General features: G+C 43.5%; 7 protein-coding genes across 18 annotated transcripts in view; all 7 read left to right on the top strand.

Moving 5' to 3' along the window:
• tcerg1l (transcription elongation regulator 1 like) overlaps positions 1-18,588 on the top strand; it is a 72,984-nt gene extending 54,396 nt beyond the window's left edge. The window contains exons 12-17 of the mRNA XM_026178571.1: positions 4,812-4,963; positions 5,050-5,137; positions 5,557-5,659; positions 13,006-13,095; positions 13,187-13,305; positions 17,448-18,588. Coding sequence (XP_026034356.1) covers positions 4,812-4,963; positions 5,050-5,137; positions 5,557-5,659; positions 13,006-13,095; positions 13,187-13,305; positions 17,448-17,604 — 709 coding nt within the window. The 3' untranslated portion in view covers positions 17,605-18,588. The remainder of the gene's footprint in view (positions 1-4,811; positions 4,964-5,049; positions 5,138-5,556; positions 5,660-13,005; positions 13,096-13,186; positions 13,306-17,447) is intronic.
• Positions 18,589-33,074: 14,486 nt separating this feature from the next.
• Positions 33,075-74,193, top strand: jakmip3 (Janus kinase and microtubule interacting protein 3). Of its 5 annotated transcripts, none has more exons than XM_026177812.1 (24): positions 33,075-33,391; positions 34,203-34,402; positions 35,574-35,816; positions 36,709-36,948; positions 37,612-37,806; positions 41,547-41,660; positions 50,701-50,856; positions 53,946-54,083; positions 54,856-54,891; positions 55,048-55,119; positions 57,577-57,681; positions 58,453-58,581; positions 58,669-58,752; positions 66,133-66,195; positions 66,339-66,437; positions 66,514-66,612; positions 69,492-69,551; positions 69,805-69,870; positions 71,713-71,781; positions 72,114-72,191; positions 72,565-72,795; positions 72,876-72,941; positions 73,029-73,088; positions 73,164-73,230. In XM_026177812.1, the coding sequence occupies exons 2-23, from the start codon at positions 34,268-34,270 to the stop codon at positions 73,077-73,079; spliced, it is 2,529 nt and encodes an 842-aa protein (XP_026033597.1). In that variant the 5' UTR covers positions 33,075-33,391; positions 34,203-34,267; the 3' UTR covers positions 73,080-73,088; positions 73,164-73,230. The 5 variants fall into 5 exon arrangements, with proteins under 5 accessions (XP_026033597.1, XP_026033598.1, XP_026033594.1 ...); XM_026177813.1 differs by having other exon boundaries at positions 69,492-69,545; XM_026177809.1 differs by lacking the exon at positions 73,029-73,088 and having other exon boundaries at positions 73,164-74,193.
• A 2,655-nt stretch (positions 74,194-76,848) lies between these two features.
• Positions 76,849-92,703, top strand: dpysl4 (dihydropyrimidinase like 4). Of its 2 annotated transcripts, none has more exons than XM_026177814.1 (15): positions 76,849-77,406; positions 81,564-81,652; positions 83,530-83,714; positions 83,790-83,954; positions 84,072-84,133; positions 84,213-84,293; positions 87,239-87,307; positions 87,400-87,520; positions 90,017-90,173; positions 90,546-90,687; positions 90,815-90,899; positions 91,488-91,573; positions 91,656-91,835; positions 91,955-92,120; positions 92,221-92,703. In XM_026177814.1, the coding sequence occupies exons 1-15, from the start codon at positions 77,140-77,142 to the stop codon at positions 92,310-92,312; spliced, it is 1,947 nt and encodes a 648-aa protein (XP_026033599.1). In that variant the 5' UTR covers positions 76,849-77,139; the 3' UTR covers positions 92,313-92,703. The 2 variants fall into 2 exon arrangements, with proteins under 2 accessions (XP_026033599.1, XP_026033600.1); XM_026177815.1 differs by lacking the exon at positions 76,849-77,406 and adding an exon at positions 79,292-79,422.
• A 3,876-nt stretch (positions 92,704-96,579) lies between these two features.
• On the top strand, positions 96,580-117,559 carry LOC113027956 (rac GTPase-activating protein 1). Of its 3 annotated transcripts, none has more exons than XM_026177819.1 (17): positions 96,580-96,703; positions 104,776-104,888; positions 105,088-105,290; positions 107,161-107,300; positions 109,656-109,728; positions 109,806-109,859; positions 109,985-110,083; positions 110,668-110,806; positions 111,433-111,563; positions 113,121-113,294; positions 114,852-114,947; positions 115,149-115,347; positions 115,407-115,512; positions 115,808-115,940; positions 116,751-116,859; positions 117,043-117,139; positions 117,364-117,559. In XM_026177819.1, the coding sequence occupies exons 2-17, from the start codon at positions 104,798-104,800 to the stop codon at positions 117,407-117,409; spliced, it is 1,890 nt and encodes a 629-aa protein (XP_026033604.1). In that variant the 5' UTR covers positions 96,580-96,703; positions 104,776-104,797; the 3' UTR covers positions 117,410-117,559. The 3 variants fall into 3 exon arrangements, with proteins under 3 accessions (XP_026033604.1, XP_026033603.1, XP_026033602.1); XM_026177818.1 differs by lacking the exon at positions 96,580-96,703 and adding an exon at positions 96,919-97,056 and having other exon boundaries at positions 107,164-107,300; XM_026177817.1 differs by lacking the exon at positions 96,580-96,703 and adding an exon at positions 96,920-97,056.
• Positions 117,560-119,011: 1,452 nt separating this feature from the next.
• On the top strand, positions 119,012-120,524 carry LOC113027845 (glycine-rich protein DOT1-like). Of its 2 annotated transcripts, none has more exons than XM_026177669.1 (4): positions 119,012-119,134; positions 119,182-119,265; positions 119,355-120,368; positions 120,441-120,524. In XM_026177669.1, exons 2-3 carry the CDS (start codon positions 119,259-119,261, stop codon positions 120,362-120,364), a joined length of 1,017 nt encoding a protein of 338 aa, XP_026033454.1. In that variant the 5' UTR covers positions 119,012-119,134; positions 119,182-119,258; the 3' UTR covers positions 120,365-120,368; positions 120,441-120,524. The 2 variants fall into 2 exon arrangements, with proteins under 2 accessions (XP_026033454.1, XP_026033453.1); XM_026177668.1 differs by having other exon boundaries at positions 119,204-119,265.
• Positions 120,525-123,400: 2,876 nt separating this feature from the next.
• Positions 123,401-124,757, top strand: LOC113027825 (WAG22 antigen-like). The gene is made up of 4 exons (XM_026177645.1): positions 123,401-123,518; positions 123,609-123,670; positions 123,926-124,618; positions 124,689-124,757. The coding sequence occupies exons 1-3, from the start codon at positions 123,496-123,498 to the stop codon at positions 124,615-124,617; spliced, it is 777 nt and encodes a 258-aa protein (XP_026033430.1). The 5' UTR covers positions 123,401-123,495; the 3' UTR covers position 124,618; positions 124,689-124,757.
• Positions 124,758-129,117: 4,360 nt separating this feature from the next.
• Positions 129,118-142,399, top strand: part of LOC113027958 (serine-rich coiled-coil domain-containing protein 2-like) — a 48,936-nt gene continuing 35,654 nt past the window's right edge. The window contains exon 1 of one of the 4 annotated variants that reach the window (XM_026177825.1): positions 129,118-129,535. The gene's annotated coding sequence lies outside the window, so the exon portion shown is untranslated. Of the gene's footprint in view, positions 129,536-130,187; positions 130,386-142,399 lie in introns of those variants that run through there. The other 3 variants (XM_026177824.1, XM_026177822.1, XM_026177823.1) reach the window with 3 other exon arrangements.

The raw sequence follows: 142,399 nt of genomic DNA on the forward strand, positions 1-142,399 counted from the left end.
AGAATATTTGTCTTGTTTTATTAGAGAATGACAGAGCAGTCATCCATCTTTACCATTATCTTCCACAGCCACTCAGCTCCTGGATTTAGTTGAACCATTTAAGCTCCTGGAGTCGTGAACCTGAACTTACTGGACACTGTCATATGCCTCTCCCCTGTCCTGATTTATGTCCCTGTCCTGTCCATTTTCAACATTGAAGCCGGTGTACCCGGAGGGAACCCACACAAACATGGGGAGAACATGCAAACTCCACACAGAAAGAGCCCAGGCCTGATGGGGAAATTGAACACAAGATTCAAGATTCAAGAGCTTTATTGTCAATATAGTAGTATACACAGTGTACAGTGTACCAAAATGCTGTTTCACCCTAAGCCCCCCATGGTGTATTTATAAATATATAAAGGATATATCTCCAAGAGATATAAAACTAGGAATTAGAAATAAATAACATGCTAAATTTCGGTAAAATTAAGGGATAAAAAGGTACTAATTACTAACTATACAATTCTATACAATACTATAATGGTAACTATATAATATTAACTGTGCGATAAACAAAGACAGGACAGAGATAATACAAAGTGGAATGTGCAGTAGGTATTGAGCAGTGTTGGGACTAACGCGTTATTAAGTAACGCGTTACAGTAACTACGTTATTATTGTGGTAACGAGCACGGTAACTAGTTATTATGCCAAAATCAGGAACGCGTTAGTCGTTACTGGGATTTAGATAGGGTCGTTATTCGTTACTTCGTGTGGTGGCATCGCGGAGCTTCCACAGATTCAGTAACATTAGCAAGTGGTGGAGGCCAGCAGGTGGATGAAGGAAAGGGGACGCAGAAGGAAAAGAGACCCGAGGCGGCCGCCGGTCCAAGTGTGAACTGAACTTCAGGTAAGAAGTTATGACCTGCAGTCTCTCTGGGTCAGATATGAACCAAGTTTAGGTGGAGTTTATTTTCGTTGTGCTGACTTTTTCCTACTGCGTGCTAGCTAGCATGACGGAGTTTCTATACAGCTGGGTGGTGCTATGAAGTTAATGATGTTGAACCTTATTTTGTTCATAAGTTATTAGAGTTGCCAACCGTCCCGTCTGGTATTCAGAGAAAATATTACGCGTTTCTTATTGAGGTGAAAAGGAACAGTTTGTCCCGTAATTCAGCTACAATGAAAAAGGCACAAAGCTGGAGTTATTCTGTGTCTTTGCTGCACAGCTGCCTCTTCTTCTCTCATTCTCCCCCCCTCCCTCTCCTCTTTCTACTTCAATCATGAAACTGATCAATGATCAGCTGATCGGCTTTTCTCTCGTTTGTTTATCGCCCACTTTGCGCAAGAAAGAAGAAACCAGCGGATGTCGCGCTAAACAACAGCAGCACGTTTAAGCTTGATCAGCTGTTGTTAGAATTTATTTAATATTAATTTCTAGTATCAGCTGATGTTTGCTGGAGCCACAGCTGTAAAGCTGCTGGTCATGATGTCGGTTTGGATATGTGGTGAGAGGGAAACATGAAGATGAAACCAGGAGATGTCTTTACTGAATCATCAGAGCTGAACAGGTGATGGAGAAACAGGTTTACCTTTTAGGTGACATGAATGAGTTGAAGTTATGAACTGTTTCTGAGAGACAAATAACACCAGGATCCTTTTCTAAGCAGCTGACAGCTGGTAACTGTGCAGGGGCGGGTCTAGCAAAGTGTTGCCAGGGGGGCAGGTAGGGCATTAACAGGGAGAGGGGGGCACAAAGAAATACTTTTCTTTCTTATTCTCATTTAAAATGTCTCGCTTTTAAAAAATAATTATCTGAATCTTACAACAAACGATTGATAGATTGATGCATATATACCATCAGAACAGTGCACATCACTGTCACAACAGTGTTTATTTTCATTCAAAGGCTTTATGATTTTTCCTATAATGGTGGGCCGGTCTCTAGTCAAAATGTCCGGGCCAATTTTCTGTCCCAGTCCAGCTCTGTATGCAGCTCATCTGCAGTCTGCTGTTACCTACATCTTCCTATTCAGAAGGCAGAATTTCCGAGTTCTGAGTACAATCGAAAGCACCACGACTGCAGTTTTTGTGTTGGATGTAAAAGGCGCACATGACGCTGTGACGTAGGCTAGAATCATGGCAGCAGTCAATGACAGTCCAGGCGTGGGATTTCTCTCGTGGAAATGTGCACATTATCTTTTCCTTTCTATTGGTAGGTGGCACAGTGCACTGTGGCAAGTAAGCAAGCTAGAAGACTGGCAAAGTTATGGAAGCAACACATTAACAAGAGAATTCTGAGCAAAACCAAATTTACTTTCCCTAGTAACTAGTTACTTTGAAAGTAATGAGTAACTTGAAGTAACTGAGTTACTTTTGAGAGAAGTAACTAGTAATGTAACTAAGTTACTATTTTAAAGTAACTTACCCAACACTGGTATTGAATACCAGTTTCAAGTTTTTGTCGTCCTTGCCTCTCCTTTCGAACCCTCTTTTTTGACTTTTGCATCGCACTCCTCATTCTCTTGGTATTATGCTCATCGCTCTTGTCAGATCGCTTAGCTGTTGGTGGCTCTGCTTTGTCGGGCAGTAAGTCTACCCAGTCCTCCCAGGACCTGGATAACGTCTTCCAGAGGTGGCGTGGATCACAGCAACCTAAGCCGTTTGCGACGCACTACGAGTAGAGACATGGCGCCCATGAAACAGATGGCTCTACTAAATGTAAGGTCGCTGGTGAATAAGACTTTTGTTTTAAATGGCTTTTTCCTCACCTCGGGGCTGGACGTTTTGTTCCTGACGGAGACTTGATTTCGCCCTGGTGAGTCGTTCGCCTTCTCGGAGGTTCTCCCTCCAGACTGTGCCTTCTTCAGCTCACCTAGGCTTACGGGCAGAGGTGGTAGCTTAACCTTGGTTTTTGAAAATAAACATAAAATTCGGCAGCTCCCCTCCCCTACCTCCCCTGCCTTTGGAGTTCAATTATTGGATATGGCCGATTCTTCTAAAACTCTACCGACCGCCGAAATACAACAAGGCTTTTATTCATGACTTTGCATGACTATTAGGATCTGTTCTTTTTAAATATGAAGAGAACTGTTAACAACAAATGCAACTGATGGAAGTGGAATAAAGCTGTTAAATGGAGAAGTACGGCTGGAGTTGTTGGACTGTAACAGGTTTCATTCATAACAGTGGCATCGCGTCACCCCCGCCAACGAACACCTCAGAGACTTCAAGCGTAGGCTTAGCCTCTACACATACATTTACATTCATATACATGTACCCAGAGTACTTCCATACAATACATACCCCATAATCGTTATACCATATTTAATAAGCAAACCTATTTATACTATAGTAAGTATATGTGTGTATCTACCCATCTATCAGTGATGTGGTTACTTTCATATATATCGATGTGCATGTACACGCCGAGGCATGTTTGAAAGGAGCTGTTAAGTGCACAAAATATGTGTTATTAGGGCTGCCACAAACGATTATTTTGATAGTCGACTAGTCACCGATTATTTATGCGATTAGTCGACTAATCAGATCATCATCATCATCCAAAATAAACAAAAAGTCCTTCAAAAATAAAATGCAGCAACCATCACTGGACGTAAAACTACAGCTTATTGCACCAGCAGCATCTGCTCTTATATAACTATCATTAGCTTACAGCTTTAAGCTTTTAAGGTGCTAACTAAAAATAAAGACAAGATGATAGTTTATTCAATTTTAATGAAATTTGCAGATTGTTTCGGTGAAGTTTAATAAACTCCTTGCTATCTAAAATATAACAGGACACCGGAGTAAATTCTCCAGCATCTCACACTTCTGATAATCAGCTGTCTGCTTGACGTTTATTCAGCTGTGTAAAAACTATAACTTTAATCTCAGCCAAACAGATTTACTCAGGAACAAATAAAATACAAAAAAAAAAAAAAAAAAAGCCAAACAATAACATTTTTAAGTTATCTAAGTGACTCATATATCATGTTTAACCTGAGTAGGGAAAGACGGTGGTGGGTTTGAAAACGATTTGCCGGGAGTCCGGTGTTCTCACGGCGCTAGTGAGCCTAGCCCCCGGCTAGCTATCGAGCTAGTGGGTAACAGACGTCTCTGAAAACGTCGGAGCGCTTTTGAAAATATGTGGTGTCCTGATAAACTGAGCAGATATTTGAGGTTTACACAGCTACATTCTCGCCTGAAAATATGTTAAACGTTTATTTTGTGACCCAGAAAGAATAATAAGAGTAATATTAAAACTAACTAGCTGCCGCCATTGTTGGAAACTAAGCTGGGCTGCGCTATGAATTCTGGGACACAGCTTCTTCTTCTTCGGGGTTTAACGGCAGCTGGCATCCTTGTACATGCTGTGCTGCCATCTTCTGTTTCAGTCCGTTATTACACTCTTAAATCCTGCTACTTATTCCTGCGTCTTTTGGGATCTTACAAAGCTTCAAACGACGCGTCGACTATTAAATCAGTCGTCGACGATTTTGATAGTCGACGTAATCGTGACTAGTCGACAAATCGTGGCAGCCCTATGTGTTATACAGACATTCTTTTATTTTTTCGATCTTTTGTTTGTATTCTTCTCTGTGAGACTGAAGCCGCACATAATTAGCTTGTCAGTAAGGATCAATAATCAGAGATGTTTCAGCCCTGTTTGACCTCCACCCTATCAAAAGTCTTCATGGGAGGAGACTCAAGATGGTGCTCAGGGTAGATGATTCACTTCTGAAGATTGGCCCTTATCTAGAGGGCAGTGAGGCTCATAGTATGACCCTCGTTTCGTGATTCACCCATGTGTGCATGTGTGTCTTCAGGTGTGTGGTCTGGACTGGAGATGACAGAGTGTTCTTCTTCAATCCCACAATCCATCTCTCTGTGTGGGAGAGACCAGGAGAGCTGATTGATCGAGACATCAGCCGCATCATCGAGGACCCGCCCCATAAGAGAAAGAAGACCTCACCTTCAGGTCTGACCCTCACCTCTCTATCCTTCACCTGTGTCTCAACTGTCTCACTTCACTCTTTAACTATGGATTTTACATCTTCCTGACAGAAATCAGCTCTAGCTGTCAATCAACTGGTCTCCATAGGAATGATGAAGATGAAGATAATGACCTTAAACACAGCACCAAGAGGAACAGGTGAGTCTAAACGATGCAGGAGGTGAAAGTGTTTTTGTTTATTTTGTTAGTAAAAGTAAAGATGTTGCTTTGCTGATGTCATCACCAACCTGTGGCTCAAGAGATGGACGTTTGTCTTGTAATCGGAAGGTTGCCGGTTCGAGCCCTGGGTCAGACAATCTTGGCCGTTGTGTCCTTGGGCAAGACACTTCACCCGTTGCTTACTGGTGGTGGTCAGAGGGCCCGGTGGCGCCAGTGTCCAGCAGCCTCGCCTCTGTCAGTGCGCCCCAGGGTGGCTGTGGCTACAATGTAGCTGCCATCACCAGTGTGTGAATGACTGAATGTAGTGCAAAGCGCTTTGGGGTCCTTAGGGACTAGTAAAGCGCTATATAAATACAGGCCATTTACCATTTTTACCATCATTGGTTCTTTATTTTTAGAACAGAGGAGTCGATGTCTCTCGTTCCCCATCCAGGAGGGGTTCAGCTCCTCCCACTGGAACTCCGGATCGCTCACTTCAAGGAAATGATGCTGGAGAGAGGGGTAACATTAAACTCAACACACATGCTGTACACAAGCACTCACTGAAGTACAATTACACCTGAAGTACAAATGTTTCACTGGAAATACTGTGAAAACTCTCAGGATACAGCAACATTTTACAGGTAAAAGAAGTGTATCTACGTGCATGAAAGCTGGTGCATCAACGGGACAATTATAAACAGTCACTGCTCCCCGAACCTCTACAGAGAGAGCTAACAGTAGTGATCATCACGTCTGTGTACATTCCACCTGATACCAATGTAAACACAGCGCTCTCTATCAGCGGGCCCACATAATTGCAGGTGACTTTAATGAGGCTAACATAAAGACTGTGCTCCCAAAGTTCTATCAGCATGTCGAATTTCCCACCAGGGGAGAGAAAACTCCAGACCATGTTTACTCCAACATCAAGCGTGAATATGGAGCCATACCCCTCCCCCACCTTGGCCAGCCGACCACCTCTCCCTCCTGCTCTCCCCCAGCCTACACTCCCCTCAGACGCAGTGCCAGGCCCACCACAAAGACTGCTTCACACCATCTTTGAACAGAGGCGGGGTTTACGACACCAACTCTCTGCCATCTATAATCCAGTTTTGAGATCCTTCCCAGACGCCTTAACGCCCACTCACATCCTGGGCCATCTGACCTCAGGAATTCGCATGATAAGGTGGGACCAGGTTTCACAATGAACACACCCGAAACTCTGGCTGATTGGGACCCACACCCAGTTTCACACCTTGGCTCAGGCGATTAGAGGATCATCAGGGGTCCTTTTGTCCCTCTGTGGGGGGATACTCCCACTAGGTTTATATCTGGGACTCTCCACCATTTGACCTTAGAACTGAAGAAGCTTCTCGGATGAGAGGTGAAACGTCTTCAAGTAACTTAAAGAAGTCCAGACGCTTTTCTTTGCAAGCTCCTTAGACTATGATGACCTGGATGACTGAGAACCTTCACAGACATACTTCCGGTTCCTTGGTGTCCTCATCTCTGCTGACATCTCCTGGACAGACAACATCTCAGCGGTCATCAAGAAGGCCCAACAGCAGCTGCACTAAGGCAGACAGTGAGACTTCAGAGTGTAGTCAAGGCAGGACAGAAGATCATCAGCTGCCCTCTAATTCAATTCAATTTTATTTATATAGTGCCAAATCACAACAACAGTCGCTGCAAGGCACTTTATATTGTAAGGTAGACCCTACAATAATACATACAGAGAATGTATTATTGTATTGTATCTCCCTTCCCTGATGGACATTCATTCCTCCCACTGCCTCAACAGAACAACAAACACCATCAAGGACAGTCCCACCCTGGCTTTGACCTGTTCAGCCTGCTTCTCTCAGGGAAGAGCTACAGGTGCATCAGCACAAAGACCCACAGACTGAAGAACAGTTTCTTCCCAAAGGCCATAACCATCAGTCCCACCCTCTGATTTTTCCCATGTCCGTCTGTAAACCACCACTGTGCAATACTAAATTCTATGTGCAATGACCCAAACTGTATTTATTTACATATGTACTTTTTTCTTTTTTACACCCAATTGTATATTTGTAGATTTTATACTTTTTTGTTCCTGTTGATACTGTTCATATGTATATAGTGTTTTTCTTTCATTTTCCTTTACAATACCCCTGTTTATATTTTGTTCTAATGCCACTGTTGGCATGCTAGTCTGCTACGTACACATATATGTATATACTGTTTTACTTTATATAAGCACACATTCTTTCATTATTATTGCCTCTCCTACAGTTTGATTCCTGCCATGTACAAATGGAGGACAACAATACCTCAGCCTGCCTTTTTTGTGCTTTTCTTCTGTCCGTTTTTGTATAGTAAGATACAAAAGTAGTACAAAAGTATAGTAAGATACATCCTAGTTCCTCAATTTTATCTAGCAGAATATTGAAAATGTAGTGAGGCGGCAAGGTCTCACTATATTTTCATAGTGAGACCTTGCCGACATATATGTCGAGCACAATCAATGGTCTTAGAATTGTCTCCTGGAATGTGAGAGGTGTGGGGAATGCAACCAAAATTAACAAAGTTCTGGCACATTTACAGCAGCTTAAAGGAGATGTGTTTTTTCTTCAAGAGACGCATCTCTGCAACAAAGAAGTGAGGCAACTCAAGAGAAACTGGATCGGCAATATATATCATTCCAAATTTAACGCCAAGGCTAGAGGGACAACTATTCTTATTCGTAATAATATTCTGTTTGAGCAACATAAAGTTATTGTTGATCCAGATGGCCGTTTCACATTTGTGTCAGGAAACTCGCAGGGCTCACTTGTGATACTGGCTAGCGTGTACGGGCCGAACTGGGACGACGACTCTTTTATAGCTAAACTTTTCTCTTCACTTCCAAATTTGGAAAACTATCATCTTATTATTGGAGGTGAGTTTAACTTGGTTCAGGACGCTCTGCTGGATAGATCGTTAACTAAGGCCTGTTCCCTGAATAAATCTGCTAAAACCCCAGAATTTTTCAAAACTCAGCTGTGGATTGTGGATCCATGGCGACATGCGAATCCTACTACTAAGGCATTTTCCTTTTTCTCTCATCCCCACCATACATATACACGTATAGACTTTTTCCTTGTCGATATTAGGTTTCTCTGTAAAATTAGCCATTGTCAGTATCATGCTATCGCCACCAGTTTCTTTTGATGTGGTATTAGCGACCCCGTCTCGACCCATTAAACATTGGAGATTTAACTCTAGCCTGTTGATAAGGGATGACTACACAAATTTTTTGAGGTCACAGTTCTCACTTTTCCTTGAGTTGAATGACTCTACTGAAGTGTCAAGAGGTATTATGGGAAACGTCGAAAGTCTTTGTGTCAAATTTAAAGAAGAAAGAGTTATCTTACACGTCCAGTGTATTGAATAAGATCAAAGATCTAGATGGCAGATATGCATCGAACCCAGATCCTAACCTCTATACAGAACGTGTGAAAGTTCAAGCCAGGCTCAATTTAACCACCACCGCAACAGCTATGGTTCAATTAATTAAGACAAAGCAACGCTTTTTTGAATCCGGCGACAAGGCAGGGAAACTTCTGGCCTATCAAGCCCGTGCCGAAGCAACCTCCAAGCTAATCCCAAAGGTCAAGTCTGCTGCTGGTGACATAATATCGGACCCAGAGGGAATTAATGAAATATTTGTTAGTTTCTATTCCAATCTGTACACTTCAAGCTCTCCCCCTCTATCAGAAGAAACTCTCCAAAATATACATTTTACAAGAATAGAGATCTGATGAAGGGATTAGGGGGACCTATTACTGTAGTAGAGGTACAAGAAGCCATTAAATCCTTAAAGACAGGTAAATTGCCGGGCCCTGACGGTTACTCTGCAGAATACTATAAAGCTAATTCTGATCTTATGGCACCATTGTTGAAAGAAATGTATAATGAAGCCTTTTCAAAATGTCAGTTACCCAAGACTTTGTCTGAAGCTACTATTTGTTTAATCTTGAAAAAGGATAAGGATCCTCTGTTGTGCAGCAGTTACAGACCAATTTCTCTTTTAAATATTGATTTTAAAATACTATCTAAAATCCTCACACTTAGGCTACAACGTGTTCTGCCACAAATTATCGCCTCTGATCAGACGGGATTTATGGCCGGCAGGCACTCATATGACAATTCAAGACGCCTCTTGAATATTATCCACACATCGTGCAACTCAATTCCAGAGGTTGTGGTATCTCTTTACGCGGAGAAAGCTTTCGACCGCGTCGAGTGGAGCTTCCTCTATGAGGTGATGGCTAGGTTTGGCTTAGGGGCTGACTTTATTCTCTGGGTTAAGCTACTATATTCCTCGCCATCCATCTGTATTCGTACTAACAACAACTTGTCTTTGCCTTTTCCACTTGAGAGGGGCACTAGGCAAGGGTGCCCTCTCTCACCCCTCTCTCATATTGCTATCGAGCCTCTTGCAATATGGCTGTGTTCAGAGGATAGATTTAAAGGCATTGCAAGGTCCGGTGTTACCCACAAACTCTCTCTTTATGCAGACAACTTGCTCCTGTACATTTCTGACCCTCTAAACTCATTCCCGGTGCTTTTTGACATACTGGACCAATATGGTACACTGTCAGGATATAAGCTCAATTATCAAAAAAGCGAGTTGCAACCCCTCAATTCCCTGGCCAGAGCTCTTCCCCACTCAATAGTGCCTTTTAAGTGGACAGAAACCGGATTTAGATATTTGGGGTTTTTTTATTTCCTCTTCTATACCTAAAATGATGAGGGAGAACTTCCTATCCCTACTAGAAAATGTTGGGAAAGATTGTGACTGTTGGACTTCTCTACCATTGTCAGTGGCAGGGAGAGTTAACCTGATAAAGATGAGTGTCCTCCCAAAATTCTTGTATCTTTTTCAACATGTCCCAATTTTTCTTACCAAGGCATTTTTTGACAAGTTAGAAAAGATTCTGTCACATTTCATATGGGGAGGGAAACAAGCTAGAATTCGCAAGTCTATTCTTCGGTCCTCTAAAGCTGACGGTGGTCTTGGTCTGCCCAATTTTAGACACTAGAATTTTAGACTCTCCGCAATTTTTGGCATTCCCCTCGACTTGAACTCATCTGGCCCCCTCAAACAGGCCCTAGCCTTTACCACTTTACTAGCTCGGAGGCTTATTCTGTTGAAGTGGAAGTTTCCCCACCCCCCAACTCATGATCATTGGGTGAGAGATGTACTCTTTAACTTAAAGTTGGAAAAACTTAGATTCTCTCTAAAAGGTTCTATTAAGGAATTTAACCAAATCTGGAAATCATTTCTCTTGCTGGTGGACACCATCACTGAGTCTGAAGTGAACTGAGCGAAGCTACATTATAAAGTTTTTTTTTTTTATTTCTTTTTTAAATTATTTTTTATATCTTTTTTATTTATTTTTTAAATCTTATTTATACCTTATCTACTTGTTTTTCCTTTTGTTTTGTTTGGTCCCTTCTCTGCTTTTGTTTTCTCTGTTTTTGTTTTGTTTGTTTTTGTTTGTTTTTTGCGGGGGGGTTGTTGTTTTTTGGGGTTATGCTTGTTACGTATATGGGTCTTGAGATGTGTTTTTGGTTTTTTGGGGGGTTTTTTGTGTGTGTGTGTGTGGGCAGAGACTGGTTCTCTGCGGCGTCATATCTAGTGTGGACCTGGTAGGGGGAGAATTCGGGTTAGGGGGGTTGGAGGGTATAATGGACATACAACTGTTCTGAAATCAAGATTGACTTTGCTGTTGCTAACTTTGTATGTCATTGTTGAAATCAATAAAACAAATTTGGAAATAAAAAAAATAAAAAAAAGAATAAGATTCCCACCATGAACACGTACCTCAGCGGCATCAATTTCTTTGCCAAGCTGCTCACAGGTTCGCCATGCCCAACCATTATGTCGTCCCAGATATCATTACTCATCAAAGGTCTCCAGCGCCAGTCACCTGCCACGACCCTACACCGCTTACCCCTAACTTCAGATCTTCTACATCGCTGCATCTCTACCCTCCGGCTGAAGTAGCGACTACTTCCTGGCACGCACACTCCTGCTCGCCTTCTTCGGCTTCTTACGCTGTTCCAAATTCACCTCCTCATCTTCGAAATCCCATTCGACTCTTCACCCGTGCTTGAGCGACATCCACCCAGTCTTCGAAGACTGCCTCATTTTCTTCCTCAAACGAAGCAAAACTAATCAATCCGGCAGCCCCACGCCTATATACTATTTCAAAATAAACTCACCTTTAAGTCCCTTCGAATCAGTAACCCATTACCTCCACCTCAGAAAATCTCAGCACGCCTTACCTTCAGATCCACTGTTCATCACCGAATCTGGCCACGCCCCGACCAGGTCATCGTTCCTCTCACACTTTTGCCAAGTGCTCTCGTCTTCTGGGATTCCTCCAAATCTCTTCTCTGGCCATTCCTTTCTCATCGGCGCCGCAACTTCTGCCTCCCGCAAAGGAATCTCTGACCACCTAATCAAGCTCCTGGGTCGATGGTCATCACAAGCCTACCAGTTATACATTCGCAACAATCTCCAAGACCTCCGTAATGCCCAGTCTTCACTCCTGTAGGGGATGATTTCTTGGGGGTTCTGCCCGGCCCGAGAGCCGTCGCCGCAGCACCAGTTTTCACTTCCTCATCCCTCATCGCCCATCGTTACCGAGGATGTGGTCCCAGCTAGTGAAATGGTTATTAAAAAAGGGTAAAAGGTAAATGGCTGCAAATAACTTTGTTGTTTGCAAAACTTGTGCATATGATTTTAAAATTGACAATTTATATTTGCATTTCAAGTTATGAAATATGATTCAATAAACATGTTTGTGGTTGTTACAGTAAAAAATATAACTTTTTCTACTCGGATTTTATGTTTTTTGTCTGATTTTAGATCAATTGTGTTAATACAGTTTGTCAAAATGAAAACATAACTGTAAATTCAGACACGTGAGGCTGTAAATAGTTTTTGTAGGTGAAATGTAGCGGGACAATCTAAAAAATGCACAATTATACCCTGGTTAAACTTTTTTTTTTAAGGTAACGCAATAGTTACTTTTGAAGTAATTAATTACTTTTAGGATCTTGTAACTCAGTTACTAAGTCAGTTACTTTTCTGAAGAATTAACTAGTAACTATAATTAATTACTTCTTCAAAGTAACTTGCCCAGCACTGATTGTATCAGGTTTTGCTTCCCCTGCTTTGCCCTGATTTGCCCAGCTGTGTTTCCCTTCTGTCTCCCATTCACTGATTGCTCCCTCTGTGTCATCTCCCTGAGTTTCTCCCTCCGTATCAACAGGCTTTAGGTCTGTTTTGTCAGTTCTCCCAGTATAGGTAATCCTTAGGTTCTGTTTATACACTCTACTTTTCTGTTTGTACCATCATCCCACGCTGTGTGTTCCATCCATCTGCCTGCCAGTTTAGTTTCTGTATTCCCAGTTCAGCCAGTTTTTTGTTTTTGTCATGTGGTAATAAATCTTTGTTTTGAGTCTGCACTTTTGGATCCATCATTACTCCTATCCTGCTGGATTTGGTGGATCAGACCCCCACTATCTGAAGAACAATGATCGATCTTCATTCACTGAAAGACAGAATTGAGCTTCATCACAGCCACAATTCTCCGACTTAAAATTATGTTTTACGTGTATCTGTGTCTTTTTTGTATTTGTGTTTAAAATTGTTTCTTTTTCACCTCATGTTGGTTTGAAGATTAAAAAAACTGTATAGATAGCATTATTGATCTTAGTCAATATGTGTAATGCACCTCCATATAAATTAGATTTATTAAGAGTCACCCTGCCAGGATAAATACAGATTGAACCATTAAATTTAAATATTGACCTGTGGCTCTCCTCAGGTGTCTGCATTCTCCACCTGGGAGAAGGAGCTTCATAAGATGGTATTTGACCCTCGATACCTGCTGCTGACTTCAGATCAGAGGAAACAGGTTTGGCAAATTAAAGATTACTTTCATTTCTAACATTTTCATGCAATGTCATGATGTCACGATGACATCAGTGTTACCTGTATGCGTCCAGGTGTTTGATCAGTTTGTGAAGAGCAGGATGAAGGATGAGTACAAAGAGAAGAAGAGTAAATTGCAGAAAGCCAGAGAAGAGTTCAAACAGCTGCTGGAGGAAGCAAAGATCACCAGCAGGTATTCCTCATTCATTATTCAGAGAAGCACTCTTAATTATTCAGCTATGTTCCTGTAAAATATGACCTCACCTCGACTGGCAGCTGTTTATCGACCAGTCGCTGGGACAAACTGGAGATGCAGATGAGGTATTTCTACCAGAATAAAATTCATTGGAGAATGATTCATTAGCACCAAGAATTAGAGAACTAGGCTAATTCAGCTCCGGAAACATAACTGTTTTATTGTTTGTACAATTCAAGTATTTATCAGATTTTGCATTTTATAACAAAAAATACAAGAACCAAAAGCAAGAAGCAAACAAACAAACAAACAAAAACAACAACAAATAAAAATTATCTGCAAAAGTTGTCACCTTTTCCAAATTTTTCCGTAAACAGAAAACTCCACTCCGCCCTATCAAAAGCCTTCTGTGCATCTAAAGATATAGCCAATACAGGATTTGTTATTTCTATTCCGCCACAGCAGGTGTAGTAATGTCATATTATCGGAAGCAGATCTATTCTTGATAAACCCTACTTGATGGATAATTTGTGGTAGTACAAGCCTTGTTACTAAATCCTTGTCGCCTTTTGGGATTAGTGATATCACTGCCTGATTAAAACTTGCAGGGAGCCGTCCATATTCAAACGCTTCATGTAATACTTCAGTTAAAAGTGGACATAGCAAGTCTATAAATCTGTGATAAAACTCTGCCGGGAAGCCATCTATTCCCGGTGACTTTCCAGCTTTCATTGCATGGATACCTTCCTTACATCTACCTCAGGAGTTTCCAATTTGTCCCTACCCTCTTGTGAAATTTTTATTTATTTTCCTTTTATCAAAGAATGCATTTAGCAAATCCATACTTGATCAAATATTTTAAAAATCATGTTGATCTCCGAAGAGGATGTAACTAATTTAGCATCGTTTTTATTGCTGTAATAACATTCTGATTGTTCATTTGCTTAAGTTGTCTTGCTAATAGCCTGCCTGTCTTCTCACCATTCTCATAAAAATTAGTTTTAAGATGAGGGGGCATATTCTCCTTTTTTGTTATTAATTTCATGAAGGATATACTTAAACTGACAAATCTCCGAGATCCAGTTCCGGGTCGCTGCTCTTTTTGTTGTTGTATTTCGCCGTCTACTCGGTATATTTGTATTATTTTCCTTTTCCTCATTTTTGTGATTTTTTCGGACTTGTTTCCAACACTTCAACATGACCCCAAGGCTCACCTACACCAGGGACTCCCTCATCCAGCTGCAGATGCAGCTGCAGCCCAGTCTCCGACTTTTCCGCTCGACGGAGAAGATCATAAAACAGCACATCGTAAGAGCAACTGACCCCTGATGGACTCACTCCAGTTTGCTTACCATCCATGCAGAGGTGTAGATGACGCAAAAATCTTCATCTTGGACTCCATCCACAAACATCTGGAGCTCCTGACTCCTCCCCCAGACTTCTGTTTGCTGATTTCTCATCAGCGTTCAACACTCTGCAGCCTCGTATCCTGCCCACTAAACTTTCCACCTGATGAGCAGCTAATCCTGTGGATATTGGACTTTTTGACCAACAGGACTCAGAAAGTTCGGGTCAACAACTCTCTCCGGTCTCCGTTCCACCTCCACTGGCTCCCCCCAGGGCTGTGTGCTCTCCCCCCTTCTCTTCATCCTCTACACCGATGACTGCAGATCCACACAGCCCAACTGTCACCTGGTTAAATATGCTGACGACACAGTTCTCCTGTCACTGCTGTCAGGCCCCTCACAACACCACGGGTCCACTCTGCAGGAGTTTGTAGAGTGGTGTGACAGCTCCAACTTGAATTGAACGTGAGCAAAACCAAAGAGATGGTGGTGAATTCTCCAGTAGGCAGAGGGATCTGGCTGCTTCAGTCACCACCACCATCCACAGGAAGCCAGTGGAGGTAGTTGAGGAGCACAAATACCTGGGAACCATCTTTGATAACCTCCTGAAATTCTCTGCCAACACAGAGAGATTCTCAGGAGGTGCCACCAACAGCTATACCTCCTTTGGAGTCAGCACAACCATCATGATGACTTTTTACTACGCCTTCCTGGAAAGCATCATGACCTCCATCAGCTGCTGGTTCCCCTCCCTCAGCCTTCATACAGGAACAGACTGCAGCGCACTGTATCAGCGTGCTCTACAGTCATTGGCCTGTCAGAACTGACAGGTTTTCAGCCAACAGGCCCTCAGACAGGCAGCCAAAATCATCAACGACCCCTCTCACATTCTTCACCCCGCATTTCAATGGATCCCCTCTGGGCGACGCCTCCGATGCATTTCCTGCAGGACTGAGAGGAGGAGGAGAGAATATCTTTTATGTGAATGAGAATAAAAGGTGTATTTTCTTTCCATAGTGTGAACAACCCTCCAAATATCTACCAAACTGAGATCTTCTTTTAACACTAGATTTACTAAACCTGCGCAAATTTGCGTAACTTCCCTCAACCCAACAGTTTCCTGTTTTATTGTGAAGGTCCGTGTCGTATGTGAGTGTGATCAGTTTACGTTTCCCCTGTCCCGTCAGCCCAGATTCCTCCCAGCTGTGTTGCCCTCCTGTCTCTCATCCCCTGATTACTGGTGTGTGTATTTAAGCCCTGTGTGTTCTCCTGCCTGTTGCCGGTTCGTCTGTGTCCTCCTCGTCTCGCTGCCTCTCATCCCCTTTTGTATCATCTCAGGTTTGTCATTTAGCTTTCCCAGTTCAGGTCTTTAGTTTTGTCTTCCCTCTTGCCTGTTTGCCTTCTCACCCCTGTATAAATAAACTCACCTGAGTTAGAGGGGCTGCTATTGTGTGTGTGGATAATAGCAAACACTGAAATACAGCTTTTGCACACAGGAATGAATTTTGTTCACTCAAATTTAGCTTTTCTTCGCTCAAAATAAATTTCTACTCAAAATACAACACTTGCACCTGCAAAATTTTTTTACAAGCGCTCAGAATAGTGGCACAAAAATAACGCCATAAACACACAGTATATATACACGGAAGGAGACGAGGAATGGCAAAACAGGAGGAGCAGCTGATGCTATTTAATATGACGAGACAAGAGACACAGGGCTTCAATGTAAGACAGGAAATATACACTGACAAAACTCAGAGACACGATACCGACCGAGAACGGAAACTAAAACCAAAGAACTAGAACGTCTTAACCTGGATACGTAATCAGAATAAACTAGAACATAAGATCATAATAATAAACAAAATGCTGGGTCAAATGACCCAGGACCATAACAGTTTCTGGGTTTGAGCTACTTCTTTTTTCGAACAGTGGTACATGTCATGCAGGGGCCTGTACTTTCATGATGCTCTTGTTCTTGCTCCTCTTCTTTCTCAGGTTTCTGCTGCCTGAGGTAATCACTGAGCACACTGTGGTTCTGACACAACTATCTACAAGCCACACACGTCACATCAGTTGAATGTTTTAACACAGCTATACTGAAATGTATAAATAATCTCTGGGCACATGAAGGACATAATGATCATAAACCCTGTGAGACGTATTCACCATAGAGCGGGCGGGATACAGCACTAAGAGTCACTTTCCCCCAGAATCCTTCAAGTTTCATGTTTTAAAGTTTTACTCTCGCCATAACGTAAAGCATCTAAAATTTATTAAGCAATTTATACATTGTGCGATCGTGGCTCAAGAGTTGGGAGTTCGCCTTGTAATCGGAAGGTTGCCGGTTCGAGCCCCGGCTCGGACAGTCTCGGTCGTTGAGTCCTTGGGTAAGACACTTCATCCGTTGCCTACTGGTGGTGGTCAGAGGGCCCGGTGGCGCCAGTGTCCGGCAGCCTCGCCTCTGTCAGTGCGCCCCAGGGTGGCTGTGGCTACAATGTAGCTGCCATCACCAGTGTGTGAATGTGTGCGTGAATGGGTGGATGACTGGATATGTAAAGCGCTTTGGGGTCCTTAGGACTAGTAAAGCGCTATATAAATACAGGCCATTTACCATTCAGCTCAGTTTAATGCTTTTGGTTCCTCGTTCCTTATTGAGGTTCTCTTATTTGCAGTTAAAATAAAATATTTTTTCATGTAGTTTAATGAGCCAAAAAAGGGCTGCCATCAGAATTACTGTTTCCAGCTCTCATATCAAAATATGAATATTCCTGTTTTGTTTTTCTTCTCCAGAACAACTTTTAAGGAATTTTGTGTTCGTTATCGGGATGACCAGCGATTCAGCACTCTCACCAGGAAGAAGGAACAGGAAGTACTCTTTAGCCATTACATCACAGCCTTAAAGAAACGAGAGAAAGAGAACAGAACCAGACTGAGGAAGATGAGATGAGAACATGTCTGAGAAAGAACCTTACAGAACCATCTACAACATTTATAGAACCCTTTTAGGTCCTTCCAAATCTTCAGAAAACCTCCCGGGAACTCCTGTCTCACTGCACTCATGCCTCCCGATTCCTGGATTTAGACTCGTGTTTTGAACTGGGACTATCAAACTGTCTGTGGTTTTGTTGGACAAACCTGAATGGGACCAGAACCATCATTCTCAGTAGATTCTCATGGTTCTAGACTTTGTAAATTGTCAGGTGAGTATGAACCTGAACCAACATTAGACCATTTTCTAGGGTGAACTGCACTTCGTCATCTGGATCTGCTGGACTGGATCTAATTCATAGTCTCATTCATAACTGACAGAAACGAAAACCAGAGCACAAAAACAAATGTTCATGTGTCTGACTGTTTCTTTGTCCTGTAAAGACTATTCATTCAAACTTTATCAACACCGCAGCTTCCTAGACTTAAAAATGGACCATAATAACAGATTAAAAACAATAACAAGTAGAAAAAAGACCATAAACAAAGAGATTAGTGAGTAAACACATTTTAAACCAGAAGGGCACTCTGAGGGCAGATAACTGTGTAAAGACAAATACTGAACTAATCTACAGACGAACTCAGAAAAGCCAAACTTCATTTGTGTAATCTGAGAAACAAACAAAAAACCCCAAAAAGGAATGAATACACGAGCTCTTTAGAGGCTCTCCCTCCTCTGTAAAGGTAAGCATGAATGCAAAAACAAAGAGAATAGAGAGCCACAATCCTCTGACCTTTCATATGCAAAGGGAAAAAGGTGGGAAAGATATGATAACATCAAGCTTGCAAATATCAGCGAGTTTAGTCAGGTGCTGATAATGCTGGGCATACACTGTGCGATTTTTTTTGGCTCGTTTTGGTCATCAGCCCGAGTTTCGCCTTCATCGTGTGGCGTGCATCGTGTAGTATACGTGGGGTAACGAGAAGCGATTAACACCTCACGACCAGCTCCCGATCATCAATCGCTCGGTCGTAAGAAAATCAAACCTGTTTGAAATCCCGTCGGCCGTCGAGAGGGCGTCACCGCAGCCTCTCACGCCGTCGGCCGTCGAGAGGGCGTCACCGCAGCCTCTCACGCTGCGCACGCGCAAACACAGAAATGAAAGTGAAAAGAAGCAGCACGGCAGTGCAGCGTGTGATCTGGACACAAGCGATGGAGGCACAACTTGTAGAACTTTGGAAAGCTCATCCGAGCCTTTTCGATGTGGCCTCACAAAATGATCACGACCACAACAACCGTGAAAATAGTTGGATTTACATGCTGCTCAATCACAGCTGCCTGATCATGTTTTTCATTAGCAATTTAGCAAAGTTGATGGTGGTGGTGTGTCTGTGTGAGTGAAAGACAGAGAGAGAGAGCGACAGATTTTCTGTTATAAGCTTCATGTTATGGACGCACAGTGTGAGCACTCAGGTCGCATCAGAGCATCGGGCCGTATAGTGTGAGACCTGCATCGTGACCTATGAACTTCTCACCCCTGCGAGTCAACCGTGCAGTTTGAGCAGGAGCTGAATAACACGAATGAAAAAATTGCACAGTGTTTGCCCAGCTTAAGTGGAGTGCTTCCAGGAAACAGACTCAGCAACCCTGAGGACTTGGTGTCAGGTACCACAAGGAACCTTAGAGGTCTGTCACGTCCAGGCCCATGGAGTCCTGCTGTGCAGTGTGCTGGTCTTTGGATTCTTGGTCTGTAGAATTAATGTTTATGGAGTCTACGTCTATGAAGATCTGACCTTGGTGGCTCTCAGCTTTTGCACTTGTTTTTAATAGTGTGTTTTCTGTTCAGTGTGTGTTTACAGTGTGATCCTTTAACTTCAGTTTGTGTTTGATTCCTGGAAACAAACCTATAGACCCCATTAAGAAATCTGACTTTTACAAGTTTTCCAGAAATTCTCATCTGCTGTAGAAAATGGCAAACTAGGAGACTTGGCAGTTTGATTGGCCATTCGATGTACTCTGGGAGTTGTAGGGGATGTTGGTGTAGCTCCTTCAGTTTCTCAAAATACCGCCTGATTACTAACCGAGATTGAAATTATCAAGGGCTCAAAATGTCATAAAAAGGAAGTGACAACCCTTCTCAATTGATCACATGATGTTAAACTGCGTTTTGGGACTTTTTGCCACTGACTTGAAGTCTTCCAGACTCTCTACTCACACAGTAGAAGAAACACAACAATGATCAATGGGGTTTTTTAAGGTGGCATGATTAATAAAATTGTTATTAATAAATTTACACTGTAAGATTTAAAAAAAAACATTCTGCATTCCTCTAACATCTTTATTTCTGGCAAAATCAGTTCTTTCTTACTAACCTTTGTATACATTTTTACATTTTTTCAGGGTTCTTGTCGTTACTTGATACTTATTGTCACAGCACTATAAACTGTATGTAATTTTCTGTCTGTAAAAATGCTGAATTACAAAAATGTCTGTGTGAATCCCTCGTGGTGATCTGATGTCACCGTCTTAGCAGCAACAAACTTCAACAAGCATCTGAGAGCAGAGACCCCGGGAACAGGAACAGGAAGCACCTGCTCACACTGTTTGCCCCGAGGACTTGGCCAGCAGAGAGACAGTCCCTCAACCACCACATGTGCACCTGACTCACCTGTCCCTTCTGAACAGTTTCACCTGACCCAGCTTCATTTATAAAGTGTGCTACTGTTTGTGGTCAACAAACAAACAAAACCCATTTGGTGTAATCCCTGCCCTCACCAATGGGCACGGTGCGCTGTTGTTGAGCAGGCTTTGTGTCACGATGTCCTGATTGGGTGTTTTGTTTTTTTGTCTTCTCATTGGATGTCTGTGTTGAAATGATCTGTGTGTTCTAATGTTTCATTGGCTGTTGGTCCTGCCGTGTTTTAAATTAAACTGTCAAAACTAAACTGCTGTGTTCTTTAAGATGATATTGCATTTCTGTTTCAGGTGAAATCTCGGCCCAGACCCGCACTAAACTGTGGGGTTAAAGTCTTCAGTTTAACTTGAGCTGAAGGTCGTTGAACATGAGCTAAATTTGACAAATATTCACTTCCTGTTTCTAGGGTATGCCAGCTGTTCCTTCCTCCAAAATCTGACATGACATTATTTGGATGATGTATATCAATGAAAGCCCCCCAAAAATCTGAACATATGGAATTTTTTTAAACCATAAACAGCAGCACAAAGCAAATGTAAGAAAAAAACACATACATGTGATTGTTTTATAAAAAGAAATGTATATTTTTCTTTATTTTTTAAGTTGCTTTCACAAACACATTTTTCTTACTTTGTGTGTGCATGTGTTCCTGCCTGAATGTGCACATTTGAGAAGAAATGTCCGTGATCTTCATAATATCCATATCCCCAATAGGCCAGCAAAGTGCACCATGATGAGACCTGGAAACCAGATTTTCAGGGCCGAGTACAATAACCTCAGTTTGATCTGAATTAAGAAGCAGAAAGTTAGCGGCCATCCAGGTCTTTATGTCTTTAAGACATTCCTGCAGTTTAACGAATTGGTGTGTGTTATCTGGCTTCATGGACAGATAGAGCTGGGTGTCATCTGCATAGCAGTGTAAATGTATGCTATGTCTTCTAATGATGCTGCCTAAGGGAAGCATGTATAATGTAAACAGAATTGGTCCTAGCACTGAACCCTGTGGAACTCCATAATTAACCTCAGTGTGTGAAGAGGACTCTCCATTTACATGCACAAACTGGAGTCTATTAGATAGATATGATACAAACCACTGCAGCACAGTACCTGTAATACCTACAGCATGTTCTAATCGCTCTAATAGGATATTATGGTCGACAGTATCGAACGCTGCACTGAGGTCTAGCAGGACAAGCACAGAGATGAGTCCACTGTCAGAGGCCATAAGAAGATCATTTGTAACCTTCACTAAAGCTGTTTCTGTGCTGTGATGAGCTCTGAAACCTGACTGAAACTCTTCAAATAAACCTCTGCAGATGATCTGTTAGCTGTTTGACAACTACTCTTTCAAGGATGTTTGATATGAAAGGAACGTTGGAGATTGGCCTATAATTAGCTAAGACTGCTGGGTCTAGAGATGCTTTTTGAGTAAAGGTTTAACTACAGCCAGCTTGAAGGCCTGTGGTACATAGCCGATTATTAGAGATAGGTTGATCATATTTAAGATCGAAGCATTAATTAATGACAGGACTTCTTTGAGCAGTTTTGTAGGAATGGGGTCTAAAAGACACGTTGATGGTTTGGAGGAAGTAATTATTGAAGCTAACTCAGAAAGATCAATTAGAGAAAAAGAGTCTAACTTAACATCAATGGTACTAAGAGTAGCTGTAGATAATATTACATCTGTGGGATGATTACTGGTAATTTTTTCTCCAATGATAAAAATTTTATTTGTGAAGAAGTTCATGAAGTCATTACTAGTTAACGTTAAAGGGATGGTTGGCTCGACAGAGCTCTGACTTTTTGTCAGCCTGGCTACAGAGCTGAAGAGAAACCTGGGGTTGTTCTTATTTTCTTCAATCAGTGATGAATAGTAAGATGTTCTGGCTTTGCGGAGGGCTTTCTTATAAAGTAACAAACTATTTCTCCAGGCTAAATGATGATCCTCTAAATTTGTGACACGCCATTTCCTCTCCAGGTTACGAGTCATCTGCTTTAGGCTACGTGTTTGAGAATTATACCACGGAGTCAGGTACTTCTGATTAGAGACCTTAGTTTTCACAGGAGCTACAGTATCCAGAGTCGTACGTAGTGAGGAGGTGAAATTATTAACAAGATAATCGACCTCTGTTGGGGTAGCGTTCAGATAGCTGCTCTGCTCTGTGTTGGTACAGGGCATTGAAGATGATAACAGTGGGTGGATTATATTCTTAAACTTAGTTACAGCGCTTTCAGAAAGACATCTACTGTGATAACGTCTACTCTCCACCGCTGTGTAATCAATTATTTCTGTCAATCGCAAGAACTGTGAGAGTGGGTTTCGCCTGCTTGGCTGGAAGACTAATTGAGGTTATGTCAGAAAGCACAAATGGTGTGATGACTGGATTCTGCAGCCAAAGATGGAGGAAAGCTTTCAAGCCAAAAGTGCTGAGCTGGTGAGCAGAGTCATAGTACATAGAAATATGTGTCTGTGGTGTTTTGAGCAACTGGCAGACAGTTGGTATGTTGGTATATAAGATAGCCGTTCACAGTGGACACAGATGCTTCTTTTACTCCTCTTTCAAACCTGTCCTCTCTGTCCAACATGTGAACATTTGCATCCTTAAAGCAGTGACCTTTGTCCTTTAGTACAGCCGAGCCTTGTCCCGTGGAGGTGGCTCTTCTATGTTGTGCGTTTATAAAGTGGATGTTTGGTGTCTCCAGTGTAGAGGTCTGAGCACTCCTCCCTACACTGTACAGCTACGCTACATTGTTGAGGTTGTGTGTGGGATGAACCAGTTTGTGTCTGAGTGTGTGGCTGGGTACACTGGGATGTCGTGCTTGGGGAAGACTCTCCTGAGTTTCTCTGATAAACCTGCCACATGAGGGATGACAGTTGTTCTGTTTGTCCTTCTGATCCTCTCTAGTTGGTGTCTGACCGTCTTTCCTGTGCATCTTAGTTGATTTGATGAAAGCCCAGCTGGGATAACCACATGTTTATGAGCTTTGGTAAATGGTAAATGGCCTGTATTTATATAGCGCTTTACACATCCAGTCATCCACACAGTCACACACTGGTGATGGCAGCTACATTGTAGCCACAGCCACCCTGGGGCGCACTGACAGAGGCGAGGCTGCCGGACACTGGCGCCACCGGGCCCTCTGACCACCACCAGTAGGCAGCGGGTGAAGTGTCTTGCCCAAGGACACAACGACCGAGACCTTCCAAGCTGGGGCTCGAACCGGCAACCTTCCAATTACAAGGTGAAAGCTACAATTGCCCGGGTGGTGGGAGTCAAAGAGGAGGTACTGGTCCGTGTGTGTGGGCTTCAGGTAAACTTTGCTGTTAACATTTCCATTCTCCCCAGTGTGCACACTACAGTCCAAAAACAGCAAACTGTTATCTTTGTGTCTTCCTGGTGAACTTTATGTTTCTATCCACTGAGCTGATGTGAACCATGAAGGTGTCTTCTTCTTGGGTTTTAATTTTGTTCCAGGTTTCTTCCATATATCTGTACCAGTGGCTAGGTGCTAGAGAGTTCTTTGAGAGTCTGTGCTCGGGATGAACCAGTTTTTGTTTCACAGTGTTGCTGGGTTGGAAGTGCACTGGGATGTCATGTTTCAAAAACTTGAAGTCCAGTCATCTTCTTTTCAAGCTCCTTAGACTACCATGAATAAGAACCTCCACAGAGATGTGGAGGAGTTCCTGTCTATGTTCTCCCTTGGTTCTTCAGCTTTCCTCCACAGTCCAGACACATGCCTGATAGATTAATTTGTGTTTCCATATTGGCCATAGATGTAAATGATTGTTCCTCTCTTTGTGCTAACCCTCAGATCACCTGTGGAGGTGACCCCACCTCTCTTCCTGTGACAGCTAAACGTACCCTAAATTGGTTAAGCTGTAAAGAAAATGGATGGCAAAAACACACCAGCGGGTCGAGACAGCCGTCTCCTTCTCTAAGTAATCACTATCATCCAGCTGCTCTTTGTCTGTTACTATGGCAACCTGAGATCATGGCAGAGGAAACAATTATGGGCTGGTAGACACACACACAGTGCGGCAGTGTATGTGTATGTGTATGTGAGAACATCCACACGTGGTCACCCAGATGTAGTATTGAGCAGGTCAAAGAAATCAGGAAACAAAGCCCAGCCTTGACATTTTTGTCCTGCCTTGTTCACACATGATGTGGCCCAACTATCATCACATCTCACGGCTGTGGCACAGCTGAAGCCCTGGAGGTGAGAACATGGTCATCACAAACATGATTTCTGAGTGGCGACTCCACCCATGCCAGCCTCAGTACTGACACAAAGAACAGGTCTGAGTCTGAGACGCTGCGGGCTGATATACAGTCACTGACCTGAGTCCAGCTGGCCTTTCTTTTCCTTCTCCTCCACCTCACACCTGTCAAACCAGTTTGACCGCAAAGGTGTACTTTCCGCTTGTTGTGTCCAGGTGAGACAGGTGACATTGTCTATGTGCTGAGCTATTTTAAAGATAGTGTAGCTCCTAAATTAGATAACTCCTGGTTAATGCCCACTCTTACTACACTATTACTGCATTAAACCAAAGTCCTAGTTATTTTGAGGCATCATCTATATTACCTTTAATAAAGGACACAACGCCTGAATGTAAAGAATCACCAGAAAAACCCGATAAAAAAGTCTTCCACAGATTTAAGGCCACATCGCTGCTGAACTTTGGTGCAGCACTGACACCTGTTGCTTTTTTGATGTGGCAGCAGCAGAACATTAAAACAGCTCATTTTTTCAACTTTTTGTTTTTCTGGTAAAAATCCAATTATATCAAACATTGATATTTTTATTAACCCTTCAGAGCCCATAAACCCCAGAGGTAATAAAAGAAATCCCCCCTGAGATTTCAGATATTTGTCTTTGTCAGCAGGTGGTTTCTGCCTATTTAGTACTGACCATAACAAGAATTTAGAGGAAAAGGGGGTGGGACTCATTTCAGTTCAATTTTATTTATATAGCGCCAAATCACAACAACAGTCACCTCAAGGTGCTTTATATTGTAAGGCAGACCCTACAATAATACATACAGAGAAAACCCAACAATCATATGACCCCCTATGAGCAGCACTTTGGTGACAGTGGGAAGGAAAAACTCCCTTTTAACAGGAAGAAACCTCCAGCAGAACCAGGCTCAGGGAGGGGCGGGGCCATCTGCTGTGATTGGTTGGGGTGAGAGAAGGAAGACAGGATAAAGACATGCTGTGGAAGAGAGACAGAGGTTAATAACAGATATGATTCAATGCAGAGAGGTCTATTAACACATAGTGAGTGAAGAAGAAACACCCAGTGCATCATGGGAATCCCCGGCAGCCTACGTCTATTGCAGCATAACTAAGGGAGGATTCAGGGTCACCTGGTCCAGCCCTAACTATATGCTTTAGCAAAAAGGAAAGTTTGAAGCCTAATCTTGAAAGTAGAGATAGTGTCTGTCTCCTGAATCCAAACTGGAAGCTGGTTCCACAGAAGAGGGGCCTGAAAACTGAAGGCTCTGCCTCCCATTCTACTTTTAAATACTGTAGGAACAACAAGTAGGCCTGCAGAGCGAGAGCGAAGTGCTCTAATAGGGTGATATGGTACTACAAGGTCATTAAGATAAGAAGAATAAGCCCTCACTAACCTAGGGCAGCATACTACCAGGGTAAACTAATTTCCCCTTGTGGGACAATAAAGAAATTGAATTGAATTGAATTGAATTGAATTGAATTGAATACTAGCTGTCATTGATCTTCATAAAAAAGAAACAGCCCCATGCCCCCTGTTGAGCCACACACTGCAATAACCTGAACTAGTAATGACTATATGAATTTTTCTACAAATAAAATTTTAACCATTAGAGGAAAAAGGTATTTACAGCGGTCCCACAAATCTATAATTAAGTGCAGCAACTTTAATGATTTTAATAATCCATCCATTATCTTTGACTTAAATGAAATTAGGTCATGGTGGTAGCTGGAATACCGTGCTTCTCCCCAACACATCCCAGCTCTCCTGAGGGATACTGGGGCTCTCACAGGTCAGATGAGAGATGGAATCTCTCTGGTGGGTTCTCGTCTACCCCGGGGTTTTTTCCTGGAACACATCCACATGGAGGTGCTCTGGAGGCACCTAACTTGCTACTACATCCACCTACCTTGCAGAAGTAGTGGCTCTACTCTAAGGCTGATCCCAGCCACCCTGCAGAATAAGCTCAATTTAGCTGCTTTTATTCACAACCGTGCTCTCTTGGTAATTACCCAGATTTGATGACCACAGGTAAGGGTTATGATGTAGATTAACTGATAAACTGGAAGCTTTTGCCATGGTCTCTCTGGCTGGCTCACACTGGCTACCAGAGATGGGCAGTAACGTGTTACTTGTAACGATTACTGTAATCTGATTACTTTTTCAGGTAACGAGTAAAGTAAGGAATTACTATTGCAAACGGTAATTAGATTACCGTTACTTTCCCGTAGGAACGCTGCGTTACTGCGTTACTAAAACCGTGATTTTTTGCGAGAATGTCTCACGACAGTGACGTAAGTGAGTGCAACGTTCGTGACAACAGCTGTGTGCAGATCAACAATGGATCATATATCGAGTGCAGAGAGAGTATGAGCGTGCAGCGTTTAAAGCGTGGAAGTACTGACCTTACTTTGAGTTTGATTCCATAAAAAGTGACAAAAACATTAGTGTCCACTGTGCGTGGGAAGAAAACTTCTTTTTACAGCGAAAAAACCCCTAAACTTCCAACAAGCACCGAGTAGCTACGACGTAATGGGAAACTCACAGAGAAACTCGCGGATTCTTCCACTGACCGCAGCACACCTGCACCAGGGTAAACCTCCGCCTACCCCACTCCTGCTTTACAGGTGAAAATAGAGCAAAAGGACCGCTGAGTCTTTGACTTTATTTATTTTCTGCTGTGTTTTACTTGCATCTATTTGAAAGACTGAGTGTAAACACAAAAAACATTTTATTTTATGTGCTGGAATGTGCAGAAAATAGGTTTAAATGTTAAACTAATTTCTTCCAGTCAGAGACTGTTGCAGATTATTAAATCTTTGCTTGATGCATAAAGTTAAAAGATTAAAACTAATAAAACAAGTTTAAAAAGAGACTTTTCCATTTGATTACATTTTGCATGATGGATTATGTAGAAAAAGTAGAATTGGGCTGAAAGAGCTATCACTTTATCACCTCTTCAGGTTGTAAATCGTGTTTTTAAAAAGTAACTAAGTAACTAAGTAACTAATTACTTTTGAAAATGAGTAATCAGTAAAGTAAGGGGATTACTTTTTGGGGGAAGTAATCGGTAATTAGTTACTGATTACTTTTTTCAAGTAACTTGACCAACACTGCTGGCTACAGGTTTTGTTTTCTTTCTTCCCCCCCCCCTCACTCACTGTACATGTATAGCACTGAGGTGTTCCATATTGTAAATAAACCGTCTTTGTTTGTGTGCAAAGAACTCTGTCTGCGCTTGAGTCCGTCCAGTAGCCATGACAGCTTTGCCTTCTGGCTCACCTCTGTCTTCATCACTGCAGTCCGGTACAATGCCTTCATTACTCTGCACCAATGTGCTGGTCCAACTCCAAAAGGTTTAAGGCTTCTCCTTCACTTGAGCCAACCTCTCTACCCCAACCCATAGGAAGCTTTTGACTGTTTTCCAGCCAATAATCATGGTATCAGTCTTGGAGGTTCCAACCTCAGCCCAGTCAATACACACTCTCCAAGTCTACAAATCAAATGTAGGCTGAATGGGCGAAGTCTCATCATCCTTCCATCCACCTTGGAAGGGTGAAGATCTGGACCACTATGTCTGTGTAGGTTCTCAGTCATCCAGGTCATCGTAGTCAAAGGAGCTTGCAAAGAAAAGCGTCTGGACTTCTTTAAGTTGCTTGAAGACGTTTCACCTCTCATCCGAGAAGCTTCTTCAGTTCTAAGGTCAAATGGTGGAGAGTCCCAGATTTAAACCTAGTGGGAGTTTCCCCCCCACAGAGGGACAAAAGGACCCCTGATGATCCTCTAATCGCCTGAGCCAAGGTGGGAAACTGGGTGTGGGTCCCAATCAGCCAGAGTTTCGGGTGTGTTCATTGTGAAACCTGGCCCCACCTTATCATGCGAATTCCTGAGGTCAGATGGCCCAGGATGTGAGTGGGTGTTAAGGCGTCTGGGAAGGGATCTCAAAACTGGATTATAGATGGCAGACAGTTGGTGTCGTAAACCCCGCCTCTGTTCAAAGATGGTCGCTCACAGTGGACATAGATGCTTCTTTCACTCCTCTTTCAAACCATCTGTCCTCTCTGTCCAAAATGTGAACATTGGCACCCTCGAAAGAGTGACCTTTGACCTTTAGATGCAGATGGACTGCTGAGTCTTGTCCTGTGGAGGTGGCTCTTCTGTGTTGTGCCATGCGCTTGTGAAGTGGCTGTTTGGTCTCTCCAATGTAGCGGTCTGAGCATTCCTCGCTGCACTGTACAGCATACACCACATTGTTAAGTTTGTGTTTTGGCGTTTTGTCTTTCGGGTGAACCAGTTTCTGTCTGAGCGTGTTGGTGGGTCTGAAATGCACCGGGATGTCATGCTTGGAGAAAACTCTCCTGAGTTTCTCTGATACACCGGCTACATAGGTGTACCATCTTTGAACAGAGGCGGGGGTTTACGACACCAACTGTCTGCCATCTATAATCCAGTTCTGAGATCCTCCCCAGGCGCCTTAACGCCCACTCACATCCTGGGCCATCTGACCTCAGGAATTCACATGATAAGGTGGGGCCAGGTTTCACAATGAACACACCCGAAACTCTGGCTGATTGGGACCCACACCCAGTTTCCCACCTTGGCTCAGGCGATTAGAGGATCATCAGGGGGTCCTTTTGTCCCTCTGTGGGGGGTTACTCCCACTAGGTTTATATCTGGGACCCTCCACCATTTGACCTTAGAACTGAAGAAGCTTCTCGGATGAGAGGTGAAACGTCTTCAAGCAACAAGTCCAGACGCTTTTCTTTGCAAGCTCATCTGGACCACTGTTCCACAGCCAGGTCAGAACCTGCATTTCTACTACCACATCCAGTTTTCAGCAGTTGGCTGGATCTTCTTTCCCTGCAGTCTGGAATAAACTTTTCCCAGGAGACTGAGCAGAGCCATGCCCCAGTAATTGAAGCACACCCTCCGGCCCACCTTTTCAAAAATGGGAATCGCAGCCCTGATCTACCATTCTACAGGCACCAGATGAAATCAAATATAAACAGGCATTACAGTGTTAATACTTACATGCTGATCGCCCTTTTTTGCCAACCAAATGCTTCAAGCTCCCCCCTGGCCTGGCTCACTGAGAGTTCTGGTTTCGCCAAGGTTCAGCTGTGTGGCAGGTAAGGCAGGACTCAAACCCAGCACTTGGAAACCTAGGGGTTTTCAATTTGGGGTGAAGTTAAGCAGCTTGAACAGATTCATTCTTTCTCTTCTATTAATCTCTCTAGTGCAGGGGTCGGCAGCCTTTCTGATGACGAGTGCATCTAAAATTTCCTCAGAAGTCAATGTGCCATATGAATTTAATAACACTCTATTAACAGTTACACACTACAAAGAACAACTTGGAATTACATTTGTTCGCAGATGTTGGCAGCTATCAGCGAATAGTTCTCAGCTATTTGGAAACAAAAATAGACACTTTAACATGAACATAACAGCAAATGAACCGTACAACAGAAAATGCAAATGCTATTTATGGTCTCCTCACAACAGTGATAAGAAAAATAAACTGGGCCAATATGGCATGTTTGTCAATACAGGGATACACATGTTAATGTGATCCCTGGTCTCCCACTGAGAGACACAGGTCTCCGAGTGTCCAGCATTCAGACGAGACTTACAAATGTGTGCAATATGATCCAGAAATGTAAAGTTGTCTCTACAAATGTGCACGAGTGTGTTACATTTGAAGCTTTGACCGCACCCGCTTCCATTTATAAACACGTGAAAGAGTCGCCTGAGACCGAATGATCACGTGACATGCCCACCTGGCTTTACGTTTCCGTGACTTTAATAATGAATGTTTCCTACCTGGAGCTTATCTTGAATATCATGTTTTTCCTCTTTTTATTAACATTGTGCTTCTTTTTAGTACAAGTACCATCCATCCATAAACAAGTAAGATACTCATGTCTTACAATTGTTAGTTTTAACCATTTTAAAAACGAACAACTTAGGGCAAAATAAGCAAAAAAAAACCACAATGCAGTGCAATACTAATGTTTTGTTTTTTAGACCAAATCCCTTATACAGTTACAGACTCTGATGATGAGCAACCTCCAAAATAAAGCTTCCTCAGGAAAGTGCCAGGTAATAATGTAATGTTTAGTGTGTGTATATATATATGTGTGTGTGTGTGTGTGAGAACAGGAACCTTTGTAGACGAGTTGTGTGTTAATTTTTTAAACATTTTTCTAAACAGCCTCGGCCGCTCTGCAGTCTGCCCCCAACATGATGCCCCGGGCAGCTATGCGACCTCCCCAGCAAATAGTCTGCGTTCAGTTCCTTCTCTAACGACGGTATGCTTTGAAACAACGAGCTGCATCACAATTTCATTGTAATCTTAACTTCAAAACACTAATTTATGCTGCTGAATGTCATCATATTTTGCTTGTTTAGATTTCTGAGGCAAGTTCTAAAATGTTGTACTTTGACATTTTGCATAGGATTTCATGTATGTTAAAAGGCTAAATTGTAAACAGTTTTAACAGATTGAACTACTCAAACCTAAATGCAAAATGTGAAAAATTATGGATAGTTATATATTTTTTTGTCATCACAATGCTTATCCAGTTTATCACAAGCCAGTATTTGTTGTGTTATTGTTCTTTTCAACAGATGCAGCCTTCCAAAAGCTTATAATCATGGTGACAGAGCTGATCAGAGAAGTCAGGGACCCCGGCGAGGAGTTCAGAGCCCCCGTTAATCCTGCAGCACTGAACCTGTTGATGCTGGGGTATTGCCTCTGGATTAGCCTTTGCACAACATGGATGAGATGAACAACTCTGCAATGACTGGAGGCAAATGAAGCAATGGTCAGTTCTTAAAGGTTATGTGACTTTTGTAACCCTGAACTTTAGAAATTGTCAAATTCAGTTAAACTGCTTAAAAATGTCGTCAAGCAACTTAAAGAAGTCCAGACGCTTTTCCTTCCAAGCTCCTTAGACTGCTTAAAAATGGCCTTGTCCTGTATGTTCTGCTTGAATATACAACAGCAGGCTGTCATTGGAAGATCTAACAAGCAGGAATAGAAATGCATTTCACTGCAAATAGTTTTTTGCCTCTAGAAAATTGGGCTTTGAGCTTTTCAGCTAATGGGCTCTTTGGGAATCAAAGTCAGGCAGCAGTTTACTGATTTCTGCCTTGTGACTTTCATCTTAATCAGCCTAGTAGTTCAGATGCTTTCTCCCTGCTGAAGACAACTGACAAGAGGTTATTCATATTTAAGCTCTAATTTGGCCTTTTTTCCTTCTTTCTGTTTGTTTGTGGCCTAGATGGCCCGACTCAGCACGTGGGGGTAAACGCTGTTTCTGAGTTTGCCTTCGCCCAAGCAGAGCAGAAATGTCTCCACTACGCTCCAGATCAGATGGGTGGTGCAGAATGGTCGATATTCAGCCCTAACCCCGAGTAAACTTTAAAAAAAAAAGTGACTTGTAACCAATACATGTAACACAACTTTTTAAAAAATATAATAAATTACTTTGTTATTGATACAGAGATGTCTTTTTTTTTTGCATATAATGGGTTTCCTGTTTGTGGATCATACACAATTGTCTTTTTTGCAGGTTTAAGTATTGCTGGTAATTTGCAGCAGTTTAGTATTGATAGAAATGCCTATTAAGTACAGTTTTTTAAGTACTGAGTTTTAATCATGATTTTATTGTTTCAATAGTAACTAAGGGTGCAAAGTGATAGAAAATCAACATCAGAGTTCAGTGATTCAGTATCAGACTCTAACATTGTTTCAACATTAACAGTGTTTGACAGTTTGACGTTAAAACAATGTCAGCGTTCAACATTGATTCAATATCAAATTCTGATGTTTCAACATTAACAGAGGGTGCAAACGTGACGTTACATCAATATCAGATTGATTCAATAGAATTGCCTGATATTGATTTAACATTGTTTCAATGGATATTTTCTATCTGGGATTGTTCCCTCATCCACCTGCTGTCTCGTGGAAGCTCTGCTATAGCCACACAGCAAAATCTCCAGTGTTAGATTAACACTGGAGATTTTGCTGTGCACCACCAAGAAACTGAGTTATTTTTACACATCTGCCAGCATCTGGGCAATCCACCACTTTTCATTGTTTATACCGTTCCCAACGACAAAAAAAAACCTATCGGCCCATAAAAAGGAAAAATCACCATCAGGGTGATTGCCTGATGGCCAGTCGAGCTATGGTTAGCTATGGTTAGAGCCCACTCCTCTCATATTTTTTAGTAATTAACACTTCAATAGTAAATATGAACAAGTCATCTTTATGAACCAGCTGTCGTCTTTATTCATTTTCTGCCACTTCCTGTTCTGATCTTTATTCTGCAAACCTGTGTCCAGTTTGCTCATCACCTGTGTGTGTCAAATCACAGTTTTCACGTTGTTCCTGTTTCATGATCATTTTTTATCATGAAGACAAAAGCCAGCCTTTCATCAGCCATGTGGAGATGAGGAGCAGCAAGAAGCAGTGAGGTGTGGTGGAGGTGAGTGACCAGCAGAGGGAGACATAACTCAGAGGACTCAGCTTCCAGAGTGAGGGATGCTGGGAGGAGGAAGAGGAGGAGGTGACACCAGCAGAGGCTGCAGAGATGCTAACAGCTCAGACACACAAACACACTCTGGCAGGAGCTAACTGCTAACACACGCAGAGAGACAGACACTCACACAGGCAGAGAGACAGACAGACACACACACACACACACAGGCAGACAGGTAAAGGCAGGCTGAAGCTGGCAGCACACACACTTTGTGTGAACTAGCTGCTGTTAGCATGCTGTGGAGAGAAGGCTAATCTACTGACACACACACACACACACACACACGCAAAGCAATGCAGTGTCCAGGGCTTTCAATTGGACGGTGAGTGATTTATCAGTTAGACCCTTAGGTGTGTGTGTGTGTGTGTGTTAATATGTTGATGACAACTGCTATGTGCTGCTGCTGTTGCCATGGAAACAGTCATGTATTTGTTCTGTCAGAGAAGTCACCTGTCAGACATCGAACATGTGATCAGTGCCAGGTGAGTAAGAAGGTGTGTAGCTGTGCAGCCACAGTTGCAGAGTGCTCCTACCTGTGTGTACTGCTTGGTACAGCAGTATGCAGCTGCGCTACCACACTGAAGTCTAGTTCTCCTTTGCCGGTGAAGATCTGGAACCTGCTCGCTAGAAGTTTAACTTCCAGGGAAAAGCTTCTTTATTTTGGAATGACGTCAGACACTTACAGAGGTTTTCATCAGATTTATCAACCATGATTCTGGTTTTGGTTTCCTGCGCTGGATGAGGTTTTTGTGTTTGATTGATTGCTCTACACTCTTGGTGTAACTGCAGCCCATGGCCACCAAACGTTAGAACGCCTCAGAAGAGAATCCCTGTCAGTGTGGACGTGAAGCTGTGTGCAATCTAAACCATGCCGCAGCAGATTAATGACTGTCCTCATGTTGTGGACATTCTCAGACATTCTCTTGGCAGACGTGTGGTCCATTTTTTGGGATATTCTTCAGTAGTTTGGGTTGGGATCATCACTGCTGGCAGCTAGGAGTTAATGCAGTGTTTCAAAATAACTACCCAGAGAGCTGCCTGGAGAGATCTCAGCATGGTCACCAGTAGTGTAGTAGTGTGACGTGCTTCTACTTATACCGACTGTGTGTTCTTGGTTGTGTGTGCGAGCACAGGTGCAGATGTAGTCAAACCTCAGATTGACAAACACTTGAGTGGGGGGCGGAGCCTGCAGGTGGTGATGTCAAAGCGAGGAGCAGGAGGGCGGGGTAAGGGGGAGCGACTGGACACCATGGCAACTCTTCAAGCAGCCAATGAGGAGCTCAGAGCAAAACTGACAGAGATCCAGATCGAACTACAACAGGAAAAGAACAAGGTAAGGACTACAAAACCCAGAGTATCCCAAAAAGTTGATCCTGTTTATTTGGACGTTTTCAGTGGGAGAAATGTTTCATCATCAAGTGACGTCTTCAGTCTCTGCTGACTGCAGGTTTCCCCAAACTTATAGACAGTTCATTGCACAATAACTGAAAGGTGCCCACTGAATGAACAATGGGCTGTGAGTTCAGTTTATGATCATTAGTATGCAAAGTGACATGACCACTGATCAGTGTCCATGAGTACCTTTCACAGAGAGTTGGAGAATGGCTGCAATCACAGCATTGTAAAATGGTAAATGGCCTGTATTTATATAGCGCTTTACTAGTCCCTAAGGACCTCAAAGCGCTTTACACATCCATTCACACACACATTCACACACTGGTGATGGCAGCTACATTGTAGCCACAGCCACCCTGGGGCGCACTGACAGAGGCGAGGCTGCCGGATACTGGCGCCACCGGGCCCTCTGACCACCACCAGTAGGCAACGGGTGAAGCGTCTTGCCCAAGGACACAACGACCGAGACTGTCCGAGCCGGGGCTCGAACCGGTAACCTTCCAATTACAAGGCGAACTCCCAACTCTTGAGCCACGATCGCCCCCATGGTGACAGATGGACCCTTAGGCCCCCTCCTCCATTCAGAGATGGTCTTTCCCCTGACTCCGCCCTCAAACCAGCGTTCCTCCCTGTCCAGGATGTTACATCCTCATCATTGAAAGAGTGTCCACTGGCCTGTAGGTGTGAATAGACTGCAGAGTCCTGGCCTGATGAGGTGGCTCTTCTGTGTTGTGCCGTCCTCTTAGCCAGAGGTTGTTTGGTTTCCCCGATGTATAAATCCTGGCACTTAACAGCGCACACTCTGTTACTCTTTGGGGGGAAACTAACCTCACAGCCCATTGTTTATTCAGTGGGCTGGTTTCAGTCATTATACAAATGTCCTGTTTATAAGGATGTAAACCTGCAGTCAGCTGAGACTGAAGACGTCACCTGGATGATGATGAAACGTCTCGCCCACTCAAAACATCCAGATGAACAGAATCAAACTTTGGGATTTTCTTACCTGGATGATTGAGTATGCATCAAGAAAAAACTCAGAGTACCACAAAGATTACTGCAAAAATTTCACAGTACTCAGAGTAATGTAATGATAATACTGAGTACTGTAGGTGAGCCGACTGGAGAGGGAGAAAAGTCAGGAGCTGAAGGCAGAGCATCACCGGGCGGCGGTTGCTGTGACTGAGCTGAGGACCAAACTCCACGAGGAGAAGCAGAAGGAGCTTTCACTCACCCGGGAGACGTTACTACGGCAACATGAGATGGAGCTCATGAGGGTCATAAAGATCAAAGATGGTGAAATCCAACGTCTTAATGGACTGGTGCTCACCTTAAGGGATGGATCCACAGACAAGGTGAACCACCTAAAGCACACCTGTCCGACACCATCCATCTGTCCATATTGTGTTCACTGCATTAAGCTCCTCCTCCACTGTACACACATATTATATGAACTTGGCCACAGTGATGTTTGTCTCTTGAGACAAATATATTTGGATGAGGGTGGAGTGCTAAGTTATCAGCTAATGCTAGCTAGCTTGGTTAACGAGTTGCACCTGGGTGCATCACACTGCACAAATGACATAAGAGGTTGGCAAAGAGTGAATTTAACTCAAGCATGTGACACAAGCAGGCCATGAAGCAGGCCAGCAGATCAGCTGTTCTCAGCTTCTGCACATCCCAGTAATAAATATCATTTACTGCTGCTGCCTCTGCAATTTCACTGTAGAAAAAATGTAGTCTGTTATGTTTAATTTCAAACACTTCTCATTTTAGGCGTAGTAGCTGTTGGAAAATAAAGCTTTAGCTGTTTAACATACAACCCCTCATAATGTATTCCCGGTTAGATACCATATTTCTAGGCTTTTCAGGGCCGAGTACAATAACCTCAGTTTGATCTGAATTAAGAAGCAGAAAGTTAGCGGCCATCCAGGTCTTTATGTCTTTAAGACATTCCTGCAGTTTAACTCATTGGTGTGTGTTATCTGGCTTCATGGACAGATAGAGCTGGGTGTCATCTGCATAGCAGTGTAAATGTATGCTATGTCTTCTAATGATGCTGCCTAAGGGAAGCATGTATAATGTAAACAGAATTGGTCCTAGCACTGAACCCTGTGGAACTCCATAATTAACCTCAGTGTGTGAAGAGGACCCCTGCAGCACAGTAGCTGTAATACCTGCATCTGGGCTGTATTCGTTCTTTACCGCCAGAGGACACCATTGGCTCTTTGTTCTCATGCTATTCAGGTGAGGAGCGCCCTGCTGGGGGAAGTGGAGGAGGCGAGAAGGAGCTGGGAGGCGGAGCGTTGTCGCTTCCAACACGAGATTCTTGAGCTGAGAGGAGCAAAGAGGAATGCTGAGGAGGCGCTGACATCGGCTCAGCAGGCCTGCCAGGCCAGAGCGGCTGAGCTGCGATCAGCTCATCATCAACACCAAGAGGAGCTTAACAGGACCAAGAGAGACTGTGAGAGAGAGATTCGCCGCCTGGTAGGAGCCTGTGACGCACACATGACTGTTTACACATTCATGATAGCTACACATAACCAGGCGCTGTGTGTTGAGGTGGCCGAGCGGCTCATCTGCTAATCAGAAGGTCGGTGGTTTGGATACTGAAGCGTCTGACATATCACAAACATGGACAGCTTTACTATTAGCATTACAACTAAAGGTAAACCTAGAAAATATAAAGAGGTTAAACACAGAAGACAGAATGAAAGAAACACAGCTGCTGCACACAGCACTTGTGTGCTGTATGAGCATAATCGGCCAGCTGCAGCTGCTTCGGCCTCATCCCGTGCAACATCTAAGGTGGGTAGATGATCGATGAAAGTCCTCCGCCATGTTGCTCGGGGGCGGCCTGGGTTGCATCTTCCGTGGACATGACGACCCTGGGCAGTCAGTGCGGGAGTTGGCGTAAAATGTGACCTCCAAAGCATGTGAGCACGTGTGTGCTCTAAACACTTTGTTCAGTATAATTGGAGAAGGTCTACTAAAATAATGAAGTTCAGCTCATTTGTCTGTCGCTCACCTGTCCGTCTCACCTGTCTGTGTCTCACCTGACTGAAGAGAGAGAAAACCGAAGGACGTAGCTGACTAACCCCGTCTCCTCTAACCTGTCTCAATGTCTGTCTCTCACCTGTCTGTGCGCAGATGGATGAGATAAAGCTGAAGGACAGAGCTGTCAGTGTTTTGGACAAAGCCCTCGGTCTGCAGGCTGGACACGCCCACCGCCTCCAGCTGCAGACTCAGGCTGCTGAACAGCAAATTGCAGCCCTGAGAGATGCACAGAGGGCGGGGCTAAACCACCCCACTCTTAACCCTAACCCCAACAACGCTCCTCACATTGTAAGCTCCGCCTCTTCCTGCTTGTTTAAACTGCATGTGAAAAAGCCATCTCATTTGCTTCATGTCACAAAAGCCCCAGAGCATTACAGTGGGAGTTCCTGTTTGTGTTGTGCTACTGATTCATGACTTATATACTGTGTCACCCTCAGCTGTGTGCCAGGCACAAGCCTGCACCAGTGCAGAAACAAAGCAGATTCAGCAACCACTGGGACTGAGCCTGTCGTCATGGCTGCGATTTATGATTGTGACTTTAGTGATACAAGCCTGCTGTATTCACCGAATATTCACAGCACCACAGACCAAACCGCAGCAGTCAAAGACAGGATAATACCTACAGAGCAGCTGGATGCTGCTAGAGATCAGCTGTTCACAGAGAGTTAAACTGGCACAGCATCTCTCTACTGTGGTGTCTGCAGTGTTTCCCTTCACTGTTCACATAGACCAGAAGGAAGGCAGCAGTTTAGCTAAAATAATCCAGCAAACATTCCCCAATGTCAGCTCTCAGGGGCTCTGTGTATTTTTTAACATCCCACATCAGGCTCCTTCTTCATCAACTATCAATATACTCAACATTCACTGAGCCATCCAAAAACCTGCACAGGTGTATGTGTTCAGGTGACTAATACTGGGAAGGACAAACAGCATCAGGGACCACAGCAAGTACCAATACCAAGACAGTGCTGTGGTCTTGTGTTGAGACAGATTTTTAAAATGTCACAAAACTGAAGCCTAATTTTAAAAGTAGAGTGAGTGTGTACAGAAGAGGGGCCTGAAAACTGAAGGCTCTGCCTCCCATTCTACTTTTAAATACTCTAGGAACAACAAGTAGGCCTGCAGAGCGAGAGCGAAGTGCTCTAATAGGGTGATATGGTACTACAAGGTCATTAAGATAAGATGGGGCCTGATTATTTAAGACCTTGTATGTGAGGAGCAGGATTTTGAATTCTGGATTTAACAGGAAGCCAAAACAGGAGAAATCTGCTCTCTCTTTCTAGTCCCTGTCAGGACTCTTGCTGCAGCATTTTGGATCAGCTGAAGGCTTTTCAGGGAGTTTTTAGGACTTCCTGATAATAATGAATTACAGTCGTCCAGCCTGGAAGTAATAAATGCATGAACTAGTTTTTCAGCGTCACTCTGAGACAGGATATTTCTAATTTTAGAGATGTTGCACAAATGGAAGAAAGCAGTCTTACATATTTGTTTAATATGTGCATTGAAGGACATGTCCTGGTCAAAAATGACTCCAAGGTTCCTCACAGTGTTACTGGAGGCCAAGGTAATGCCATCCAGAGTAAGAATCTGCTTAGATACCATATTTCTAAGCTTTTCAGGGCCGAGTACAATAACCTCAGTTTGATCTGAATTAAGAAGCAGAAAGTTAGCGGCCATCCAGGTCTTTATGTCTTTAAGACATTCCCTGATGGGTAGATAAAGTTTGGTATTATCCTCATAGCAGTAAAAATGTATGGCAAGCCTTTGAATGACACTGCCCTGATACTGATATTTGCCCTAGTGCAGAACCTTGTGGAACTTTATAATTAACCTAAGTGTGTAAAGAAGAAATTGGAGTCTGTTATTTAGATATGATTAAAGAAACCACAGCAGTGCATCGTCTAATCGCTGTAACTGCACTGAGGTCTACTGGATCATTTGTAACCTTCACTAAAGCTGTTTACTGTGATGAGCTCTGAAACCTGACTGAAACTCTTCAAATATAGTTCATATAAACTGTGTTTGAATGTGTTAACACTAACCCTTTCCAAACTGTTGAGTTGGTATCTTGATGCATGCTCTATCATCCAGGTAAGTAAACCCCAAAAGGTTGATTCTGTTTATCTGGACGTTTTCAGTGGGAGAACCTTTTTGTCACTCATCCAGGTAGGGCTGCTCGATTATGGCAAAAATGATCATCACGATTATTTTCACTGAATCTCGATTATGTGATGATATTTATTTAACAATAACAATGTGTTGAATAATGACTTTAAAGATTGTCACAAAATAATCTAAAATAGTGCAAATACTGATAACAGTGCAAATGTTTGCAGTATAAGAAATAAATGAAAAATGTAAACATCTGTGTTTAGTGAACTTTGCAGTGTTGCTCTGTGGTGCAGCTACGACACCGAGGAAAGTTTACACACTGTGTCTACTTGATCCACGTCTGACTGAACCCATAATGTTTCCACACCACTGAAGTTTTTTTCCTCTCTTTTCAACCAACAGCAGTCACTCTCCTCTCCAAATAACTTCTGCTGAGCTTTCCGAGTTTCCCTCGGGTCCTCTTAGTCAGCGATCCCCAACCCCCGGGCCTCGGACTGGTACCGGTCCGTGAGTCGTTTGGTACCGGGCCGCGAGAGTTGAGGCTCAGGCTTGAAATGTCTGGTTTTCAGGGTTTTTATCGGTTTTCAGCGTTATTTTGTTATCGTTTTTATCGTTTACTCTGTTTTCCTGGGTCTTTTCACGTGTGTTATGAATAAATATATATAAATATAAATATATTTATTATATAATATAATATATAAATATAATAAATCTTATTTTTTTCGGTACCGGTACTGGTTTTATTTTGTTGTATTTATCCGCGACACCTTAAAGGCCGGTCCATGAAAATATTGTCGGGCATAAACTGTCCATGGCGCAAAAAAGGTTGGAGACCGCTGCTCTTAATCGTGGTGACACGTGTTGGAAATGCAGAGAGGTGCGCTCGATTTGCCACACGGAGCAGCGCGAGAGTAAAGCACGAGGGAGGGGCTAATAATCGGCTCAGTCATTTTTAATGATCGTTGAAAGCCCAGATCGTAATCGAGATTAAAATTCGATTAATTGAGCAGCCCTACATCCAGGTGACTTCTTCAGTCTGACTGCAAATTTCCAACCTTATAAACAGTACGTTTGCACAATGACTGAAACTAGCACCACTGACGAACAGTGGGCTGGGAGTCAGTTTCATAATCATTGTTGAGATGGTACTTGACCTAATGACTGCTCTGTGACTGCTAATATCCAACATGTTTTAAATAACACAGTATAATACCCCCTAATAGTTAGACTGAGTCACGCTGTACTTCTCTCAAAGTATACCACCAGAGGCATCTTTCTTATAAATAATACCCCAGTTGCCCAGCAGAGTGTTTCAGGGCCTTCCTAGCCATCCTAACAGTCTTGAAGTGTACAGCATGGTAAAGTCCTGAGTTACCATCCAGGCTAATTTGAGACCGGAAATTAAGGCCAATAACAGGTTGACTTCAGCCAAACTTTTTGCTGTTTCACCTCAAGAAATGTGGTGTCTACACAAACTACATGTGCAGTCTTCTTCTACAGACCAGGCTCAAAGGGCTAAGGTAGACAGAGAGAGACAGAAAACTTAGGCTTTTAAAACAAACTTGGAGCTAACCAGACCTTTAACACTCTAGCAGAAAGATGCACTCAACTTTCTCATGGACCTTTTAAAATTTTACTGACTAGTTATCAGAGAGTGATAGAACACTAAAATGGGATGTCTATAAGTAAAAGTCCTCTGTAAAGGTTTGTTGACTTTGTGCCAAAGTTCCTTAGAGGTTCACCTTTTAACACCATTTGTACTGTTACTGAATTCTCTTAAGATTTCAGTTTGTTCTGTTTGATTTTCAGTTTGTTTCAAATTATATTTTTAGTAATTCAGTGTTGAAGAAATTCCTATTGTATGAAAATTTGGTTGGTGGCTGACCTTTGACCTGGGCTGTCGTTCTTGTGCTCAGTCTCAGGAGGATCGTGACACTCGGAGGTTTCAGCTGAAGATAGCTGAGCTCAGTGCCGTCGTCAGGAAGTTAGAGGATAGAAATGCTCTACTGTCAGAAGAACGCAACGAATTGGTAAAGCGCACACACACACACACACACACACACACACACACACACACACACACACACACACACACACACACACAAAACCTTATATTGGACCCATTGCTCATTTCTTTATTTATCTCTTTACCTGTCATGTGTGGTAGTTTTAGCAAACAGAATCATGGCCTGAATGCTTTGTTGTGCCAAACACATTTGTTTTACCAAGAGGAGAACTATGGCCTCTCTGTAGGCTCCTATTGTTAATCTTTTTTTTGTTTATATACATATTTTTTTTACATTATTATCAGAGTGGGTGTTGTGCTGAAGCAGACAGGAGGTTGGAGGCCAGTTTGGTGAAGGTGGAGAGTCTAGGTTGATGCAAACAGGGTCTCCAACTGCTGCATCTGTAACAAAACACAAAGCACCTGAAAGACACAACAAGGCAAGATTCTCAAACATACAATTTTGTCATATGTGGGAGAAGATTGTGAGCGTTTGTATGAGCAGTATGTTTCTTTTTATGTCAGTGCAGTGGTGGCCTGTTGGGTGAGTGTGGAAATTAGACTGCGATTAGATTTGAGGAGACATGAGCAGATGGTCAACAGTGCTCATCGCCGCCTCATAGGGCTGCTTGATTATGGCAAAAATGATCATCATGATTATTTTCACTGAAATTAAGATCTCGATTATTTGACGATATTTATTTAACCCTTTAAGACCTACCATAGAACCAAGTCCGCCAGAGCTTATATTATTTTTTTACATGTTGTAGTGCCATTTGTGGGAGCATTTCAAGTTGCTATACATCAATACAACTGTTATAGCCCATATTTTAATAATATGTATGCATTAAGTCCATAGTAATTACATTAATTGCAAAAAAGTGCAAAAAACTACAAAAAAATTGAAAATCGTTTTTGTTTTTTTTGCATATATTTCTACTTGGAGAAATTTAAGAGGTTTGTCCCTCAAAACTTTAAATACAAAAAAATTGTAAAAAATAGTTTACAACAACAGGAAATTTATTTTGAGTGTCTTGATAGTTTTATTTTGGAGATACAGCAATTTTTATATACTGCAGGAAAAACGAAAAACAATCCTATGATGCAAATTTGCAAAGAAAACAGCAGGTGCATCAAAATAAACTATTTCCAGCAGTGCAATTTGAGTTCCAAGCATCCCAGAAACTATTCAGAAAAGTCAAACATGACTTATAAAAACACCAGTATAGGCTTTTAAGGCCTACAAGTAAAAAACTACATTTTCTGCGAAAATGACATCACTTCCGGTTTCGGGCAGGAAATGGCGGACATGCGATAGTTCGCGCTGACCTCCTTTTCAATGTGGGAAGTGTTACGAACAGCTGATCGGATCGGCAAAGCGTGTTTCTGGAATATTGTGTTTTTGTTCCTGCAAGCGCTTTTTATGCAATTTTTGCAAAGCTTTATGTGGAAGGAAACTGTGACCGAGGACAAGCTGATGGCATAAGATGTAAGTACAACTCCTCCGGTTTCATATGCAAAAAAATTATTGCGCTAGCTTACACGGTTCAGGTTCTACAGGGATTTAAAAATAGTTACGCAAAATGGAGCGTGCTGCTCTGACCGGCTTTAAAGGGTTAACAATAACAATGTATTGAATAATGACTTTAAAAAATAATCTAAAATAGTGTGCAAATACTGATAACAGTGCAAATGTTTGCAATATAAGAAATAAATGAAAAATGTAAACATCTATGTTTAGTCAACTTTGCAGTGTTGCTCTGTGGTGCAGCTACTACACCATAGCAAAGTTTACACACTATGTCTACTTGATCCACGTCTGACTCCGCGAACCCATAATGTTTCCACACCACTGAAGTCTTTTTTACCTCTTTTCAACCAACAGCAGCCACTCTCCTCTCCAAATAACTTCTGCTTAGCTTTCCGAGCTTCCCTCGGGTCCTCTTAATTGTTGTGACGCGTGTTGGAAATGCAGAGAGGTGCGCTCGATTTGCCACACGGAGCAGCGCGAGAGTAAAGCACGAGGGAGGTGCTAATAATCGGCTCAGTCATTTTTAATGATCGTTGAAAGCCCAGATCGTAATCGAGATTAAAATTCGATTAATTGAGCAGCCCTACCGCCTCAGCAGCCCACCCACCAACCTCTGGGTATCACATATGTCCCCAGACGTCCTATGTGTATGGTTATGTGTCCTGAACTGTAATGACTACAGTGTAATTAATGGCTGTGCAGCACAGTGAGCAAAGTCCTACCGATTGAGGCCTGTGAGGCATATATTCCCCCTCGTGATATTACGTGTGTTAGTGTTGTGCTGTCAGAAGAAGCGGGGAAGGAAAAAGCATGTAGTTCTCAGCACATAAGCCTGCAGGTTCTCAAAAGCCCCCAAGGCACAGACCGGACATCTCAGTGTGGGCCTACCCACCCCACCAGGTGAAGCAGCCAAGGGGATGCAGTGCACCCCCACACAAGCACGGTCCCAACCAGAAAATGGGCAACCCCAGCACCAGGGCCCTGGACCATGCACACAAAGAGAAGAAGCCTGGAACTCTCTGGAACACAAGGAATTAAGGTCAGAAACAAACTCAGTTACTCGCCTCCCTCAATGCTACCCGGAGCATCTCCTTCCCCCTCAGAGCCCCACGTGCTCCACCTGCCAAGCAAGCAACTCAAACCAATCTTCATCTACCTCTGGTTCACCTTCTAACTATGTTCTCCTTTATTTGCAGTTACTCCACATCCGAACACACTACATTTCCCTTCCTCATGTTTCAAGTTTATTTTCGTGTTTGTAATAAAGCCTGTGAGAAATCTATCTGCTGTCTCCATGTTTGATCTGCGCTTCGGTCCACGTTCACATACTGGCTCCCGGGCCCCCTTCACACAGTGAGGACTATGCGATGTATTTGTTTCCATATCTAATTCACTTACATCAGCTAAGATGCACAGCTTGGCTGAGGTTGGGATATGTCAACTAAACCATGTGGATAGGTCTCTGCCAGGCACGTGCAGAGGGGGGGGCTAGAGGGGCTTGAGCACCCGCCCCTTTAAACCTCTGCACGGCCCTGGTCTCTGCCACAACCTCTGAACAGGTGTACAAGACCATATACGGTAGTGTGTATATAGTTCTCAGTAGAGTTACCTCTGCAGTGTTTGCATATGCTAGAGTCTGCAAGACCTTTGTGGAACATCCTTTGTCCTGTATAGTTTGTTCTATGGAGAGTTTTGTATTGTATGAGTTGCTGCATTACAAAAGCTTTTTCCAGATGTGTTCTCCCTGCTGCCCCGTCATACCACTCTCACAGAGCGCTGTTTTGAAAAGCACCCTGAGTGACTGTGCATGCACTTCCCTATAGATTCCCCGAACATAAAAGGCAAATAGCTCACACTGTATTGGCTGCTATGCTGGAGATAGGGGTAACAGAAGAATCCCACAGTTCCTGGTGTAACCCCATAGTTCTTGTAGTTCCTGTGTGGATTATCACAAGGTAAATGAGGTATCACAGTTTGATGCTTATGCCCTGGGACGATGAGCTCCTAGACTGGTTAGGTACTGGATATATCCAGGGGATAGATCCTTGTCTCCAGAGTCTAAGTAAAACGGGCCTTCTCCATTCTGTATGGTTTGCACGAATTCATCACACTTCTGTTGTTCTGAGCCCCAGTCACCTTTCTCATGGACCAAGTGCTGCATCCAAACACTTCATATGCTGCTCCCTACCTGGATTAGATTATGATCCATAACAACATCTATGTGGAGCATGTGCCGGTGGTCCTGGAGTGCCTGAGGCAGGGCTGACGGCCAACCGGAAGAAGTGTGTGGTTGGACAGACAGAGGTACAGTATCTGCAGTGCCACCTGGGAGTTGGATAAGTGTGTCCACAGATGGAGAAAATACAGCTATAACATCCTGCCTGCGTCTCATGACCAAAAAAGACGTGAAGTGGTTTTTGGGGCTGGCTGTTTGTGTCTGGCTTCATGAAGCTGACCAACACTTTGGCTGATCTCACTTGAGAACGTGCACCAGAGGATGGGTCAGTGCCAGGCAGCATTTGACCTGGTCAAAGAGGCTTTTTGTGGGGAACCTCTGCTCCACACCCCTGACTTTTCCCTTTCTTTCATTCTGCAGATGGATGCCTCAAACTGGGCTCGGGGCTGTTTTGCCCCAGCAGGTAAGGGGGGGTCGACTGCCCTGAGACAGAGGCCATATACAGCACAGTGGAGAAGGAATGTCTGGCAATTTGGTGGGTGGTCGACTGCCTTCGTTATTATCTCTTGGGATGTTCATTCAGACCAAAAACTGTTGCAATAGCTTCACCGCATGAAGGATCTCAATGTCTGGATCACCCAGTGGTATCTGGCTCTCCAGCCATTTAAGTGAAAGGTGCTCTAGCAGCGGGCTCGGAGGCACAGATGGTCATGGCTACGTGGCGAGTTCTGGCCTGCGGCTCTGCTGGAAAGGAGAGGCTGTGCAGCGGGCTCGGAGGCAGTTCCATGAGGGCTGGCAGAGCAGTTGGGACTGATTGTTTAATCGTGCGCTTTCTATTTTAGTAGACAGCTAGGACCGGAGGAGGTGACCTGAACAGAGTTGATCCAGGTGATTGTAAGGAGCTTGGAAAGAAAAGCATCTGTACTTCTTCAAGTTGCTTGAAGACATTTCACCTCTCATCTTCAGTTCTAGGGTAGATGGTGGAGAGTCCCAGATTTAATTAATGTCACCTGACCGTACTGGAGTGGTGGAGCAGTTCTGAAAATTACAATTCAAAGGCAGAACTGCTGATTTGCTTCAGCTGATGGAGTAGTATAATATTAAGAGTGTCTGTCCTCAGAAAAGAGGTTTGTGAGTTACCACGCAAAAGTAAACATCAGCAAATAAGCTTACTGTATGGTCTGTATTTCCAGTTTGAATTTCTCTAATATCTACATTGTGTCTGATTGCTACTGCTGGTGGTTTGATGAAAATGACAAAAGCAACGGGGGAAGCAGACAGCCCAGTCTGGTGCCCCTCTGTAGATTGAAGCTGGGGAGTAAGGTTGTTTGTCCTAGCTGATGTGCTTGGAGAGGTGTATGAATTTCCAGTTTACCTGGTCAAATGGTTTCCTTATGTAGGGTCCTTATGTTGGCTGGTTTAAGAAGTACACTGACAATGGCAGAGTTCATTCTGAATTTGGTTTACCATTCTGAAAAAAGTGGGTGCCAATGTTGATGAAACTTTGCTGGAAAAGCGTCTCGACCTGGGGCTTTATTGTTTGGGAGATGCTGTAGGGCAGGGGTGCCCAATCCCGGTCCTCGAGAGCTACCGTCCTGCAGCTTTTAGATGCATCCCTACTCCAACACAGCTGAATCAAATGGTTTGATTACCTCTTCAGCATGCCATCATGTTTGGCAAAGGCCTGATAACAAGCCATTCATTTGATTCGGGTGTGTGGGAACAAGGATGCATCTAAAAGCTGCAGGACGGTAGCTCTCGAGGACCGGGATTGGGCACCCCTGCTGTAGGGCTTTGTGAAATTCAGACACTGGAGAGGTGAATCCAGAGCTGTCATTTGTTAGCCGTTTAGTTTCAGTGGATTTATATTGTTAAGAAATTCTTCAATGTCAGCATGGATTAATCTGGGGTGAATATACGTTTCCTAATTATTTGTTGTGCAGTACTGTTCTCCGTTGAATCCTTATAGATGTTTTTTCTTAATTTATCTTTAACTGGTTAGTAAGGAATTTTCCAGATTTATTGCCATGTTTAAAGTTCTTCAAACGCAGCATTTGTGTCAGAAATTGTGTTTTATTATTATTAATTATTTCATTTAACTATAGTTTTAGTTTTCTCAGGTTGTTAATTGTATGTTAATAGGGAGCTTCTAATGATTACATTTTCGGTTCTATTTTATTTGTGTATTATTTTGTCTTTCCTGATTTTCAAAAAAACACCGTTATATTCCTGGAAGGTCCTTATTATCTTTCCCACTCTGATGTCCACTGATATGAACACCAAACATCGCAAAGACCAAAATCACTCATGTGTTGTTTGAGAATGTCGGTAGACTTCCAGTTCCTTTGACTCACAGCTGTACTGAGCATATCAATTTGTGGATTAAATACCAGGTTGACGTCTCCTCCTATTATAGGAGTGATGTCAGAGTGATCTGAAAGTGAAGTGAAGATGTAATAAAAAGGAGGGCCTATCAACATTTAGTGATCCATATTTTGAAAACATAAATTAAGTATTATAAATCCACCTTCTGGATCTGTAATACTGTTGCTAATGGTCAAGTTTATTTTTCTGCTAATTAATATGGCTACATGTCTTTGTTTTACCATATTTACCGCACTATAAGGTGCACGTAAAATCCTTAAATCTTCACAAAAATCGACAGTGCGCCTTATAATCTGGTGCGCCTTATGTATGAATTTTGGTTTGTGCTTACTGACCTCGAACCGGTTTTATGTGGCACACTGTGCTCAAAAATCTGTCAAAAAAAGATTTTTAGTGCCACTTTTTGGAGCATTACGGTTACTGTTGCCAGGAGCCTCGCGGAGTAATACGTACTGTGCTTCAACACAACATTACCGTGTTGTGTGTGTATAACGACTCCAAAATGGCACCCGCGAAGAGACACGCTTACGAAGCGGATTTTAAACTTCGAGCAATTAGTTAAGCAAAAGAAAATGGAAATACAGCAGCTGCCAGACAATTCGGCATTAATGAGTCGATGGTGCGCAAGTGGAGGAAGCAAGAAGATGACCTAAAACAAGTAAAGACAACCAAAAGGAGTTTCCGAGGGAACACGGCGCGATGGCCGCAGTTAGAGGACAAAATTGAACAGTGGGTTATTGAACAGAGAACAGCAGGCAGAAGTGTCTCTACAGTCTCTATTCGACTCAAGGCTACAGCAGCACGTGACGTGCAGATTAACAACTTTCGAGGGCGACCTTCTTGGTGCTTCCGTTTTATGAAAAGGCATAATCTCTCAATCCACACAAGAACTACTGTCTCACAGCAACTGCCAAACGATTACAAAGAAAAGTTGGCCATTTTCCGCACCTACTGCCAAAATAAGATCACTGAAAAGAAGATCCGGCCAGAACACATCACTAGCATGGACGAGGTCCTCCTTACCTTTGACATCCCCGTGAACCGTACTGTCAAGAAAACAGGGACCAGTACGGTATCTATATGCACCACAGGGAACGAGAAGTCATCCTCCACTGTAGTTCTGGGCTGCCAAGCTAATGGCCAGAAACTACCACCCATGGTCATTTTCAAGAGGAAGACTTTGCCAAAAGAAAAGTTTCCGGGCGGCGTCATCGTGAAGGCTAACTCAAAGGGCTGGATGGACGAGGAGAAGATGAGCGAGTGGCTGAGTTTATGTCAAGAGACCGGGTGGCTTTTTCCACAAATCTCCGTCTCTTTTGATCTACGACTCCATGCATGAAGCAAACTAATTAACATTGTATGTGACAAACCTCAGAGCGTTCATGTTTAAAGTAACTGGTGGGGTGTTGAATGTTCGCTAAATCGCTGTGTGTGTGTCTGTCTGCTTGTGTATGTACCTGTGCTGTGTGATTGTGAAGTAAATCACAGCATTGGAGGCAGAGCAAATACAATGAGTGCAGAGAGAAATGGTGTGAAAACTGAGATGTGCAGCCACCAATGAACCATTCGCAAGTGACGTTATATCAACAACAACAAACAAATAGAGGGGAATTTAAGAAAAAACAACACGAGAAAACAGGCTGTGGTCATTAAACCAGCATGAATTGTTCTGTGTAGACATGTCTATTAAACAGGGGAAAAGGATATGGAAAAGAATGAGAAAGAGGCCTTAGTATAGCTACAGATGGTCTAGTCACGATAAAGCTGCCACTGATGCACAGTTTATAGACCACAGTGACAGCTCGGGAGCCTCCGTGGATGAATTTCTTTCAGATCAGGAACAGGACTTTGCATTGCTCCAGGAGCTCTTTGAGAAACCGAAGTTTGTTGCTGTCAGCTCCCAGCCATGGCTCTACACCAGCTCTTTCTGTTTAAAGTTTTCCAATTTGGACACAGTTGGTCTGGGTCTGCGTCCATCAGCTTGCTTACGTCCCAGATGATGGACATAATGGAAGCTGATGTTTTACCATGTGGAGTTTGAGGTGGATCTAGATGTAATGTCTCACTGTAGTTTGCAGGTCCTTTGCTGCCTTCTCTAGGATGCCTCCAGGCCTAGCATGCTGCAGGCCTGGAGCTCGACGACAGTTTCCTTGATTTTTAATTTTCGTCTGAGATCTGGGTCATACCGTCGCTGAGGGATTACCCCGACTCTCCCCGGCCACAGCAGTGAGTGTGTTCACCTGCGGCTGGCTGAACTCCACGGACTTACGCAGCACCTGAAAGTCTTTATGCAAGATTTCCAGTGGGGGCAGGTATATGTCAAAGCTCGATGGTTTTTTTTTATCTATGGACACCAAAATCTCCATCATGTTGCTAGTCTGAGGAGAAGCCCGTTCCAAACATGTTTCCTTTGCTGCTGGATGGAGTCAGTGTCTTGTTTCCCCTTAACAATGGACCTGAAACACTTGCAGGTATACTGCTTCTACTGTCCCGGTCTTCTTTGTGGTCCTCCAGAGTGCTTAAGTTGGTTGAAACACAGTTTTCAAGCTGTATAGGAGTAAGTTGGCAGAGAAAGCTAGTGACTGAAATGTTCTCAATCAGTAGCACGCCCGGTGAGATTCACGCTGGGTCTCGTGTTAGCTCCTCCTTCCCTTTATTGTCCTAACTCTAACCCAGGCTGATCCTAACTAATAAGGCAGCTACACCTGTAGAGGGTAATGTTGAGTAAATTAATTGTTACATTCCACCTTATGCAGCTAATGAACCGCAACTCATGCAGTGCCTCTCCAGCCCAGGAAACAAAATATGGAGCTTGAAATGAGACCGTAAGCTTAATGGACTCCAATCATAAGAACTACAAACACTGTAGGGCACTGTCACCCTAATGTTATCTTACCTGGGGCTAATGAATTACTTGATAAAATCCTTGTCCTCTTCCTGCCTGTATGTTTTTATTTTTCGTGTGTTCTGCAGTTGAAGCGCCTGAGAGAGGCCGAGAGTCAGTTTCTTCCTCTTCTGGACAAGAACAAGCGTCTGAGCCGCAAAAACGAAGAGCTGGCTCTAGCGCTGCGTCGACTCGATAACAAGCTTCGCTTCGTCACCCAGGAGAATCTGGAGATGGTAACTATGGTAACCTCTGACTCTAACACACCCTATTCTGTATCAGTCAAACTGGTGATGGTGTTGGAATTGATGTGATGTCCAGCTTCCACACGCAGTTACTGCTTTTTACCAGCAGGTGTCAGGATTCACTCACACTTCAGGGTTTAGGTACTTCATTGACAACCCAATTACAAGACTGAAGTTTAATTTGTCATTTTATTTGGATCTTTCACCTCTTACACCAATGATCCAAAAGATTGAATGATCCCGATTATAAACCAGGATGCTGCTGGAAGGCTCTCGGCCACGCTTGACCCTGGCAGGACTCTCGGTGTCTTGTAGAATAGAATAGATCTGTATTGTCACTGTTACAAGAACAATGAAACACAGTTTGGCATCTCTCCGTTGGCAGGATGTAGATTTACATTCAGTTTTTGGATAGGAGAGGAAGATAAGATAGACATAAGTTTAAGGGTACCTACTGAGGGAGTGTGTGTAACACACAATAGCGTAACACAGGCTACACAGTAACACAGGCGTTTACACAAAAAAGATATGTACAAGTTATACATACAAAGGAGTACATACGCATACACACATACATACCTACCTATATACACAAACATATACACAGATATATACGTACGTTTTAACAATTAATGTAAATCTATCTCATATACAGGGACGCCTCTGAAACAAAGTGTCGTCCATTCTTCAAATTTCTGTCCCTGGATAAATGAAAATATTCTGAATTTTAGGAAATATTGTCGCAAGTTAGAACGTTTATGGAAGGCTTCCAAGCTCGAGGTTCATGGGATACATCTCAAGGAATCAATTTCCTCACTTAATGACATGATTAAAAAATGCTAGAACTGAATTTAAAAAAAGAACCATCCCAAAGTGTTGTTTGATATCCCTCATGTACCAGTCTATACTAAATCTGATTGTAATGAATTTTTGAACTATTTTGTAAATAAAGTCGCTGCCATCAGGTCTATTATCTCTCCATCATCCTCTCAGTATCACACTGAAAATATCAAAATGATCATCTGTGTCAAAGATCTTGGAAAAAAGAGTTGCAGAACAACTGAACAACTTTTTGGAGAAGAACAATGTTCTGGACATTTTCCAAGTCTGGTTTCCACAAATTGCACTCGACTCAAACCACTTTACTTACAGTGTGTGGTGACATGTTGATGGCAGCAGACTCTGGGGAGTGCTCGTACTGGTTATACTGGTTCTCTCCTCAGCTTTTGATGCTGTTGATCACAGCATCCTGATAAATAGGCTAAAGGACTTGTTCAGGATTACTGGTGTTGTTTAAAATGGTTTATGTCGCATCTATCTGAGAGATCTTTACTGTCTGTATGAATCATGTGTTGTCTGAAACATCAGCTCTGCCTTCTGGGGCACCTCAAGGATCTGTTTTAGGTCCGATTCTCTTTTTGCTGTATATCCTCCCTCTAGGCCAAATTATCATCTCCATGCTGATGACATTCAGTTATACTGTTAAGCTTCTGAGTTTTATGAATTGCCTTGTTTAAATAATTGTCTGTCAGAAATCCAACAATGATCAAATGACAATTGAATCACAACTTTGATTTTTGGTCCTGACCATATAATCTCAGAAATTAAGCAGCATATCAGTTTTTTACGCCCTCCTGTTCAATCGAGTCTCAGAAACTTGGGCATCATATTTGACAGTACAGTGTGAATCTTTCCAAACAACTAGTCCAGAACTGTTTTTATCATCGAAGAAACATTTGTCAACTCAGACTACTGGTGTCAAAGACAGAACCTGAGATGATTCATGCTTTTATTTCTTCTCGTTTGGATTATTGTAACGGTCTTTGTGCTTCCAACAAATCTGCTCGGGATCGCCTTCAAACTGTACAGAATGCTGCGGCGAGACTTTTAACTGGCACTGACAAGAGGTCACACATTACTCCAGTTCTGGCTTCTCTTCACAGGTTGCCAGTAAATTTTAGGGTTCATTTTAAAATTTTAGTCGTAACTTTTAGAGCTCTGCATGGTGAAGCTCCCCAGTCCATCTGACCTGTTGAAACCTCATGCTCCATCCCGAGCACTTAGGTCTTCAGGTCAGAAGTTACTGTTGGCCCCATGTACTGGGTTCAAAACAGGCACCGAGGCTGTGGAACTCTCTTCTGTTGGCTTTACGGTGTTTAGACTCAATTGACTCTTTTGAAAAGCAGCTGAAGGCATTTCTATACAAGCTTTTAATTCATTTTCTCATTGTTTTATATTTTATTTAGCACTTTGTGATTTTTATCTGTGAAAATACATTTTACTTACTTTTACTTACTTACTGTAATGGAAATTACACTTAAACGGGAAACTGTTATAGTTAGGGCTGTGCGATATGACCAAAATCACATATCCCTATGTAAGACAAAAATTTAACATTTTCTGTAAATTCTGTGAAATTTGGTCCACTCAACTTGCGTGAAGTGTTTTCAGCTGGGCGTCGTTTACCTGGAGTCGAGTGTTACATAAGTTGAAACGGACGCAATTTTCTTTATGGGCTCTTTCTTAGCTTATCGTCCGTAAACACTCTTGTCCGAAATACTTTGCAGTTTATTTTGAAAAATCTCAACAGGATCTTCAGCTTTATTGTGAAAGGTTTATGTGGAAAATAAACAAGCCACACGATGGTTTTACCATCGTTGTTGGTAATGACAACGCATAAAAACAGTCACTTGTCCACTGTAGTGTGGTTATATTAAATATAAGAGAAAAATAGAGCTTTGGGAAATTCTACCGTGACCATCAAAACCATGAAAAAATATTGCTGAAAACTGTTTATTTTACCACAAAACAAACGATAGCGTAATATGAAACCATAGACGTTTTTATATCGTTACATCGAACAGCCCTAGTTATAGTATACTTTATTCAAACACAGTGAAACAGTGCTGCATCAGCTGCTGAGCATTTCTTCCACATCTATTCATTTTAGTTATATTTCTATATGAAAGAAAAGACAACCCATCATGGCCGAGCACTTGGTGACAGTGAGCATGAAAAACCATCAAACAGCAATCGAATACTTTAGCGTACCATTGCTATGGTAACAGCCATGCTTTTGTGGTCCACAGAGGAGGCCAAGTTCATTAAATGATCTGGACCGCAGCCACTCCACCAGTTACCATGGTTACAGTCAGGACGAGAGAGAGATGGAGTTTCTGCGGTTACAAGTCCTGGAGCAGCAACACATCATTGATGACCTGTCCAAGGTACCCATACTACTGATTCAGTTCAATTCAGTTCAGTTTGTATAGCGCCAAATCACATCAGGAGTTGCCTCAAGGCGCTTTATGTTGTAAAAGAAATACCCTACAATAATACAAATAAACCAGAGTAAATCTCAACAATCATATGACTGCCTATGAGCAAGCACTTTGGCGAGAGTGGGCAGAAAACACTCACTTTTAACAGGAAGAAACCTCCAGCAGAACCAGGCTCAGGGAGGGGCGGGGCCGTCTGCTGTCAACAGGAAGAAGCCAAAGATTAATAATAACTAGTAATTAAATGCAGAGAGTTGTATAAAAACATAGTGAGTGAAGAAGAAACACTCAATGCATCATGGGAGTCTCCCAGCAGCCTAAGGGAGGATTCAGGGTCACCTGGTCCAGCCCTAACTATATGCTTTAGCAAAACGGAAAGTTTGAAGCCTGATCTTGAAACAATCCAGGGTCTACCCTGTCTCCTGCCCTAAGACAGCTGTGATAGACTCCAGCCCCCCCTCCCCCCCACGACCCTGAATTGAATAAGTGGAAGAGGGGGATGGATGGATGGACACACATAAGCCCATATGTGTTCATTCATAGTTTTGATGCCTTCAGTGAGAAACCACAATGTGAAAAAACCCATTAAGTGAGCAACTGTGTCCATACAGACGACAAGTAATACTGTTACTGCTCCTACTAGTACTACACACACTCACACATTTATACTTGTACTACAGTTCAGTACTTCACTGTAATAAGACTTAGTTTGTGTTTACAGGCTCTGGAGACAGCTGGTTATGTGAAGAATGTGATTGTAAGTATTGAATCGTACCAGTGTTAATACAGTTGTTGGTGTGTCCTGTGTGATGGATTGTGAGCTTTGTATCGAACATGCATAGAATCAGTGATAACCCTGAGAGTAAGATCTTTCTGTTAATAGTGAAACATGCTGCTGTCTGTCTGTCTGTAGGAGAGAGACATGTTACTGAGGTACCGGCGTCAGGAATCAGGGAGGAGGAAACGGACCTTCAGAGCCTGCAGGGTGAGGCCAGGCCTGTACCCCGATATTTCTTTGTTTGTGTGTAAGAGATGTGCAGAGAAGTGTATGACGAAGCCAGGTTAATTCTTTAGCGAGCTGTTTACCTATTGAATCTCCATGAAAACCGAGGCTGACCAGCTTACCTGATCAGAAGCAGGTGACCCTCAGCATTTCTTTCATGTGCAGAACGCTTTCAGTGTTTTGTGTGCAGCTTGTTCCTGAAAGCAGCAAATGAAGCCCTGCTGCAAAGCTCCAGCAGCTCAGACTGAATGTGCATCCCATTACGTAAAGTGAAGTTGGAGCGACGTCTTTTATAAGTCATTTTTGGACCTCCAGTTTTGGTCCACTGAGAGGGTCCACTGTAAAACCAGGTGACAACTTTTTTTTAAATGTCTGCTTAATGTTGTCGTCAATAGAAACGACATGTAGGGGCTATTTATGGCACATTGAGGAGGATGGAAACCTCAACGTTTACATTTGCTGGAAACCCACAAACACAGACCAGTACCTACTCCCCACTTGACTTCCACCACCCTCTGGAACACAAACTTGGGGAAATCGGGATCCTGCAACCCTGGAAAAACATCCCCTCTAAGCCAGAAGGGGAAACAAAGGAACACACATGTAAAGAAAGCTCATAAACATGTGGTTATCCCAGCTGGGCTTTCATCAAATCAACTAAGATGCACAGCAAAGACGGTCAGACACCAACTAGAGAGGATCAGAAGGACAAACAGAACAACTGTCATCCCTCATGTGGCAGGTTTATCAGAGAAACTCAGGAGAGTCTTCCCCAAGCACGACATCCCAGTGTACCCAGCCACACACTCAGACACAAACTGGTTCATCCCACACACAACCTCAACAATGTAGCGTAGCTGTACAGTGTAGGGAGGAGTGCTCAGACCTCTACACTGGAGACACCAAACATCCACTTTATAAACGCACAACATAGAAGAGCCACCTCCACGGGACAAGGCTCGGCTGTACTAAAGGACAAAGGTCACTGCTTTAAGGATGCAAATGTTCACATGTTGGACAGAGAGGACAGGTTTGAAAGAGGAGTAAAAGAAGCATCTGTGTCCACTGTGAACGGCTATCTTTGAACAGAGGGCGGGGCTTACCACACCAACTGTCTGCCATCTATAATCCAGTTCTGAGATCCTTCACAGAGACCTTAACGCCCACTCACATGGGTGAGTTGATCTCAGTAGGTCACATGACTCACGATGGTTCAGCTAAGGTTCAAGGTTCAAGGATCTTTATTTGTCACATGCATAGTTATACAAGTATAACACACAGTGAAATGTAGCCTGACACGCTCCTCGACATGTGCAAAAATTGGGGGGGGGGGTGTAGAGGAAGAACATTATATATATATATATACACATAGTATATACACTGGGTGAATGTGCAGTAGTAGCAGCAAGCAGGTGAATTCTGTACATTAATATGAATAGACATCTGACTATTTTACAGGATAGACAATATAAACATATTTAAAATTAAAGGAATTGAAATGTACATTGTGTCTTGGTTTAGTGTCTGGAAGAGTCCTGACTCAGTCAATTATAGATGATGTGAGAGGGCGGGTGTGTGTGTTTAGGGCACGGATGGCTTGGGGATAGAAGCTCCTCTTGAGTCTCTCTGTCCTTGCCCGGAAGATGCGGAACCTTCTACCAGATTGCAGAAGTTGGAACAGTATGTTGCCAGGATGGGACGGGTCCTTCAGTATCTGCGCTGCTCTAGTCCGGCATCTCCTGGTGTAGGTGTCCTGAAGCGGGGGGAGAGCAATCCTGCAGCAGCGTTCTGCTGTACGGATCACTCTCTGGAGAGCTTTTTGGTCCTTCACACAGCTGTTCCCGAACCACGATGTCATGTTCTGTGTGAGGATGCTCTCTAAATGCTCTCGCTAAACCTCTGCTAATAGCAACTACACCTTTTTTCACACTTTGGCTCCTGTGATGAGGGTAATGATCAAATAAGGGACACGCCACTATTTGGTTTTACAGCTGAAGAAGCGTCTTGGATGAAACTTGAAACATCTTCAAGAAACTTAAACGAGTCCAGTCGCTTGTGTTTTTACAAGCTCCTTAAATTAAGTCACCATGGTGACAGACATTCAGTGTTTTCTGAATAATGATTGAAATATTAAAAGGTCACAAACTAAACGTCGTTTACTAATTCAGAGTCTTCTCCTGTCACAGCTCCAAATTAAATTAGCTTTGACCAATCAGGTTACAGCCCAGTCATCAGATTTCGATGATTTCATGTAAACATACTGAGAGCTGGTTGGACCAACTCTGGTCAGCTCTTCTGGACCAGAAATCAGATCTCTGATGATCTGTAAAGCATCCTGAACTGGGCGTGATGTAGAAAAATGGAGGATGTCTTGATGGTGTTATGGCACTTTGTGGTGGGTTTTCAGAACTACGTTGTGTCTCTGTGTGTTGCCTGCAGGTCATTGAGACGTTTTATGGCTATGATGAAGAGGCGTCTGTGGATTCTGATGGCTCGTCTTTGTCCTTTCACACTGACAGAACTCCAGATACTGAACCAGACGAGGTACGCACACACACATACACACACCCACTGTTTCCAAAGGTGAGGACATCCAAACGTGTCCTTAAGTCCAGTGGGATGTAAAAGGAAACAGCTGGTAGTTTCTGACTCTTGGAACAGACAGCGCTCAGCCTTTGATGGAGAGCCGACAGAAAGACAAAACCTTCAAAGATCCACCTTTGCTAGATTTTAAATAATAATTCATATAGTAACAACAAAACATCCTTCAGGTACTTTAAGTTGTAACCTGCTTAAGCTGCCAGTGTTTATAACAGGGGTGTCCAACTCCAATCCTCGAGAGCTACAGTTCTGCAGCTTTTAGATGCATCCCTACTCCAACACAGCTGAATCAGATGGTTGGATTACCTCTTCAGCATCCCATCATGTTTGGCAAAGGCCTAGGAACAAGCCATAAATTTGATTCAGGTGTGTCGGACCAAGGATGCGTCTAAAAACTCTCGAGGACTGGAGTTGGACACCCCTGATCTATAAACAGTTAACTGCATCAGTCCTAATAGAGTCATTAAATTAAAAACAGAGCTGAGTTTATTTCTGAAATAGCTTTTAAATCGGAAGTGGCACGATATTAGCCATGTTTTTTATACGTCCAGCAGCGACTTGCAAGTGTCTGATTGGCTGATATGTGTGTAGTTGTGCATGATTGGTTGTGCTATCTGTATTACGTTTCATGATGACAGCAACAATGAGAGCTTGAGACTGTTTCAGTTACTGCTCTGACTCGCTGGTCTGAAGTTGGGGTTTTGTGTGTTTTAGTTATGCGTGCATGAGGAGGCGGAGCTTCGTTACCGTCAGCTGACTCAGGAGTACCAAGCGCTGCAGCGAGCGTATGCTCTGTTGGCGGAGACGAGTGGCGGAAACTACGATGCAGAGAAGGAGATCAAGGTGACCCCGGTGGGGGCACAGAGGGCTGCATTAGCTGCAATGAAGCAAGGCACTAACAGGTTGACGGTTGTATTCTTTGTGTTTCAGACCAGAGAGCAGCTGCTGAGTGAGATCAGTCGATACCAGAGCAGAGTTTCAGATCTGGAATCAGCGCTGAAGCAGCAAGGACTGGTAACATGCAAAACTGTTGAGTTTCTAAAACGCAGAAAAATTACAGAAGGATAAAACCAAGAGGAGGCAGGTGAATGAGAATATTATCTGCATTCTGATTGGTTCTAGGCTAGAATCCTGCAATAAAGGGGTGTGTCTTCAAGCTAATCAAAGAACCAATCAGAGCCATACAGAGGTAGAGTAAACTACAGTTGTACTCCATAGAGAGCCAGCAGGAGGCACAGCTGTGATACAGTCTCCACTCACAGTGACAGGCAGGTCGTATCTCCTCCTCGAGCTCTGACCTTAACGTCTGGAGAAAGAGGCAAAACCTTCATGTTGGTGCTTGGTGGGTGTAAAACCTCCACATCCAACAATTTGGTGTGTCCAAAGCACTGTTTTTCCTGTAGGTTGAACCTCTACTGCACATGCCCAGAGTTACACAACATTACAGCTCCATCAGCTGCCATTTCTGCTGGTGCAAACGGTTGGAGAGGTAGTTCAGGAGAGCACGCCCTGACTTTTCTTTTTCTTTTTCTCTCATAAATATGGATAAAGGTGAGAGGAAATCTTTGAATGCTTGACCAGATCCATGTTCATCCTGAAGATCTGTTAGACCAGGGGCCAGCAGCCTTTCTGATGAGTGCCATCTAAAATTTCCTCAGAAGTCAATGTGCATTAGCAATAAATTTAATAACGCTCTATATGAACAGTTACACGCTATATAGAACAACTTTATAGAACTAGAAAAATTTGCATTTCCTGCGAAAATGCTGTGTGGATGCTGTAACGCTGAAGCTGTCTGCTGAAAATAGCTGAAAAGTTGCACCAATGGTAATAACTTTGCAAAAGCATAGGAACTTAGCAAAAATGTAATTACTTAGCAGAACTGCAATAACGAAGAGGAAAAATAATACTTGGCAGAAATATTTTAACCTAGAAAAAGTTGCATTTCCTGCGAAAATGCTGCATGAATGCCGTGTAGGGGAATCTGCTAAAAACAGCTGAAGAAGTAAAACTATGTCCTGAAAGTAGGTGAAGAAACTGAAAAGAAACGGAATGTTGTGCTGCGGAAGTTTCTGCTGAAGAATCTGGAATTTTTCCCGAAAAGGAATGAAAAAACTAATAATTCTGCTGAAAAGGGGTGAAGAAGCTGAAATTTGTGTTGATAAGTTTAACTGTTACCTGAAAAAAATGTTGCCATAGGCGGGATTCGAACCCGGGCCTCCCGCTCTGAGAACGGCTACTCATCTCACTGAGCTAAAACACAGTTCACCCTGGCAAGCAAAATCAATGACCACACTGATAATTTGGTCCATTCGTTTCAATGGGACAAAAAAACTGCATAAAAATGTAATATCTCAAAAAGTATATGAGCACCAAAAGTCATAGCAGGAAAGAGTAGAAATAGCAAAATTTTTAAAAGTTTGAATGGTGAAAATCAGATAAAAACTGTGGGACTAGTTAAGTGCCAGAAAACGTACAGAAGTAACTAGAATATAGTGGAATAAAGAATTAATGGTAAATGGCCTGTATTTATATAGCGCTTTACTAGTCCCTAAGGACCCCAAAGCGCTTTACATATCCAGTCATCCACCCATTCACACACACATTCACACACTGGTGATGGCAGCTACATTGTAGCCACAGCCACCCTGTCGCACTGACAGAGGCGAGGCTGCCGGACACTGGCGCCACCGGGCCCTCTGACCACCACCAGTAGGCAACGGGTGAAGTGTCTTGCCCAAGGACACAACGACCGAGACTGTCCAAGCCGGGGCTCGAACCAGCAACCTTCCAATTACAAGGTGAACTCCCAACTCTTGAACCACAATCGCCCATAAAGAGCGAAATAAAGAGAAACAGGAACTCAATAGTGTGGATGCTGTAGGAATCCACACAGTTATATTTGTTAGCACTTACTGAGAGGACGGACGCACGCTCCACTTGACTGTCGTGTCTCTCATCCTCTCTGTTTTTCACATAATGATGTCATCCTATAACCTTGCATGTGATTGGCCACAATATTGAGGGATTGGAGCATAGCTGAGCAACTGTGTGAGAGCTGAGCAGCGAAAGGAGGAGCCGGCTCTTGTTCATGGGAGTCGACTCTTCTGATTCACTGCAAAGCACTCTGTAAGCACGGCTCTTAGAGCTGATGCTTTTGCGCATGACACATTATCGAACGTTACGTTGTGTGTCATGGACACTGTTGACTCCAGAGGCAGAGCCAAACACTTTATACACCCGGGGCTTAGGCCTAAAGGGTAGTATGTGTAACACTGATGAAGCGCTAATGAATTAACACAGGCTAGGTATTGAGTGAAATATTAGGTTATTATTAATCAGAAGATTTAGGAATGCTACTGGAGCTGATGGGCAGTAATTAATAAATACACACAACACAAAATGCTTTTGCAGGTACCATGCCATGTATTTAACCGAAAGCAAAGAAAAATAACAAGAAAAAAAAAAGTTCCCCATAAATAACACATGTTAACATCAAAAACACTGATCCACACTGAAGTCAATGAGTTTTATCTGAATGTCCATGAGAGATGTCCAAGTGCTATTGTCCATAAACGGGGGGAATGGTGTGTATGATTGTGGAAATCAGTGTATTCGGAAAATGGGGACAGAGCGTCATCTTTGATAGCTTCCTACCAGTCCAGTGGAAGCTTGAATGCAGAATGAGTCCTGCTCCTAGCCGTTCATTGGCTTACCATCCTTTTCCATACCCAAAAAGGTTCACCTGGCCTGCATTAAATAAACAAGGCCAATAAGAAATCACAAGAATAACACAAAAATGTCAGCCAGTTAAGCTAAATACATTCTTGTTCCTGTGTACACAATTTATAAATAAATAAACAAACCATATATTTAACCAATAAGGATTTAACTAAAACATTTCAACTGCTATATACATATTATATAGCTTCACAACATTTGTTATTCAACAACTATCAGTCAATTCAAAAATCAAATTGTTTGGACCGGCAGCAGCCAATTAGTGTCAGCACACCGGTGTTGGCACATAAGGACGCTGTCATAGCCTGTCAACCACGTTGATTAGCTGCGTATATACGAATGTGAATCGCATCATTGGCTGGACTGTGGGATAAGGTGGCATCGTTCCCATACGGGAGCAGCCAGTCACTGACTAACACTGCAAAACAGAATTGTTGAAGTTTTAATTTTAATTTCAATTCAGGTTAGATTATTTTTTTTGTGCGCAGCGCAGATTTTCTGTGTGCAGAGACCGTGCCAGCAGTTGCAATTGTGCACATGCGCAGCTTGGAGTGTAGTGTTCTGTAACAAGTAGGGGTGCAACGATACACAAAATTCACGGTTCAGTTCGGTTTGATACAAAAAAAATGTTCATGCCTTTTTAATTTGTCATTTATTAAAATTATAAATATATATTTTAACTCAAACGTACAGTTTTTAAATTTAATGTTGCTGAAACAACAAAGTAATAAAATAAATCTATCTGCTGGAGAAATCCCTCATCTTTGGAAAAGAGAGTTTATTACAGAGAAATGTCTCTTTCCAAAATAAAAGCTCTACTATACGCTTCTTCTGGGCTATATTCTCAGCAGCATATTAAACATATCAGGTCCCCATAAGGAGAATCCTGTGCTAACGGCTGTCTAAATGACTCGGGTAAAGTTTGTAGCATGCTGCTTGTTGTTTTTGTCTTTGCACTAGGATGCTGTCGGAGTAAATGTGCAGTCATATTCGTTGTGTTCCCACTAGTGCTGTCAGCGTTAATCTGAAATGACGTTAACGCCACAACACGGCAAATCTCCGTTAACGAGCTACCGCGGATCGCCGCGTGTGTGGGGCTGGACGGCCAACACATTAACGAGCTAACTGCGCTAACACGCTAGTTCCCACCATGTAATTGAGCATTGCGTGGCACATCCAACACACTGTTTTACTTTAGTCCATGACGCGCTTACCTTCAGGGTCATACGTCACATGAAGACCAAAATAGTTCCAAAGGCCAGATCTGAATGAGGGTGGGGGAGGGTCAGTTTGCCATGTTGCAACGAGCTTAGCTTCTGTCTTGCGCTGCGCTCAGTGAATCTGCGTTCGACTACTCCGCCTAGGCTGCACTGTCGAGCGCAGATCCACTGAGCGCTCAACACAGACAGCATAGTCAGAAGGAAAGTTGATAAAATAAATTACAAATGTTGTATTGTTCGATACATATGCGTACCGAACCGAAAGCACTGTATCGAACGGTTCAATATCGATACTGTTACGTTCCCCTGAGGGGTCTAGGCGGGGAGGGGGAAGTAACAAAAGTGACCGGGTCAGAAAAAGGAGTCAGGGAGGCAAAACAGTTAAATAAAACAGTTTTATTGAAGTAATTCAACTAAAAGAGACGGACAAGCCGTTATCACCATAAAAGAAAACAAAACTCAGGCGTCGGTCAGTAAAGCAAAGTCAAAAGGAAAGCGCAGCTCACTAGCTGGAAACCACAAACACAGCTCACTAGCTGCAATCACCACAAAACACAGACAGCTCACTAGCTGCAATCACCACAAAACACAGACAGCTCACTAGCTGCAATCACCACAAAACAGACAGCTCACTAGCTGCAAACACCACAAAACACAGACAGCTCACTAGCTGCAAACACCACAAAACACAGACAGCTCACTAGCTGCAATCACCACAAAACACAGACAGCTCACTAGCTGCAAACACCACACAAAATGGCACTCTGGCCCAGAGCTCACCTTTCCCTGGGCTTAAATACTTTTAATTACTGATGTGAGTCAGCTGTGTTACAGGGAAAGGTGGCACCTCAGGCAGAAGAGGTGGTGGGACACGCCCACACAGGCACCTTCAGGAGGAGGCCCTGCTAGGGCCGTAACACCCCCTCCCATAAATACAAACCCGTGGTTTGTCAAATTATCTCGATAACCAAAATGATTAATCAAGTCCGTAACCATTGCATCACCAAATTGCAGGTTTTCCACCTACCAAACCCCATAGCAACGGTTAGGCATTGTCAGCGGAAGCTGCCAACCCCATCTCAATGGGTTCAAAATACTTACTGAAGGTGGCCCCAGACCCTCAAAACAATGTCTCATGTGATGGCTAGGGCTTTTTTGAGCCATCACATGTGGAGAACACAGGCAGTCAGAAGACCTTTCTGCAACACTTTGCAGACGATTCCTCAAGTCACCGGTACAGGCATGTTTGTTAGCCAGGGTTGCGGGTCTTACTGGTGGTTTTATACACAGCCTGTCCCCCTGCAGGTCATTTTGGGGACCTGGGAAATTGTCAACCAGCGGCCGCTCAGGGTTAATTGATCCCTTACACTGACCACAGGAGCCCCTTAAACAACTATGCCCCAAGTGTGGTCCTTTGCTGGGCCTGACAACCTTGTTAGTTTGAGAACCATGAGTGACTGTTTTCAAATCAGGCCTTCTTCCCTTTCGATACGCTTTCCGCTTAAGTGCCAGTTTCACACAATCAGCAACCACATGGCCAGGCTTGTGGCAGAAGAAACACAGTTTTGCTTTGGAACTTGAAACCACCACTTTTTCAGCCTCGTTAGCTGGCTCCCTCCTAGCGCTCCAAGATGTATTGTAGTGAGAAGGGATGTCACATTCTACAGCATTTGTTTTATGAGTTAGGGTAAACTCATCTGCCAGTATGGCAGCCTGCTGTAAAGTGGAAACCCTCTGTTCACTTAAATAAAGAGCAATACACTCAGGAACAGAGTTTTTAAAATCCTCCACAAGCATGAGCTCACGTAACGACCCCAAACTTTTAACCTGGCTTGCAGAGCACCACCTACCAAAAAGCTTTGCCTTCTCCCGAGCAAAGTCAAGGTAGCACTGACCCTGTGCCAACTCCAAACCTCGAAAGTTCTGCCTATAGGCCTCAGGCACAAGTTCATAGGCTTGGAGGACAGCACTTTTAATCTTTTCATAAACTAGGCTGTCCTGCATAGACAGACCAGCGCAAACTTCCTGAGCCTTACCTGTGAATTTACACAGCAACATCACTCCCCACACGTCTTCAGGCCACTGTAATGCAGTTGCTATGCTTTCAAATACACTGAAGAAGCTCTCAACACTGGATTCACAGAAAACGGGAACCAGGTGGATGTTATTACTTACAAACGAGCTTCTAGACACCTGTTCACCAACAGATGTAGGCCCAGTGCTCGTCAGCTCCAGCTGATTCAACTGGAACGGCATTTCAGCCTGAAGAAAACCACCCCACACACCTGTGCCAGTTCTCACAGGCTAGCCAACAATAAATGGTAACCGAACAACTTACTCTTCTTGACCAACTTACCTTTTGCTACACACACATTAACAAATACAACCTACCCAGTTCCTAAGCACAACAAACTTTACCTACCTATCTTCTGGAGCGTGCTGGGCTCGAGGCAACTTGAAAGGCAGAACTTCAGCGACCGGAGCCCTGAATTGCCTACCCCCAACAGGGAACTAATCCCCGCCCAGGATTACTCCGAAAATAAAAAAGGCAAAATAACAAAAGAGTGCCCGAAGGAAGAACTTAAAACGAAGCTCAGCTGGACACTCACCTAACTAAACTGGGAAGTTGAACCTCTAAAGGCGAAAAAAAAAAGCCCAAGATAATCAAAAACCAATTCCAACTCAAAACTCCCTTTTCAACGATCCCGGACGAGCCCCCACTTGTTACGTTCCCCTGAGGGGTCTAGGCGGGGAGGGGGAAGTAACAAAAGTGACCGGGTCAGAAAAAGGAGTCAGGGAGGTAAAACAGTTAAATAAAACAGTTTTATTGAAGTAATTCAACTAAAAGAGACGGACAAGCCGTTATCACCATAAAAGAAACAAACAAAACTCAGGCGTCGGTCAGTAAAGCAAAGTCAAAAGGAAAGCGCAGCTCACTAGCTGGAAACCACAAACACAGCTCACTAGCTGCAAACACCACACAAAATGGCACTCTGGCCCAGAGCTCACCTTTCCCTGGGCTTAAATACTTTTAATTACTGATGTGAGTCAGCTGTGTTACAGGGAAAGGTGGCACCTCAGGCAGAAGAGGTGGTGGGACACGCCCACACAGGCACCTTCAGGAGGAGGCCCTGCTAGGGCCGTAACAGATACGAGTATCGTTGCACCCCTAGTAACAAGGTAAACAAAAATTTAAAAAAAAATAAACATACAAGTATAAAAGCTAAACAAGGTATAAATAGACTAAGAGTCATGATGAGAGGTATGCAATCCTGAATAGATAGTTTTCAATATATATCTGAACATATAACAGCAAAACCAGTGGTTCTCTGTGGAACACAGCCAAACACGTGTGATGAGAACAGAGAACAGGTCTGAAAACAGATCACACGATCACAACATTGACAGTGCGGTCGCTCTGTCTGTGTCTCAGGACCTGAAGTGGGTGGAGGAGAAGCAGGCGTTGTATCGGAGGAATCAGGAACTGGTGGCGAAGGTGAATAGCATTTGTCAATCGTGACGTCTCAGTAAATATACACACAAATTCTTCTGAATCAAAAAGAACAACTTGCATTTGGTATATTTGGTATTTGGCTGAGAATAGACTTAATGTCACACGTAACAACGGATGGTTTGCAGGTCAGGCAGATGGAAGGTGAAGAGCTGCGACTGAAAAACGACATCCAGGATGCCAAAGACCAGAACGAGCTGCTGGAGTTCAGGATCCTGGAGTTAGAGGTGAAAACGTTGCAGATGCCAGTAACAGCATCTCAAACTTCCAGACGTTTACCTGTGATTTCTGTTTGCTGTTCAGGAGAGGGAGCGGCGCTCACCCGCCATCAATTTCCAACAGCTCCATTTCCCTGAAGGCCTCAGTCCTCTACAGGTTTACTGTGAGGCAGAGGGAGTCACTGTGAGTACATCCGTCAGTACACCTGAGTGCACCTGTAAATATCTCTGAGGGGTGCACTGCCAGCATATTCAGCATATCCAGGCTTTCGCTGTGTTAGCTGGCTGAACTAAGCTACACTTTCACTGTTAAACTGGGCCTGAAAGGTGCGTTTGATTTGTCATTTCATTCTCTTTACAAATGGATCAGCTGAGCTCCTTTTGCTCCAGTGAGAGGAGTTATTAGAGGAATGCTGACAGAGCTATAAAAATGTAAAAGAAAATAAAGTGCTGCAAAAACGATGACGGCAGCGCTGCAGAAGATTATTGAATTTGTGATCATCAAGCAGCAGTGAGATAAATCTATTATAGCCATCCGTTTTCTTTATCCAATTCAGTGTTGTGGGGGGACTGCAGCACATCCTCGCTGTCATAGGGCGATGGGCGGGGTACACCTGGACAGGTCACAGGTTTGTCACTGGGTTAATACAGAGACAGACAACCATTCACAGCTTTTTATTTCTAGGGTTCACGCTGCATCTGTGAACCCTTAGGTGCTGAAGTTTGGTCAGTGTTCAGTCACAGACGTAGAAATTAGTCTGTCACAGATTCAAGGGTCAAACCGCCTCCAAACACAAGTCGTCGCATTCACATCAGAGGCCGGTAGAGTCGCAGCAGCAGATCTGGATTAAGAAAAGCTCAGGTTGGAGTTTAGAACAAACATCCCTGTGATGCAAGATAACTAAAAATCATCCTCAACATGTCGATGCTGTTTGTGCTGAACACACCTTTAACCTGTTTCTTGGTGCACTGAAGTAGTGTCCCATCTGAAGCCTCGACATAATAAGTCTTTGACACCATTGGACCTACTGTCTGATTATTAACACCATGCCGTGTACTGGATCAATCCGGCGCCCGTTGCTCGGTCAGGCCCCTTCCAGGGGTGGGGGGCTCAGTCCCCTCTTCGGTTGGCGGCTGCTGGCGGAGCCTGTGGCGATCTCGCCACAATGGTGATGTACGCAGCTGCTCCTCCGGTGCTCTGGGGGGCCTCTGGATGTCTGGGATCATCTCCATGCCTGCTTCATGGCTCGCAACACCTACTATTACAAACAAACAAGCTTTGTCAGTAATAGCCCTTTGGTCCATGGCTTTGGTCCTTTGGACCCTTAGTGGATACTGGGTGGGAATTGAACTTGCACCTCCCACTCCAAAGTGGGATGTGTAGTCTTACCACTACACTATCCAGCTGCACTTACATGGAGGAACCTTATGAATACAAGTGCGCTTGCACACACAGGTGTTCACACCTGAGTACCTGTTTGTCCACACCTGTGTTCACAGACACACACTTCTTCCTTGGCTGCTGCCTCCATGCGTTGTCGTTGTGTGCTGCTCCGCTCAGTTTTTATTATTTACTGTTAGTTCTGCTTATCTAGGTTGTTGCTGTGGTCTCCCTCCTGTGTTGTTCTCTTTCTGCCAGCAGGTGATCCAGCTGATCTTTTCTCTCTGTCGCGCTTCCCCTCTGCTTTTCTTTCCCTCTCCTTTTTTGGAAGGTTGCTTGTCTTTGTCTTTCCCTTTTCTATCCACGGGTCCTGTCTGTTCCAATTGTAATAACTTAAAAGAATAAATAATTAATAAAGATCAATCAAGTGGATGAATAATGATCCACTTGGAAAAATAAATCAGGTGGGCATCACCAAATTTCCCCTTGTGGGACAATTAAAGGATTGTTCTATTCTGTTTCTCTTGGCCTTCAAACTATAATTCATGTTGCCAGAGTTCTCTGAGCTCCCTTTCGTGTCCAAAGTCCTGGAGAAAATTGTCTGCGTCCAGCGCCAGGCTCAAAGCGCTACACAGCACTGAAACTATGCCTTTAAAAGTTTTTAATGATCTTTTATTAATGCCATTTAAGTGCTTTTAGACCTGAGCACTGCATTTGATAAAGTGGGTCATGGTGTTGTAGTGTCCAGACTGCTGTGGGTATTAAGGCACCTGCCCTTGATTGGTTTAGATTCTATTTAAGCAGCAGAATGTTTTCTGTCAGGTTCATCCATCCATCCATGTGGAGTCCCTCAAGGATCCTCCCTTGGCCCAGCATTTTCTCCTTTCACATGCTCCCATTAGGCTCTGTTTTCAGAAAATATGGATTCTCTTTTCACTGTTTTGCTGATGATTCACAAATCTACTTTCCTCTTAAAAAGAATTCTACAGACTTTGAAAGTGTGCGTGACTGTCTTCATGATATTAAATCATGGCTGGCATTAAATGTTTTGAATGTGAACAATCAAAAAGCTGAGATTGTCCTATGTGGACCTTCTGACCCTCGTTCTTCTCTTAAGGGTGACCTTGACCCTCTGGGAAAAGCAGAACTGCCTTTGCAAAATTCTGGGAATGTTATTTGATGTTTCTTCATGTTGAGAAACTGCTGTTAAAGGCTTCGAGTGAGTAGCTAATGCGAGTAATTGATCCAGACCTGGCAGCAGCTCTCTCATCTTCAGCTCTCGCGTGTTTACGTGTGCTCCTGACAGGCAGGCGTAAACGCGACCGTATTTCCCCGTCTAGGCTTGTTTGCGTTCTGGCTTCCAGCACGTTATAGAATTGATTTTAAGATGTTATTGCTTGTTTTTAAGTCTCTAAGTGGATAAGCTTCGCCGTACCTCTCTGATCTTTATCTCATGCTATAAACTGAAGGCTGCTTCTGACTGAAACACAGGAGGGGCCTTTGCTGTGTGTAAACTTTGGAACAGTTTGCTTCTTCAAATTAGGGTCTCTCCATCTGAAGACACATCCTTACTCTCTAGCTTTTAATTGTGACTGAGTTGTTTTGCTTTTGTGTCTTGCCGTCTACTTGTGTGTGTTTATTTTTTCACTGTGTAATGGTTGTTTTTGTGATTTGCCGATCAGGACATTGTGATGAGTGAGCTGATGAAGAAGCTGGACATTCTGGGAGATAACGCCGTAAGTGTATGTTGAATTTATTTTGTACATGTCTGTGTCACTGAAACATGTGATCCATGTAATCCGCTTGTGGCTTCACGTGTGTTGAATGTGTGCATTTTGTAAACATGCTGTTTAGTAACCGTGGTGACACGTTCCCTGTTTCATTAGTGAGTCCTTTCTGATGATCAGTGAATAAATCTGAGTTTGTGTCGGGACAACAATACTTTCCATGTTGAGCGTGTTGTTTATATATTGCTGACATGTTGTTTTTCTGTAGAATCTGTCCAATGAAGAGCAGGTGGTGGTAATACATGCCCGGACGGTACTCACTCTAGCAGAAAAGGTGAGCGTCCCACCTGTCAGTTCTCAGAGAGCTGAGGTTTCTGCTCTCTGACAGGATGCAGATAAAGTTTCTTATTCTTTGCACCTCTCAGAGTTATTGGCACAGGGAAAAAGCAGGTTCGCATAGTGAGATTGAGGACGTGGAATAACTGACGGCTCATCAAAGTTTACATAAGATCAGTCCGATCTCGTAAAGTTGCTGTTGATCTCGGCAGGTATCAGGTGAACAGTCAGACAGCTCGTCGCTATTGTTTCACAAAGTTGTTTGCTCTGTCTCTGCGAGGTAACAATATGAAATGTGTGCACATGCAAAAATACCATGTGATTCAAGAAACATGAACACCAGCTAAGTTGGCTCTTACCATCATGTGTTTGTTAATGGACTAGAATAAATTCAAACAACAGGTACTTTGCATGTCTGCAGGATAGGGCTGCCATGATTAGTCGACTAGTCACGACTGATTTAATAGTCGACGCGTCGTTTGAAGCTTTGTAAGATCACAAAAGACGCAGGAATAAGTGGCAGGATTTAAGAGTGTAATAACGGACTGAAACAGAAGATGGCAGCACTGCATGTACAAGGATGCCAGCTGCCGTTAAACCCCGAAGAAGAAGAAGCTGTGTCCCAGAATTCATAGCGCAGCCCAGCTCAGTTTCCAACAATGGCAGCAGCTAGCTAGTTTTAATATTACTCTTATTATTCTTTCTGGGTCACAAAATAAACGTTTAACATATTTTCAGGCAAGAATGTAGCTGTGTAAACCTCAAATATCTGCTCAGTTTATCAGGACACCACATATTTTCAAAAGCGCTCCGACGTTTTCGGAGACGTCTGTTACCCACTAGCTCGATAGCTAGCCGGGGGCTAGGCTAACTAGAGCCGTGAGAACACCGGACTCCCGGCAAATCGTTTTCAAACCCACCGCCGTCTTTCACTACTCAGGTTAAATATATATAAGTCACTTAGATAACTTAAAAATGTTATTGTTTGGCTTTTTTTAGTATTTTATTTGTTCCTGAGTAAATCTGTTTGGCTGAGATTAAAGTTTTTACACAGCTGAATAAACGTCAAGCAGACAGCTGATTATCAGAAGTGTGAGATGCTCCAGAATTTACTCCGGTGTCCTGTTATATTTTAGATAGCAAGGAGTTTATTAAACTTCACCGAAACAATCTGCAAATTTCATTAAAATTATAATATAATAAATAATATAATAAACTATCATCTTGTCTTTATTTTTAGTTAGCACCTTACACACTTAAAGCTGTAAGCTAATGATAGTTATATAAGAGCAGATGCTGCTGGTGCAATAAGCTGTACGTTTTACATCCAATGGATGATGATCTGATTAGTCGACTAATCGCAAAAATAATCGGTGAGTAGTCGACTATCAAAATAATCGTTTGTGGCAGCCCTACTGCAGGAAGATACAGAAAAACAGAAAAGTGTCAGAAACATTTAAAAACAAGTCTTTAGGTGAGATTTAAAGATGCTGAGTGTTGATGAGGTTCCCAGATTCTCCAGCATCTGTGGGTCAATAAAAGCTTTGAAAAGTAGTACTCAGTATACTCTAGTATCCCGTGACACAGCCCGGTCCTCGTCGTTTGTTCATATGCGTCACCTGAGGCTCCTAAACTGTTTGTTTGGGATGAACGAGTTCAGGTGAGAAACAGTTCACACAAATCTGTGTGAACTCTGTGAATAAAGCTGAACATACACAGAAATTTAAAGATGAACTTGGATTGATGAGGAGGACAGACAGTGCACAATCAATATCTGCTTTACGACCAGCCTGTCTCTGTCTACCTGTCTGCTCACCTGTCTCTCTTTACCCCCTTTCAGTGGCTGGAGTCCATTGAAGTGACAAAATCGGCCCTGCAGCAGAAAATGTTGGACATCGAGAGTGAGAAGGTGAAAGACAAAGTGTATCTGGTCTCTGTTGGGACTTTTTTCTACTTGCTGAAATCATGTGATCTGATCTGTGGTCTGGTCAATGACACTAGATCCATCTGAATTATGAGGCTAAAATAAGTGCTCTGTGGTGAGTCGGTCCAGTAAGAAGAGCGTGGTGATCGCGAGCTGGACAGGAAGCTTTTAGTTTCAACTCTTTCATATGTCGGAGTCTGTTTGTACAGAAAACATTAAAAGGCCTTAGCGGTTTGTAAAGCAGCAGTATCCATGTTGGGAAGTTGTTGTCTGGGGTAAATAAATGTGGTGCCAGTGAAGATGCTGTTGTTTTCTAGGAGCTGTTCAGTAAGCAGAAAGGTTACTTGGATGAAGAGCTGGACTACAGGAAGCAGTCGATGGATCAGGCCCATAAGGTCAGTGAATAGCTGAACCTGTACTGTGGAGAGGTCAACCAAATAACTGAGAGCAAGTCTTTGAGCCTGTTCTGATATCATTGGCCCGTTGATCAGTGGGCTGTGATCAATGGTTGTCAATCTATGGCCATGACAATCTGCATATTAATGATCAAGGAAATGACTTCACGGCCCGTTGTTTGTTCAGTGGTGCTCGTTTCAGTCATTGTGCAAATGTCCTGTTTATAAAGTTGGGGAAACCTGCACCTGGATGAGTGACAAAACGTTTCTCCCACTGAAAACATCCAAATGAACAGGATCAACATTTTGGGATTTCCTTAGCTGGATGATTGAGCAACAACAATGACAGCGCAAAAATGTTTCTTTGATCCAGAGGATCCTGGAGCTGGAGGCCATGTTGTTTGAGGCTCTGCAGCAGGAAGAGGAATCCAGGATAGAGGGATTAAAGATGGAGGGTCGACTGTCTGAGAGTCTGACAGAGGGAGAGCGAGAGGAGCTGAGGAGAGCCATGGACCAGTGGAAACGAACTGTGATGTGTGAGCTCAGAGAGAGAGATGCCCAAATCCTTCGAGAGCGGATGGAACTACTGCAGCTCACCCAACAGGTAAACCACTGAAATGAGCACAGGTACACTATTATGATTTCTCCTTTGTAGTCTGTAATCAATGATGTTGTGTTTGTCAGAGGAACAAGGAGCTGGAAGAATTTATAGAAGCACAGAAACGACAGATTAAAGAGCTGGAAGAGAAGGTAAAGACAAATCGAACAGAAACATGTATGTAAAAAACTGCTTCCTCTGACATCGACAGATTCTGCACTGCTTTCTTCTTCTTTCAGTTCCTTTTCCTGTTTCTCTTCTTCTCTTTGGCCTTCATCCTATGGTCCTAACAGCAGCAGGTTGGTCACACTTTCCCAGGTGTGCAGAGTTTACCTGTTGGATCTCTGTGTAGTAAAATGTTTGCTCTGCTTTAGTGTGTGCAGACCACCACAGTCCAGCAGCTGAGTGGCCAGGTCAGCTCAGTCTGGATCAGACCAGGAGGACCTGAAAGGATTCCTGGAACCAGCAGCTCACCAACCGAGGGTCTATGGGTTCTCTGTTGCCAGCCAATCAGAGCAGAGCCCAGCTGTCAGCTGGCTCTCAAACTATCCTGTTACACGTTCCTAGAATGCCACTGTGCTGTCTCACAATGACTGATGGCTTCGTTTCAGCTTGCTGATGTTCAGCTAAGTAAAAGAGTCTGGCCCAAACTGGTGTTGGACTCTTACTAGCTAAACTAGGTGACACCCTATATGATTAGCTTAGGTCGCTGATTTTGAAGTTGTCAGATGGGGTTGGTTCAGTAACCTGTGACAGAGCTGAACCTGAGCTCAGCAGAGTTAGGCTGAAGAGCAAAATCTCTATAAGAACTAGACATAAAACATCAGAAACCAGCCTGACAGAAGTTTAGTTCAATAATTCTTTGTTCTGATTGGCTGTTCCACCTGAAGAGCAGACAGTGAATTTAGCTCCTCCCGCTTTATTCACAGAGCTAAGGTCACACCTGGTTCGTCTGCAACAGAAGAAGGACCTCCACAATGTCAGGAGGTCTGTTAGGAGATAAGAGTGAAGTGAAGTGGTCCAGATAGACCCGGTTAACCAGGTCCACATAAACCAGGTTCACTGGCGTCCGGTTAAATACTGCATCGATTTCAAGATACTTTTGTACACATTCAAGGCTACCCATCATCTCTCACTTTCATACCTCTCTGACCTGGTTCAAATCACCATTCCTTCTCCGTATCTCAGATCCTCCTCCTCTCTTTCTCTTCCATCCCTTCCCCCCCGACTAGCCACCGTGGGGCGCAGGGCTTTCTGTTGCTCTGCCCCCGACTTTGGAACATCACTTCCATTCCTCTATATAAGTCCAGACTCAAAACTCACCTATTCACATTAGCCTATTCCACATAAATCTTTCCATCCTGCTACTTTAATTTATTTGATCTATTTGCTCAACGTTTTATCATTATTATTTTGTAAATTGTTATGTTTGTTGTTGTTATTGCTTGTGTACAGTGTCCTTGAGTGTTTTGAAAGGCGCTTTCTTAAATAAAATGTATTCATTCATTCATTCATTATTCATGAGGTCCAGATAAACCAGGTTAACCAGGTCCACACAAATCAGGTTCATGAGGCCCAGATAAACCAGGTTCACCAGGTCCAGGCAAACCAGGTTCACCAGGTCCAGGCAATCAGAATCAGAAAGGGTTTTATTGCCAAATGTTGAGCAGGTTTACAACATTAGGAAATTGTTGCGGTGCTTCAGTGCAAACATACTGTTATAAATACTCAAAGGAGCTTGCAAAGAAAAGCGTCTGGACTTCTTTAAGTTGCTTGAAGACGTTTCACCTCTCATCCGAGAAGCTTCTCGGATGAGAGGTGAAACGTCTTCAAGCAACTTAAAGAAGTCCAGACGCTTTTCTTTGCAAGCTCCTTTGACTACGATGACCTGGATGACTGAGAACCTTCACAGACATATTGTTATAAATTAAGCTTAAATAGACATGAAAATAAAAATGAGAATAAGAATTAAAAGTGCTAAGTAGATAGATATATACATGATATATACATGATATATACATGAGTGCAGGTGGTGATCAGTGCAAACATGGAATGATGCAGTGAACACAGCGTAGGGTCATGTGTTAGTGGTGGGAACAGTCATACGGTTATTGTTCATGTGTCCAACAGCAGAGGGGAAGAAACTGTTCTTATGGCGAGAGGTTCTGGTGCGAATGGACCGGAGCCTCCTGCCTGAGGGGAGCAGGTCAAACAGACTGTGTCCAGGGTGAGAAGGGTCAGCTGAGATCCGAGCTGCACGCCTCAGTGTCCTGGAGGTGTACAGGTCCTGTAGAGATGGGAGTCTGCAGCCAATCACCTTCTCAGCAGAGCGCACAACACGCTGCAGTCTCTGTTTGTCCCTGATAGTGGCTCCAGCGTACCACACGGTGATGGAGGAGGTGAGGATGGACTCGATGATTGCAGTGTAGAACTGCATCATCGTCCGTGTTGGCAGGTTCAAACCAGGTTCATGAGGTCCAGATAGACCAGGTTCACCGGGTCCAGACAAACTAGGTTGATGAGGTCCAGATAAACCAGGTTAACCAGGTCCACACAAACCAGGTTCATGAGGTCCAGGCAAACTAGGTTCATGAGGTCCAGACAAACCGGGTTCAGGAGTTCCAGATAGACCAGGTTCAGGAGGTCCAGATAAACCAGGTTCACCGGGTCCAGACAAACTAGGTTCATGAGGTCCAGATAGACCAGGTTCACCGGGTCCAGACAAACTAGGTTCAGGAGGTCTAGATTAACCAGTCTCACCGGGTCCAAACAAGCCAGGTTCATAAGGTGCAGGCAAACCAGGTTCATGAGGTCCAGAGAAACCAGGTTCAGACTGTGTTTAATTTGATGGAGAGAAGCACAGCAGTGGTCTCTGACCTTGAGGTGCTAGATATCCTGGATTTAGGTCCTGGAAATGACTCCCAATATGTTTCTGTTCCTAAATCCATATCTAAATAATGTCACAGAACTAAAACTAAACTATATCACAATATATAATATATGATTAATTAGTATTACATGAAATGATGCACCTTTTCACTTTACACTGAAGTTACCGGATATTGTTAAATAAAAAGTTTAATTATAAAAAAGCTAAAGACTTTGTATTTTGGTTAATACCTACATTACATTAATATTTTTAAAGCTTTTGTTTCTTTTGGGTTTCTGCCAGCAACCGTATTTGACTTCAAATTCTGCACTTTGTCATTTTGACCATTTACCATTTCTCTGAGTTATCCTCAGTGTTCAAATGAAGCAGTATCAGAATCTGTTGTTTTAAAAGTTGCATCCTGCTGTTGTACTTTTATTATTCCAGATGATATTTTTCTATCCCTGCTGTGAGTCTAAACACTGAACATCTGAAGAGTTGGCGATTAAAAATGGAAACCGAACAAGGAGCAGTCTGTGTTTTGTTGCTTATGTTGGATTATTGAGTCCAAGTGCATTTTCACCAGAATAATCCAATCCAAATAAGTTCAGCATCATTCAAAGACCAGTAATTCACAACAACAGTCAACTAAATATACTTTAATAAGGTAAAGACGACACAAAATTAGTCAGAGCACCTATATAAGCATCAATGGTGACAGTGGGAAGTAAAAACTAGAGTAGAATAGAATAGAATGCCTTTTCTTTACTGTGTTTGGATCATCCAATAACCTGATGTTTGTTGTTACAACCTTTGTTTACTTTCTGACTGCGGTCGCCCTGCAGATACTCTGACTTCATTTTCAAAGAGGAAAGCTTCATGGGCATGAACTACAGACTTTGTTACAGTTCACTGGCTGTGTGTGTGTGTGTGTGTGTGTGTGTGTGTGTGTGTGTGTGTGTGTGTGTGTGTGTGTGTGTGTGTGTGTGTGTGTGTGTGTGTGTGTGTGCGCGTGATTAGATGGACTAAATCTGACAGGCAAAGAAATCAAGTTCAAACTGCAGCAACTTCAGAGCATCAGCAGTAATGAGCACTGACGTGTGTGTGTGTGTGTGTGTGTGTGTGTGTGTGTGTGTGTGTGTGTGTGTGTGTGTGTGTGTTGGTCACGACCTTCGTCTGATTCTAAGCTGATAAAGTCAGAGATATCAGTGAGTGAGGAGGTGTGAGGGTATGCTGAGCAATAAAGATGAACTCCTGAGAGAGAAAAGGAGACAAAGGACAGACCTGTGAATCTGATTGGTTGAAGGTTTGTGTTCTCCTCCTCCTCCCTCTTAATCTTACTTTGGGCCCATGACCTCCTTTCTTCCCTTCTTCCTCCTCCACATCCTGTCGGTTCGTTTATCGTCTGAGATCTTCATCCTCCCCGCCTCCTCCTCCTTTTCTTCTCTTGCTTGTTTCTGATCAGGTCACATCTCTCCAGGATGTCTGAGAGGAGGTGCTCCCCGGAGGACGACTGCTCTTCTCTCCTTTCGCGGCTCGGCTCAGACTCTCCTCGACCTCGGATGAAGTATGGCGGGATGTTCTGCAATGTCGAGGGAGCGTTCGAGAACAAGACACTGAACTTTGAGTCGTTGGGTCTGCGGCCGCAGCGATGCCAAGCCACTTGCACCCACAGCCGAGATGGAGGCCACGCCGCCAGAAGAGGACACACATCTGGACACACTCGGGAAAATTGTGGCAAGAGAGAGGTTTGTATTATTTCTAGTGAATTGAAAATGTGAGTTCTGTTTATCCTTGTAATGCTCATATCCTGCTGATCTCACCTTTCAACCTTCACACAACTCAGAGTTACTGACCATCAGATGGTGAGTGTTTATTTTGCTTCAGTCATTTGTTACAGATAAGTATAGTCATGTGACACATCATTGATAAGACGGCTTGGAACAACTTTGTATCGTATTACAAAGTTCATGGGCATACGGTTAGTGTGACCCCAGGCTGTGGAGACTTCACTTCATTTCCAGTTTTTCTTCCTTCCACTTCGGTTTCTAATGAAATGTCACAGACACAGTTCACGATTCAGTTTCACTTTAAAATAATTATTCAGCAATTCATATCCTCCCCACGGTCACAGCAGACAGGTCTGTTACATCACGTTCTCATCCCTCGTGCAGTAAATCACAACGATTAATTGCTCTCAGAAGTTAGAGGCTGATTGTAGATTTGTTTCTTCTATCCGCTCATCTCATAAATAATTCAAGACTTCATTCACTGTACTGTGATTACTGAGCGTACTACAGTAACACCTCCCTGGGTAATGCTATATTTTAGTACGATACCGAACTAAATATCAGGGATGGGAATCCTCGTGCCGCTCCCTACAGTACTGACTAAAAACTAAAAGAACTGAGAACCTGAAACAAGGCTCAGCAGCAGGTACACTCAGGTGTGGTATATTTAGGTATTTGAGAGGAGTTACTTGTTACATGTAAGGAAATATCAGTCTGATATCAGCAGCATATCAATCAGACACACATCTCCAAAAGTTGACTTGGATGAGTGACGAAACGTTTCTGTGTGTGTGTGTGTGTGTGTGTGTGTGTGTGTGTGTGTGTGTGTGTGTGTGGACTAAGAGTCAAACTACAGATGAAGGTGAGGATAAACAGATCCTTCAGGCCTCAGCAGATAAAGATTCCTTTACTGTCGTTGTACTTACAGAGAAATTGGAGCAGACTAGCACACGTGCATTATTACATGCTTTCACTCGTGATTCATTCTACAGAATAAAATAACAATAAAATAAAAATAGACAGACTAATAAACAAAAGTATGCGTACAGTTCTACTAAAAGGATTAAATGACAGTGCAGCCATGCAGCATGAGTGTTATTGTTCTGTACTGTGTGTAATTATATCCAAATAAAAAATATCCAACTCACATCACTCAATAAATCTGTGACCACTAGTTGACACTAAGAGCCAATCAGAAGCCACGAGAGGTCTAATCTCCTTTCAGAATAAAAGGCTGTTAATTTGCTCTAAAACCTGAGGAGTTTAAATATCTGAAAGTTGATGTTGATGAAAAAGTTCAAGCTGAGCTGAAGCTGCTCTTTGTTTAGTCACCGGATCTCCTAATTTAATAAAAACACAGCAGCATCTGCTCAGTTCATAGACTCGAGGTGGACTCGGAGAGAAATCAGTTTAAAGCACTTAAAACATTATAAACACTTTAAAGCATTTGATCATTTTGACTCGTTGCTGTTAGTCTGAACTGGAACCAGACATCATTCTGAGGAGATGACCGTTGTTTCAACGCAAACTGACTGCCGAGGCTGCAAGAACCTGGCATCTGACCAACGATTTCACTTGTTCAGATCCACTCCTGCGACGGATGCAGCTTCCCTGATGTCCGCGCTGTTTATGAGCGCCTCAGTGTGTTACAGCAGCCGTTTAACTCCACATTTCCACTCTCATCTCGAAACTTCGACTTTATTCAAAAAATGATCAATAAAATATATATTTTCTTAATGTGCCTCCAATACTCGTACTCTTACTCTGATTACTCTAAGAAGACACGTTCGGGAGATTTACTTTGAAGCTCCCACCGGAAGCTGTGTCAGGCTGTGTTGTCGGAAACGTGACGTCAGTGTCGACGGGCGCAACAATAGCTGCTGTGTCTGTGTGCGTGTGTGAGCGGATCAATCAGCTGATCACAGATCGATCGGGATGTCGTTCCAGGCCAAGAAGAGCAGCGCGAGACACGCGGTAGGTCCACCCGAGCCGGGCCGAGCCGGGGCAAACCAACCGGTGATGCTGCGGCTCCGCCGGTCAGTCAGAAGCATACCGAGGCTGGGAAGCGAGCCGGGCCGGGCGGGGCGGGGCTGATTAGACACGTCTACCTCGGCCTGGCTCGGCTTGGCTCGGTTTGCAGAGGTCACGGATGCTGACAGGTTTTTTTCACGCTGCCTTCAGGGGAGGTCGATAAAAATGCACGGGTTAAAACCTGAGCCAGTTCCAGTCCTGGCACAGCACGGTTCGATTTGTTTCAGTTCACCTGTCAGGTGACAGGATCCACGTTTTACGCGTGTTTTTAAAAACAGTTCATCCGTCCTGCTCACCTGTGGCAGTGGGAGGGGCAGCATTTGGTCTATCCAGGTAATTCAGGGTATATCACCATGGTAACTGATGCTGTAGACCCAACCTGCTCCAGAGCAGAGATCAGCAGGTATGAACTCACCAGCACTAACCAATCAGATCTTTCAGAGCTCAGACGGCTGGAGCGTCTGAAGTGTTTTAGTTTAAAACACTAATCTGCTGTGTTTTCATATTTCTCCATACTGGCGACTTTATTTCTGTAAATGTATTTGTTGGTATAGTGAAACTGCAGGACTGCGGTTTCACCACTTTGAGCCACGTAGCGTATATTTGTTCTTTGTTCTTATTCTTTCTTCAGTGCGATAAACCCGAGTAAGGCTGCAGGCCACAGGAGGAAACTACAGCTGGCCTTAATGTTCAAACACTCGATATTTGATAAAACCCGTGCTCACCAGTTTACCTCCTTTACTTCCTGCTTCATATAAACTTTATTCACACAGCAGCTCGTTTACAGTCTGACCGCAGTGTTTACAGCACTCACACATGCTTTATCTCCCTTTGTAAGGTCAGGTGTGCAGTCACCATCAGCTAAAAGCTGATTGGCTCTGAATGATGCTAGCATACATTAAAAACATGTAGACAGCGATAACTGTTCGCTGACAGCTGCCAACATCTGCGAACAAATATGGTTCTATAAAGTTGTTCTATATAGTGTTTAACTGTTCATATAGAGCGTTATTAAATTTAATGCTAATGCAATCATGTGGCACGTTGACTTCTGAGGAAATTTTAGATGCACTCATCATCAGAAAGGTTGCCGACCCCTGGTCTAGTGGGTGACGTTGGGGTGGCAGCCTCCATCTGTGTTGTATCACGAGATTGGATTGCACCAAACAGATGTTCAAGTTCAAGAAATCCAGGCTTTCTTTGAGTTACTCCTCCAATCAGGGACCTCATCAGAGGCGATGCACATCTGTAAAACTGTGACTGCAGATAATCGGCTGAGATTAGTGATCAGAGTTCAGTCCACTCTGAGGTCATCGTCCAGGATTTGCCATGACAACGGGTAAATACAGAGCACAGCCTCCGTTTTAATCTAGAGAAACACCGGCTTCATCTTCAGAACCGGAGACTCGTTTTTACCCGTCTCACATGGATAATAACTGTATATGTGTAATATGACATCATATAATATACATTTTTATATGTTATGAATATTATAAATATTCACGGCCCAGCATAGGGCACTCAGGAGGTGACTGAGGGCAAAGGCATGTTATTCATGCACACAGACACACCGAGTGCTAATGAGGGGAAACACCTGTAACATGCAAAGTAAAAATAAATACAAGACACGAGACTATCAAAATAAAACAGGAAAGAACATAGATGCCAAACACAGAGATAAAGACTAGATCAGAAGCTACAAGGGGACGCAAGGAAGGCAGGAAACAACTAAAACATCAGGAATCAAATAAAAACTGTGACCCTGCCTCCTGACCAACGGTAGCTGAGATAGCCCCATCCCCAACATAATAAGGACAAGCGGAACGAGGATCATTTTGTGAGGAAGAAGAGTCACGTGACCTGTGAAATGCCTCTTTAAACATGAGCAGGCTTAAATTCTAAAGCAGAGAGTCAGAATTACCAGAAAGATGATAATGTGGTGGGAGCTGCTAACTCTGATCCAGCTAACTCAAAGAAAGCGTTCTCAACTTGCTTGGTGGCCACACCTCTCCCGTCGACCCCGTCTGAATCTGCAGTCAGAAGCTTCTTTCCTATGATCTATGCACCATCCTCTCTGTTTCCAGGGCGACCGTCTGATCATCAAAGGAGGAAAGATTGTCAATGACGACCAGTCGTTCTACGCTGATATCTATATTGAGGATGGGACAATCAAGTAAATATATTCTCTTTTTTCTCACTGATGTAATCAAATCAAATCAAATCAAATCACTTTTTATTGTCACATCACATGTGCAGGCACACTGGCACAGCACATGCGAGTGAAATTCTTGTGTGCGAGCCCCACAAGCAACAGAGATGTGCAAACACAACAACACAAACGAGCAAATCATTCTGATTTAAAGAGGAACAAACATGTCCTCGTGTTCCACACATGGCAAACGAAACACGCAAATTCACTGAAGAAAAAACGTTTTCCTCATCTGAAGAACAACATAGCCCTTCATGTTTAAAACCAAGTTTTCTTTGACTCAAAAAGGTCAATGTTTCAGGTATATGTTGGGGTTATTGGTTCCTCTGATGGAGCATTTGCAGTGTATTTTCTGTAATTAGTTGGTTTTTTTTAGTGGGGGGCATTTGGTCATTGAGAAGACCAAATTTCACTGTGATCTTGAAAGTTCATCGATATTTGTTCACGTTTGTACTAATGCTGACACCCTGGATTCAGAGCAGGAGAGGCAGCTTCAGTGGAGTTTCTTAACAAATCATTTCCTCTGCGTCTCTCTGAGCTCTTCCTGAAACGGTTGGATCTTTGTGTCAAACCAGATGTTCTCATCCGAGTCATTGCTCACGTATGTCTGTGATAGGCAGCAGAATTTGGATCATACTGACCTTCAGTCTAAAGGCTGCATCTGAAAACTGGTTTCCAGCTGTTTGGACCGCACTGAGTTCTTCACACATAATCTTTATTTCATTTAATTTACTTTTAAAATCTCACTGGTTGGGTGTCAGGTTTTTACTTGTGGTCGGTGTGAATCGCCTTCACTTTGTCCCTGTGTTTGAGAATCTTCATAATCAACCTTCCCAGTGTGGCCTAAGCATCTCCCCATCCCGTCGTGGTGCTCTCTCCACACTGAGCAGCTCTTTTGTCCATTTTTATCCAAAGACCAGCACATCTGGTCCTTCAGCCTCTGCCACTTGAGGCGGCTGTAGCTCAGGTGGTGGAGCAGGTCACCTACTAATTGGAAGGTTGGTGGTTTGATACCCATCTGCTCCAGCCTGCATGCTTTAGGCAAGATATCAACCCCCATCTGCTTTCTGATGCATCCACTGGAGTATGAATGTGTGTAAATGTTACATAGAAAAAAGGATTAAAGTGCTCAGAAAGAGTAGAAAAGTCAATTTACAAGCTTTAGGGTGTTCTTCATGACGTCTTCAAGCAAAAGTTTATCTTCCAAAGTTTTATTCCTAAACTCTCTTTACTTCAGAGAATCAGCATCATCTTGAGCTGTAGACAATCACAGCTCAGTCTCTGACAGAGCAGTCCTTCATCTGCTTCCTCATCTTTAAAAAAGTCAGAGATGAGGTGCTGGTTTCTCTTCTTTGGCCATCCCGAGCTCCAGTCGTCTTCTCCCAGGGTGTTCTTAGATCTGCTTCATTGTTTTTAACCTTTTGCTTGCTCATCTTACCAGAAGTGAAAACGAGAAAATCCAAAAGCCCGGTTTACTGTAAGTCAGGGGTGTCCAACTCCAGGCCTTGATTTTAGATCTCACCCTGGGTCAACACACCTGAATCAAATGATGAGTTCATTACCAGGCCTCTGGAGAACTTCAACACATGCTGGCGAGGTCATGTAGCCATTTAAATCAGCTGTGTTGGATCAAGGACACATCTAAACCCCGCAGGACACCGGCCCTCGAGGCCTGGCGTTCCCCACCCCTGCTGGAAGTATACTAGTGGTCTTCATCGAGCACTGGTACAACACAGCAAAGTATATTTCATCAGGTTACTCCTATAGTCAGATGTCGAGTGAACATTCTAATCGATAATTACACCAATGACACCTCGGACTTCCTGTTGTGTCCTGATCAGACAGATCGGCGAGAACCTGATTGTCCCGCCCGGCGTGAAAACGGTGGACGCATATGGTCAGCTGGTGATCCCTGGAGGAATCGACGCCAACACAAACCTGTACTCACCGCAGAAAGGCCTGAACCCGGCAGATGACTTCTACCAGGGAACTAGAGCCGCCCTGTCCGGAGGAACCACCACCATTAGTCAGTAACCAATACTCGATCAATACCATCTGGCCTCAGTGTGATGTGCTAACGGTAAGCTGGTTGTGTTGGCAGTGGACCACGTGCTGGTGGAGCCGGGGACTAGTTTACTAACGGCATTTGACCAGTGGAAAGATGCGGCAGAGCAGAGGGCGTGCTGCGACTTCTCCCTCCATGTGGACATCACCCGCTGGCACGAAGGGCTGTACGAGGAGCTGGAGACACTTGTCAAGGACAAAGGTCAAGATTGCCAAGCAATAATCAATAAGCTCATTATCAATTATAGTCAGATATCGCAAGACACAGAGGGTGAACTGTAGTCTGGCTGAGTATAAACTGCAGTACTCTGTGTTTCAGGTGTGAACTCCTTCCTCTTCTTCATGGCCTACAAAGATAAGTACCAGAGCTCCGACTCTCAGGTGTGCAGACAGAGTAACTTCTCATTAATCGTTTCTTTTTGTTAGTTTTGCTTTCATTTTACCGTTGTCATGGTTTCAGCTCTATGAGGCCTTCAGTGTCCTCCGTGATCTCGGAGCCATCGCGCAGGTCCATGCTGAGAATGGTGACATCATTGATGAGGTAACTGAGCAAAACTCTGACTGTTCATTTAATAAAGAGCAGAAAACTGAAAGTTGGTGTTTCACAGTTGGCTTGAATCAGTTAAATGAGTCCAAACTAAGGATGAGCATAATGCAAACAGAAGCTGGAGACAACTGTTTGTGTCTTGAGGTGACTGTTGATGTGATTTGGCGATATGTAAATAAAACAAAATTGAACTGAATTAAGTGTTGTAGTCAGAAGCAAAAAAAGGTTGTTTTTTTTAGTGTTTATTGAAGTTATGCATGAAATAAAATGTACATTATTTGATGGCTTCCTTTGTTCTAAGACTCATATATGTACAGTAGTCTGGGTGACCGCCATCACTTCAAGTACTTTTTCTTCAAGCAGGTACGAAAAAAGAGAAAGAAAAGAAAGCACACAAACAAACATATCTAAAGACAGATACAGTTTGTAACTATCCAGAGAGAGAGCAATTGCAAAGCCAACACACTCAGTAGCAGATGGTGACATAGCATTAGTACATGTTATTATAACAAACAAAAATTTAAACAACCATTCCTTCAATGATGAATATCATCACATAGCGGAGCCATTCTCCCCAGTGTTTTACAAATTTCTCATACTCAAAATTCACTAAAAAAGTTATCTTTTCCATCTTATACATCTCAAAAGTTACATCAATCCAGCTGTTTAATGTTGGTGGATCCTATGTTAGCCATCTTTTGGTCGGTGCCTTTTTACTTGCAGCTAGCAGTTCACATAGTTAGTATTTATCTATACACTTTATGTCTGAGGCTATGTGTCCTAAAAATATGGATTTGAAATCAAAGGCTAAATATGTACTAAAGATGTTTTGCATCACTTTATGGACATCTCTCCAGTAGTTATTCTTACAATCCCAAAATACAGTGGCTTGCAAAAGTATTGGGCCCCCTTGAACTTTCCCACATTTTGTCACATTACAGCCACAAACATGAATCAATGTTATTGGAATTCCAGGTGAAAGACCAACACAAAGTGGTGCACACGTGAGAAGTGGAACGAAAATCATACATGATTCCAAACATGTTTTACAAATAAATAACTGAAAGTGGGGTGTGCGTAATTATTCAGCCCCTGAGGCGATACTTTGTAGAACCAGCTTTTGCTGCAGTTCCAGCTGCCAGTCTTTTACGGTCTGTCTTTACCAGCTTTGAAGATCTACAGACTGAAATCTTTGCCCATTCTTCTTTGCAAAACAGCTCCAGCTCAGTCAGATTAGATGGACAGCGTTTGTGAACAGCAGTTTTCAGATCTTGCCACAGATTCTCGACTGGATTTAGATCTGGACTTTGACTGGGCCAGTCTAACACATGGATATGTTTGGTTGTAAACCATCCCATTGTTTCCTGGCTTTATGTTTAGGGTCGTTGTCCTGCTGGAAGGTGAAGCTCCGCCCCAGTCTCAAGTCTTTTGCAGACTTCAAGAGGTTTTCTTCCAAGATTGCCCTGTATTTGGCTCCATCCATCTTCCCATCAACTCTGACCAGCTTCCCTGTCCCTGCTGAAGAGAAGCCCCCCCAGAGCATGATGCTGCCACCACCATATCTGACAGTGGGGATGGTGTGTTCAGAGTGATGTGCAGTGTTAGTTTTCCACACATAGCGTTTTGCATTTTGGTCTCATCTGACCAGAGCAGCTTCTTCCACATGTTTGCTGTGTCCCCACATGGCTTGTGGCAAACTGCAAACGGGACTTCTTATGGTTTTCTGTTAACAATGCTTTCTTCTTGCCACTCTTCCATAAAGGCCAACTTTGTGCAGTGCACGACTAATAGCTGTCCTGTGGACAGATTCCCCCACCTGAGCTGTAGATCTCTGCAGCTCGTCCAGAGTCACCATGGGCCTCTTGGCTGCATTTCTGATCAGCTCCTTGTTCGGCCTGTGAGTTTAGGTGGACGGCCTTGTCTTGGCAGGTTTACAGTTGTGCCATACTCCTTCCATTTCTGAGTGATGGCTTGAACAGTGCTCCGTGGGATGTTCAGGGCTTGGGAAATCTTTGTGTAGCCTAAGCCTGCTTTAAATTTCTCAATAACTTCATCCCTGACCTGTCTGCTGTGTTCTTTGGACTTCATGGTGTTGTTGCTCCCAATATTCCTTTAGACGGCCTCTGAGGCTGCTGCCGCCGCCGCCGCCGTCTTCTTCTTCTTCTTCTTCGTGTTTAACGGCGGTTGGCAACCAACAAAAAGGAGCATTACCGCCTCCTACTGCTCCGGAGTATGGGTCAAACCTCTGAGGCCGTCACAGAGCAGCTGTATTTGTACTGACATTAGATTACACACAGGTGCACTCTATTTAGTCATTAGCACTCATCAGGCAATGTCTATGGGCAACTGACTGCACTCAGACCAAAGGGGGCTGAATAATTACGCACACCCCACTTTGCAGTTATTTATTTGTAACAAATGTTTGGAGTCATGTATGATTCTCGTTCCACTTCTCACGTGTGCACCACTTTGTGTTGGTCTTTCACCTGGAATTCCAATAACATTGATTCATGTTTGTGGCTGTAATGTGACAAAATGTGGGAAAGTTCAAGGGGGCCGAATACTTTTGCAAGCCACTGGATGGTAGTGGTGAGCTGTGTCATAGCCACAGTTCCTCCAACATTCACAGCTTCCATTACCATAATGAGCCTTTAAAGCTGGGGTGTCTCTGGTCTGACACCCTGCAGCGAACCACTACTATGGTTTGCGTGTGGTTCACAAATAGCTTGTAGGTACACTGCTGCCTCCTGCCAGAATGTGACATCCTCTAATGACATGGCAGAGAGAGATTTTAACACAACAAACAGACTCACACCCTTTGATTTTGTCATTTTACCTGTTCCTGGAGAATAAGGTTCATGCTCAGTTTCACTGTTTGGTTACCCGAGGCTTTAACTGGTGTAAATATGTTTTAACTGGTATATACTGGTTTGTTTCAGGAGCAGAAGAAGCTTCTCTGTCTTGGCATTACTGGACCTGAAGGACATGTTATATCGCACTCAGAAGAGGTACGCACACCTGAGACACACTCCTGTGCAGATTGTGGCTGATGTGTTGGCATGTTGCATATTTCTGATGTGTGTTTTTGTGTGTGCTTCAGGTAGAGACTGAGGCAGTGTATCGGGCCATCACCATTGCCAAACAGTCCAACTGCCCGCTGTACATTACCAAGGTAATGAGCAAATCTGCTGCTGATGTCATCGCCAAAGCCAGGAAGAAAGGTGAGGGCGTCAGCTTCGTCCTTTTGGCCTTTAATCCAGATTTAACAGGTTTCATTCAGACCCTTATTTGGGGTCCTGAGCCTTCAGAGTCAGAGGGTGAATGCTGAGCTCAGCTGGTGGTCCTTCTGTTTCCCGGCTCACCCATCTCTACAAGGTCTTAAATAATCAGGCCCCATCTTATCTTAATGACCTTGTAGTACCATATCACCCTATCAGAGCACTTTGCTCTCACACTGCAGGCCTACTTGTTGTTCCTAGAGTATTTAAAAGTAGAATGGGAGGCAGAGCCCCAGTGAAGCCCCAGATCTGTTGTTCAGTTTTTTCGTAAAGATCTGGCCTAATGTGCAATAGACCTTCTTCCCATAGCTTCGCTACCTACAAGTCATAGTTACAGTCTCACCAAACCTGAAAATGGAAAAATATATTACCAAGGGTTTCACAGCTGGCACATTTGCACTTCCACTTCTCCTGTAGGTGCAGGGTTCTTTTCTGTAGAGAAAAGGACAAGTCTCTTTGTCCTTCAGTTACCAAGGTCTAAATAATATCACCATCCAAAACAAATATCCACTCCCCCCACTGCTGTATCTCCCTTTTAGATAGATTTTATTTTTTTATTTTATTTCAAACATGCAAATATAACTAAAATAACAAAAGAAAAAACAAAACTTAAAAAACATCAAGTTTGAATGTTGAATTCCCACAGAGCACAACGGTGTTCTTTAAACTGCGAAACACCTTGCATCCAAAGAAGAGGATGAGTGGAAGACTGCATTTAGTAAAGATTTAGGACATTTTGAATACCTCGTAATGCCTTTTGGATTAATCTGTGCACCATCTGTGTTTCACATGGTCCGTAACTTCCTGAACTGTTTCTCCTTTGTCTACTGAGATGATAACTAGATTTCAATCCAGGGGGGCCTTCTTCCCAGGCTTTAATTTCACAATTACTCATCGACCAGGTTCTCGGAATGCAAAGCCCGATTTTCTCTCTGAGTTTCACTCACCTCCAAGATGAAGTCACTGATCTGAATTGCCAAAAGGGATGAATTTTATCCAGGTGGCGGTCCACCCAACCGGCTGTATGTTCCATCCAACATCCATTAATGAGTCATCCACTGGCTCCATTCCTCTAAGTTGGCCTGCCATCCCAGTAAGAACCGGGCTATCACTCTTCTTCAACGCTCCTTCTGGTGGCCGTCCTTGATCAAAGAAGCCTGGTAGCATTTTTCTGCATGTCTTCTGTGTGCTCAAAACAAATCTGTCAGTTCACCTCCAGCCAGCCTCCAGCACCCTCTTACAACCTCGGAACAACCTTGGTCTCACATCCCAGTGGACTTCATCATTGGTCTGCCTCCCTCGGAGGGTAAAACAGTCCTTCTCACCATCATAGACTATTTTTCAAAGGCTGTACATATTTTCGCCCTCTCCAAACTCCAGTCTGCGCTAGAAGCTGCTCAACCCCATGGTCCACCATGTTTTCCGATTTCACGGTATATTTCAACACATTGTGTCATATCGTGGCCCACAATTTACACCTCGAGTCTGGAGAGACGAGCAGGTGAGCTTGTCTTCTGGTTTCCATCCACAGACTAAAGGGCAGGTGGAGAGGGCACGTCAGGAGCCGGAGGCTGCTCTTCAATGTCTTGCATCCTCCAATAAGGCAACTTGGAGCCAACCAATTTCTTGGATCGAATTTGCTCACAATTCGCTGGCATCTTCTGCTACGGGTTTGTCATCTTTCGAAGTGTCTCTGGGCTACGTCTGTTTCCAACTTTTGAAGGTGAGATTTCCTTCTGTTCAACTTCATGTCCGTCATTGCCGCAGGATCTGGAGGGCCACTCGAGCAGCCCTGTTATGGACAAAAGAACAAAACAAGTTTCCTGACAGCCTTTGGCGTACCACTGTTGCTACCTATCACCCAGGTCAGAAGGTATGGTTGTTCTTAGATTCTGACATTCTCAGGTCAGAATCTGATTAATACACCTAGCAGAGATTTTGTTGTTAGCCGGTTCCTATTTATGCTGGAAGAAGGCAGTCTCTGAATGTTTGTGACGCTGGGCTTCCTCCATATCTGGTCATTTGGCTCCTTCGTTTGCCAAACCAGCCACTTACCCTCTGCTCCTGTTCACGCAGGAATCCTGGACTCTGAGAGAGGTCTGAGTGACTGTTCTGGACTGTCAGTAGTTTGGTGCCAGTTTCTAGAGTTGTCGCTGGCCGCACCTGTGGCTTGGATCAGGAGCCTCTGGATTTCCAGCTGTCCTGAAACACAACATTTACATTTTTCTGGACTGGATGTCGAGCTGTCTGAGCTTTTCATTTGGTGAACTAACCACCATGTTCAAGTCATACAGAGAAAGGGGTCACCTAAGCCAGTTTACTTTGACAGACTGCACACAGCTCTGGGGTAACTTGTTACCATAAACAACACCCCCAGCCTCAGGTACTGATACTTTAAAAGCAACTTGGTGCCCTAAAGTTGAACTTCTTTGTCCTCAGGCATGGTGGTGTATGGGGAACCAATCACAGCTGGCCTGGCTACCGACGGCTCCCATTATTGGTCGAAAGACTGGGCCATAGCTGCTGCCTTCGTCACAAGCCCGCCCCTTAACCCTGATCCTTCGACTCCGCAGTACTTGACCTCCCTGTTAGCATGGTAAGCATTTCATGGGGCGATCGTGGCTCAACAGTTGGGAGTTCGCCTTGTAATCGGAAGGTTGCCGGTTCGAGCCCCGGCTTGGACAGGTCGTTGTGTCCTTGGGCAAGACACTTCACTACTGGTGGTGGTCAGAGGGCCCGGTGGCGCCAGTGTCCGGCAGCCTCGCCTCTGTCAGTGCGCCCCAGGGTGGCTGTGGCTACAATGTAGCTGCCATCACCAGTGTGTGAATGTGTGCGTGGATGTGTGTGTGGATGGGTGGATGACTGGTTGTGTAAAGCGCTATACAAATACAGGCCATTTACTACCCCTCACCTGAACCATTGAGATGTCACAGGTGACCCTTACAAGTGCTTGCTGTGTGTTTTCCAGTGGAGACCTCCAAGTAACCTCCAGCGCTCAGGCCAGCTTTTCCACCGCTCAGAAAGCTGTTGGTAAAGACAACTTCACTTCGATTCCAGAGGGAACTAATGGCATAGAGGAGAGGATGTCTGTGGTCTGGGACAGAGCAGTGGTAAGAAAACTTGACCCTCAGTCTCATGGTATCATCAGTGTGAATGTACTGATTCTCCTCCTGATCTCCATCTCTCTGCTTTTACTGTGAGTCCCAGCATTCATGCTGTTTCCACTGTGTTTCTCAGGCCACTGGAATGATGGATGAGAATGAGTTTGTTGCAGTAACCAGCACCAATGCTGCAAAGCTCTTCAGCATGTATCCACGAAAAGGTATGACGTCAGTCACAGGTAAATGTTGTAAAGGATAAATACACCAGATAAATACTGGAGACAGGTTTCTGGGACAAGAGGACAAATTTCAGGGGTGTCAAATATAGGATAGGCCAGGTGAAGACTCCAAGCCACCTCATTGGATGGCACTGAAAAATGTGAATAAATATATATACAACTTTTGCTGCTAATGAATCATACTAGGTCAAAGTAATTACGTAATAAATAAACAATTCAGTGACAATGGACAACAAGTTACCAGATTTTACACAAGCATGTCTTACAGCCCAAAGAGATGTGCTGACAAATTTCTTTCATTTACTACAGCAGCATTTCTTTTTCATCCAGAAAAATTGAGATACATTGCTAAAATTGCTCTTTTTAATAATTCGATATCTCAGAGATTGGCATGGTTAAAACTTCTTTACACTCACAGAGAAGAGAGATTCTTTGGATCAGTCCAAGGACATACCGGCTTTACATCACAAAACACTCCGGCCATCCTGAAGAACAATCTTACAAAGTCTTGCAGCCCTTTCTTCCCCAAACATTAGCTGTTTTTAAGGATTGATGCTTCTGTACACTCAGGTCGGATCGCTGTTGGATCTGATGCTGATATTGTCATCTGGAATCCGAAGGAGACACGAATCGTTTCTGCAAACACTCACAACCTGGTAATAACACCGCTATAAATCATTTACATCTAGGGTCAAACCTCTTCAAAACTTCTCATCATGATCAGTTTCCTGTGTGCAGAACCTAGAGGTCAACATCTTTGAGGGTTTGGAGTTTCGGGGAGTGGCATCGGTGGTGATCAGCGGCGGACGAGTTCTTCTGGAGGACGGAAAACTCAACGTGACCGAAGGTTCAGGACGCTTCATTCCCAGGAAGGCTTTTCCTGATATCGTGTACAAGAGAATCAAAGCCCGTAGCAAGGTAACCGGCAGTTAGCGGCCGCTGAGAGGTAGTTAGTGACAGATGCATGGTAACAGCCTCCACCTGTCCAGTAGGCTAAATGATCCAGTAATCTGGAGGTTTATTTCTTCCCGTTTCAGATGGCCGAAACTCGCGGTGTCCCCCGTGGAAACTACGATGGTCCAGTCCATGATGTCATCAGCATGACTAAATCAGTCCCACCCACCCCGACCACCAGGGGGCCCCCATGTCCAAAAAACCTGACTGGCCCCCGAAATCTCCACCAGTCGGGATTCACCCTCGCAGGTGCTGTTTTCTGGTCAATAATCTGACCAGTGTAAGGTTAGCAATAAAAAACACGATAACAGTGACACTGAAATGATCATCTTCTTGTTTTTCTGTCCAGGAACTCAGATTGATGACCACATACCACGGCGCTCTACTCAGAGGATTGTGGCACCTCCTGGTGGACGATCCAACATTACGTCATTATCCTAAAACTGGAAGAATGAAGCAGTCGCTGTGAGACTGTCCAACAGTCCTTACAATGACTACTAGCGCTTCATAATAGTAATATTTCATCATGAACTCAAATGCAACCCTCCAAACAACCCTACAGCTAGTCTTAAAATCTTAAACTACTAAATCCTAAATTGAAAGCTCCTGAGTCGTCTAATTGTACTTTTATAAAGCTGTAGTATTTCAGCTAGTAGAAAATGGCAATGCAACTCGATAAATACCAGTAAGCCCTGCTTACACTGAACTACTTCACGTTTCTAAGATAGCAGTACTCCAGCATATAAAAGCATCAAGTACAACTAAGAGTGCAAATTACTAAACAATAGGGGTGCAACGATACACAAAATTCACGGTTCAATATTTTTTCGATACAAAAAAAAATGTTCATGCTTTTTTAATTTGTCATTTATTAAAATTATAAATATATATTTAACTCAAAAGTACAGTTTTTAAATTTAATGTTGCTGAAACAACAAAAATAATAAATCTATCTGATGGAGAAATCACTCATCTTTGGAAAAGAGAGTTTATTAGAGAGAAATGGCTCTTTCCAAAATAAAAGCTATACTATACGCTTCTTCTGGGCTATATTCTCAGCAGCATATTAAACATATCAGGTCCCCATAAGGAGAATCGTGTGCTAACGGCTGTCTAAATGACTCGGGTAAAGTTTGTAGCATGCTTGTTGTTTTTGTCTTTGCACTAGGATGATGTCAGAGTAAATGTGCAGTCACATTCGTTTTGTTCCCACTAGTGCTGTCAGCGTTAATCTGAAATGACCTTAACGCCACAACACGGCCAACACGTTAACGAGCTAACTGCGCTGACACACTAGCTCCCACCCATGTAATTGAGCATTGCGTGGCACATCCAACATACTGTTTTACTTTTGTCCATGACGCGCTTACCTTCAGGGTCATACGTCACATGAAAACCAAAATAGTTCCAAAGGCCAGATCTGAATGAGGGTGGGGGAGGTTCAGTTTGCCGACTACTCCACCTAGGCTGCACTGTCGAGCGCAGATCCACTGAGCGCTCAACACAGACAGCATCGTCAGAAGAAAAGTTGATAAAATAAATTAAAAATGTTGTATTGTTCGATACCTGTGCGTACCGAACCGAAAGCTCTGTATCGAACGGTTCAATACCGATACGAGTATCGTTGCACCCCTACTAAACAAGTATTACATCAGACAGAGTGGTACCTCTACAAGTACTAAAGCTACCTGACATAAAGGAAGGGTTATAAATTATATGCCATTAGTACTTCAGCTAGTATTTAACCCAGTACAAACCCCACAGTTACCACTAAGTACCACATCAGCATTAGAGCTGTTAGTACTCTGCCCTAAAACTACATAACGACTGTTTTACACCATACAGCAAATACTTTATTCTATAATAGTACTTTACCTAGAACTATGACCCTATAATACTTTAGCCTACTGACTCATTCTGCAGTAGAAGCCCAACAGCAACCCCTACAGTGTTAGTGTAACTAGTACTACACCCTAGAAACATGGTACTGAATGTTTTTGGTATTCTCATCTTCATGTCATTATTTGTCACTCCATCTGTTCTGTCAGCTCTGATAAATGCAGTAGTTGTAGTTTCAGTCGTAGTAGCAGAATTATAACCGAACATTTGTGCTTTCTGTAGTGCTCTTTGATTAGCAGGACATGGTCATGCCACTTCATCGTGAGAGAACTGTCGCAGTCGCACCAGTATTCCTTCAGGTCAGGTTTCTGTTCCAGGTGGAAGCTCCTCTGGTTGCTTTCAGCTGTTGTCTGCGACAGCTGGTTGTGTCAAATGCTTCTGCTTCCTGTTTGTTAGACAGGACTCGTGCCTGTCCGAGTGCCCTTCTAATTCATTCATTTAATGACGTTCTGAAAATCTCCGAATCAGAATTAAACTCCTTCAGATTCACGCAGATGTTCTCTTCTCTGGCTGTGAATGGTGCTAAGAAATCCAGATAGCCTGCAAGTAGCAATCCCTACAAAGCCCACCTCCCAAAGGAGGCTAGCACAGCCACATAATATCATTACACTACAGCTTGATCTGATCTGCACATTCTCAGTAGGATTTCTGACTCTTTCATTGGACTTTACATAACGGCCATTTTTCTCCTTCTTGGAGTGAAACACCGGGGCGAATGCTGAGCCATCAGTTAGGGTTACGTCCATGATCAGATCCTGCTGTAAGTATCCACCATGACCTCTGACCTTTGTCCTCTGATGACCTCAGATTTTTAACAGTGTGTTAGACTTGTACAAAGTTCATTTTGTATTTTTTACACTTTTTGTATCCTGGAAGTGTTAGCATCAGTTAGCTCACAAGTGTCCACGCAGCCCATGGCAACCATGTTTGTGGCAGGCTGTTGCTATAGTAATAAGATGTTGTTTTTCATCTGCACAGCAGCTGGTCAGTCTAGTATGAAGCCAGGCTCAAAAATGGTATCTGTGTCGTGCAGTGTGTTTCTGTAGCAGTCGAACATCTTTCCGTCCTTACAGGTGCACCGGAGCCAGCATAGAGGGCATGAAGTCCTGGTGCACACAGGTCAACATTGTTGTTGTTGTTTTGTTGGTGAATGAAAAAATTTGTTCCAGATGTGATGAGAGCTGCATGAATAAAGGAGGAAGAGAAAAACTGACCATAGAGATGTGTGTTTCCTGAATGTGATGGAATCTTCATCATTCAGACTGAAGTAAGAGTGCTTCGGCGAGCAAGTTTCTATTTTAAGTAGAAATCCAAACGGCACTCGGCCTTCTTCTGGTTTTGGATCCAGGTCCGTTCCTGACACCTTCCATGGTTCAGCTTGTGGGGGGATGTATCGAGTGTGTCGCAGAGTGCGAGGTTTAAGATCAGATTCATTCTCCTAAAACTGGAGACTCTTTTATGTCCTACTTCTTTTAAACGACAGCTTAAGTTGATTTAGATACTTTAGTCATTTTGACTACACAAGGAAAAGGGAAATAAAAAGAAGATCGGACTGAGAAGAAGCAGGATTTGGTCTCATCCAGGTAACGGTAAAGCCTGGGGTTTTGCACTACAAGCTCTTTCGCCTCTCACTGGGGTAAATAACTATAGCACAGGGGAGGACAAAATTATTAGCCGCACTATGAAATTTGTTGAAGGTGCTTTTTCAGCAGATGATTATTTCAGGAAAAAATAATCAGTGTCAGGCACAAGCCATCGATGGGCTTTACCTTTGTAATACTCAAAGCTGTAAAATCAAAATAGAGTTAACACCCGATTTACACTCAGTTTAAAAACTTCAGCATCATGCCAAGAACTAAAGAAATCAGTTCATCAGACTACAGAGAAAGAACTGTTGATGCTCACAAAGATGCATGTAAAAAGTTATTGCAGTGTTGTCGACCGTGAAGAACTGGAGTGAGTGATCGAGGAATTCAAAAACAGCCACACAGAAGAAGCCTGGCAGGAAGGTAGGAAGCAAAGAGTTCAACGGCACTGGAGAGAAAACTAGTGAGTCTAAAAGTCCCAGAACAACTGTGGAGACACTCCGCCTTGTCAGGAATCCTAAGCTCAAAGACAAGGATAGAGCTTTGCACAATCATTGACTGAGATGAGGCTGGCCCAGCCCATGGTTCCTTCAGTGGGCTGGTTTCAGTCATTATGCAAATGTACTGTTTATACAACCTGCAGTCAGCTGAGACTGAAGACGTCGCCTGGATGATGATGAAACGTTTCTCCCACAAAACGCTACGTCCAGATGAACAGAATCAACTTCTGGGGGTTTCTAAAAAAAAGCATTTCCAGACTCCAACACAGCTCTTAGAAGCTGTTGATGAAATCCTGTACTGTGGCATATTTCAGACTTTTGTTTGTTCAGTAAAACTTCAAAGGAGAGGAAAATATTTTGTTACTGGTAACTTTTCTTACATTATTTCTATATCATTATTTAATTCCAGAGGTTTTTAAGTTCTTATAGAGGTTTTAAGAGGTTTTGTAAGTTCAAGTATTTTTTGCACTTGCTGACTTGTAAAAGCCTGAATGACGTTTTTATTTCACCATTCATTAACTGCACAGAGAAGGCATCGTGTAAATATGTTCAGATTTTCTTTAAGCAAATCTAACATGTATTCTGTTTTTTTGTTGTTGTTGTGTTTTATCCATTTTATTTTCGTGCCGTCTTTCGCTGAGCGTTGGGGGGGGGGGGGGGGGGGGGGGGGGGGGCTTGCGGTGAGGTCACGTCCCCGATCGTTCCTGCATAAACCTGCCTTGCAGAGCTAGACAGGTGAGGGCGGGGTTATTGATCAGTGATAAGAAACAGCTGCTGTGACGTCTGTGGCCACGATGTGACTGAAGCCTGTGCACGTGTCCTGGACGTGAAACTCTGCGTCACTCAGGTCAGTGTCTCTGTTTCTGCGCTGTGCACATCGAAAATAATAATGGATTGGATTCATATAGCGCTTTACAACACCACTATTCATTCACTCTCACATTCACACACTGGTGGAGGCAGCTACAGGTGTAGCCACAGCTGCCCTGGGACAGACTGACAGAAGCCAGGCTGCCATACGTTATTTATAAACGTTATTTAACCTGCTGCTTTAATGTCCTGGCCGTCCTCAGGTTGTTTTCACGTGTCTGACAGGAAGGTGACGTCACCTGTCACAAAAATACATAATTAGGGTTAAAACGAAATGTGCAAATCTCGAGTGGAAGAAGACTGGAATCAGCAATTCCTTGTTACTGCACAGTAAGTGTGTGCTCTGATGGCATCGGCTCTTAAAGTGTCAAACACATCCTCCAACCACACACACACACACACACACACACACACACACACACACACACACACACACACACACACACACTTTGTTTTCAAACTCCATTGCGGTTTATTTCACACTTACTAAAAAATTAAGCAAATACAAGTAAACTGCAATAAATTACAGGTAGTAATAAAATAAACTACTAACTCTTTTACGCTGCGTCCGCACCTACACGGGTGTTTTTGAACACGCAGCTGTTTCGTCCACGTAAACGGCGAATCACCGAGAACGGAGATTTTTTTAAAACTCCTTTTTTGCGTTTACGTGTGGATGAGGAATACAGAGTTGGTCACACAACATCAAAGGTATGTGCCTTTTTCCACGTCACGCTGTGGCCACGTTATTGTTTACATGAGATGAATTGCAGAATGGCAGAAAGAGACGAAATACTGTTAATCTGACTGTCTGCAGGTTTACACGCAGTTACTGTCCCTCCATTTACAAAGGCAGAGGCGTCACGGTGTCATTATTTTACGTGTAGTTGTTTTCTCCTGTGTAATAATGTTCAACATTGCTGTCAATGCATTTTTAAAAAACGCCTCTCTGTGCAGAATTGGTTCAAAAACATAAACAGCTGTGGGATCCTGTTAGTCTGTGATTTGAACCGGGGGACCAAATCGTGGCAGGATCAGCCTGATGTTATTTGTATCCCGCTGTAACTTTACTGTATAAAGAGCTAACGTCTCAAAAATGTCAGGAGTAGTTAGTCATTACAACGAGTGTTTGTGAACTAAAAATCAAGAATATGGGATCCTGTTTGTCTGCGATTTGAAGAGCCCAGCGAAAACCAACCCTGCAGGGAGACTTACCTCGGCACTTGTGCAGGTGAAGCCAAAGGGAAGATTTGCTTCAGCTTATTGTCTAGTCTTTGGCCTGGGGCCCAAACCATCAAATACCACCGAATAAAATGTTACACAATGAGTTGGATGCAAAATGTCCACATAATGTGGCTCTTCCATCCACAATAAGGTTTTACAATTCTGAAAATATAAGCATGTAAATATCAAAAATTATAAAAAACACTCAAACAAAATACACAATTTCCATTACAAGTGACATTACCCTCTTACAACATTTACAAATAAATTAAAAACTGCCTAAATAGGCTTTTAGGTGATTTTTAAAATTATGAATAGAAGCCAATTCTCTAATTGCATAAGGCGACTTATTCCACTGAAAAGATGCTTTAAATATAACAGAGTTTTTCAAAAAGTTACTTTTAACTCGAGGAGTTACTAAATTGTGGTTAGTTGAGAATTGTGTAGCATGATTATGTATTTCATCTGGATGCTGCAGCTGAGCATAAAAAAAAAAAAAAAGTGGTGTGTTTACCAGTATTGCTTTCTTTAAAAATACAAGTAAGCCATAGTATAATTTAACTTGTACAGAAAGCCAAGAAAGTTTATCGTGCATTTTATCAATACTTGTATAATGTGAACACCTTAACACTAATCCGGCCGCCGTATTTTGGACTAACTGTAGTTCAGATCTGTCTTATTAGCTGCTGACCAAATGATTGAGCAGTACTCTAGATGAGATAACACTAGTGCATTAATGACATCTTTCATAATTGAAGAAGTGATATAAAAGGAGCATTTCCTAGCTATAGCTATGCCCTGTCCCATTTTCCTTATAACAGAGTTGATGTGCTGAGACCATGAAAGGTGGTGGTTTATGGTAACACCAAGTAATTTAGTCTGGGTGACCTGTTCTAATACCGATCCAGCTATGGAAAGGTTTAGCTGTGGGCTGTTGACTAAGCGTCCTCTACTTCCTATTAACATGGATTTAGACACGTTTAAAATCACGTTGTTTTTACTTATCCAGTCAAATATGTTCAGCAAATCTAGTTGTAACACGCTGGTCAATTCAGAGTAGCTACTGGCTGAATAAAACATGGTGGAGTCATCAGCATACATTACAAGATGAGATTTATCCAGGACGTACGGCAGATCATTCGTGGAGACTGAATAGAGAAGTGGACCGAGGCAGAAGCCTTGGGGTAGAGCACAGTTCATTTCACAGCCCTCCGAGAAATAACCGTTATAATAAACCTGTTGCCTTCTTTCAGACAGAAAACTTTCCATCCAGCACAAAGCAGCTGGTGAAAATCCATAACATTGTAGTTTATCTATCAAAAGATCATGATTTATCAAATGCAGCACTAAAATCCAAAAATACCACCCCGGCCAAATTCCCATTATCTAGATATTTATACCAGTTATCTGTTATGTGACTGAGAGCTGAGCTGGTGGAATAACCAGGTTTGTAGGCATGTTGAGCGAGTAACTGATTTTCTGTTAGGTAATGTTGGATTTGATCATAGACGATCCTCTCCATAATTTTACTTAGACCAGTAATCGGTCTGCTATTGACACCATTAAAAACGTCATTCTTGTTTTTAGGGATGGGAATTATTTTCGATTCTTTCCACTGCAATGGAAATGAGCTGCATGCCAAAGATCTATTACATATGTGACATAGGGACACAAACTTGGCTGCAACTTTGAGCAGTTTGCTGTCTGTGTTATCAGAGGATGTATCGTCAGGAAGTGATATCAATAAGCGCTCTACCATCTCAACACTCACTGCCTCAAACTTAAATTGGCTTTGCTTATTATTCACGATAACATCCTGTATAAGTGATAAGGTGGGATCGCCTCGGCTCATATTAGATTTTAAATGTGTTATTTTATTGCTGTAGTAATTAAAAACATTATTGGCCTTAGCTTCACTTATAAACGTTCCACCCGTGTAGATGTGAGACACCACCGGAGCAAGATCTCTACCCGTTATATTTAAAACTTCCCACACCTGCTTTCCGTCCTTATCGGCCTCCTTGAGCTTCAGTTGATAATATTCTTTCTTCTTGCACATATTCAATTTAGTTACTTGATTTCTTAACTCGCGATATCTTGCCCACTCTTGTGGACTGACAGACTTATGTGCTTTTGCTTTATCTCTTTCTGACGTTGCAGCCTTAAATTCATTATCTAGCCAAGTTCTTCTTAACAGTACATCTCCATACGGGGGCATGTTTGTCAGCCAGGTAGCAAAAGTTTTCAATAAACATAGATAATGCCATTTCAGGGACACTCTCGAGGCAGGTGTCAGTCCAGTGAATTTCCTTTACGTTGTCTGCATTGAAATTTTTGTATGATCTGTGAAAAATAATCTTTTGTGCAGTTTTCTTGGTCAAACCTACAATATTATGGTCACTATAACCAACTGGAACAAACGATATTAGAGCAATGCTCAGGAACATTTGTATACATATGATCAATACATGATGACCTATGACGGTGTTGACCGTGACCTGGGTGGGAATGTTGACGATCTGAGACGGGCAACAAGCCGACGCTGATGAACTTTTTCCCTAAAGGACAAGAAGGAGCTGACCAACTGATAAAGTCTCCTAATAAGATCTTGTCTTTGTTTTCCTCAGTTACTCTTTCCAGCATTTCACAGATTCGTTCTACATACAACATATTGCTACTCGGCGGTCTGTAGCAGCAACCTGCTGATACAGGCCTGCCATAAAGCGGGTGTAACTGAACCCACACAGTTCCCAGGTCGTCAAACATTAAGTCCATACGTAGTTTGCTTTGCTATCATTAATGTATCGGGCTGTTTCTGTCCTTCCTATACAACTTATAACCGTTTATTTCAAATTCATTATTCTCAAAGGCAGCATCTACATGTGTCTCAGAAATAGCCAGCACACTTATCGTATTTGTTGACAACAGTGACTGAATTTCCTGAATCTTATATTTAAGGCTACAAATATTGACATGAGCCACTGAAAAACCTTTACCAGAGAATCCGGGAATAAGTATAAGGTCGGACATTTGCAGACCGATCGATCTCAACAGCTACAAATGGCAACATTGCTGAAGTCTAAATATTAATTCCGGCGTTCTGTGGCCTCGGTTTAACAATTAATTTGTCATATTTCAGGACGGCAATATCACCTGTCTCTGGCCGCTCTCAGCTGTGGTAACAGTTCTTTCCTCTTCTTCCTGATGGACTCTGAAAAATCCTCGTTGATGTAAAGATTGGTACCTTTCAGTTTTTTGGCAGATGAGAAAATTGTTTATCTTTAAATCTTTGTAGTCTGACCACAATCGGCCCGGCTCGTCCATTTTCCTTGTAGGGACGGACTCTGTGAGCGCGTTCAGTTTGAATGCTGTCACTATCCAGGCCCAGCTTGTTCTTCAGCATGTGTCGGACTTTCTCCTCTGATCCTTCCCACGTTTCTGCTTTTTCATCTATTAATCCATCCACCACAATGTTGTTCCTTCTCGATTGATTTTCTAAATGTTCCTCGCGTATGCTGCTGACCACCGATTCAAACTCTTTTAGTTTGCTTTTATCCCAGCCTTGCCGTAATGGCAAGGCTGGGATGGTCAATTTGGTAAAGTAAATCCGTTGGGCATCTTTCTTTGCCTTTAGACAACAATTATGATGCAAAAGAGCCAAACGGGACAGGCAAAAAAAAAAAGTTTGCTTTTAATGCGCCTCTCTTCAGTTTGCAGCTCGGTCACAACCCCATCCATGAATTGCAGGCTGGATTTAACATCCTGTGCATCCCTTAGAATGCTGTCCAACGTTTGTTAGTTCCATCCATGATTAATTGGACAAATGTCTTAAAGTTATCTTGCATATCGACCAGATCGTTTTGCCCCCCCACCCGTGAAGATCGCTTCGTGTACAATGGAGTTCACAAAAACGACTTCTGCCGACGAGCTGCGGGCCAGCCCAAGCCTAGCAGCAGTTATGACAGTTACCAGCTGTCAGCTGCTTAGAAAAGGATCCTGGTGTTATTTGTGTCTCAGAAACAGTTCATAACTTCAACTCATCCATGTCACCTAAAAGGTAAACCTGTTTCTCCATCACAGCTCTGATGGTTCAGTAAGGACATCTCCTGGTTTCATCTTCATGTTTCCCTCTCACCACATATCCAAACCGACATCATGACCAGCAGCTTTACAGCTGTGGCTCCAGCAAACATCAGCTGATACTAGAAATTAATATTAAATAAATTCTAACAACAGCTGATCAAGCTTAAACGTGCTGCTGTTGTTTAGCGTGACATCAGCTGATTTCCTCTTTCTGGCAAAGTGGGCGATAAACAAACAAGAGAGAAAAGCCGATCAGCTGATCATTGATCAGGTTCATGATTGAAGTAGAAAGAGGAGAGAGAGGGGGAGAGAATGAGAGAAGAAGAGGCAGCTGTGCAGCAAAGACACAGAATAAATCCAGCTTTGTGCCTTTTTTCCATTGTAGCTGAAGTCCGGGACAAACTGCGTCTCTTCTCAGCTCAACACGAAACGTGTAATATTTCCTCTGAATGAGGGACCATCCCATTTTTTAAGGAGCCGTTGGAAACTCTACTAACCTCATGAATAAAATAAAGTTCACTATCAGTAACATCATAGCACCCACCCAGCTGTATAGAAACTCCGTCATGCTAGCTAGCACCTCTTACCTGAAGTTCAGTTCACCTGATACTCGGACCGGGGGCCGCCTCGGGTCCCTCCTCCTCCTGCCTCCCCTTCCCTCATCCACCTGTTGCCTCTGTGGAAGCTTCGCCATAGCCACCACCAGAGATGGACAGTAACGTGTTACTTGTAATGCGTTACTGTAATCTGATTACTTTTTTCAACGAGTAAAGTAAGGGATTACTATTGCAAAAACGGTAATTGGATTACTGTTACTTTCCCGTAGGAACGCTGCGTTACTGCGTTACTAAAATCGTGATTTTTTGCGAGAATGTCTCATGACAGTGACGTAAGCGAGTGCGACGTTCGTGACAACAGCTGTGTGCAGATCAACAATGGATCACATATCGAGTGCAGAGAGAGTGTGAGCGTGCAGCGTTTAAAGCGTGGAAGCACTGACCTTACTTTGAGTTTGATTCCATAAAAAGTGACAAAAACATTAGTGTCCGCTGTGCGTGGGAAGAAAACTTCTTTTTACAGCGAAAAAACCCCTAAACTTCCAACAAGCACCGAGTAGCTACGACGTAATGGGAAACTCACAGAGAAACTCGCGGATTCTTCCACTGACCGCAGCACACCTGCACCAGGGTAAACCTTCGCCTACCCCACTCCTGCTTTACAGGTGAAAATAGAGCAACAGGACCGCTGAGTCTTTGACTTTATTTATTTTCTGCTGTGTTTTACTTGCATCTATTTGAAAGACTGAGTGTAAACACAAAAAATATTTTATTTTATGAGCTGGAACGTGCAGAAAATAGGTTTAAATGTTAAACTAATTTATTCCAGTCAGAGAAAGTTGCATATAATTAAATCTTTGCTTGATGCATAAAGTTAAAAGATTAAAACTAATAAAACGAGTTTTAAAAAGAGACTTTTCCATTTGATTACATTTTGTATGATGGATTATGCAGAAAAAGTAGAATTGGGCTGAAAGATCTATCACTTTATCACCTCTTCAGGTTGTAAATCGTGTTTTTAAAAAGTAACTAAGTAATTAATTACTTTTGAAAATAAGTAATCAGTAAAGTAAGGGGATTACTTTTTAGGGGAGGTAATCAGTAATTAGTTACTGATTACTTTTTCAAGTAACTTGACCAGCACTGGCCACCACCAAACAACTGAGTTATTTTTACACATCTGCCAGCATCTGGCCAATCCACCACCTCTCATTGTTCATGCCGTTACAAAGAAAATAAGTCATCAGCCCACCGGGCAAATGCCCGGTATGCCCGATGGCCAGTCCAGCTATGTTAACCTATGTTTTGCCGAAAAATAGTTTTCTGCGGTGCAGTCTTTCGTGCTTGGCTCCTCCTACCTTTGCTAACATGATGCTCATAGTGCAGAAGCCAATGCTGCATTCACTTACACTCGGATATCTGAGCTTCACTATGAAAACATAATCATACATTTGATATTTCATAGATTTTAATCGTTTTAGCTTCAGGGTGGCACCTGGGGTAGCCAGTGTGGTTGGGGAGGTGGCCTGTGGCCCCCCCCAGGCCACCCTGCTGGACACGTCACTGCTTCTTAGATGGGATGGCTCATGCTACCTGGTTACAAAAATAGAGTAAAATCGATAAATGGGTAAAGAATATCTTTTTCTTTTTTAAATTAATCGCATTTCATGAAATTCTTTTAGCTGACAGAAATAATACAACGCATCAGATTTCTGGTAAGATGCTTCAGTCAGATTCACTGACTGTGTTCAGCACTGATGATGTGTTGTTGTTGTTGTTGTTATACACCAGCAGTTGATGGCAAAAGTCAACAACACACCTGTAAAATCAACACAACAACGTGCTGCTTCAGCGACACCAACCCATGTTTTGTTTTGGAGTGGTATACTGAAGCAGAGGTAATCAGTGACACTGAGCGAGCTCAGGCCCACTGCTTCATCATAAAGAAGTATGGAGTTCAAAGCGTCAGTGTGGGAGGTGATCTGAGGTTTGATTCCATCCATCGTGTCCATCATCAGTGTTTGCTGCTTTTCATGTTGTTTTCTTGTGCTCGGGTTTCTGGGAAAGGTGTCAGTGGGACTTGCTGTAAAATAAGCAAGGGTTCAAGACTTTGCTGTGACCTCCCCTTCTCTGGGAGCTCTGGGCTCTCTTACTGCTGCGTTACAGCTACCGCCCTCTCTGACAGGTGGAGGCACATCCGGTCGTTGATGGCGGAGTCTCGGGTCATTGTGGAGGAGCTGCTGGCTCTGTGTCTCCAGAGGATCACTATGGAGGAAAACAGCATGCGCACTGAGCAGGGTGAGAACAACACTCGACACCAATCAGCTGTCAGTAGATCACATGACATAACCCCTAAACTCACCTCATTCGTGGATAAATCTGCATGTGGGCACTCTCTGCTGACCTCTGACCTGTTTTTATATAAAATGCCAAACTAAAATTCGACAGGTAAGACGGGTTTGGTAGTTACACACTTTTAATCGGTCTGCTCTCCCAGAGACAATCGAGCTGGTGAAAAACTTCGAGGAGGTCAGAAAGAAGTGGCTGCACGCCGAGCTGGAGCTGAAGAAGTACAAAGAGCTGCTGGTGAAGTCGGACGTGGCCAAAGCCGCTCTGGAAGTGAAGCTGAAACACGCCCGCAATCAGCTGGACGTTGAGATGAAGAAACGCTACAAGGTGGAGGCCGACTACCAATACCTGGTGAGGCAAGACCTCAAGGTTAGAGGTGGAAATCACGGCTGGCAGGTTTACATGTTTCTGATTCGTGTTTCATGTAACACGGGGACGTTTCTGCAGCTGTTGGATCAGTTGTTGTTTTGGAGCTAGTTCACTGTCTGAGCAGTTAAACCATGTTAATGCGCTCTGAGAACACGAAGAGCTTCTTTGGCACTGACAGAAAAACACACAGCGCAGTCAGCCGACACACAATCTTGTCTTCTGCCGCATAATGCTGCATTTTACTAAAACTCAGCAGCAATGACCTTAACCCCGGTTGCTTTTTCTCAGTAGTTTACACACAGAGCCACTTCTCTCTGCTAAATCCAGAAGATACACGTGAAATGCCATGAAAGTTTGAATCCCGTGTAAGTGCATTAGATTATGCCTGAATCTTAATTAAATGGGGATATTAAAAATAAAAAGCCCATGTGTCACAGTAACCTGAGTTTGAATCCTCAGAGCTCTTTGCAGTGATTTCTTTCAGCACAGGTGTTTCTTGAATCAGAGCAGGGGTGATTCTAGGATCAGAGCTTTGGGGGTGCTGAGCATCAGGAGAGCTGCCCACCCAGGCAAGATAAACTTTACTCGTCACGATGAGACGTCTTCCCCGTCTCTGTCAGTCCCTGCATCCCTAAATGCCTCCAGTTGTCCCAAATTCCCTCTGACTGTCTCCTTGGTGCATTTAAACCCCTGTTCCTCCCTGTCCTCGTCGTCTGCTGCCTTCGTCTCTGTTATCAGTCATCATAATGTTACCATCTCTGTGCAAGTCTGCAAATTTCTTTATTCTTAAATTCATCAAGCCTCTTGGTGCCTGGGTCCTCGTCACAAAACATGACATCACTGTCTTGTACATTTAAACACAATTTAATCCCACATTTGTGAAAGAAAAGAGAACTTTTTCTGAAAAGTCTGTAACAAAACCATAGAATCTGATCAAGCTTATTGGAATAAAAACAAAAAATACATATCCTAACCTTAATTACTGGGGAGAATAATGAACGATGCTCACAGTGAGTAAAAAGTAAACTGAGTGCATTTTTTGGACAGAGATTCACTTTTAATGTGTGTTTAATATAAAACAGATGGGGGAAAAAAAACTCCCAAAACAGAATAAATTATTACAAAATATTATATAGAGATATCTATATCATCTAATAAAAGATATAAATACTAAAACACTGATCCAACATTATCCTTTATTGATGGATCATTTGATTTTACACATTTACCTGAATGTGGCTCCTTTTTTGGAAAAAACTTCCTCATATCCATTATGAACCTGGCTGTCTCTCTGTACACACACACACACACACACACACACACACACACACACACACACACACACACACACACACACACACACACACAACAGGAGTGATAAGGTTAATGGGCATCCAGTTAGTTAGTTGGTATCCATTTCAAACAGGACAGTGGTAACAACAGCAGCTACGGACAATTTTATGTTTTAGATTTTAAACAGGCTGTATACATTTCAATGTTAGCAACAGGACGGTGAAATGTCGCTGATTTTACTACAGAGCAGGACGGATTGTAGGGCAGCAAACATCGTCGGAAAACACGTTTCAGCACTGCAGATTACCTGGTGTAATGTTTTTCAGCCAAAAAGAAACATGGCTCTGATTCAGCACCCCCAAAAATGGACTCAAATGGCCCCTGAATCAAAGCATATTTATCCTCCGTCAGCCTCTCGTTGATCTACACTGCCTCGCTGTTTTCAGACTGAAACACAGTAAAATGAGTGCACCATGGTTTCTCTCCCTCATCAGGTCTGTTTATAATGAGCTGTTCAGCCTGTGGGGGGAGCTCACAGACTTCTGTCCTGTGCTTCCAGCAGAGGCAGATGCAGCTAATGTGCGACATCCTCGTCCACGACACGAAATCCAGCGCCTGTCTGAACGATGAGCAGAAGTCTCTCTTGGCCACGTTTGAGCACAAAGGGGGGAACATGACACTGCAGAGGAGCACCAGACGGTGAGGTGGCGGCCAATCATGGTCCTTGCTGACGAGTCCGACACTGGTGAAAGTGTTTTCCAGGTTTACAAGTTAAATCGTTGTTAAAATGAATCTAATGATAAAACATCAAGACTGTATAAAGAAGATGGAAGCAGCTACTGTGACATCACCCCCCCGATTCATGAAGCCCACTTAAAAGAAAAAACATAAACAACAAACAACAAACCCCCTTTTTGAAACTAGATTAAACATGCTGTGGGTACACCTGAGGGCACCTGTACGCTCACACGGCAATCACAGGTAGCCCCGCCCATAATCTGCCTCCTGCTCCTCTCTGACTTTAACAGGACCATGATATCAACAATCTCAATTAGAGATGGACCGAGCCGATATTATGTATCGTGTCGGTCTGATACTGACCTAAATCACTGGATCGGATAGCGGAGAGAAATAAAAAATGTAATCGATCCATTAAATATCAAAACGTCCCACACGGGTAACTCTGCTCATAACCGTAGCTCGTCGCAGCAGTGTGGTCACGTGATAGAGCAGCTGTGTGTGTTTGTAGCCTCAAACCAGCATTTCATCTCCGAGGAAGTGATCCCAGAGAGAAGTAAAGCAAGTGTGCAAGTTCATCTCTGAGTGTTTGTAAAGCATTCCAGCGTTAAGCTTAAACACCGATATATGGAGCGACTGCCTCTCTCTCTCTCTCTCTCTCTCTCTCTCTCTCTCTCTCTCTCTCTCTCTCGCTCTCTCTCTCTCTCTCTCTCTCTCTCTCTCGCTCTCTCACTCTCTCTCTCTCTCTCTCTCTCTCTCTCTCTCTCTCTCTCTCTCTCTCACTCTCTCTCTCGCTCTCTCGCTCTCTCTCTCTCTCACTCTCTCTCTCTCTCTCTCGCTCTCTCTCTCTCTCTCTCTCTCTCTCTCTCTCTCTCTCTCTCTCTCTCTCTCTCTCTCGCTCTCTCTCTCTCTCTCTCGCTCTCTCACTCTCTCTCTCGCTCTCTCACTCTCTCTCACTCTCTCTCTCTCTCTCTCTCTCTCTCTCTCTCTCTCTCACTCTCTCACTCGCTCTCTCTCTCTCTCTCTCTCTCTCTCTCTCTCTCTCTCTCTCTCTCTCTCTCTCTCGCTCTCTCTCTCTCTCTCTCGCTCTCTCTCTCTCTCTCGCTCTCTCGCTCTCTCTCTCGCTCTCTCGCTCTCTCTCTCGCTCTCTCTCTCTCTCTCTCTCTCTCTCTCTCTCTCTCTCTCTCTCTCTCTCTCTCTCCCCCCCCTGCTGCTACTTTGAAACTGATCGTCTCTCTTGTTTGTTTTTGCAGCAGAAAGAGGAAACCAGCGGCTGAACAACAGCAGCACGTTTAAGCTTGATCAGCTGTTGTTAGAATGTATTTAATATTACTTTCTACTCCAGGATCTTTTTCTACAGCTGACGCTGGTAACTGTGCAGGGGCGGATCTAGCAAAGTTTAGCCAGGGGGGCCGATAGGGCATTAACTGGGAAAAGGGGGCACAAAGACATACTTTTCTTTCTTATTCTCATTTAAAATGTCGAGCTTTTAATAAATAATTATCTGAATCTTACAACCAAAGTTTTAATCTGATGTAAAATGTATAGAAGTCCATCACTGTATATAGTAACTGTTAAGTCTAATATACCCTAGTAAGCTGTAGTACTTTTTCCTTTGGGAACCATCTGTGCAGTCTGCAGTTCTGTAGAAGAAAGATGTTGAATCTATTTAATTATTCTTGAAAAATAATTTATTTCTGTGCATTTTTTTTCACACTGCATCAAATGAAAGTTGATTACATCGATTAAGCATCATGAGGTGGAGGGTGGGGGGGTTCACTATGTTTTTTTTGTTTTGTTTTGTTTTTTTGTTTGTTTTTTTTGCTGGGAGTTTGCAGCCCTGTTAGTTAGGTTGTTTAATATTTCTGCTAAGTACTCTTTAAAATACCAGAGTAGGGAGGCTGGAGCAGGTTTAAGTTTATTAGATTGATCAGTTTTGCTGAACTATGAAATATTTTGAGTGCAGTGTGTTTTTCACACACAGGTATAACAGGATAGCTTCAGTGTTTGTACTGTGTTTTTAAACTTGAGTATGAACTTATACAAAATGCAGCAAGATATTTAAAAAACAGTTTTATTGATTAAAAAACACTATATCAGATATCAGACATAAAAAAGTGGTATCGTGCCATCTCTAATCTCAATCAGACCTTAAAGCAGGAAAGAGTTTACTGAGCTCAGGGACCAGTAATAAGGTCAGAGCTGCCACCTGCTGGGCATTAGAGAGAATGCAGGTTAAAGAAGCAGAGTCCTCTGTAAAGTCTGTTTGAAACGGAGTGAAGACTTTTCACTAAAGATGATAAAACTCTTTGTCAGGTTGCCTGTGATCGATGAGTCGTCCTTCCTGTCTCACTCTGACATCAGCTACGATCGCACCGACGACGATGTGGTACGAACATTAACCCGACACGTGCACCATGCCTGCAGTGTAAGAACACTTTAACGTTCTTTGTCATGGTGTTTCAGGATTTGGACACAACTGTGATCCAACCGCTGAGGTCTCGAGCGAGAGAGAGGAGGGTAACACGTTGTCCTATATTTACTTATTTGTTCATCCATCAGATTTTGCGTGGAAACATTTCGCCGGTGGTGCAGGGTGCAGCCTCTGCTCCCCTGGCTTTCTGATGATATGCTGTTCTCCACAGCGTTCCTCGATGGGTCTGCCTGTTGGTGCTACGGTCAGGAAACGAAGCAGAGGCAGGAACTTGTCAGCAGAGCTTCTGGAGAGGAAAACTGTGGAGAAGGTGAACCGACTGAGATGTTATGTTCTCACTTGACCTCGCCTTGTTAGTACTCGGCTGGGCCTTGTCTTAATTCTTTATGGGGCAGATTAACAAAGAGCTGGGAGGAACATGGCAGTGATATCATTAGAAATTACAATTGGCTAGCTGCCGGGACAGGTGGGTCTTCTGTCTCTGTAAACTCGGAGATGGTTGGTGGAAAAATCCCAGCAGATCAGCAGTTTCTGAAATGCAGACCAACAACAATTTAAGTTCAGACTCACTTAACTCACTTTCTGTTCTGAATGATTCACTGCTGTGTGATTGTTAATGCAAGTATCTGATTAACCAATCAGCTGAACAGTTGTACCTAATGAAGTGGCTGGTGATTTGCCATGTTTATTATAAATCTACCACAACAAAGTCATTAATGAACCAAAGAATTAACTGCTTAAAGTTCTGTTTGTTCCTGCTGTACCTGAACGTTTCTGATGCCTCCACTGACTCAAACTATGAAAGTCGTCCTGATAGCCTCTGCAGAGGAACCGCCATAAAACAACATGTTTCTAAAGGCTCTCCTGTGGCTCTGATTCTTTGAACTTACTCAGGAGGTGGAGACCGTTGTGAAGGCCTCCATCATTTCTAATGACACTGGAGGCCAGGTCCACATGGTGCTGGGAATCACTCAGGAAACCTCCGAAAACTCTCCCCAGACTATCACCCAGGAGTGTAGCGTCTCAGCAGGAGGTCAGCTCTACATTCAAGATATAAGATGTTTATTGTCACGTTCGCAGAGCGAATTCTTACTTTGCAGATTCGATTCACACAACTAAAAGAAGGTAATAATAAGTAAAACAGTGCTTTGTAGATCTTGTAGCTTATATGTGGGTGTAAACAGAATTGAAAGTGCAAGTAGTTTCAGCATTCAGTCATAATATATACAGAGCATGCAATATTAAGGTGTCTGTGCAGTCTTAAACACAACCCAGTTTGTAGCACCAAAGCAGTCCTGAAGCACCGAATCATACTCTTCACTCCAAACTTTAGTAATTTTACTTACTGGGGGGCTCGTTTGAGGGGCTGCCTGTATGCTGGATGGATAGATATTTAATTCATTTCAGCTTCATGTCCAAATGTGTCCAGACCAGTGACGGATTAATGACAAGACCTCTGCTTTTAAAGAATGAGGATCTACCAGGTTCACTACAGTTGGACTGCTTTGGACATCATGCTTTAGACGACCGATCAGAGAATCAGTCAGAGGAGTTCTGAGTTTCTCTTTTAGCCTCTTTTTTTTTTTGTTTGTTTGTTTCTTTTAATCTGTTGCTGTCAGAACAGGTGAGAAAACCCGTGTTTTGCACTCTGTCCTTCAGGCCAGACCTCGGTGTGGTTTCCCTGCAATGACTCGGTCCCCGGTCCTGAGGGTGAAGCTCTGGTCGAGGAGAAAGTCGGGAACATTGGCAGAGACCAGAAAGCCTCCAAACACACCTTTGTGTCAAAGACGGTACGACGAGCGTTGGGCCATTTACTTTTTTGTGGAAGTAACTGAGTTAGTAACTTGGTTATGGTAATATAAAAGTAACATTTGCGTTACTTTGAAAAAATGTTTACTATACTTGACTATATACATTTTAGTATGTTCAGTAGTTTATTATAAAACTGAATACATTGAAATAAATGAACTTACCAGAAGGAAGTAACAGGAAGCACAATCTAAACTGTTCAAAAGTCACTGTGACGATATTATAGACACAGACTGGATATCATGTAACTGTTGTGGAATTATTTCCACATGTTGTAATAATAGAACGATAAAAAACAACCTTTTTTATATTTATTCCACGTCAGCAGGCTGCACCTGGCTATGTAATAAGTGTACAATAAAACTTTTATGCTTTTTGAGCAAATTAAAGAAGCCAAACTGTCACAACGTCAGATCGTCGTGGCTGAACAAGTGTTCCACACTAAAGTGATTTCAGTGTAATACTGAAACAAATAGGTTCACTGTATAACAAAACTAAGGAATCAAAATGTAACATCCATGGCTGTCTTTGACAATCCATCTCAAGTCACATGAGTGCTGTTCTCACGGTAGAGTCGTATTAGTTTCCTGTTTTAATGTCCTCTGCTTATATTCAAATATAAAGCATTCTTATTGGCCACATCCATCCAACCATCCACTGTAGATAAAGCAGCATGTTCTTGATGACATACCTGCCGCTCAGGCTGTTTTAATTCCGTCCGTGTCACAGATGTTTGTGGAGGAGAGAAATCAAGCTTGGATGGTGTCACCTTGTTATTCTCCGAGCTTGTGTTAGCCTCATCGGGGTTTGGGCTGCGCCTGCTAGCATCACCATCGCCCTCATTCTTGGCAACTAGTTTTGTTGAAGCATGTGATGTATCATGAGATTCAAATTGCTTACACATTCTTACAGTTTCTTGCCTTTTTATTTAGACAGAAAAGTGATGTCTGTACTTCCACTTAAATGCTTCCTTTGAATTGTTGTTTATGTGCTCACTGTCCATATCTGTTTGTACGTGAATGGTAAATGGCCTGTATTTGTATAGCGCTTTTACTAGTCCCCCAAAGCGCTTTACACACCCAGTCATCCACCCATTCACACACTGGTGGAGGCAGCTACAGGTGTAGCCACAGCTGCCCTGGGGCAGACTGACAGAAGCGAGGCTGCCATATCGCGCCATCGGCCCCTCTGGCCAACACCAGCAGGCGGTAGGTGAAGTGTCTTGCCCAAGGACACAACGACCGAGACTGTCCAAGCCGGGGCTCCAACCGGCAACCTTCCGATTACAAGGCAAACTCCAACTCTTGAGCCACGATCGCCCCACACCTAAGTTTAAGTTGGCTGGTTTACCGTGGCTACTGTACTCTTTCTCAGCCAATCAGCAGCACTCGTGCCCACGCTGCATTTTCATGTTGGTAACAGCATTGCAACAATAGGGTAATGCCGATATTCCCATCATGGGGTGCAACCTCCTTGATGTTTACATTCAAGCTGCTCCGACATCACCTCTGATGGAGTAACGTGTCATTTCCCTCCAGGTGATCCGGCCGGAGACCTGCACGCCGTGTGGGAAGAGGATCCGCTTTGGTAAGATGGTGGTGAAGTGCAGGAACTGTCGCGTGGTTGCTCATCCGGAGTGCCGACAGAAGTTCGCTGATGGCTGCACAGCCTTCAATGCCACGGCAGGAAGTACAACTCAAACGGCAGCTAAGGTGTGAGCTGGAGGGAGGGGCTTCACTGTGACATCATAATATGCATCACAATAAACCTGCGGCAGTCATTTCAGTTGGTTGTGTTCATGGACGACAGGGCGACTTTAGTGAGCTGGTTTAGTTTCCGTCTGTTTTGCTCGTCACTCGATTACTGTTGTATGTTTGGACATTTCTAGAAAAAAAGGTTCCTGGTGCAGGACTGTTTAAACCGTCATAAATTGATAATTAAATGCACAACTCTGAAAGGCCAGTAGATCCCATCTTGAAATTGAACAGCTATTTTATTTTCAGGGATGGCTCTTTAACTGCTCAGGTGAAATACAATTCAGTTTTATTTACACGGCGCAAAATCACAACAGTTGCCTCAAGACTCCTTATATCGTACAATGATACAGAAAACAATCGGACGACGCCTTGTGAGCAAACGCTTGGGGACAGTGGGAAGGAAAAACTTCCATCAGAACCGGGCTCAGGGAGGGGAGGCGATCTACTGCGACAGGTTGGGGGTGAGGAACAGAGGTGAAACAGCTGGACAACAGCTGTGTAATTGAAAGCCTGCGCTTGTACAGCCCCAAGACTTTTAGATCAGTTTGAAATCAGGAAAAACCCGTTGGGCTGGATTGTAGATATTTTAACAAATGGGTCACAAAGACTTAGAATGAATGGGGGTTCAGTCTGACCCAGTGTTCTCCTCCACAGGTTCTCCCCAAGGGTGCGTCTTATCGCCCTTATTATTCACTCTCTATACAAAAACGAGTCATCATTAAACATGCAGGTGACTCTGTTATTGTCCGCTTACTGAAAGAGGGTGAAACTGGCTACGGTCCAGTCATTGATGGCTTTGTTCAGTGGTGGGAGGAGTCTTATCTCCAATGAACATATTTAAAACTAAAGATGAAGTTATTGATTTTAAGAAACAAAAGAATGGGCACGGAGTCACTTTAATTAAAGGTCAGCAAGTCAAGTTCAATCATATAAAAATCTTGGGACCATAATCAATGAAAAACTGAACAAAATTGCGAATCAGTTTGTAAAAAGGGTCACCAGCTCCTTTATTGCCTCAGGAAACGTGCTCATTTGACACTGACTGAAAAATGTTAACTTTGATATTTTCATGAATGATAAAACATTCTCAGTCAGTTTTATCCTTTTGTTTGATGGCACGGTTCAGTCAGACCTCTGTCACAGAGAAAAACTCGCTGAATCAGTGAGACGGTCCAGTCGTCTGATAGGTGAGCCACAGTCTCCCTGTACTCTAAGCAGGTACAGAGGATCAAGCCTTAAAAATGGTTCCCATCCTCTACGGGGTGAATTTCAGCTTCTTTCCTCAGGACGGAGGTTTTCATTTCCAAGATGCAGGACAAAGCGTTATAAAAACAGCTTTGTCCGTGTTGCTGTCACTGAATTAAATAAGAACTGCTTTTCGATTTGAAATGTTTAAAGTACTATAGTCAGGTTTTTATTAGGTATGTGTGTTTTTGAAGGGATGCCAAATGCTATCTTTTTTTTCCGTAAAGCAAATTTAGCTATGGGTATAAATAAAGTAACCTTGTTCAGGACTCGTTGGAGGACTTTGCTCCTCAGACTCATCCCAGAGTGCCTCAGCTGATTGTGGACTGCGTGGCCGAAATCGAGAGGAGGGGCCTGCAGGAGGTGAGCCGTTACGGTTTTGATCATTTGGGTTTATGGATGTATCAATAATAAAGACAGCTGTTTGTTCTGATACTCTGGGAATACATGAGGGTTGGATCCTCCTGTAGTAGAGGGCTGTGCATGCAAGGATGTGGATAAAGAAAACTTCCTGGAGTCCTGTCCCCAGCATGCACTTCCTGTATGTCTAACCTGTGTCTGCAGAGAGGCCTGTACAGAGTTCCTGGAGGTGAGCGTCTGGTAAAGGAGCTCAGAGACTGCTTCCTTCAGGGGAAATCTGCTCTGATGCTCAGTAAAGTCCAAGATGTCCATGTGGTCTGCGGACTGCTGAAAGACTTCCTGAGGAAGCTGAATGAACCTATGATCACCTTCAGACTGCACAGGACCTTCATGGAGGCTTCAGGTATGTTCAGACCTTTAAATTCCAGAGCTGAGACAGCGCCTAATGTCACGTCTTTTCAGAGCTGACTGATGAAGACAACTGCTCAGCTACCATGTATCAGGCCATAGCAGAGCTGCCAAAGGCCAACAGGGACACCCTTGCCTTCCTCATGATTCATTTACACAAGTAAGTCCTTCCACGAAGTCTCCACACAGAATTCGAGTACACCTGAAGAGCTGCAGATGAGCACTTTGGGATTTTAAGGCTTTTTCTTTCTGAGCTTTGGTGCTTTCTGGGTCCTTTTTCAGAAGGTGGTCACCTCAAGGCAGCTGTTGTGACCTAATGTAATATAAATAAATCACCAAAGTAAAGTGTGTGTGTGTGTGTGTGTGTGTGTGTGTGTGTGTGTGTGTGTGTGTGTGTGTGTGTGTGTGTTTCTCTTTTTTTATTTTTTTTATTTAAACTGCTCTTAATGTTTGAGGGTGATGAGGAGTCCTCAGTGCCAGATGGACCAGAATAACTTGTCCCGGGTGTTCGGCCCAACCATTGTGGGTCACGGGATGCCTGAGCCATCACCCAGCACCATCTTGAGAGACACCAACACTCAGCTGAAGGTCAGCCTCTCTAATTATCCAGACCGGAAGGCGGGGGGGGATAATCGAGTTGAATTTTGGATAATGGTTGGTTTCAGTCACGATAAAGTACAGACTGAACCGGTCACTGCTAGCATTTGATATCTGACCTCGTAGCTGCTATATAGTCAGAAAAAGTTTCAGTAACCCTAACCCTGTTGCCCCCCCCCCCCGGCTCTTCAGGCCTGACACAGTCTCAGTCGGCGGCTCTGCTCTGGACTTTACAGTCTGCACAGTTAGTGACCTGCCCACTCCTGAACACCTTCACTACGTGCTCTGACCCAGCTCTGCATCCACCTGTGATCCGTTCGGTCCAGCAGTGATGTCGTCCATTCTGCCTTGATTTAAGCTTTCGTATCACAGTTTGTGCATGTGTTCAGGCCCCACTATGATGGGCGCGTAGCCAGATTACGATCCTGTAAAACAGGAGAGAAAGTGAACACAGGCGACACGCTGCCTGGTCAGTCTTGCCAGAATGGAAAACTCAGTTCCCAAAGCACGCTGCTGCCCCCTACTGTCCACAGTGTTATACACTCTCCTGGCAACAGGGAACTTACATGACATTGTGGATTTAAATTACACCAATAAACCAGCAAAATAAAACATGCATAATAATCTCCATATATCACGACACTTAACTCACAATTGTGACCACATTTCTGTGTGGATCACACATGCAATGTGAAAAGTGTTTCTAGGTAACACTGCTTTCAAATGTCTTTATAGTATTAATTTCTCTATCCTCTGCATCTTCAGAGTTCATTTTGAGTGCTCTCGTTGCTCTCACTGCAGGTTGTCTGCCGCCTGTTGTCCCTCCCTGAAGATTACTGGAGGCGTATCCTCATTGGCCAAATCCCCCCCTCTTCCTCCACCAGTAAGATGGGCCAGAGTGAAGGGCAAGGTGAGTGTGCACCTTTTTAAATTTTTCGGGAAACCCGAGGCCTGTTTAACCATCGCTGTGAATCGTCCGACTGCCTCAGCCTCCTTTGTTTTCTTTCACAGTGTAACTGGACCTCTTAATACAAAGAAGGAAGCACTGAACCTTGTTTTTGTTTTTTAATATATATAAATATTTTCCTCTCAGGTCGTTTCTTCCAGCCACTGACATCTCCAGAGTTAAACAGTTACCAAGCTACAGCAGGAAGATCTGTGAGAGGGCGAGTCAGGAACTGGGCCAATGCGTAAGACCACGCCGCGTTAACGCAACATCCACAAACTCTTGAGCAAATACTGAGGAAGATCATGGGGCTGATGCGTATTAGTAAAATTAACTTTAGTTCTAAGACTGGGAGAATTTCTGGGTTTTAGTTTTCCCAGTATAAGTGCAGCCCTTTAATGCAAGTTAAAGATATTAGCGTTGTTGTTTCAGTTCTCTCATGTCATGGTTTGTTTGTTTTGTCCTCAGAGGTCGACCAGAGCCAGCGAGGAAATTCTTCACGTCGCCCAGCTGACAGATGTTGAACCTCTAACCTGTTTGAGCACACACTAATGCTGGACCTTGGCCTGATGATCATTTTTATAGATTTCATGCTAACCACATGAAGTTTGTTATCGAGGCACTTTAAAAAATTACAAGTTGGAATAAAACGTGATGTCCTATTCTTTGCTGTGACTTTCATTTCATTTGAAACCGTTGATCTCCTTCCTGTCGAGATCAGCCCTTTTGGTTTTTTACTTCCTGGACACCTTTTTCTCCTTTCCTTCCTAGTCTCTGGGTTTCACATGAAGTTCGTTGATAATGACCCAGTAAACAAAGGGTCTGTTCTGAACAGAGATGGGCAGTAACGCGTTACTTGTGTATATATATTTTTTTCTTTGTTTCTGCAGGTGATGCTGACCCTCAGCTGTGCAAGAACTGATGTCTTCAAACATTAAACATAAGAAAAATTGCATTGACTGTCAATCATCTTGGTTTTAGATGTTGCAGTGTGCTGCTAACTCTACGGACAGTGAACCAAGTCTTCTAAATACAATAATGTTCACTGAATAATGGGTATTATGGCCTGTAAATAAATGCAGCAGGATAACTGGGTGCCAAAATTCTACTGCTAGTGAGCTGAAAATGCATTCCTGTGTCTAAGCCGCTCCCCAAGTAACACAAAAACATTGCTGGCATGAGTAAACCCATCATATGTTCCTACATCAGGTTTCTTACAACTGTGTATTGAACAGTAAGAAGAAAGTCGAGTTAGTTTTGTTCACCATTTTTTCTGATTTGGTGAACATGAATTTCCTGAATAACCCATAACTATCTTGCTGGCTGACGAACCTTGCCAACCCGCTATCTGCAACCACAACACTCAAGTTTGAGCTGAGCTAACATTAGCTGGTTTTGTTGATGCTGTAAGGCTTCAGATGTGCAACCGTAAATGTCCTATGAATTTTTAGCACAACATTAGCATAGCTGTAGGATTTAGATATACCGATATGAGGTATATTTTCAATGCAAACTCAGTGCTATATTGATCATTCATTTTTTCCATAATTAACCTCTGTGCTCATGTTTTAATTCAACAGTCCAGTGTTTGGACTGTCACTTCATCTTTGTTGGTGTAACCCTCTGAACAAAATGTTCAAAAAGCAAGTCTTGCAACTCCACAGCCATCTGAAATGCCTGGAAGGACTTAAAATGTTGGTTTTTGAAACATAATCTAAATTAAGTTTAAGTGTTCATTAAAACATAAGAATTGTACGTTCAGAATCATGGGTCATATCTATGGAGGCTTGTTTCCTGTACTGGGAAAAAACAAAAGTGTAAGTCAGAAATGTTTTTTAAAAATAGCTTTTATGTTATCTTAGATTTTCAATTTATCCCAATATTTCATTTTTAAGTCAAAGTTCCACAATACTAACCTGAAAATATTGACTGTTTGAAAAAAAGAAAATAAAAAGCAGGCAGTATATAAACAATATAAGATTAGGTTGACAACCTGTTACACTCATTTGCTCCTAACTGTTCAGTAGATAGGTAAAACACTTCCAAGTTGCAAGCTAAATGCAGGTTTTACCAGGTGTGGTTAATCACTGTAATTGCAACTGCACCAATATAAAGCGAACAGCAACCACACACCAGTTAAAGCACAAACCTGCAGCGCCCGCATGTTTTTCATCCCAACTTGCTGTAGATGAGTCGTGCTGCTTTTTGAGTCAGACATGGGGCTCAAGCTTGTTTTGAAGTGAGTAGTGAAATTTAATGCTGTCTGATTTAGTAGTTTATCTACAGAGACTTGTTTGTTTTTTCACAGGGTTTCCTGCATTTGTTTCCTGCTTTTCAGCAGTGGATCTTGTTTCCCTCAAACAATGAAAGGTAAGCTATTCCTTCAACTTCAGAATGCCTAGAAGCTTAAATTAACTTGGTTTTACAAGCTTACATTTAGTTGAAATCTTTTAATTCAGGGCAAACTAGTCCAGCTGTAACTGCCAGTGCTAGAAGTGCTGGCACTAACCCTGGACATGATGGCTCTACTGGCAGAGAGGCTGGTTCTGGCCCTGGATCTAGTGGTTCTACTGGAGAAGAGGCTGGTTCTGGCTCTGGACCTAATGGTTCTACTGGAGGAGAACTCGATTCTGGCCCTGAACACAATGGTTCTGCTGGAGGGGAAGTTAGCTCTGCAGGAGGCTGGTCCTTTGGCTCTGGCAGCTCCAATGGAGGTGGAGTTGATCCTGGATCTGCTGGCTCCACTGCCGGAGGGGTTGGCCCTGGCAACTCTGCAGGAAGTTGGTCCATCAGCCCTGGGAGCTCCACTGGGGGAGGGGTTGGCCCTGGCAACTCTGCAGGAAGTTGGTCTTTTAGCCCTGGGAGCTCCACTGGGGTAGCAGTTGGCCCTGGCAGTTCTCCAGGGAGTTGGTCCTTTAACCCTGGGAGCACCAGTGGAGGAGGGATTAGCAGCTCTGCAGGACATTGGTCTTTTATTCCTGGGAGCTCCACTGGGGTAGCAGTTGGCCCAGGAGGCTGGTCCTTCGGCCTTGGGAGCTCGAGTGGAGGATGGGTTGGCCCTAGAAGCTCTCCAGGAGGCTGGTCCTTTGCTCCTGTTGGCCCCATTGGAGAGGTTCGCCCAACGTGGTCTAATGGTTATTCATTCCTTGGTGGTGTTCCTTATCAAAATTATCCTGTATTAAGTTCTTCTTTCCTTAACCACCCATGGAACTGGATGCCACCACGTCCCTTCCCTGACTTCAATGCCTGGTCTACTTATGAGGTGCCACTAGGTATGGTTGCGCTGCTCCCTCAGGTACCTTCATTGCCTTCGTCCCATCTTGTCCAGACTGGAACTGGCTACCAGCGAGGAAGAGAAGTACTTTCTCACTCCAAATATTCTAATAATATCTTGGGCCACCATCCTCTGAGTCCTGTACTGCCACAGTACCCAAGACGTGCGAGTGGATTTCAAGGGATAAAAGTCTAATGAGGTAACTACATGCAGTGACGCATTAATGACTGAAGGTCCTTTTTAATTGACTTATTTCTGCTTAATCTTGCAGGTGAAACTAAAGAGCATGTATCTGCTTTCAAGAAGCCTTTTGGATATGGAATAAAGACTTTAATAAAGCTGAGTGTTCTGTGCATTTGATTGTAATTCGATGTTTAAATTATTTGTTTCACTTCTATCAAGTAACTGATCCCAAAGGCTACAGCCTGAGCTGCTTGGTGTGCTCCAACAGTGCTTCTGGCTCTAGTTGCAAAGAAAAGGTATCCCATGGATTTTCTTGCTCCTTTATTATACAGTGTTGAAAGTAGGCATCAAAATTCTGCTGGAAAGTGCTTGATCATCTGACTCTTGCATTGACTTGAAGTTGTAGGGTTTTCAACTTTCAATATTAAGCACTTTGGGGCAGCTGTGATTTGGTGGTATTAAAAATAGAACTGATCGTTAACCCCCCCCCCCCCCCCCCCTTGCATTAAAAATGCAGGAAAGCATGAGGTTTGGAATACAGAGACTTCCCCTATCATACGGAAGCTATAGTAATGATAGGCATAATCTGGCTGGTACTCCACAAAAAAAATATATATATATATATATATATATATATGTGTGTGTGTGTGTATATGCCCTGTTTTCGTCTCTTGCCCACCGATGCCTTCTTGTTCCAGTAGCCCACTTTTCGTCAGGGTGCCCTGGTTCCTCAACACCTGACGCGGACCTTGTTGATCCGGGCGACGTCCGAGCGGGCATGCCTTCATATTTATCTGTCTCGCTCATGTTGCGGTAGGCTCGCATAGCATAGGGGGTCTAGCCTTAGGACCCTTACTGGATACAGACGCCCCAGGCAGGAATCGAACTTGCGATCCTCTGTTCCAAAGGCGTGTAGTCTAACCACTACGCTATCCAGCTGCTATATCAGGAAGAAGGAACACGAGAAGATGGAGAAATACCAAGGGCTCAGAGAAGAGCTCGAGAGGATGTGGAGGGTGAAGGTAACGGTGGTCCCCGTGGTAATCGGAGCACTAGGTGCGGTGACTCCCAAGCTAGGCGAGTGGCTCCAGCAGATCCCGCAACAACATCGGAGATCTCTGTCCAGAAGAGCGCAGTCCTGGGAACAGCTAAGATACTGCGCAGGACCCTCAAGCTCCCAGGCCTCTGGTAGAGGACCCGAGCTTGAAGGATAAACCGCCCGCAGGGGCGTGCTGGATGTTTTTATATATATATATATATATATATATATATGTATATGTGTGTGTGTGTGTGTGTGTGTGTGTATATATGATCTGAAAGATACATTGAATCAGTTTGTTAAAAATGTCATTTGTCTGGTTTGATGCACTTAAGGTTAAAAATGAAACACGAGCACTATCCTAATTCTCACCTATTTGGGGCAATAAGGCCTTTGACCCTGGTTGGAAAGATTCTGGTTTTAAAATGTGGGCTGCCAGAGGTTTGTGCAAAGTTGCAGACCTATTTGACAAGGACACCTTAATGTGCTTTAATGACTTGACATGGAAATTTGGCATTCCAACCAAACATTTCTTCAAATTTCTACAGATCAGAAGCTTCATTTCAAAAATCCCTAACACTGCCCACTCTAAACTCATTAAAGGACACAGCAATAAACCATCACGTGAAGAAGGGTATAACATCCCGTCTTTATAACAACCACAGGGACAGCTCTCAAACGTCCTCAGAAAAAAAAAAAAGATTTAAATGGTGTCAAGACTTAAAGTGTAGAATAACCACAGCGGAATATCAAAAAGCCTACTTGAAAGCCCAAACACAATCTATAAACACCCAATTTAAACTAATCCAGTATAAATGGAAAATTAGGACATATATCACCCCAAGATTATTAAACAAATTTGACCCTAACGTTCCGGACATGTGTGTTAAATGTGGGGATAAAGGTACACTGATGCATTGCCTATATGAATGTCCAGAAATCCCAAAATTTTGGACAGAAGTTTTAGATGTATTAGTGCGTATTACAAGTGTTAAGCTGAATCCATGTCCTAAATCCTAGCGATTTTCCCCACTGAGCAAAGTTCACTAAAAACCACAATCATCTCCCTGTTGCAGGAAAAATATAGCATAGCATGGGAGATGGGTGGTCTCGTAGGGTGTCTTGCATTGAAATCTGCTGCAGTGACCCGGTTACTGCGTTCACCAGATATCAACACAATTTCGATCCGTTCCTCACGTGTTAACCTCTTCGACATGTCAATGGCTGTGAACAAAGAGAAACTTGTAAATAACTCATGAAAGAATAAAGTTACGTTGAAACCAAGCACATCATTGTTTTTCTTGTGACATTACCAATAAGTGTGATGTGTCACATGACCCTCTTCCTATTGCAAAAACAAAAGTTGTATCCAAGATGGCCGACTTCTAAATGGCCACCATGGTCACCGCCCACCTTGAGGAGTTTGCCCCCTCACATATACTAATGTGCCACAAACAGGACTTTAATATCACCAACCATTCCCCTGTTATTACGCTGTATCCATATAAATGGCCCACCCTGTAGTATTACAAGTAGGAGCTCAGGCTTCTTCTTCTTTAAATTATTTATTGGTGGTTGGCAAACAGCAAAACGGTGCAATACTGCCACCAACTGGTTTGGAATGTGAACCAAAATGTTAACAAAATAAATAAATAAATTTTTACAAAAAAATTAAAAACCTCCCAAACAAATGAGTCTGCCATAAAAACCAAATATGGTCTGATAACTTTCCCTTCTCGAGTTCTTATGAAACAAATCAACCAAGCCCAGTTTCACTTTCATATCACCAAGCATATCAATTCTTCTCTCTGCATCATATTTCTGACAATGCATCAAAACATGTTCCGTTGTTTTTTCTTCTCTATTGCAGTCAAACTTTCCTTTGCGGGGTTCGGTATTGTTCAGATTCCAGGCTCAAAAGAATGCATCATTGACTGGGGAGTGATGAGCACCAGGTGAAGTGAATGAATTTAACGAGAGCTGCCAGCATGTTGAGCACCAATATAAGCCATGCATTTGCTGTCAGCTAGTTAACGGATACTGAGTTGATCTGTAAGCAGCTGGCAGTGTGTTGATACCAGCCTGCTGTAGCGGACCCTTAATCATGGTGCTTGTCTTTATGCTGAGGTTAGTTGTGCTGTTTGATGCTTGATGTCTCTTTTATAATTTAAGTTTTTTTTTTTTTAATATATATAAAACATGTTATATCTTTAACAGGGTTTCCTGGATTTGCTTCCTCCTTTTTGGCCGAGGTGCTTGCCTGCCTGTTTTAGTTAAAGGTAAGTCTTCCTGTCTAATCTCAAGAGTTAGTCTTGGAAATATAGCTGTAGCAGAACTGAACTACCCCCCCCCCCCCCCCCCTTTTTTTTTTTTTTTTCTCAGGAAACTGTAATTTTATACTTGACTGAAAAGCTTGGTCTGCTAAACCAAGTAATAGAAGGGTTTTCTTTCAGTGCTACTCAGAGCAAAATTTGCAAGAGCTTCATTGCAACTTGACAAGCTCAGTTTCAGTAAAAACTTATTTCTGCTTTCAGGTCAGTCTGGTGGCACTGGAAGATTGGGCCACCTTGGCTGGGTACCTGGTACTGGAGGGGTTGGTGCTGTCAGATGGTTCCCTGGAACTGGATTGCGTGGGGATGGTAGCACTGGATCTGTAAGAGTTGATACTGGTGACTGGGCCTCTGGTGCTGGCAGAGCTGGTGCTTTAAGTGTTGGCACAACTGGGGTTGGTCGTGACACCTCGGTTACTACAGGGCTTGGTGTTGGCAGCTCTGGTACTAGTGGGGTTGACGTTGGCAGTTCTGTTACTGCAGGCGTCGGTGCTGGTAGCTCTGGAGGGGTTGGATCTGCTGGCGGCTCCGGCTCTGGAAGGGTTGGTATTGGTGGCTTTACTGGATCCTCATTTTTTGCTGGCTTTCCATGGGTAAATGCTCCTACAGGGGGAGCTCCTTCCTCCTTTGACCCACAGGACTGGATGCCCTCTCAGACCTATCCTGACTTTAATGCCTGGTATACCTCTCAAGTGCCACTTGGCATGTTTATGGCTCCACCTGCATTGCCTTCATCCTACATCATCCAGAACGGCAATGGTTACCAGCGAGGAAGAGAAGCCTTTTCTTACTCCAAATACACTGACGATGTCTACAGCCCCTTTCCTCTAAGCCCTGTGCTGCCACACGATCCAGAAAGTGTCCCAGTGGTTGATTCTCAAAGGATAAAGGTTTGAGGTAAGGCACAGTTACGAACCAACTTGCTTAAATTTGGAGAAACATGTGTAGTGACTTTTTGTTCTTGCAGGTCAACTTGATGAGCTGAGCCTGGGCCTCCATGCATCATGTGGTCATTAAATGCACTATAACAACAAAATCTGTTCTCCAGTCTTTTACTGGGCAACCAGTCATTAGGTCAGCTTTGGGTTTTTGTGGACAATGTCAGACACTTTGACGTTTACACATTCAGCATAGCCCGACTCTGCCTTAACTGGCTGAACCTGACACCATCACGGTCAGAGGTGATGGGTAACAACTTTCTTTAAACTGGCTGATATGCATGGACACAAAGGTTGTCTTGCAGGTCACGTGATTCTGTCACATTGGATGAATGATGATGAAAAGCATAATGAAGTGAAAGGCAACACTAAAGCAACTACAACTCAAGACTTAAAATGGTGAGAATAACTCAAATGTACTGAAAATACTCAACCAAGACCCCAGATCCCAAAGTCAAACCATGGCCTGACAATTAAAGCTACAGTGTGTCAAAGTTTAACAGATGTCAGCAGCTTGCAGAATTCTACTGAATTACCTCCAGAAACTTATTTGCGTAAGCCTGGCTACAGTGGCGAGGATAACTTATTTTCATCTGTCAGAGACAACCTTAAATTTCAACTGTAGAAGGCAGTCAGTCCGCTGTTTACCTCAGCTTTCAGACGCAGCTGAACGATTTATCAGCGGGAAAGCGACTGTTAGGGCATTGGAGCCTAATGTTAGCGTATAACTGGCTGCTGTTATTTAGCTCTTGTCAGCTTTCCAGAGATGAGAGGGTCACGTGTCTGACCTGGGAGCGTGTTTTTGTGTTAGAGCTCTGACTTAAATGAAGACAACATTTTAATAAGGTGCCAGTGGCGTTCTCTTTCCTTGTGTTTGTGTGAAGGGGATAAAATGTAGGGTATGACTGTGCAGAATGAATCTAAATGTACCTTACGCAAACACCCGTGACTTCTTTCTCCTTTGGTTTGCACATTGCATCTCCGCTCTCTAGCACCACATACGTAAAACACCATTAGTTGCAAGGCAGATGTCCTTTCCCTCCACTGTATTCAGATATAGTGGCTTCCACAAACTGCCAACCCACTGATGTTTATTCTAGATTAATTATATGGGTCCGGTTAATGGAAGATGTAATTAGACACTTGTCTGTATATTTGAGTACAGTATCCTTTTTACTAAGAAATTACTGATTTTACATTATTTTCTTTGTTATATCATGAAGGCAGAAGAAATGAATCAAATCTACTCTATTTTATTCTAAGAGAGCGAATGAAAGGAGGCATGAGCACAATCCTGGCTGCTTTCTCCTGGAGATGAAAGAGTGTGTGTCACAAAGAGCTCTTAAGTGTGGTTGTCTGTTTCTCTGTGCAACCTTTCACCTCTGCTGCTGCAACATTTCTACATGTGGAACACAAGCTTCAAACAGGGGAAGCTGGTGCAATACTGAGCACTTGTTCTGTTTATTTAACAATGTTATCAAAGAAGGCACTAAGCTGACCAATGAGGTGTTGTAGTCACATCTTCATTATGTTAAACATAAGCATAGTGATGTGTGTTTGAGTGCACAGAGCTCTGAATGTAATGTGACAGAAGCACCTTCATAACTGAAACGTTGAATCAGCATTATGTATATAATAAGGGCCTCAATACAGAACCTTGTGGCACACCATAGGTGAGGGAAGTGGAAGATGACTGTACTTAAAACCTCAGCTTGGATAACAGATTCTGGTTATACTTCTTAGATTAAAATATATTACAGATATAAAGTTATATGCAGACGACAGCGTTTCATCGTGTCATCCTGCTGATTTATGAGCACAAACTTGGATAAATTTGTGATTTGCTCAGTTGCCTTGATGCTGCTGCTATAAACACTCAAGAGGTTTCACATAGTCCTGAACCTGATGGAGACTCCATATTGATATTGGGAACAGTGGAGCAGTTTTCACTGACTGAGTGCAGACTAACAACTGTTTAGAGCAATCTGAAGGCAACACAAACATCTCAAAGATCTGTTGCATATTCAAATGGAGTTTGGATTTCTGGCACTTCATCGCCTGGAAGAAGTTTTACTTCTTCAATTATCCAATTCAGGGTGCTTGTTAATTGTACATATTACTATTAAGATATTTCTCTCTGATTTCTGCCAGTGCTGGACCCACCCACTATGCATCATATGCTTTATTTCCAGAAGTTTCTGATTGGAGCAAATTCCAACTTCACAGCCTGTACATGGCTGATTACTGCAGGGAATAAGTGAGATTTGTGGGCATGCACTGGGCTGAAAATCAAGTTGTTGATGCAGTAGTTGAGCATTACACAGGCTGCAATAAACATGATCATGTGACTGTGCAACATGGTTTCTCTGCTTGTGTTTATTACGTGTCTGCCTCACACATGTAACATTTCAGTCTGGGCTGACTGATGTTCATCGGGTAGAAAGAGCTGCAGTTTTATAAAAGAGTGAAACATTTCCATAATGGCACAAACAGATTTCTGTGTTTGCTGCTAATAACCTGAAAAGTTTGTGGTTAATATGATTTTTGATTTTCAGCTTTTCCTGTTGTACATGTTTCTGAGAGATGGAGCACCACACTTTCAGCGCCATGCTGGACCCTGGTGTGCTGGGATTGGCTGCTCGGTGTCTGTCAGTAACTATTTAATAGCAGAGACATGTAAATACTTTGCATTACATTTTGAATCCACTACCTTAAAAGAGCTCCAATTTACAGACAGAAATGTCAAAAATGTTACAACTGTCCCCGGTCTCCCCTACTTCTAATTTATTTTCCCAAACCACGTGGAGCCGCAGTATAAGGACTAAGGAGCCGCGGCTCCGGACCCCTGATATATACCAACAACAGTGTACATCACTGTCACAGCATTGTCAGTTCAGCCTTTTCTATTATGTTTAACCCGAGTGACCGCCCGGTCAGCTGGTGGGTAACAGGCATCTCTAAAAATAAACAGAGTGAGTGGATTTAAGAAAGTCAGTGACTCAGGTGTGTCGCTTGGTTTGTCATCTGTTGTTGACTCTGGAGGAGACGTAGAAATTGTTTGTTTTAAATCTTAGTTGGGAAGGTTCCTGTTTCTAAAGTTTCTATTGTTTTAGTGCAGGTTTTTGATAATTCTGAGTGGATTTACACAGTACGGGTCAAAATGACCGCAACAAAATCAATGTCACTTTTTTGTTTTTCAACATAATACAAGGGTTCATTTCCAAAACTTGCTTATGAGCTTCAATTTGTAGCAGATCCACTATCACACAGCTGGAGCAGTCTCCAGTGGAGGTCAGTCCACTGCTGCCACCTGTGGCCAAGTACCACAGCCTACTGACACATCTGCACCTGCTGCTATGATCACAGTGAGTAGAGGCTGAGTGGCTGCACTAACCCCTGGTACATCTACTCACCAACATGTTGAAAGATGCAATCCCAGCAATGTGGATTGTCAACACTGAAAACAATCAGTAAGCAAAGACAACAGGGATCATTTTTTCTGTTTATTTAGCACCCACAACATTTGTAGTCGCCTTCTGCACAGGGGAAGTCCACACACACTGTGTGGTACCACTTTCCACAGAAGGTGCATTCAATCTGCAAGACTGAATGAGATCGTCAGAGTCATTGTCTGACTGTTTATTACTGATCACCTGCTGTACATTCACAGTAACTGCCATCTCCTTACACATGTTTATTAGATTAACCACACTTATACAGACTGTATAGAGACAGATATATAAAGGACACAGGCAGACTCTGCTTACAGGATGTGATGTGACAACACTAATGAAATATTGATGTGTCATATTTGTCCAAGGTGTATTTCATTGTCATGGAAAAAGAGAATATCAAAATCATGATGACCAATTGGAGTGGTGATTTCTATGACTTTGTGTATATAAATTGGAATTTTGTACAAATGTAGGCCAATAAAAAAATACATGATATCATTTCAATCATTTCAAAGGCTTATTTGCACGACGCACAAACGGACACAATTGAAAGGTACAAACGTGTTGTGCAGATGTGTGTCACAGGCTGATCTGGCTGTAGGCTGTGGCACTTGGCCAGAGGGGGCGCTGGTTGACTCGAGTCCATGTTAGTGCACAAAGCAAACTGCTCGCTTTACTCTTGCTGTCCTGTGAACAACATCGGCGTGGTGTTAATTGTTTGCTGTTTTCGCGATCGCGTCGCGCGTGAGGATATCACCAGGTAAACTCGCGACATTTTTAAACATTTTGTTGTTCAACAGCATCACGACGGACGGAGTGTGTTTGAGACAACCTCACAAGTGTCACAGGTGACACATTTGGCGGTTTTTTGCTGGTTTGTCGGTAGCAGCTCCTGAAACGTTATATACTGAAACTGCCACACATCTGTTCCACCAACGCCAGTAGATCTAAACGCCAGTAGATCTAAACGCCAGTAGATCTGGAACACCGGCCACGAAAGGGTTTTGTTTACAGCGTCCGCGTGACGTCAGAGTCAGCTGTGCCTCGCGCAAGCGCTGTCCGCGTGCACGCGCGTGTGTGGATGATTCAGCAGCAGCGGCTCGAGCTCTGAGCATGTGCGGCACAAACAGACTGCACGCGGACAAAAGGCGTTCACGTTAGCGTCTCCTCTCCGTCAGGGCGCGCGGAGGTGATCGTCGGCAGCGCGAGACCCGCCGAGCCCGGGAGGAGCATCCACAGGCCCCACAGCTCAGCGCCGTTTACCGGGACTCTTACCGCCGCCCGGCCTCCAGCACACCGCCAGCGGTCGGATATTACCTCGGCACAGCCCGGCTCACAGCCCCATTGCACCTCGGCTGTCTTCATCCAGCCGAGCTGCATATTTCCGCATTTCGGCGTCAGATGCTCCGAGTGGTTCGCAGGTGAGTGTGAGGAAACATCTGCTGAGAGGACGCACACACACACCCCACGTCCAGGCTGTGTGTGTGTGTGTGTGTGTGTGAGAGAGAGACCTGAGGGTCAGACAGAAGATCTGTTTCACAATCGATTAATTACTTAGATTTTCTGTCAGCTGGTCAGGTGTGTAACTTATCTGACGTCAGAAAAGGTTACGGGTTGTTTTTGATCATTTTGTCCTAAAGATAACGAGACTTGAGACAGTTTATTTTAATGAACTGATCGAACAATTAATCGATCAGTCGGTCTCTTTCCGGTGAAGCAATCACTCACACAGCTCAGAAAGTCTCACAGGACGGTGAAACTTTAGTTTGGTGTTGTTTCTAAGAGCCTGACGTCACACAGCAGTTATCATTACTGGTTAAACTAACCTGGTAAAAACATAACTGCTCGCTGTATTACTCAGATCAGCTGATTGATTAGTGTGCTGTTTATAAAACATCAGATGTTTTTACTGCAGCAAACCGTTTCTGTGAATCATTACTGGCTACTTTATTGGACTAATTGATTATTCAGTTAATCAATGCTCAGCTGATTTCTTTTATTGATCAGTTGGGTAAACGCTTGCCTACAAAGAGCCAATCAGCAGCTGATGTGGGAGTCATAACAGCCAATCAGATTCAGGCACAGAACAGACCGCTGAGGTGAAGTCACCAAACTTGGGCTCGATTCCAGTTTATTGTAGGAATGAAATGTCAAGTTGAATTCATTTATAAATCACACATTTGTTTATTTACTTTAAGCTCAAGTTCTGCCTCCTAACGAGCTGCAAGCACTAAGTTAATAACATGGACAGGTTCAGCTTCCCCTTTCTGAGTAAGTTTCATTCAGTGGATCCAGACGTGTGTGATGGTGATGATTTATTGACTGCTCGGTGCTAAAGCACACGGAGAGGAAACATGGAGTTTGATTTTCCCCGTCAGCATGAAGAGAAAGTACAGCAGGCCTCAGCAGTGAGTGTGATGGACGGCGGAGAGTCTAATGCATCATCCGGGCATTTAACCTGAGTCTTAAACTGGAGCACGAGCCCCGGAGTCTGCAGTCATGGAGGAAAGGCAGCGCGTGTACTGTGAAGTGAGCTGATGTGGGCTGGTCGGCAGAGTCAGGTGAAAGCAGCTGCAGAGGCGAGTCCCCTGCTGCTCTGTGGCGCTCTCGCTGCCAGCTTCAGCAGCTCTCTGAGGGAACCTGCTGACACCGAGACCGATGGCAGGAGTCCAGTCTGTCCGCCCATCTGTCTCTCTGTGTGGCGTTTCCACCCGGCTGGACTTCATTCCTGCCTTTCTCCTCCTCGCCCTCTCCCTCGGGCTCTCCCCGAAGAGCCCGACGGATAACGGAGAGGGGATGAGTCACAGCACAGAAAACAGAAGCCCTGCTGGTGCTTTCATTAGTTTTGTGCCTCCTGTTCAGGTTTTTGTTCACATACCAATGAAACCGAAGCTAGTTTCATAGACGGGTCCCGGCCTTTTGTGTCTGTAGCCCGCTCTCACCCCCGAGGAAGACAAAGGAGCTGCAGAGGGAGGAGTTTGGATCCAGCTGATCAAACATTAATTGTTTCCAGACTGTTGGATGAATAATTGAAGTGGAAGGTGTAGTCCTACCTGCAGCCTGAGCAGGTTTAACTTTGCTGTTTCAAAGTCGTTTCCTCAGGCTAATGTTTTCCATCAGGCCTTCAGCACAGATGGCACAGTTAGTGTCCTCTGTGGGCTGGCAAATCAAGATAGTGGAGTCCCCGTGTTAGATGAAAACAAGTTTGTGTGTGCGTGTTGGAGGCCGAGCCGCTCTGCTGGGGTTTGGATGGAGGTCACCTTGGTGTCGACCCAAAGATTAAAATCGTGCTTGCTGAGGCAGCATTTTGTAACGTGTTGTGTATCAATGAAAGAAAATGAGCATTTAACTCCAATTTTAATTTTTTTAAAAGGAATTCCCCCCAAAGGTCAGCGTTACATCTGACCTCTGATTTGATCTCAGTCCTCATCATCCTGTGTCATCTTTGTAAATGAAATCTGAGCTTTTTGTTTCACTGGTGGAAACTTTCTTCTGCATGTCGGAGCTCAAATCGCAGCTCTGGTCGTGCGTTGGTGCCAAGCTAATGCTAACAGCGGATGGCGGTGTCTCTCTGTGCAATCCTCGTCCTCCGCTGTGAGCTTGTTGGAGCGATATCTGATGCCCTCTCCGTCTGTGCTGATGGAGGTCAGCAGCAGGAAATGTTTGGTGAATCTGTGGATCTCTAGCTGGGTGGTGTCTGCCTGCTGCTTCCTCACTGATCAGATCATGTGAGCCGAGCTCGGCGAGGACGAGCGTGGAGGAAACGGAACATGTAAACAAAGGCTGATGTAGTGATGTAAGTGTAGTTATTGATGCAGAAACAAATTACATCAGGACATGAGAAGGGTTCATGTAGAAAATTCATTCCTTTTAAAGAAAATCAGTGAGACTGACTCCAAGAAGCCAGAAATCTTTATTTATTGAATTCATTTTTTAACTGCTTAGAAGAAATGAACCCAAAAACAGAAGAAAATACAATCTCTGAAAAACGAGCAGTAAAAAGAATATATGTCTGGAAATAAAGTGGAAATTGACTTAAAAATATTATTAAAAAGCATGAAAAACGAATCTAAAATTAAATTAATGGGAAATAAAAATTACTTTTTAAATCAAACGTGGCCGAAAAATATGAAGTAAATATTTCCTAATAAATACTGAAACATTCTCTGATCAAACTTTATTGACACAGAGGCGATAAACGCAGATCGAGTCAGAGAACAGCAGAAACCAATCAAAACATAAATATTTATTTATTTTTAATACGACTAAAAATAAAACAAAACATAATAAAAACAAAAAAGAAAAATTCAAAGATTAAAAAATAAAGTTTTAAAAGAAATGTAATAAAATTAAATGACAAAATCAGATGATCACACGCTAAATAAAAGAAAACAGAATAAATGATAAAGTACAATAAAATATTATTCATTATATAATATGAATGTAATAATAAGTAAAATAGCATCAGTTTCCCTCCACAGATCCATGTCAGGCTCACAGAGGACCTGTTGAGTTAGTAACGAGTCGCTTTCTTCAGATAGATGAAACGTGTTGTTTCTCAGAGGGAGACTCTGACGGGCTCTTCCTGTTTGGGGGAGAAAATACTGAAATATTAACATTAGATTTTATATCTCTTTCAGTCTTTTGAAAGAGCTGAAGAGACGAGCACAGAAAGCTGTCGATGCTTTAAACAACGACCAGCACAAACACATTTGTTTATGAAAATGACGAGAATCTCCTCCTGGATCCTCGCTGCCGTCACCGCCCGCTGGAGACCAGTCAGACCTGAAATCCCACGACACCGTCATCAGTGTGACTTCAGACTGAAAACTGTGGGAAAAGTTTACACATCCTCCGTGTGTGTCTGTGTTGGACGAGGGTGTGTTTGTTGGTCTAACAGCCACCCGGGCGGGGCTCTCCTGCTGTGTGTTTGCCTGCGTGGAGGTGGTAGAACCTCAGGCAGTTAATAGTTGACACAAGGCAGGATGATCCAGGAACTCACGTTCACGCCACGTTCTGATCCTACCATCTGAATGTTGCCATGTTTCCACGTCTGGTGTTAAACGTGCTGAGCCTGTGAACCGCAGCCTCAGCTTCCTGTTCTCAGCTGAGTGGGTCCCACTCAGTGGGGTCTGCAGCTGCTGCAGCCCTGTTTCATGTGCTGTGTGTTCAGAGAAGCTCTTCTGCAACCTGCCTCCATTCATGTGCATATTAAAATGCTAATTATTTAAAATAGTTTTTGCTGTTTTGATCAGTTTTTCGTATTTTTGAATAAATGTAAATTTTGTGCATAATGTTAATTTGTTGTTAAACTGGTTTAGGTGAATGTAGGAAAATAAATACACAATAAATGACTAAACTCCTCATATAACTCCAATATTTTCCAACAGCTGCATAGTTGGTAGCAGCATATGAATAGAAACAAAGCAATAAGCTGTCATCAAAAATGAGCTAAATATAATAATAATAATAATAATTCACAAAACAACAGCCAGCAAAGCTGCACGTCAGGCTTTTTGTCCATCACACACATGAATGTTACAGCCTTTAAAATAATAAAGTAAATGAGGTCAGAGTTTTATTAAATTCGTATCTTTCCTGCGTGGAGCGCAGTAATGCGTGCGAGCCCGCCTCTTTCTTTACTGCCCGAGTATCTGGGCTAACAGCGTGGACATCAGGCCTGCAAGAAACCTGCTGCTGAGTCTGTGCGGATCGAATGATGACTCTCACGGCCTGCATCCGAGCGGCAGCCATGAATAATAAAACGGCTCGGCTAAATGTGGCTCTGTTGTTTTGATGGGGAGCCATCCTGACTGAGGATGAGTCAGAAACCACACCGTGACCTGGACTGACGGAGAAACGATGACTCACTCTGACTTCAGGCTTCATTAGAGAGCCGCTTTCTTACGACAAATTGACAGTCTGGCTCATGTTTAAATGTCATGTCTGTTTAATTCACATGAGCTTGAGATGTGTAGGTCACTTAAACAGGGTTTTATATGTCTGGAAGATTAGTGCAGCTTTTTTGTGCTCAGTGATGGAGGCAGGGCGGAGGAGGAGGTAATGTTAGTCTGCCCTGAGCCAATAACATCTGTCCTCGGGTGATCTGCACGCACGGACGTGGAAATAAAGAGTCTGAGCTACAGCTCAGGAGCATTGTTATTGTTCTAACCGTGCAGACGTGATTATCAGGCTGCCATGTTTATCTGCGCTGCCTGCTTCTCAGCAGTCCTGTCCTCATTACCCATAAGGCTTTGCTGTTTGGGGTCAGTTTCATTTGGCACAGTTGGTAAATTTACAGCTGTCCACTGTAAATAAAGGACGGATGTTTTCTCTTGTTGTTCTTTTGGAGCCAGAAGTGACCATATTTGGACAAGAGGGCGGAGTCCCTGTTTTCTTGCTAATGCTAGTTAGCCTGGTTAGCAAGCTGCGTCTACAGACTGTGCAAGCGTAACGCAGACACAGTTACCTGCTAATTAGTGCTCAGCAACATCCAAATAATAAAACACTGGAGCTCGGACTTCTTGGACGCTCTGAGTTCACAGCAGCCATATTATTAATCAGCTAATTGCATTAGAAGGAAAGGCTAGCAGACCGCTAGCAGCTAAAGTCACTTGTGCCGCCATCTACCTGCATAATAAGTGAGATTTAATAAAGAACTAGCTTTAGAGCTAGCTACATTCATATCAGGCTGTAAATGTGTTTATTAGCGAGCCACAAGTGGACATTAGAAGAACTACAGTTTTTGTTGATGCACATGAAGTAGTTCATCACCAGCTGGTGGGACTCCTGAAAGCTCGAGGAGCTCAGATATGTCCTGCTGTTTTTCCTCACCTGGACAGACGTGGGGAACCCCAGCAGCAGAGTTCAGATAAACCTGTGAGTGTTTCTGGTGTAACAACAGCAGCAAGCGTGTCCTCGTGAGTGCAGTTGCATCACATCTGGCCTTTAAACCCTCCACAGCAGCACACAGTTCTCTTTATCTTTAAGAAGGCTCAGAGGCAGAGCGTTCACATGCAGTCTCTCCTGTTGTTATTTGAAGCAATTTAATAGGTCAAATATTACATAACAGACTCAGGCACTGAACGTAACGTGTGAATGAGGTGTTGTTTTTTAGCATCTTACAGAGAAGGTTTTATTGACACATTCGTTTATGCAGGCAGGCCAGTGAAGTGAAGCTTTGTTTCCCGTGTAACTAACAGTTACATGCAAAACACAGGAAAACTTTAAATAATGTTCTGCACTGTACAGATTATTACCCTTTGCAAAATAAAATGAAAATTCAAATGTAAACCTTACTTTTTGTTTTTTGAAACTCAAGTTATGTGTAGTAAAAGTAGCATTTCTCTAATTATAGTCTTTAGATTCCATATGACGTGAAAAATAAGAGGACCTAAACTCGAACCCTGAGGAACTCCGCTGTTTTATATTTTGTCCACCGGCTGCTGGTGGTGATGTGATGTGTTCAGTTTAGCCTTGTAATCAATGTAAAATAGAAAAATACCCTGCGATACCTTCTTTTGTTGTGCTTGTTGGTCAGGCTGAGAGTAACAATTGACTGATTATGGAAGATGATCCTGCTGCAGGAGCTGCAGATTCATTAAAATTCTCTCCTTTTAATGGATCGTCTTACTTTTTGTGACTTTTTGTACTTGCTGTCAAAGATTTGTGGTGTCACGTTTCGTGCACGCAGCAAGCTGCATCCACACCATCTGTTGTGTCGCGGGTCCATCTGTGAGCTCTGCTCCAGCAGCTTTTGGCCTTTCTCACTCCGAGTGTGAATGAAATCTGACCCCGTGGAGCGGAAACGTTCACCTGAGAATCTGAGAGAGAGCGCCGTCTGTCAGGAGACGACGAGGTCGTCGTTCCTGTGAAATAAACCCAGACGGGCAGAGTCCGGACTCTCGGACGTCTGACTCAGAACTCATCTTTAAGAAGTTATTGGCCAATGTCTGAATTTGTATAAAACAGTGATGAGTTTTGGCCCTGCTTCATTATACATGAAGTATTCTTTGGTTTGTGGCATGCATGGGTGCTTTTTGGTGGGTTTGGGGATTTCGATAAACCATAAATGAATATATTCCTTTATAATCTCCAGATTATTTGATGATGCCAATACTGACTGTTTGCAGCGGACCCCCTGCTCAGGACAGCGGTCCACAGTGATAAGTAAAGTAGCTGCGTGCATCCTGGCTGAACTGATTTCAGATTAATCGTTGTAGGACCTGCGTCCACATATGTGGACGTCACATTTTGGGTTATTTAGACCAAAATACTCAATTTTGCTCTACAAGGGCCTGATATCCACTTACGAGGACATTATGCTGCTACTGTTCTATCAAAATTTTAAATGCATATCCTCGTATGTGGCTCCTTTTCTCTTAGAAACAAAAATCAGGTGGAAAAAAAAAATCAAATTTGTTTTTATATTCATCGGGTCCCAATCAGCCTAAATATCAAAGAGAAATTAAAAATGCTGCTGTGGAAGAGTTCGGGTCTTAGGAGGTTAAAGATGGACGTGTTTGACCTTTCCTGGCCGTCTCGCCGCCAGCCCTCGATTCCTCTCAGCTGAGTGAGCGGAGAACTGGAGCATGAAGACATCGATAGCTCAGAGCATGGCTGCATGGATGTACAGTAGAGGAAGAGGAGGGGGAGTAAGAGCAGGGGGGAGTCAAAGGAGGAGGCGGCGGCTGGTGAAGGGAAACAAAAGATGCTGTTTCATCTAGATTTTCACTTCACAGTTATAATTTTTCTGTAACATCCAAAGTTTGTGCAGATATGGAATTAAAACCATCTCAGACACGAGACCTCGCAGTGTAGCTACGCCCTCAGCGTGCGTGCTCTCGTTCTCTGACGGTTTTCCATTCAGTTACAGAGCTGAGTATGTTCTAGTATGTTTGTCTCGGCTGTCCATTAATCACATCCGTCTGGATTCACAGAGGCGCTCAGCACCTGTTTGTAGCTGCAGATGTCTTTTCTGATCGTTTCACTGATTGTTGGAGCTTCAGAAGATAAACGCTGGATGCTGATTCCCAGCAGCTCTGTTTTCTGGCTCATCTTCTGTGAACTGCATTAGTGAAAGTGACTCATAAGCACAGTACAGTCAGTCTCGGGCTCAGATCACCCCGGTATCCTTCATGGATACGCTCTGTCGATAAGAAAGCCGTCAAGGTCAGGACACGTAAGCAGCACTCGGGCTTCTCTGCAGATTTCAGATCCAGACTCGGAGTTTAATGGAGAGCTGCTCAGATCATTTCCAGCTCTGTGTTCGTATCCTGGGCCTCCAGAAACAGCTTTGCATCACTGACACTTTTAAAACTTCCTTTCATGCAAAGTCTGTTTTCTATATAAATGAATGAAGGTAACTGCCGGTCCATGATTCACTGGCTTCAGCTCCAACACGAGCAGCTCAGATTCACCGATGATGGCAGACACCTCAGCACTCAAACGTCGTCTTTGGGGGGAAAAGCTGCACGTTTGGTACGGAGCCCACAGGAAGCTGCAGCTGAAATGGTGCAAAGTTCCGACTGGTTTGCAGTGAATTAAGTTACGTAAACTGGAACAATGGAGCAAACGTGGAGCTGCCTGTAATCCAGCCTCAGAGGGAGTGCTGTATTTCTCAAAGCCCACTTTTAACTGTGCATTAGTCCACTTGTGCTCTGCTAACACTACGTGTGGGAATTTGAAGGATACGGGCGTCTGTAGTTTTTGGTGCTGAGAATGGTTTTTATCTTTGCTCTCGTGAGGTTTGCTGCTGTAATCAGAGTTCACTCGTTTCTTATCCAAACGAACAAACAGCGAGTTGACTTTACACCTGGATTTTCATTCATTAATTCAAATGGACTCTGTGGCTCACAGCCAAACAGCCGAGGCCTTATCCACACCGCTCACACTCTGAGCTGACTTATCCTCCGTGTGTTTGCTTCTCTTATCTTAAACACACTTGTTCATCCGGCTTAAATCTCTCCTGTAAGTCATCCAGCAGCCTGACACCAAACTGGATTATGTGTGAGGCTTTAAAGACCCACGCAGAGAGGTCGGGGAACACCAGCGAGCGCTGACGCGGCAGGTCGTTGGTGCAGTGCACGAGAGGAGGTGAGGGAACCGACTGGACTTTCCTCGTCGCGGCTCACATGCAGACACTTTGGCACCGTGTTTGTTCAGCATGTACCACTTCAGATAGGCTGCACGGTGTCTTTATCTTGTGTGTTCAGTTATCTAACATGTGTCCTGGACTGTGGACAGTGACCACGATGTAAAACTACTACAGCTGTGTTTTTGATTGATAAGCACTCGTTTTGATCCGTTCGGACACAAAGGTTATTGCTGAATGGGAACTAATGGTTGAGAGAATCATCAGTCATAAATCAGAGGTTCAGGAACCACTGTGAAACACTGTGATAAAGGGCCCGTGTTTCATTTCCAGCCCCACGTTTTTGTTCCTGAACCCTATGAAGGTAGCTTTGCATGATTCACAGTTGGAAATAAGCCTTTTTCCTCTCATGCTGGACCTTGCTGAACTCAGTTGTGTCTGAAAACCGCACTTCCCTGTTATCCAACTTTCTTCTGACAGACTTTTCTTTGTAAACTTGAGATATGAACATCAGGTGGGCGGAGCTTGTGAGTGATCCCCTCTCTGAGGTCACACGGAGTCAACAATAGAACAAGCAGTGCACAGTTGTGTGTTTTGAGTAGTGTGCAGTCTGAGCATAAACAGCTCACTGTTTGAAACTCTGGCATGTTTAATATGAATGTTTGTACAGGAACCATGAAGTGTTCGGAGCATCAGTGCCAGCACAACACTGTCAAACATTCTGTGGGTCGGGATTGTTGCTCAGCTCAGTTTCAACTTGAAGAGAATCCAAATTAACAAGAGGCCCAGTGATGGAGAGATGCTGATAAATAACACAGGATGAAGAGAGAGAGAGACACAGTGTGCAGACACAGACGAGAGCGAGGAGAGAGGATCTCATTATGATTCTGCCCTGACCTCGTTCATCAGTCTTCATTCCTCCTGTGTGTCCTTGGTATCGCAGCAGTGCTTCTGCTGCAGTACAGCTGCACTCAGTCCTGCTCGCAGCACTTCAGAGGACTTTACACCAGCTTACATTCAATGCTTCAAGTCGTGGATTTGTCCTTTGTCCACCAAAGAGAAGTCGAGTCCCCACAAAGTGACTGACAGTTTTATGTCCCCACAACATTGGTAATACAAACGTACACACGCACACACACGCACACAGGAGGACAGTACTGCTGCAGGCTTTGTGACATCATCATGACTGGAGTTTTTGAGGACGTGGCTACGTGTCAGTCAATGTGACACAAGTGTAGAAAAACTCCCACCTGAACAGTTAATCGGTCTTCATCCCTAATCTCACCAGCCTGCAGCTGAAGCAGCACATGAATCATGTGACCTTAATCTGGACGTTAACCTTTTCACACTTATTTACCATCAGATGATGAAAACATCAGCGCTGCCCTGGTTACCTTTTTTAGCTCCACAGTAATAGTCCAAGCTTTGCCTTTGTGAGCACAACTCAACTACCTCGCAAGCTAACGGAAGCCATGGTTACCATTGTTTACACCCCCATGCTAACGTTAGCGCAGCACTCAACCAGCAAACAGCAGCGAGGGCACCCTTAGAGGAGCTCCTGGTGGGTGGACACCACACTGATCCACCAGGCGACCTCATGTGCCACCTTTCCATCACTCGTGACCATGACACACTTAAACTTCCCCCACAGAAATTCATCCTCAAAGCAGAAGCAGTAAAGCGAACCTGCTGCTGGAAAAAGTGGATTTAGTATTATATTTACATTGATGATGATGAGAGCGTTGGAAAGTCTGCCTCACAGCGGCGCTGTGCACAGAGTCTTCTACCTGAATTATTCATAAACCTTTATTCTGTGGATAAAATAAGAGTGTCTCATAAATGCAGTACTATACAGATGAAGTGAACGGATACACGATGGTGCCTCACTGAGGCGCTTTGCTCTCTGGCCACAGTGACGGTGACGTCCAGCTGTGCCCGAGTTCATCGTTCTTTACCAGCTGTGAGTGTTTGATGGGAAGCTGTGAGTCAGCTTTCTGCAGCATCTCTTTCTTCACATCAGTGACAGCAAACATGTTCTCAGTTTAGAGGTGAGACTTGATGCTGAATAATGTTGTTACTGTGAGGGAAGCACGTGGCCGCGCGGCCTAAAGCGCGGCGAGCCTTCGGGCCGTGCAGATGATCCAGCAGCTGGCCGCTGAAGTCACAAGCTCTTCGGCGGTCTCGCCTTACCTACCTCGCTCCTCCATGAGCACATCAGCTGTTTGATTTCAGGCCTCCAGAAAAGCTCGTGATGCTCAGTCGAGTTGAGGGCGAGCTCGGAGGGACGGTTCTGGTTTTAGCATCAGCGCAACGTGAGAGGGAGGCTTCGCTCCGACGCCAGAGTAACTGGCTGTAAATGACTCGTCGGTCTGTAATCTGTGCAACGTGTCTCGCGAAGGAGATCAAGTCATTTCCTTGTGACAGTGTGCAAAGTGACTTTGATGCGTCTTTATGTATCCCAGTAAAAAGTGCCATTGAAGGCCAAGAGGGCAAATCTAACAGCTCAGAGCTATAAGGATATTTGAGAGTGATTATAATGCACACTAATGTAGAGTCAGTGATACTTATAAACTGGTGGATCAGGAGTGTTCGGAGGTCTGACCAACACCAGCATGTGATGGAGGCTGTGTGGGCTCAGGAACACAGGTGTGTGGGTCCTGACAGAGTGAAGAGAATCGTCTCCTTCCAAAGAACAAAGTTATAAAATCAGAAGTTTTCATGCATTTTAAAGAGTAATTTAGCTGCTGCTGCTTCTTTAATTTGATCAACACATTTGTGATGATGTTTTATTTACGTTTTATTTTCTTGTCTAGTAGTACACAGTCACCCTGACCTTTATTTTGAAAGTTCAGTCATTTGTAACCATGTGATCCGTGGTTCGCCCGCTGCCTCTCGTCCCACGCTCAGCTGATCCAGAGCCTGCAGCAGAGTTCAGCCACTTTTAAACTTTTTCATCTATATAAATGATTTGTTTGATTATTTGAGCTCTGCAACAGCAGCTGCTGTCTGTGTTTGCAGCATTTAAAACCGTGACGTTCCTGAGCTCTGAGTGCTGACTCCGTGTTTGCTCTGCATTCCTTTCCAGTTGAAACGAGAGTCTCCTAAACTTAATTAAGATGCAGGAACCAGTGAGGCTACACCCTGTGGTCACATGTCTGTGTCTGTGGGAATTACTCACATGCACTCGTGTGTGTGTGTGTGTTGACACATTTGAGTTATGTGTACTGAACTCTTGTCGCTGTGGTTTTATGAACTTCTGCAACCAGATACACAAACCTGCGACCTGCTGCTGCAAGACTTCATGCAGCAGCAGGTCGCAGGTTTGTGTCCCTGCAGTTTCCCGGCCTCTGGATTTGCATGCAGTCTTACCTGTGTGTGTGTGTGTGTGTGTGTGTGTGAGAGATGGGTGTGGCATACCATTAATGTGTGTCTGTGTGCAGGAACAGCAGACTGTTTTTATTAGGGGCGGAGTGCATTTAAGCATTATCTCCACGCCAGCCCAAACACACACGCGCACACACACACGAGCCGGCGGCGCTGAAGCTGCAGAGCGATCAGCTGCCACATGTTTCAGCTGTTAATCACTGGCAGGAGTCAGAGCTGCTCCTCTCCGGATTTTTCCGCTCCCTCAGGGCTGTAATTTAGTTTCTGTGCAGACGCCGCAGCTCGGCTCTCTGCAGGAGGGCGGAGCCTGTCGGCTTCACACCTTCATTATATTTCATCGGGGTAGCTGACGTCATTGGTGCTGAGAAACTTCTGGAAATTTGCAGCATGCATCATCATCACCAAAATGAATGAAACTGTTGTCTTTGTTCAGCAGGTTCAGTCTGGGCTCAGCTGTGGATGCTGACTGGGATTTAAAACCTGCCAACATGTTTGTTAGCAAGCAAACTTCAGCAAACTCTTAAACTTAGCTGGTTTATTGTTCTACCCACGTCAAGGACTAATCCCAAAGTGTAGGCCGGGGACCCCTGATGGGTCGAGAAGGTACTGCAGGTGACCGACAGTAATAACAGTTTTATGGCTTCAAAACATGAATGAAAACACAACAAGGAGTTGTTCATTTAAACAGTCCTGCAGCACTAACACGTATCTACAGTTAAATCCATTTTTCACTTTGTTTGAAAAAAACACACAATAGCTTTTATTTATAATACAGCGAGCCTCGCAGGTGGAAACATATTAAAAAATA

This window comes from Astatotilapia calliptera, chromosome 8 (assembly GCF_900246225.1).
Source record: "Astatotilapia calliptera chromosome 8, fAstCal1.2, whole genome shotgun sequence".
In the NCBI taxonomy this organism is placed as follows: Eukaryota; Metazoa; Chordata; class Actinopteri; order Cichliformes; family Cichlidae; genus Astatotilapia; species Astatotilapia calliptera.

Excerpts from the sequence above, each read along its gene's own strand:
- jakmip3 (XM_026177809.1), top strand. The coding sequence starts at position 34,268 with ATGTCAAAGCGAGGAGCAGGAGGGCGGGGTAAGGGGGAGCGACTGGAC. Across the intron at positions 34,403-35,573 it reads TACAACAGGAAAAGAACAAG|GTGAGCCGACTGGAGAGGGA; the intron begins GTAAGGACTACA and ends TGAGTACTGTAG. Across the intron at positions 66,196-66,338 it reads ATCAGGAACTGGTGGCGAAG|GTCAGGCAGATGGAAGGTGA; the intron begins GTGAATAGCATT and ends GATGGTTTGCAG.
- dpysl4 (XM_026177814.1), top strand. The coding sequence starts at position 77,140 with ATGTCTGAGAGGAGGTGCTCCCCGGAGGACGACTGCTCTTCTCTCCTT. Across the intron at positions 81,653-83,529 it reads ATTGAGGATGGGACAATCAA|ACAGATCGGCGAGAACCTGA; the intron begins GTAAATATATTC and ends TGTCCTGATCAG. Across the intron at positions 91,836-91,954 it reads GAATCAAAGCCCGTAGCAAG|ATGGCCGAAACTCGCGGTGT; the intron begins GTAACCGGCAGT and ends TTCCCGTTTCAG.
- LOC113027956 (XM_026177817.1), top strand. The coding sequence starts at position 97,001 with ATGTGCAAATCTCGAGTGGAAGAAGACTGGAATCAGCAATTCCTTGTT. Across the intron at positions 110,807-111,432 it reads GTGTAGCGTCTCAGCAGGAG|GCCAGACCTCGGTGTGGTTT; the intron begins GTCAGCTCTACA and ends TCTGTCCTTCAG. Across the intron at positions 115,941-116,750 it reads ACACCAACACTCAGCTGAAG|GTTGTCTGCCGCCTGTTGTC; the intron begins GTCAGCCTCTCT and ends CTCTCACTGCAG.
- LOC113027845 (XM_026177668.1), top strand. The coding sequence starts at position 119,112 with ATGGGGCTCAAGCTTGTTTTGAA. Across the intron at positions 119,135-119,203 it reads GGGCTCAAGCTTGTTTTGAA|GGTTTCCTGCATTTGTTTCC; the intron begins GTGAGTAGTGAA and ends GTTTTTTCACAG. Across the intron at positions 119,266-119,354 it reads TTTCCCTCAAACAATGAAAG|GGCAAACTAGTCCAGCTGTA; the intron begins GTAAGCTATTCC and ends CTTTTAATTCAG.
- LOC113027825 (XM_026177645.1), top strand. The coding sequence starts at position 123,496 with ATGGTGCTTGTCTTTATGCTGAG. Across the intron at positions 123,519-123,608 it reads GTGCTTGTCTTTATGCTGAG|GGTTTCCTGGATTTGCTTCC; the intron begins GTTAGTTGTGCT and ends TATCTTTAACAG. Across the intron at positions 123,671-123,925 it reads CCTGCCTGTTTTAGTTAAAG|GTCAGTCTGGTGGCACTGGA; the intron begins GTAAGTCTTCCT and ends TTCTGCTTTCAG.